Source organism: Culex pipiens, chromosome 2 (genome assembly GCF_016801865.2).
Source record: "Culex pipiens pallens isolate TS chromosome 2, TS_CPP_V2, whole genome shotgun sequence".
Classification (NCBI taxonomy): Eukaryota; Metazoa; Arthropoda; class Insecta; order Diptera; family Culicidae; genus Culex; species Culex pipiens.
Window position 1 is genome coordinate 165,411,371 of NC_068938.1, and position 138,989 is coordinate 165,550,359.

General features: G+C 38.0%; 12 protein-coding genes and 1 pseudogene across 16 annotated transcripts in view; 3 read left to right on the forward strand and 10 right to left on the reverse strand.

Moving 5' to 3' along the window:
* The window catches only part of LOC120428136 (protein DDI1 homolog 2-like), a 20,299-nt gene extending 13,361 nt beyond the window's left edge, over nucleotides 1-6,938 (reverse strand). For 2 of the 3 annotated variants that reach the window (XM_039593121.2, XM_039593119.2), the window contains exon 1: nucleotides 6,155-6,938. In XM_039593121.2, the coding sequence (XP_039449055.1) occupies nucleotides 6,155-6,434 (280 nt within the window). In that variant the 5' untranslated portion in view covers nucleotides 6,435-6,938. The remainder of the gene's footprint in view (nucleotides 1-6,154) is intronic. The other variant, XM_039593122.2, reaches the window with a different exon arrangement.
* LOC120424431 (tyrosine-protein kinase receptor) overlaps nucleotides 1-16,113 on the reverse strand; it is a 295,519-nt gene extending 279,406 nt beyond the window's left edge. Inside the window, exon 1 of the mRNA XM_052707114.1 lies at nucleotides 15,988-16,113. The gene's annotated coding sequence lies outside the window, so the exon portion shown is untranslated. The remainder of the gene's footprint in view (nucleotides 1-15,987) is intronic.
* Nucleotides 12,786-13,570, forward strand: LOC120428139 (vacuolar protein-sorting-associated protein 25-like). Its single transcript, XM_039593124.2, has 2 exons — nucleotides 12,786-12,957; nucleotides 13,013-13,570. Exons 1-2 carry the CDS (start codon nucleotides 12,908-12,910, stop codon nucleotides 13,482-13,484), a joined length of 522 nt encoding a protein of 173 aa, XP_039449058.1. The 5' UTR covers nucleotides 12,786-12,907; the 3' UTR covers nucleotides 13,485-13,570.
* Nucleotides 16,114-17,532: 1,419 nt separating the features above from the next.
* Nucleotides 17,533-51,750, reverse strand: LOC120428134 (probable citrate synthase 2, mitochondrial). Its single transcript, XM_039593116.2, has 5 exons — nucleotides 51,591-51,750; nucleotides 51,232-51,337; nucleotides 41,929-42,087; nucleotides 26,122-26,248; nucleotides 17,533-19,947 (listed from the first exon to the last, which is right to left on the reverse strand). Exons 2-5 carry the CDS (start codon nucleotides 51,277-51,279, stop codon nucleotides 18,884-18,886), a joined length of 1,398 nt encoding a protein of 465 aa, XP_039449050.1. The 5' UTR covers nucleotides 51,280-51,337; nucleotides 51,591-51,750; the 3' UTR covers nucleotides 17,533-18,883.
* Nucleotides 51,751-51,987: 237 nt separating this feature from the next.
* On the reverse strand, nucleotides 51,988-54,639 carry LOC120428132 (uncharacterized; annotated as a pseudogene).
* Nucleotides 54,640-57,154: 2,515 nt separating this feature from the next.
* Nucleotides 57,155-58,458, reverse strand: LOC120428135 (CD2 antigen cytoplasmic tail-binding protein 2 homolog). Of its 2 annotated transcripts, none has more exons than XM_039593117.2 (2): nucleotides 58,193-58,458; nucleotides 57,155-58,115 (listed from the first exon to the last, which is right to left on the reverse strand). In XM_039593117.2, the coding sequence occupies exons 1-2, from the start codon at nucleotides 58,333-58,335 to the stop codon at nucleotides 57,200-57,202; spliced, it is 1,059 nt and encodes a 352-aa protein (XP_039449051.1). In that variant the 5' UTR covers nucleotides 58,336-58,458; the 3' UTR covers nucleotides 57,155-57,199. The 2 variants fall into 2 exon arrangements, with proteins under 2 accessions (XP_039449051.1, XP_039449052.1); XM_039593118.2 differs by having other exon boundaries at nucleotides 58,189-58,328.
* A 3,654-nt stretch (nucleotides 58,459-62,112) lies between these two features.
* LOC120428143 (uncharacterized) lies at nucleotides 62,113-115,848 on the forward strand. Its single transcript, XM_039593128.2, has 3 exons — nucleotides 62,113-62,963; nucleotides 63,034-64,850; nucleotides 114,386-115,848. The coding sequence occupies exons 2-3, from the start codon at nucleotides 63,081-63,083 to the stop codon at nucleotides 115,022-115,024; spliced, it is 2,409 nt and encodes an 802-aa protein (XP_039449062.1). The 5' UTR covers nucleotides 62,113-62,963; nucleotides 63,034-63,080; the 3' UTR covers nucleotides 115,025-115,848.
* LOC120428145 (ankyrin repeat and LEM domain-containing protein 1) lies at nucleotides 69,110-74,530 on the forward strand. Its single transcript, XM_039593129.2, has 2 exons — nucleotides 69,110-70,659; nucleotides 73,681-74,530. The coding sequence occupies exons 1-2, from the start codon at nucleotides 69,249-69,251 to the stop codon at nucleotides 74,445-74,447; spliced, it is 2,178 nt and encodes a 725-aa protein (XP_039449063.1). The 5' UTR covers nucleotides 69,110-69,248; the 3' UTR covers nucleotides 74,448-74,530.
* On the reverse strand, nucleotides 74,385-76,412 carry LOC120428147 (CLIP domain-containing serine protease B4-like). 2 transcript variants are annotated; one of them, XM_052707142.1, is made up of 4 exons: nucleotides 75,595-76,412; nucleotides 75,280-75,533; nucleotides 74,916-75,208; nucleotides 74,385-74,854 (listed from the first exon to the last, which is right to left on the reverse strand). In XM_052707142.1, the coding sequence occupies exons 1-4, from the start codon at nucleotides 75,826-75,828 to the stop codon at nucleotides 74,553-74,555; spliced, it is 1,083 nt and encodes a 360-aa protein (XP_052563102.1). In that variant the 5' UTR covers nucleotides 75,829-76,412; the 3' UTR covers nucleotides 74,385-74,552. The 2 variants fall into 2 exon arrangements, with proteins under 2 accessions (XP_052563102.1, XP_039449065.1); XM_039593131.2 differs by having other exon boundaries at nucleotides 74,916-75,211; nucleotides 75,595-76,038.
* LOC120428146 (CLIP domain-containing serine protease B4-like) lies at nucleotides 81,297-83,542 on the reverse strand. Its single transcript, XM_052707141.1, has 5 exons — nucleotides 82,678-83,542; nucleotides 82,448-82,614; nucleotides 82,123-82,376; nucleotides 81,764-82,050; nucleotides 81,297-81,699 (listed from the first exon to the last, which is right to left on the reverse strand). The coding sequence occupies exons 1-5, from the start codon at nucleotides 82,763-82,765 to the stop codon at nucleotides 81,401-81,403; spliced, it is 1,095 nt and encodes a 364-aa protein (XP_052563101.1). The 5' UTR covers nucleotides 82,766-83,542; the 3' UTR covers nucleotides 81,297-81,400.
* Nucleotides 103,311-105,237, reverse strand: LOC120428149 (CLIP domain-containing serine protease B4-like). Its single transcript, XM_039593135.2, has 4 exons — nucleotides 104,763-105,237; nucleotides 104,344-104,605; nucleotides 103,976-104,274; nucleotides 103,311-103,905 (listed from the first exon to the last, which is right to left on the reverse strand). The coding sequence occupies exons 1-4, from the start codon at nucleotides 104,926-104,928 to the stop codon at nucleotides 103,604-103,606; spliced, it is 1,029 nt and encodes a 342-aa protein (XP_039449069.1). The 5' UTR covers nucleotides 104,929-105,237; the 3' UTR covers nucleotides 103,311-103,603.
* LOC120428148 (CLIP domain-containing serine protease B4-like) lies at nucleotides 109,322-110,923 on the reverse strand. Its single transcript, XM_039593133.2, has 5 exons — nucleotides 110,739-110,923; nucleotides 110,510-110,676; nucleotides 110,193-110,446; nucleotides 109,834-110,126; nucleotides 109,322-109,770 (listed from the first exon to the last, which is right to left on the reverse strand). Exons 1-5 carry the CDS (start codon nucleotides 110,806-110,808, stop codon nucleotides 109,472-109,474), a joined length of 1,083 nt encoding a protein of 360 aa, XP_039449067.1. The 5' UTR covers nucleotides 110,809-110,923; the 3' UTR covers nucleotides 109,322-109,471.
* Nucleotides 115,849-129,212: 13,364 nt separating the features above from the next.
* Nucleotides 129,213-138,890, reverse strand: LOC128092697 (solute carrier family 12 member 7-like). The gene is made up of 5 exons (XM_052707041.1): nucleotides 138,883-138,890; nucleotides 138,071-138,269; nucleotides 137,551-137,735; nucleotides 137,225-137,364; nucleotides 129,213-130,884 (listed from the first exon to the last, which is right to left on the reverse strand). Exons 1-5 carry the CDS (start codon nucleotides 138,888-138,890, stop codon nucleotides 130,793-130,795), a joined length of 624 nt encoding a protein of 207 aa, XP_052563001.1. The 3' UTR covers nucleotides 129,213-130,792.
* Nucleotides 138,891-138,989: the final 99 nt, after the last annotated feature.

Consider the following 138,989-nt stretch of genomic DNA (forward strand, 5'->3'; position numbering starts at 1 on the left):
TTAAAAGCCAAATAAATGTTGATATATGCCGAATACAAATTTGCTAATGCTTTAAACTGCCGCTCTAATCTAGTCCGTCCCATATGTAAAAGGGGATGCTGAGATAACGATGTGAGAAGGCCAAAAAATGTTGCACCATTTTTCACATTTCCAATCAATATTTTTTTGCTCAATTTCTATACAATTATTTCAATATTAGTTCAACAAATATTTCTAACATGAATTTGTTTCATTAATCTTAAAATTTAGAGATAAATTTATATATTTTCATACTAGAACTGACTTGCCCACAGAGTAATCCAGAGGGAGCACTGGCATTTGATTTATGGTTGCGTTACGCGGTACATCGTGGTACATCCCCCCTTCAGCAAAACTTTCGGTTGTCGTAACGCACGAGGCAAACTGACATTTGAGCGTTACTTTTTTCAAGCGTTCAGATCTAAGAGCTCTTAGGTTCTGATGACTTTTCTATAAGCTGTCAATTTATTTTTCACAATTCCAAAATCAACAATGTGAATTATCTAATGGCTTTAAAATGAATCAAAAAGAATGCATGCGGAAATTTCAGGGCGTTGGCTGTGTTTGAAGAAGATTTCTGGAGCTGTTGCGGTTCTCCAGTGCGTTGAAGTCGGAACATACAGTTTACCGTTGTGACCGAACTCTTTGTCGTGGACAAAAAGAGCAGATTGTCGAATTTACCTATTGAATATTTCTAATTAATTTCTTTGGGGTTAACGGACCATACAAGAAATATAGGTGTCGATGGAAGCTTTTTGCTTTTAATATACTTAAGTTTATAATCCTCATACTGGGCTGAATTGAAGCATTGACCCAGTGCCTGCAGATTCCACCGTTGGCGTTCATGGCCACCTGGTTGAAGTACGAATAGACCCTGTGATGTCAGGATGGAAGCAACATCCAACAGTCCTAGCACAATTTTAGTCGACTATTTTGGTTCGGTTGAGTTGGTCCAACGGGGATGTTGATTCATTGTAAACTTCAGCGTAATGAGGAGGATTAAATGACCCCTTGGGCGTACGGCTCTGATTAAAAGGTTCATAACGAAGATCCCAAAAACTTCACTTGAGGTGGTCGTCTTCTGACAGTTGCTAGAAAATTAAAGCTCCCCAAGTTCTTTTAAATGTTCTAAAGAAACATTGACATTTTTAAAATCCACGTCATTCCATGCTCACTTGTCACTTGTCAAAACAAACAAATCGAAAAAAAACTGAGTTTACTATGATAAAAATATTCATCAGGAAACGCATAACGCAGCTACGATACCAAAGGGTAAGCTCGTAACGCAGCCACAAAATTCGATGACTTTTGTTCGGACTGCGTCCTCTGGATTACTCTGTGACTTGCCTTTATTTTTCTATAAATAAAGGCAAGTCAGTCAATGATATCAAGGTAGGCTTGAACATTTTCACCAGAAGTTAAACTGTCATTTCAAGGTTTGTTTGGGTAATTTTCAAGTGATTTTCTCAAATGTTATAAAATGAAGTTTTTTTATGTTTATTTCAGATTCATTCATATATAGTTAAGTTCATAACAATGAAATTGTAATCATAAACGAGACGAAAATACTACAGAGGCAACAGATATTTGAATGCGTGTCTCTACGTCTGGACCGTTGAAATTTAGTGATCCACAGTCTACGTTTACCGGAAGCAGAACCTCTTCCAGAACTAGGACCAGGGCAGTTCATTCAAGATTAAATAGAACTTATTTTATTATATTATTACTCATAATGGTATGTAGTTTCTTGTTTTCTCATGGTTGTCCCTTGCATGAAAAAAACACAAATGGTTTAAAATATTACGCATCAAAATTTATAAACATTCTTGCAAATATGAACTATTTATAATCTTTACTTAAGTTCTGCGGGTTCATAGAAACATTGTCCTTGAAATTTAAATGGTTCCACGTTTATTCAATCGATTCATGATACATTTCTTTAGAAGGAACTGACTTGCCTTTATTTTGCATATGGGACAGCACGAAAGTGATTTTTATTTTGGAATTTTCAGAACAAACATCACTTTTTTATTAAATTGGCTCAAAGTACATGTAAAAACAATACTTTTGCTATGTTTATCTAAAAAATGACTAAAATACATATGGGACGGACTAGATTAGAGCGGCAGTAAAATTGTTATCGATTACTATGTATTCAGCTGTTCATCTTTTTCCTTAACCAAATCTGAGTTTCCAGACCAAAAAAAGATATTTTTTTCAATTTCAGGAATACCCGGGACAAAATATCAAAAATCCCGGGATTCGGGAATTCCCGGGATGGACGCACTACGACCAAAGTTGGAACTTCTAGAACTTTTGAACTGCTAACTGCAGTCTGATGAAAGCATACTAGAAAATCTTAGGGCAAGATTACGCCCCAAGCTCTTTTCTTGTTAATATTAATAATTGCACATCCGAGAACAATCAAAAATCTATCTGGGTCATTCTCCGCCAACTCACACAGCAGTTGCCCCGACCCCTCTTCGATTTTCGTGAAACTTTGCTCTAAGGGGTAATTTTGGCCCCTGATCACGAATCCGAGGTCCATTTTTCGATATTTCGTGACGGTGGGGCGGTGACGTGAGACATAAGGGGTTTGCATGTATTCTTCACGAGTTATCAGAATTTTACAAAAAAGTTTTTTGGAAAAGTTATGATTTTGACCATTTTTGACCAGTTTATGAATTGTTAACCCCAAAAACTCAATCGTGTGCTTTTGAAAGTATTTTTTTCGGCAAGCTCAGCTAATTTTGCATAAGAACAACCCCTTTGACGATTGTTGTGACTCGTGCATTACTAGAATTTGATTTTTTTTTCCAAAAAAAATTTTTTTTTTGGTGGGTGAGTGTATCCAAGGGGTCATTCTTATGCAAAATTAGCTGAGCTTTCCGAAAAAAATACTTTTACAGGCACACGACTGAGTTTTTGGGGATAAAAATTCGAAAAACTGGTCAAAAAATGGGCAAAATCATAACTTTTTCAAAAAACTTTTTTGTAAAATTCTGATAACTCGTGAAGAATACATGCAAACCCTTTATGTTTTTATATCATTTTTTTGTTTTTGTCTGCTCTACTACTTTGTAGAACATTGTTACACTCTAAAATGTAACCCTGCAAAGTTAGAAAAAAACACGTAATTTTAAAATGAAAAATTTTGTTCTAAATGAAAAAAATAAGCCAACTGGATTATTTCAGATTCGAAAAGTACATTAAATTTCCCATAAAATGACATGTCTCACGATTTTTGACAGTTGAGTAACGGGAAATGGCAGCGATTTTAAAACTATTTTTTAACTTTTTTTGATGAAAAATACGTTTTTTTCGAAATTTTGAGTACGCCATCAAATCGGGCGTCTAATTTTACACAAAATTTCTATCTCTTCACGGTTGCGAGCTACAAATTACTGTAAAACGTGTCTTAGTAAAAAAAACAGAAAAATGAAAGGGGTCGTACCGCCCCACCGTCACGAAATATCGAAAAATGGACCTCGGATTCGTGATCAGGGACCAAAATTACCCCTTAGAGCAAAGTTTCACGAAAATCGAAGAGGGGTCGGGGCAACTTTTTCCGATTTTGTGTGAGTTGGTGGAGAATTATCCATCTCAAAAATTAAGGCGGCCAACTCAACTGCGTTGTGTCTACCGCAGAGAGGATTCTGAGAAAGGATCACATTATTTTACAAAATGTACAGAGGAGGAAGGATGCGTGGACATACCGTAACACACGTTTCATTAAATTTGATTAGATTAGTTATGAAAACCAATTCGTTATGTTAATTTTTTCAACTCGGCAAACTCGATGAACAAAAATTTTATGTTTGGCATATTTTTAAATGAATTTTAAAATTTGTTTTTTTTTTAAATTTTATATTAACCAAGTCGTCGCCGTTGTGCTAACTTGCCGTATGTGCATTTTGGGCCAAATTAGGTTAAGAACGTCATTTTGTGCAGCCGAAAATGCCCCACCTTTCAAGCTTCACAGATCCCAAAAAAATGATTTCAATCCTGAGATATTCAATAAAAACCGAAAAAAACACCGTCCATTTTTGTCATATGAAAGAAGTTTCAATTTTGTCGTCCTATCTTGACACAGCCTGAAAATTGATGTAGGTGAGTGCGACATTTGGCCAAAGGGATTTCCGGTCAAAACGCGTTTGACACAAGTACGAGCTCGACTGCCGTAAACATTTGTAATTATAACTCGGGAACTCGGCAACCAAATTCAACCAAACTTCGGGCAATGCACACAATAGTCAACCAAACAAAACGTGTTTGTTTTTGTTTACATTGCGTGCTCTCGTTTATATTTATTAAAGGTTATTAACACCCTACAACCCAACTCCGCCTTTAAAGGGGCTTCGATTTAAAAAATCATCAAAAATTCATTTTTCAAAATTTCATTGAGCGACTAACTCAACGATTGTTTTAATAGGAAGACCATGTTGACAAATACAAAAAAGGAAAATTTAAAAAAAGATTCGAAAACTTTGGTTTTATTGAAATTATTATTTTTTTTTTTTTTTTTTTTGGGAGGGTGATCCAGCCGCACATCGTTGATGTTGAAACCTCTAAACTGGGCCCTCGTCCTGTCACGTCCGTCAGTAGTCTTGTCGTACATTACAACTAGAACCAGATCTGCCAATGAATTAGTACACTTCGACCAAATAAACACTGACGCTGTATGGATCTGACTCTAGAATAAATGCACAGTTGAGTGTTATTCATAAGTCCAAAATGTTCAATTATTCATTTAAGTCCAAATATTCATTTGCGGATAACTACCTAACTTGAATTGAATACAAGATTTAAAGTAACCTATCCGAAAACTACTCTTATCTCAAATCCCCGACATTTTAATTAATAGCCAAAAAATCTAGAACGTTTCTTTTAAAACCTGTCTGGCTTCTTTAAAAAAAAACAATAACAAAAAATAGATTAACAGTTCATATTTTACAAGTCGTGAATTGAAAAAGAGACGACCATTTGATTGTCAGAATTCCAGTAGATCCTCGATTCGCAACAATGATCGATACAATCATAATCCGACAACCGTTAGTTCAACAGATCAACGAATTTGGTCCGATATCATTTCACTATTGATTGATCGAGACTCTACGGAAATTTTGACAAATCAGAATGGTTTTTATGCTACTTTAATGAAAATCACCGATTCTGATAAAATTACTAAATTCACTATTACTAATTTTGTCACTAAATAACTAAAGACAAAATATAAAAAGTTGATATTTATAGTTAAAATCCTAAATTCTACAAAAAACTATTTTTTTTTTAAAAACCCGCATCCTAACCTGACACCCACATTAAGATAGGGAAAAATCACATATGTAGCGTTTCATTGTACAAATGTGATATTTCCACTATCGGAGAACCTCCTGGTCTCGATGACAGCTTACCGGCCATCGATTAAGCCCTGAGACTACGTCAAAGTGGGTTCTCGTAGCATGAAGTGGTGTCCATGTGTAAAAATGGAAGCTTCAGCAATATACTGAACACTTCGATTTTAATTCCACATCGAATCAAATCATACTCTTTGCCAAACAAGCATCAAACCTATGACACTCATTATGACAAAGCCCAGGGAACTTTGGTTTTATTGAAATTATGAGTAAATAACATTTAGCTCCTTTTTTGTTATCATAGTACATCCCTATAGTTTTTTAATAGCTCCTATTATAGTTTATAATAAACATATGAAAGACCATTTAAAAAAAACTCTAGAATTGTTGTCAGCAACTTTGAAATTTGTAATATTATGGAACTCCTCTTCCTTTTTGCCTCTACGATTTAGAAGCAAAATTCTAATGATTTTTCTTCCATTCAAATTCGTTCTCAAAACAAGTACAAATTTAGCAAACAACGCCAACGCCAAAATCTCCACATATTCCAGTTCGCCGCCACAAAAACGCACCAAAACAGTCTCGCGGCACAACACGGCGGCGCAATGCATCAGATTGGCCGCCGCAGATCGTGGGGGTGATAAATGGTACATTTTACCCGAAATAAACAGAAATCCCACGTACATTTTCAGCGCTGCCCGCTGCAGTGTGTGCAAGTGCAATGACCCTCGTCGCTGTGTATTTGCAAGATATTTTCTTTCTGTAAAGTGACTTCATACCTGCCGGTGCGCCCGTCGGCTGGGGCCTCGTCCGGGCCGCCTGATGACCGCCGGCCTGCGAGATGTGCTGCAGCATGACCATGTCCCCGTCCTTGATGCCCAGCTCGGTGAGGGTTTTCTTGTCGTCCAGCAGCGGTTGGCCGTTGAACGAGATGACCATCTCCGTGGTGGGGAAGCCACTTTCGATTTCGCACAGGGCCTTGAAGTTTTCCAGCTCCAGATCGTCCGACACCTCCAGCGGGAAGGTGTAGTCCGCCGGGGTCGTCACTGTGACGCGCATTTTCAACTACTCCGGGAAACTGTGTCACGACGGCGAACTGAGGCCACGGAACGCAACTTTCCTTTCTCTTCAATGAGCACTCGAAAACAACGCGAACTGCACCCGGTCGCGGTCAGTTGCCGATTGGCCGAAAGAAAAGCCAAAACAAAGATCTTTACCACTACTGCAGTTCCGCGCAGTAAAAACAGAGGACATTCGCCTTTCGGAACCTTTTCCCCCCTGGTCCTCCTCTTCTTTCTCTTCCTTCCCTCTAAACAGCGCTTGTTTTCTTCACCCTCACCAAATTGGGAAAAAACAACACTTTCTACCGCGCGTGGGGGGTGATTTCCACAAAATGCCAATTAGTCAACGCGGTGCCTCACCTGCCGGACAGTTATGGCCACTGGCAGAAACAAGATCTACGACAAGAAAAACTTGGAATTTCCCTCGGAAAAACCGGCCCGAAAAATGTAAACGCGTTCGAGAGCAGCCAACAGCACACAACGCACACACAGACAAAGCACTCTTGAACTTTTGACTTTTGAGATGGCGTGCCAGTGACAGTTCGCGGTTTTCGATGATGATGATGGAGGGGAGTTGGTTCCCGGGAAAATGGAAATCTTTTTTTTTAATTCAGCTGCTGACTGTAAATTTTTATGTATGTATCTGGAGTTTTTTTTTGAAAAGGTCCTATAAACCAAATTTTCATTTTTTGCTTTTTGGGTGTTTTTGAATACCCCTGACTCAAGGCGGTTCTAAAAACACCCAAAAAGCAAAAATTGAAAATTTGGTTTATAGGACCTTTTCAAAAAAAACTTCAGGTATGTACAACAGTAAAAAACAAGATTAAAAAACATTTCTCGATTTCTGATCACTTGTTTCATTTTCTTCCAAAAAAAAATTGACAAGGCAACATTTTTTTGAGGATCAGCCGTCGTCTGTCGAGCTGTCAAGTAGAAACTTTTCTTTCAAGGAGGGACACAAAGATTTATGGTTCAAAAACACCAAAATTAAAAAAAAACTGTAAAACTTGGGCAAACCTTAACTAAATTTCAAAATTTAAAATGCATCTGAAAGGGCTTAGGGGAACAGCATCTAATTCCAGCGTGCCTCTAATGTTAGCAGGTCAGAACATTGACATTCAATTAAAGCTAATTAAAAGCGTTTTCAACTGAAATCGAGTGATAAATAGCTCAATAAGAAGTGAGCAAGCAAGTTTCTATTAAAAGTTTTGCAAAATTAGCAGTTTAAATAATAAAAATCAGCAAATTGGATGGAGTTATGAGCGAGTGCTTAACCTGCCAAACATACGAGAGTTTTCCCTAAATAATCAAACAAAATACGGGGTGAAGCATCCCAATTGGTTAAATCTAAAGCAAGTTATCGGCATATTCGTGAAAAATAGCACAATTTCCAAACTCAAATAAAAAAATGTTCCATTCAGATTTCAACTCGATTCGACCTGCAGCTTGTACGGGACATCTGGGACTAGAACGTTGAGACTGAGAACGCTTTGGGTAAGGCAGTTTAACACACAAAATAGAAACTTTTACTTTTAGTGAATTGTTTAGTAGTAAAATTTTGCTCAGGGGACCCCTTAAATCCTATTGTTTGATTTTAATTTTATCATATTCATGTTTTTGAGACAATTTCACAATAGGAACATGCATAACAATGTTTATTTTCATCGAGATTTTCATCCATTTTAACCCTTTATGTAAGGTATGCACTTCGGAAGAAACCGGTCAAGAAAAATTTCAAATGGGAAGCAGCGGCAGCGCAAGCAAGTCAGATAGGGTGAAGAAAAGCCCCAAGAAATCGCTCCCTCTCCTTTTTTCTGCTGTTCGTAAAGCTGTTTCTTGACCCCTTTCCTTCCGATCTGCAGACTAGCCTTTAAGGCTAGTATGCAGATTGGAAGGAAAGGGGTCAAGAAACAGCTTTACGAATAGCAGAACAAAGGAGGTTCCTTCCGAAGTGCATATACCGCTTTAAAAATTAAAGTTAATGAAAATTACATAGATGTTTTTTTGTACCATCTAGTATCCTTGGAAACAAACATGATTTTCTATAAATAACAATCGAAGATCTTTTTTCACTTTTAATTTTTAAAAAATAATGGATGAAAATAAACATTTTTTTGCATGTTTCTATTGTGAAATTATCTCAGGAACACGAATATGATAAAGTTATCACTAGAAAATGGGATCTAAGCGGTATCCCGAGCAAAAATTTACAACCAAAAAATCCCCTTAAAGTATAAGTGTTTATTAAATAAATTTTTATGAGATAAACTGCCTTACCCAAAGCGTTCTCAGTTTCAGATGGTAGTTCCAGATGTCCCCTACAATCTCCAGGTCGAATCGAGTTGATATCTGGATACACTCAAACCCCGATGGTTTGACACCAACTGTTGTCATACGAACTACTGAACGTTTGTTTTGATAGTGTTCGTGAGCGCCGTGTAAAAAGTGACAGTTCGTCAATTTTTAGTTTGACTTTGACCAACCAACGGGGTACAAACTAAAAAAGTGTCAAACGAAAAAGTGACCAGCCACCGGGGGTTAAGTAGAACACTTTTTTATTTGCGTTTGAAAATTGTGCTATTTTTTCTCTCAAATGCCAATAACTTCCTGTAGATTTAACCAATTGGGATGCTTCCCCCGCATTTTTTTTTGCATTTTTCATGTCCTTTCAGATGCATTTTGAATTTTGAAATTTATTTAAGCTTTGCCCAAGTTACAGTTTTTTTTAAATTTTATATCCCGATTTGCCCCACTTCCCATTGACCTAGAATCTCGCCTAGAATGCTTTTGTTTTGGCCAGATGTTAGTTTTATAAGGCCAATACATACCTATCAAGAAAAGGGGTCAACAAAATAGCTTTACGAACAGCCGAACAAAAGAGAGGGAACGATTTCTTGGGGCTTTTCTTCACCCTCTCTGGCTTGCTTTCGCTGCCGCTGCTCCCATTTAAAATTTTTCTTGACCGGTTTCTTCCGAAGTGCGTACACCGCTATACGGAAAACCCACACACTAAACCAAGCTTGAAACCAAACATGCTCCGGCGGAGGTTGAATTCGTAATCCAAAGGACGTTAGCTCCGAACTCAGTTGCAGATCAAAAAATTGTATTTGATTATTTTTTGCAATGTTGGACAATTGGGTCCTAAAATGAAGCTTAGATTGCTGATATTATTGTTTACAGCGATAAAGCTTATTTTTCTGAGTACAATGACCCTTTGTACGACCACAAAGAGTTTAAAATGGATTTTTAAACAGCCCTCTGTCACGACGGCCATGTTTATGAAACCTTAATGTTCGACGCGAGCATGAAGACAACAAAGAAGATGAAGAACGCATTTGTTGTCAAAATTTTAAAATAAACAAACCGCGTGGTAAAAAAAGGCATAATTTCATAATGTTGAAATGATTTCCATGAAAAAATAACGACACGGGACGGATTTCCAAACACAAGTTCCCAAAGGACCTTATCCGCCAGAGACTATGGATAAGTGCCCCACGAAATTGCGATAAAAACGGTTTTGCAAGTTAGAAGTTCAGATTTCTGTAACAACTTTTCAATAGGGCGAAACCCTCAGATGTAAACAAACTGAGTTTTTGTCAGAATCATATAAAGCGAACAAAACTGATTCTAAAACACCCTCCATCATCACAAAATTTCGAAAATACGTACTTTGTACGACCACAAAGAGTTTAAAATGGATTTTTAAACAGCCCTCTGTCACGACGGCCATGTTTATGAAACCTTAATGTTCGACGCGAGCATGAAGACAACAAAGAAGATGAAGAACGCATTTGTTGTCAAAATTTTAAAATAAACAAACCGCGTGGTAAAAAAAGGCATAATTTCATAATGTTGAAATGATTTCCATGAAAAAATAACGACACGGGACGGATTTCCAAACACAAGTTCCCAAAGGACCTTATCCGCCAGAGACTATGGATAAGTGCCCCACGAAATTGCGATAAAAACGGTTTTGCAAGTTAGAAGTTCAGATTTCTGTAACAACTTTTCAATAGGGCGAAACCCTCAGATGTAAACAAACTGAGTTTTTGTCAGAATCATATAAAGCGAACAAAACTGATTCTAAAACACCCTCCATCATCACAAAATTTCGAAAATACGTAGTTTTACAAGCAAAAAACAAAAGGGCTAATCAAAAACATCAATCAAAACAAACCAAATTGAGTTTCCGCCCTTGTGTTTTCATCCAATCACGAGGGGCGAATGTAGTGTTTTCTGCAAGTTCCGACGTATATTTAGAAACACTAAATTTTCGTTATAATTTAGTGAATTTTAACCTGACAATCCTCAAAATGGATCAAAATGTATGTTTTTGATGTCTCTGACCACAATTCCACAACAAACACAGATTTGTATGATCCTAAATACATAACTTTTGAATTTCAATTATTGTAGTATCGGATCTGGTCTGGATTCACAATCTAGATATGAAGGTCCATAATTTACCGGTTCTTGGGACATCCGGGGATTCTGGGTCGGACAGTTGCAGGACAAAAAGTTAGTGTAGGGAGGTTTAGGAGGAATGCCGTACAAAATCATCGCCTCCGTAACCATCGAAGCTATGCAAAGATTGAGAAGGCAGGATGGTGTCGCGGGGTGTCATGTCTCCCACTTCCGGCGGGGACACCCCAAGGAACGTCACTTCAATATAGACCACATCGTCAAACCAACTTGCTACTTACGGTGTATCCTAGCTCAACGAGTCTTGGCCTGAATCGGACTCCTTATGAAGGCTTTCTAGACCAATTTTTTATCACTGAGGTTGCAAATATCACTGTATTATCACTGACTGTAACGTTTCACAATGATAAAATAGTTGTTTCACCACTTTTTTCTTTAAAAACCCGAAAAATGAACAAAAAACAAAAGGGCGAATCTGTTGTTTACTTTTGCTTTGTGGCGTAACCTGACGGGCTAAACCGTTGTTTTGGTTGAGTGGGTGGCGAATACGGTGGGGCGAAAATGGAGGCACGCTCTTCAAAAAGGCGTAATTTGTTTTTCTCAATTTTTAATAGCAAAAACACCTTAATTAATTTCAAATTGCTCTCTATGATGAAATTATTGCTATTTTGTATTACGTTTAAAAAAAAAGATGGTTTTTATGCTTTTTTGTGGAAATAGGAATTGATCGGAATTGCAAAATTTTGAATGTTGATTTTCCCGAAACGGCAGGATCGTAGGTTTCGCCCTTTTGAAATGTTGTTACTGATTTGTTCGAACCACTCCGCGATGAACTTCTTGTGATTCCACAAAAGGTCGGATTCTACACAAGCACGCGATTCCTTCGATTCCCTGTGCGAGTCGACAGCCTGAGTGGGCCAGTTCTCGGAGAAGGTTATCGAAGGATGCTTGGAAAGACCAGCTCCGCCACAATCACCGGAATCACGGATGTTTCTGCACTTGGTCGGTTAATCCCAGCCAAAGATTGCAGCGAGTTGTTCGGAAGGATCTACAGAGGGACTTGGCCAGTCCCCGGTCCAGTACTACTCGGCAAATCTTCCCGGTCAATCGGAAGCAACAGCTCTCACCTTTTTTCGTAAAAGATTTGCACACACAAAAAGTGATGTTTCTTGAAGATTTGGTGTAAACAAACAAACAACACCAATCACTGGTAAACAGCATTACACTTTTTTCAGTTCACTTTTACACACTTGTATGGGATTTTTCAGTTCAAGTATGATTACACACTTTCGTGTAATCATACTTGAACTGAAAAATCCCATACAAGTGTGTAAAAGTGAACTGAACAGTGTGTAATGTTGATCATCAGTGATACTGCTACACTCACAGGACCCACGCAGCAGTATTAGTGAAGAGCCCATGATAAACAGCGTGGGCTCTTCACTAATACTACTACGTGGGCTCTTCGAGGTTTTGGTGACTGTCAAACGTTCTAGCTATTTACAGTGGTGCCAGAGGGTTTTTTTTAAATCAATTTTGAAAAATTAACCTCGCGGTCCTTCTTGACAGAAAAGCTCCTACTTGACAGCTCGTTCCAAGGGAACCATAGTTGATCCATAGAAAAAATGTTGTCCTGTCAAAAAAAAATTGTTGCATTAAAATGAAAAAAAGTGATCAGAAATGGTTTTTAATCTTTTTTTTACCGTTGTACATAAAAATTTACATAGGGCTTTAGTACCCAATTCGGTGCGTAGTTTGCAATTAATTTTATTATTTATTATGTTCAAGCAGGACAATCACCCTAACAATTTCCCATTTCTCACTGAACAGCATAACAAATTTCCCCTTTTTGTGCTCTGCCATAGTTGATCTATCCAATAAAGGTTGCCTTAAATTTCAGCTGATTTGAAATTTTGACAAACACAACATAAACAGAACACTGTGAACACTGAAGATGTAAAGATTTTGTGGGTGGAGAAATTTAATTAAAAGATTTTTAAAGGAATAACTTCAGTTTCCATCCCTAATTACTGGAAGTGCTCTGGTGAAATGGCTGTGTATCAGTGGCCTTGGGAGTACAACTTCCCTCCATTTTTCACGTAAGCTTTGATTTTAAATCGTAACAAATTTAAATCCAAATTTAAATCCTTCCAGGGTGCAACCGCACAGCAAAACGAAAGAACAGCAACTGTCCACCTGGAGGACGCTGATCCTCGGCTATCAGAAGCACCAGCGGCAAGCCATCCTGAACATTGCCGAAGATGGACCCCTGTTTGTGAACGAGAGCATATCGCGAAAGCTATCCCCGGAGGGCCGGCTGTGGCTGCTGGAGGAACTGGTCAAAACGGGGAACGCCGCACCGGTGGACAAACGCCGCCAGCAGTGGGAAATCTACTGGCACACGCTGGACGAGTGGGCCACGATCGTGCACGATTGGGCAACGGGAAACGGAATGACCGGTACGGTTTGTACGATCTTTGAACTGGTGGCCGGAGATAACACCGTGGGGGAGGAGTTTCACGGACTGGACCAGGATGTGTTCAAGAAGGTGCTGAAAGTGCTGGAGGGCAAGGGAAAGTGCGAACTGATTGCATTTGACGATAACGAGGGAGTCAAGTTTTTCTAGGGCCGTGTGATGGAAATGGGTTGCATGCTTGACTGTATTTTCTCTAATGTAAATATAAAAGATCGAACGCTTGAAAGGACACCGAAGGGCAACTTTTCATTTCGAAAAACTTGAAAAGAATTCAATGACATTAGGCGTTGTTGTTTGAGAGTTTGAGAATTTGGGTAAAAATGTACACAAAAATCGTATTTTTGTATTTTCTAAAGGCTGATACGCAGATGGAAAGGAACGCAAAACTCCATATAAAAAAACGCCCAAGAAACGGTCAAGGAAAGGGTCACGAAAAGATTTTTGTTAAGCGGTACGCAGCTGAAAAGTAACAGAAACGGAAAGATTGCGTTTGACGTTTCTTCGCGTGGTGCTTGTTTGTAATGTTTTGATGAAAAAATCAAAGAATTGTAATTTTCCTTTTTGAATGCGACTGATAATTACAAACGTTTTAATAATTTTGTATTGGAGATAATAATATTTAAAATTCCCGCCGAATCTCAAAAAGCAGAATATTGAAACTAAAAGGAAAGATTTAGTTTCGGTCGAAATGGAGTAAAAAAAGAAGTTGTCTTTATACATGTCGGCCATCGTGTCACCAACAATTTATTGCTAGTACCAACCAGCTACCTCTGGATTATGAGTCCACTGCACTGTCCGATTTATCCACACTCGTGGGACCAAAATTAAGTAAATCAGAGTGAAATTAAACTTGACAAAAATCATACAAATATCTATGTTCTTACTGAAAATACAATAATAATCTGAAATTTTGAAATCCAACCAAACAACAAATTCAAAAATATGAAAAAACAAACATATCAGAAATTTCAAATAACATTTTTTTTTAAATAATAAAGAAAATTTCAACAAAAATGTGAAATGTGGAAAATCAAAATAAAAAATATGCAGAATTGAATAATAATTTTAATATTAAAGTTTTTATAAATTCAATAGATCAAAAATGTTAAAATTCGAAACGAATGTACAAGTCGAAATTCCAAAAGCTTTAAAAATCGGAAATATAGAAATTCGTAAATACAAATTTACGAAAACCTCGAAATTATAACAATCAAAAACTCTATTCATTCCACAATAAAAAAAAACTAGAATAAAAATTTAAGAATAAAGAAATTAAAAAAAATAAGAATTAAGAAATTTAAAAAAAAAATTAATAATTTAAGAATTTAAGAATTTAAGAATTTAAGTATTTAAGAATTTAAGAATTTAAGAATTTAAGAATTTAAGAATTTAAGAATTTAAGAATTTAAGAATTTAAGAATTTAAGAATTTAAGAATTTAATAATTTAAGAATTTAAGAATTTAAGAATTTATGAATTTCCAAGTTTCCAAGTGTCCTAACTTCCTAACATCCTAATTTCCTTACATATACATTTCCTAATTTCATAATTTTCTTATTTTCTTTATTTAACTAATTTGCTAATATCATAATTTCCTCATTCCCTGGTTTCCTAATTTCCTAATTTTTTAATTTCCTTATTTCATAATTACATAGTTTTTTAATTTCCTTATTTCATAATTACATTTTTTTTTATTTTTTCATAATTACATAATTACCATTTATAGTGTGCCTATTAACTTTCATTAAAGCAAAAACTGTTAAATTTTTAGTTTGAATTCAAAAACTAATTGTTATTTACTGTGTATTATTTTCTTCTGAAATCTTGCCTAATGTTGAGTAGTGTTAATCTGTTGCTATTTCTTCTGTCGCGATGTTTTGTTACAATGTTTTGGACCTAAGCATGTTAGAGTGCATAATTGACAAAGGGAGCGCGTGGTCGTAAAAAATATTCAGAGTGAAAAGTGATTTTTTTTGTGCCTTTTGTTTCGCATTTTTGTCGTGTATTGTGTGCTGCGAGGAGAAGATTGAGTAGTGCGGTGCCTGTGGGGACGTGCAGTCCTGTTTTTTTCGTGTTATTTTCCATCTCTTTTGTGTCGCTGTTCGAGTGCATGGGGTGATTGGTTTGCTTCTTCTTCTTTTTAATTTTGTTTTGTTCGCGCGTTCGTTGGCCGATGAGTTTTTTTGTTCTCTTTATATAGTTTTCGAATAAAAACGATCCGATTTTTTTTGAGACAAGCAAGTCGTATTGCTGGATTAAGTCCTTTCCATATCATCGAGGATCGGAAGGCACGTCGACGAATATGTTTTAGGGCTTATGATATAAAATCATTTTAATGAATGAAGCCCTTCCTACATCACCGTTGATCGGAAGGCACGCCTACGGAGAATTTCTGGAGAATCGCGGTCGAATTGATACTATATTTAAATCCCTAGAGAGGTATCTCTCCGCAGCCGGCTGCCTAAGATTTTTAAAATTTCAACCGATAAACAAATTGCTTATGGTCGCATCACCTACCACAGTGAATCCTGACCTCATACCCATCTTACTAACCCCTCAAAACTCATGTGATACTTTGTCGGAGACGCAGCTGATTTAGCGGTCCCATCACTCAAGTATCGGCTAACATTCCCATCCACTTCCCCGTGTCTTACCTCTGGTCGTGGCCGGCGTCGGTATTGATCAGCACGATAGGGACCTTTGAAAATTGCGAAGGGGAAATGATTGGTTCCTACTTTTCATCTGTGGTCCACGGAGCAATGTTTGGGGGTCCTGGTCAATAACGAAGTAGCAGCTACGGGTAGACACCAATGCTATGCTATGCTATGCTAATGTTTTGGACCTAAGCATGTTATTCAAAAGTTTACCAAAAGTACAATAGTAATATTTGTGTTAATCCTTTGATCATTCCATAAATTGAGTAAGGGCTCGAACCTCACTTGCTTAAGAAAAAGGTGAAATTTCAAAACAATGGACAGTGAAGGAAATATACTATGTAAAGAATCAATAGTAAAAGAAAGATTGTAATTTGTGACGTAGATAAAGAAATTAACAAAAGTTAATAAATTGAGGTAACGAACAAGCTTAGATTGTATTGAGGGCAATTTACAGGGAAGATGAAAAAATATTCAAATAGATAAATAAAGAAAAGACACATGATAAACATAATTGACATCGCTGCCAAATTAAGGGAAAGCAGACAGTTTGTTACAGCAGCATCAATTGGTAAAATAGAGTGGAAAAGCGTTGAGAAATAAGGGAATCAAATGAGTAAAATCGAAATCAAATGGAGGATAGTAAACAGAAGCCGCGTTAGAAAATCAGTGAAACAAAATAAACAGAAGATAGGTGGTAGCTGAGAATGAAGAGAAGAGAAACCCCGTTGTGCGATGTTTCAGGTACATCCACAGCAGTTGACTCAACATACTGCGAATCAAAACAATACCGTCTACAATCACAAATTACTTCCCTTTCCCACATTGACGCGCCCCTTTCTTCTTGCCGTCTCTACTCTGACCCTCGCTGGTCAAAGGTTTACGAGTCGTTTCCACAGGCCACCAGCTAGGTTACACCTTGTCATCATGATGACTAAACCAAGCCAACGTGGATGTAAGAAAATAGGACACTTGCAAGGAACCAGAGCCATGCTGTTTTGTCCAAACAGCACTACGGATGTAGTTGGGCTCCTTCCGGGATGTTCCTCGCCTGGGTGTCAACCGACGAGTATCATCAGTATCATGCACCCTTGGCCTGCCGAAGATACCAAATCGATAAAAAAAAATCCTTCAAGAGATACAGGTTTTTGAATTTTCATACCTCATTTTTGTATGGACAGCTGCCAAATTTGTAATACAAAAAAATCGAATAACCGAAATTTCAGAAAATTGCTCAATTTCGGAAAATTGTCGATCGCGAACCAGAAAAGGTCTGTTTAAGCAGTGTACGCTGTACGCCCTTGTTAAGGAACCGGTCAGCAAGCCAGAAAGGGGGTGAAGAAAATCCACAAGAAATCGCTTCCACTCCTTTGTTCTGCTGTTCGTTTAGCTATTTCTTGAAGCTGCGTACCAGCCTTTAACTATGAATGTCATCATGCTTGTAAAATTTAAACGCTTCAAACTTTGTTTTCTTTTCATGTTTGTGACTGTTTTCGATTCCTTTATTTTGTCCAATAAATTAATTTGTGTTTTTTTGTTTGCTAGTTTTAAAGAACGATCAATGCGTTGCGCAAAAAAACATGTTTTTGTCTATTGTTGTTTCCACAGAATAAGAATTAACCAAAAGCTTTTGCAAATCGATCCTCAGAGAAGAACGTTTGAAACGAATCAACGTCGAAACAGTGAGCCTGCATAAATGGAAATTTTCAAGTTAATATCTTTCGCTACGTCGCGCGCTCACATCTCGCGCTCTAATAGTTTACTGCACTACTCTTTTGTAACATTTTGTTGTGGGGGTTTGCTGCTGCCTTAAACACTACTAGCTTATTATCCTTGGTTGAGGGTTGCCATTTTGCTAATGCCTTATTGGGTTTATTCTTTGTTTGTTTTTTTTTTTCGACGTCGACTTTCTAACTCTTAGTTTTGTATGGTTTTGCTTGCAGTTGCTGCAAAAGCCGCTGTTTTGAACGAGCAGACTTGCAGCAAGCAAGCCGTTTAGTTTAAACAAATCGCACACATACGAACGAACCACAGTTTTGTTTGTTTGCTGCTGCTGCTGGCGAAAGGGAAAGAGACAGAGTTGGGTGTTTTTTTTTCGGAAAAAGAAATGTGTGAAAAGTGAGAGTGTGTCAAAGGGGGAAGAGAGTTCTCACAGCACGCTCGAGCCGAGATGGTTGGTTATGAGGTAGCATTCGTTTTACTACGTATGTTTCGTGTTTGATGATGATCAACATGACGTTTGAGAAAGAGAACACACCAACGGTTTTTGTTTTTCGTCTATTTATACGATTTCGCACTTTATTGGTTCTCTTTTTACCGCGTTATCAAAGCTTTAGTTTCACTTATCATCATTTAAGTTAATTAGTTTAAATAGACAATAAATAAAAGTATGATTTTTAATTCCACTTGAAGTAAGAAAGGCTCCCCCCCATTTGCTTTTTTTGTGGTGGTTTTCTTCCGGGGAGCCCTCTCGTGTGTTGGCGCACACCGGTTTCGCTGCGAACCGGTTCTTCCTAAAACTAATTAAGTTACTAATGCTCTTAACACTTAATAAAAATCATACAATTTTACAAATGTCGGGTCGGGTTGGTTTTTTGTTTTGTTGGTTTCTTATGAAGGATGTCGGAACAAAAGGACGATGTTCACACTTTTTTGCATTGCTTGCTTCAACAAGGGATGAAGGGGGGAAACTTTAAACTGAAGCTGAATTGGCCTTTTCCTATCGAAGCTGCCGGCATTCTCTTGAACGAGAGGCTGGTTCGTTGCGTACTCGTTTCTTCTCCGTTGGCGTGTGTTGTTCCGGAGAACGCGAGCGGATGATGTTCTGTGGTGGTCTGTTTGATTTTGTTTTTTTGGTTGTGATTGGTAAGATGCTTGAAGGGAGTTGGCAGCAACTTTACTTGCTGGTGGCCTTGATCAGTCCATCGGTGGACATGGACTTGGGGCGTTCGATGGGCAGACCCAGGGCACGGTCCCAGACGAGCGAGGCCAACACGCCGAGAGCACGGGAAACGCCGAACAGCACGGTGTAGTAGTTCATCTCCTTCAGGCCGTAGTACTGCAGCAGCACACCGGAGTGGGCATCTACGTTCGGCCACGGGTTCTTGACCTTGCCGAGTTCGGTCAGGATTGGGGGCACGACCTTGTAGATGTTGGAGACCAGTCCGAACAGCACATCGTTCGGCAGATGCTTCAGGGCGAACTCGCGCTGGCAAGTGTACCGAGGATCGGTCTTACGCAGCACGGCATGGCCGTATCCGGGCACGACCTGTCCCGACTTGAGCGTCTTCCAGATAAAGTCCTTGACCTTGTCCTCGCTGGCGTTGTCTCCCAGCTCCTTGCGCAGCTTCTGAATCCACACTAATACTTCCTGGTTGGCGAGACCGTGCAGGGGACCGGCCAGACCGTTCATGCCGGCGGCAAACGACAGGTACGGATCGCTCAGCGCCGAGCCGACCAGATGGACCGTGTGGGCGGACACGTTACCACCCTCGTGGTCACTGTGGATCGTCAGGTACAGACGCATCAGCTCGGTGAACTTCTCGTCTTCGTAGCCCAACATCTTGGTGAAGTTGGCCGACCAATCCTTCTTCGGGTCAATCGCACCGATTCCCTTACCGTCACGGTACGTGTTACGGTAGATGGTGGCCGCCACCACTGGCAGTTTCGCAATCAGGTCCATGCTGTCCTCGTACACGTACTCCCAGTACTTGCTCTTGTGCACACCCTCCGCGTACGCCTTGGCGAACTTGCTCTCGTGGTTCAGCGCCGTCACGGCACAGCTCAGCTGCGACATCGGGTGCAGCGTCGTCGGCATGTTGTTCAGCATGGTCACGACGTGCGACGGCAGCGCGGCGCGGTTCGCCCACTCGCGGGACAGCGCGTCCACCTGCGCCTTGGTCGGCACATCGCCGGTGATCAGCAGCCAGAACAGACCCTCGGGCAGCGGTTCCTGGCCACCTGAAAATGGACAAGTAGAGAAACATTAGTTTATTTTTTTTCTCTTTGGAACTCTCAGATTACAGTTATATTAACCCCCGACTGCTTTTTTTGATCAACCAGCAGAACAATTTGTGAAACTTATTTTCTAGAAAAAAATAACTTCTCTTTTTTTTAAAAAAAAATTGGAAAAATTGGAAAAATTTTAAAAGACTAACAAAAATTAATTTTTTTTAAAAAAATTAAAAAAATTTAAATTTTTTTTAAAAAATTTAAAAAATTATAAATTTTTTTAAAAAAATAGGGGAAATTCTTGTATCTTTGGCAGGTTAAGCTCTCGCTCCTAACTCCATCCAATTTGCTAATTTTCACTATTTAAACAACTAATTTTGCAAAACTTTTGGTAGAAACTTGCTTGCTCACTTCTTATTGAGTTATTTATCACTCGATTTCAGTTGAAAACGCATTTATTTAGCTTTAATTGCATGTCAAAGTTCTGACCTGCCAACATTAGAGGCACGCTGGAATTAGATGCTGTTCCCCTAAACAAAATTAAAAAAAAATTAACTTGAAAAAAAATTAAAAAGCTTAAAAAAATTAAAAAAAATTAAAAATCTTAAAAAAAATTAGAAAAAATGAAAAAATAAAAAAAAAATTAAAAAAAAAAATAAAAATATTTTAAAAAATAAAAAAAATAAAAAAAATAAAAAAAAATAAAAAAAAAATAAAAACAATTAAAAAAATTATAATTTTTTTTAATAAAAAGAATAAAAAAATAAAATTTCAAAAAAAAATAAAATTAAAATTAAAAAAAAATAAAAATTAAAAAAAAGATTAAAACATTAAAGAAAATTAAAAATAACAAAATATAAAAAAAATTCGCAATTCGCAATTCGCAATTTTCAGTGTAAGAACGGGCCTTGACCGATCTTATGCACTAGGTTCCCGACGAACACGCACTGCCCTTACACCTACATCTCACCCTTGCTCTGAGTCAGTACGAGCAACACGCTAGAACACGCTTTGAGTGTTCGTGCCAGGCATGCACACCTTCTTTTCCGGTTACGCATTTTAACTCGGCCGGGGGTGGTACATTACGTAGGGTTTGATGTAAGTATAAGCGCCTAACCATTTAAAGTGTGCCTATCAATTTTCATTAAAGCAAAAACTGTTTTATTTTTAGTTTGAATTCAAAAACTTATTGTTATTTTACTGTGTATTGTTTTCTCCTGAAATCTTCCCTAATGTTGAATCGTGTTTATCTGTTGCTATTTCTTTTGTCGCGGTGTTTTGTTACAATTTTTGGTCCTAAGCATGTTATAAAAGTTTACCAAAAATACAATAGTAATATTTGTGTTAATCCTTTAACCATTCCATAAATTGAGTAAGGGCTCAAACCTCACTTGTTTGAAAAAAGGGTGAAGATTGAAAACAATAGACAGTAAAAGAGAATTTATTTTATAAAAATCAAGTATCAATAGTAAGAGAATGATGAGCGTATTTTGAAGAATAAAAATGAGAAGCTAGATGTATTAGATGTAAAATTAGACAATAGTTAATAAATAGAGATACAAAACAAGCTTAGATTATAGTAATGATAATTTATAGGACAGATAAAGAATTATTTAAATAAATAAATTCGCAATAAAATCAAAAAAGATTAGTCGAATGATAAATAGACTTGATATTACTAGTACATTAAGGAAAAGTATATTTTTAAGGAAGAAAAAAAAAACAAAACAAAGTCTGTTACAGCAGTACCAATTGATAGAAAAGAGTGGAAAAGCTTTGAGAGATAAGAGAATCAAAAGTTAGTTAAATTAAAATCAAATGTTGGATATTAAATAGAAGAATCAGTGAAGAATTGGGAATCAGAAGAGCAAAATAAAAATAGGAGATAGGTGGTAGCTGAGAATGAAGAGAAGAGAAACCCCGTTGTGCGATGTTTCAAGTACATCCACAGCAGTTGACTCAACATACTGCGAATCAAAACAATACCGTCTACAATCACAAATTACTTCCCTTTCCCACATTGTCGCGCCCCTTTCTTTTAGCCGTCTCGACTCTGACACGCGGTGGTCAAAGGTTTACGATCCGTTTCCACAGGCCACCAGCTAGGTCATCATGAAAACCAAGCCAACGTGGAGGTAAGAAAATAGGACACTCGCAAGGAACCAGAGCTATACTGTTCTGATCAAGATAATTCAGATGATCTAACAGAACTACGGATGTAGTTAGTTACGCTCCTTCCAGGATGTTCCTTACGTGGACGTCAACCGAAGAGCACGCAACAAGGTCAGTGCCATTGCATGCTCTTAGGTATCAATCCTTGGCCTGCAAAAAAAAAAAAAAATTTTTAATAAAAAGAATAAAAAAATAAAATTTCAAAAAAAAAAATAAAATTAAAATTAAAAAAAAATAAAAATTAAAAAAAAGATTAAAACATTAAAGAAAATTAAAAATAACAAAATATAAAAAAATTAAAAAACAAATTAAAATTAAAATTAAAAATTGAAAAAGTTAAAAAAATAAAATTAAAAAATTTAAAAACATTAAAAATATTTCAAAAAATAAAAAAATCAAAATTAAAAAAAAATAAATAAATTCAAAAAAAATAAAACATTCTTAAATTAAAAAAATAAACTAAAAAAAAATAAAAAAATAAAAATAAAAAAAAAATAAATAAAAAAAAACCCGATTTAATATCACCAGAGGTGAAATAGAGCCTTTCTTACAAAATGATGAAACTCCGAGAAATGTATTGGTGCAATTAATTTCTCAAAAACATAATGATAACATCCAGTGAGAATTTAACCTAAAGCTTCGAATCTAAAGCCAGAAAGAACACTTTCACGCGCAGCGTAAAACGCGCAAGCGTAAAAGCGCTGGCGTTGAAGCTTCGACTTAACGACTTGTCGAGCTTTCGAGCGAGAACGAGCCGGGACTTCAAATTTGATGTTCAGTATATGATTTTGTATAAATCCAAAAATTTAATAGGAAAAAATAAGGTAAAAATAAGACGAAAAACACTAAAATCGCTATATCTCTGGAAATACATTTTGGAAAAGCTTCAAATTTTGGGCCCAAACAGTTTATGGCGCATGTTTTCGAATGGCTTTTTGTTTAAAACTGAATTCTTTAAATTTTATAGTGTTATCTGTGAAATAGTCCAAAAAAATACCTCTAAAAATGGCTTTGACCACATTTACTGGTCGAAAATTGTGAATCGAAAAATAAAATGTTCGTCTCCGACCCCACGGCTACAGATCTGACTTTTAAAAATTGTGGGTTTTACGAGCGGTTTTCCAGTGATGGAAGACACAAATTTTTAAGAGCGGATACAGACATCGGCCATGTATTTCAGAAAAAGAGCTCTCAAAAATCAGACTTTGAGTTCCGGGTTTCGGGCCAAAATTCAATCGAAAGAGCGCATCTAAACCTTCAATTTTGTAATAGGATTTTTTCCTGGGACGAATCCTCGCCGTGCACGATTTTTTTTAGATTTCTGAAAAAAGCGTTTTTCCAAAAGCAAACCTTAAACCTTTCTTTTGTAAGAAAGGCAAAAATGTTTTTTTTTTAAATTAAAATAAAAAAAATAACGTTTTCATTAAAATATCAGAGATCCGGCGTTCTTGTATTTTTGAATTTTCAAATTAGACAAGTAGAGAAACATTAGTTTATTTTTTTTCTCTTTGGAACTCTCAGATTACAGTTATATTAACCCCCGACTGCTTTTTTTGATCAACCAGCAGAACAATTTGTGAAACTTATATTCTAGAAAAAAATAACTTCTCTTTTTTTATTTCTTTTAAAAGAACTCAATTTAAAAGAAGTGTGTATCCCTCTACTGCCCAAATGTTTTTCGATTTTTTCCCCCGTGCCCCCTTTTCGGGCCAAAATTCAATCGAAAGAGCGCATCTAAACCTTCAATTTAGTAATAGGATTTTTTCCTGGGACGAATCCTCGCCGTGCACGAATATTTTTAGATTTCTGAAAAAAGCGTTTTTCCAAAAGCAAACCTTAAACCTTTCTTTTGTAAGAAAGGCAAAAATGTTTTTTTTTTAATTAAAATAAAAAAAAAATAACGTTTTCATTAAAATATCTTAGATCCGGCGTTCTTGTATTTTTGAATTTTCAAATTTTTAAATTTTCATATTGAATTTTTGAAATTTTGAATTTCTAAATTTTTAAATTTTTAAACTTTTTGAATTTTTAAATTTCTGAATTTTTGAATTTTTGAATTTTCAAATTTTCAAATTTTCAAATTTTCAAATTTTCAAATTTTCAATTTTTTTAATTTTTAAATTTTCAAATTTTTAAATTTTTGAATTTTAAAATTTTGGAATTTTTGAATTTTTGATTTTTTAAATTTTTGATTTTTTGAATTTTTAGATTTTTAAATTTTTAGATTTCTGAATTTTTGAATTTTCGAATTTTTGAATTTCGGAATTCTTGAATTTTTAAATTTTTGAACTTTTGAATTTTTGAATTTTTAAATTTTTGAATTTTTGGATTTTTGAATTTTTGAATTTTTGAATTTTTGAATTTTTGAATTTTTGAATTTTTGAATTTTCAAATTTTTAACTTTTTGAATTTCCGAATTTTTAAATTTTTGAATTTTTGAATCATACACAAGAGCAGACATACAAAAATCTCCGAAACACGCATCCAAAACTTTGCCCCCGGCTTGCCGGTACTTGTCGGGTATCAGAAAATGAGTACCCGACAGGTACCGACACATATTTTTCTTCTACAAATGAACTAGAGATCAAATTTGATACCTGCTTTGCTACGCGCGGTGGGAGACTCGGGGGCAAACTCGAGAGCAAATTTGGTGGGAATCAAATCGGGTAGCAACTTTCGACATTTTCGAAAAATGAATTTTTTTGAAATATTCAATAGGATTAAAAAGTTTGATAAACTTTTAGCATTTTCTAGGCATGAATCAACACATAATTATTGATTTTGAAGGTAAACGAGAGCAAAAAATGATAAAAACCCATATTTTCCCCCCCGCGGTGGGCTTGTTTCGGTGGCAAATTTGCTACCCTAGCGGTGGGGATGACGGAGTTTTTTTCAAGGTGGCAAAATTGATCTCGGTATTCATGAGCCGAGTGCAAATTTGATTTGCACCCCAGCGCTGGAGATGCCCCAAGACTTTGGATAATCTAATCAAGATAATAACATTATTTTCGTTTGTTTTACTTTAAACATCCAATTCGAATTCTGCGACCCCATTTTAGCCAAATTTGACTGACAATATTTCATCATCGCCTTTTTGGGCGCCATCTTGGATTCAAAAATTCCAAATCACCTTAGAGTAGTTTAAGGGTCATACTTAAACTCAACAATCAAAAATAAGACAACGATTTTTTTTTCGTGATTCGATTATCCGAAGTTTTGATTATCCGAACTGAAATTTCGCCAAGGCGTTCGGATAATCGAGTCTGGACTGTATTTCAATTCCATAGCATATTTCGGAAGTGTCCTCTTGCGGCCACCGAGAATTGATTTCGGAAGGGTAACATTTGGTCAGAGAACAACAGTATGACCGTAATGTTTATATTTTTTTATTGCAGTTTCCGGAAGTTTCTTACAATAGCCACCAGTAACCGGTTCCGAAGTTCCAAGATACAAGATACCGTAAAAGTCTGTAGGTAATTGAAGTAATCAGATACAAGTTACAAGGATAACTTAAAGAATCTTAGCGTCTAATCGATTAATTCGTCAATAAAATTGAAAAACCATTTAGCAAAATCCGTTGATTTGCATCACTATCCCATCAATGTAAAACTTCCTGAGCAATTCAAATAGTTAAAATCAATGACGTGCTCAAGCTCTCCCTCCTTCGGACTGCAGCACTGCAGACACGTAAAATTCGCAATAATATATTGCACTTCTGGTACCCGGCTGACGGTTTCGCGGCCAGCTCCATCATCTAAGCACATTTCTAAACGGTGCTAAGGACGTTCCCGTCAGCACGCTGTCATTGAGCGTGGTAGCTACCAGCAAAGCTTAGTTTTGTCGAGTGCACCTTTGCACACATAAATATAAATCGTTAGACGGTCGGTGCACTTGGACAGTGCATTTCAAAGTCAATTGAGTAACTGAACGTCTATCGATTGCTTAATCTCTCTCCCCTCTTCCCCTGTTGACTTGCTTTATGACAGCAAATAATGTCGTAATTGATCTTACCTGGAGCCTTGGGCAGGACCTTCTGGCACTCGGGAATGGACAGTCCACGGAAGCGGATGCCCTCATCGGGGTCCAGCACGGAGGTTTCGCACACCAGGCCCTTGATGCCACGCATACCACCGTACATCTGGAAGGAGGGAGGGTAATCGCGTTAACAACTAGCATCTACAATTGTGATAGGTGGTTCAGAGACGAGCGTAATTCATCAAAATGATACGATTGGCTGGACAATTGGCTGAGGGGGGCAAAAAAGAGTGATTAGGGTGTTACATGGTGTCGACTCATTGCTGAATACCAAAATCTTTGAGCTAATATTAGAACTCAAGTTTTTTCCAACTTACGTAATTGCTAGAGCTACAAAAAAAGGAAAGAAATCTCATTCTCTACTCATTCTCTGACGTAAACCAAGCCCCTCCACATCGGATGATCAATACTTTGTTCGTTGGAGAGGGAGAGAGAAAAAATCATAATGCTTTGCTCATGACGCTATCGTCGTACCACGCGCGCCATGTGCTCGTCATTGAACTTGACTGCTGACGGCTGATCGAGCCGGTTAAGCTTCACTTAATTCAGCGATTCCGCGAAGCGCCACACGTCACACGACATTGCGGAATATTCTAATGAGCAAGCGAGAGTGATCTTCGGAAGCGAATGTTTAATGCAGCTAAAACTTCAGTACAGCATAACCGGTTTAGTCCCGCAAGACATGACCGATCCGTGAGCGGTGCGATTGACCTGGGAATGTATGCAAAACGTATACAGCACAACCAGGCTGGTGTAAATCTAGATGATTGTCGAATAAAATTTTCAGGGTTAAACCGCCGAGTTCCAGTGGTGAGATAATACGTAAAACACTGGTGATAAGAAGCTTATCACTGCTGCTGCTGATGCGGCAGTGTTTTGTCAGCTGACGAACGAACGTACGATGCTCGTGTTTTGGTGGCGTAATTTCAGATTTATCTCAAGCACTAAAAAATACTGGCTCTGACGCTATTTGAAGAAAGAACTTATGCCACAAACAAACTTATATCTTAAAGCTATTAAAATAAAGCTTTACAAAAAAATCTAAACACTTCCAAGTGGTTTATGGATAGCTTCTGTATAAACAGTTTATTTATACTCTGTGCAAGAATTCATCGAATTATCTCTGCGGTAAACTTTACGCAGTAGGCCTGGCTGCTTTAGCATTTGTGACGATTCATACATTGTGCTGTAATGGCGCACTACAATAGAGTTATTTACGTGCGCATGTATTGCGTATACATACACGAAAAAAAGTGAGGTTAAATTTTGTCCGGCCAGCAAAATCAAATGGTGCGCTAGTGTGTGTACGCGAAACGTCATAAAGCTCTATTGTCAATAAATGACAAGAAGCCGTTCCTCAAGGAGGTTTGACGTTTCTCAAACAAATGCAGGTAAACAAACAAAGCAGGCAAACTGTCTGATTTAATATCACCAGAGGTGAAATGGAGCCTTTCTTACAAAATGATGAAAGCTATTGGGGCTACATATACACATAAAAATTTTTCAAAATCTGTTTTCAGGGCAATTCGCAATTCGCAATTTTCAGTGTAAGAACGGGCCTTGACCGATCTTATGCACTAGGTTCCCGACGAACACGCACTGCCCTTACACCTACATCTCACCCTTGCTCTGAGTCAGTACGAGCAGCACGCTAGAACACGCTTTGAGTGTTCGTGCCAGGCATGCACACCTTCTTTTCCGGTTACGCATTTTAACTCGGCCGGGGGTGGTACATTACGTAGGGTTTGATGTAAGTATAAGCGCCTAACCATTTATAGTGTGCCTATCAACTTTCATAAAGCCAAAACTGTTTTATTTTTAGTTTGAATTCAAAAACTAATTGTTATTTACTGTGTATTGTTTTCTCCTGAAATCTTCCCTATTGTTGAGTCGTGTTTATCTGTTGCTATTTCTTTTGTCGCGGTGTTTTGTTACAATATTTTGGTCCTAAGCATTTTATAAAAGTTTTTCAAAAGTACAATAGTAATATTTGCGTTAATCCTTTAATCATTTCATAAATTGAGTCAGGGCTCGAACCTCACTTGCTTAAGAAAAAGGTGAAGTTTCAAAACAATGGACAGTGAAAGAAATATACTATGTAAAGAATCAATAGTAAAAGAAAGATAGTAATTTATGAAGAAGATAAAGAAATTAACAATAGTTAATGAAAAGAGATAACAAACAAGCTTAGATTATTGTTATGATGGGCAATTTACATGGAAGATGAGAAATTATTGAAATAGATAAATAAAGAAAAGGCACATGATAAACAAAATTGACATCGCTGCCAAATTAAGGGAAAGCAGACAATTTGTTGCAGCAGCATCAATTAGTAAAATAAAGTGGAAAAGCGTTGAGAAATAAGAGAATCAAATAAGTAAAATCGAAATCAAATGGAGGATAGTAAACAGAAGCTGCGTTAGAGAATCAGTGAAACAAAATTAACAGAATATAGATGATAGATAAAAACGGAAAGAAGAGAAACCCCGTTGTGTGATGTTTCAGGTACATCCACAGCAGTTGACTCAACATACTGCGAATCAAAACAATACCGTCTACAATCACAAATTACTTCCCTTTCCCACATTGTCGCGCCCCTTTCTTCTAGCCGTCTCGACTCTGACCCTCGCTGGTCAAAGGTTTACGATCCGTTTCCACAGGCCACCAGCTAGGTCATCATGAAAACCAAGCCAACGTGGAGGTAAGAAAATAGGACACTTGCAAGGAACCAGAGCTATACTGTCCTGATCAAGAAAGATCTAACAGGACTACGGACGTAGTCAGTGACGCTCCTTCCAGGATGTTCCTCGCCTGAGCGTCAACTGAAGGGATATCATCAGAATCATTCGCACTTGGCCTGCAAAAAAAAAAATCTGTTTTCAGGGCATAAAAAATACATTTGCATTTATTAATAAATCAAATTTGAAGACATTTGGTTGTATCATTGCCGAGATAAAGCTATTTGAAGTTAGCAGTTTCAAAAAACGGGTGCCACGATATCTCAACATTGCTTCGACCAAATTGGCTCAAAATTTTGGTGAAGACTCGTTAAACCGGTCCCGTGTGCATGACGAAGGCTGATTTTCAAAAAGATTATAAAAAAAACATAAAAATATTTATCTGTTTTTCATTTATATAAATCGCCAGTTTTTGATTTTTGTAATTTTTGAAAATTCAAAATTTTAAAATCGGGCTTCGACATGCACACGGGACATATCTTGGGAGTCTTCACCTAAAATTTCAGCCAATTTGGTCCGTCCCATCTCGAGATATCATGGCACCCGTAAATCAACTTGGTGTTCAGAGAAAAACGCTCTCAAAGTTTGACAGCTCGCTTTGCGCATGGCAAAATTCTGAGCTTAAATCGTCTCTAACTCAGTTAAATCATGAAATATCTTCATGAAACTTTCAGGAGTGATTGAAAATCATCTTTTAAGTTGATTTAATAAATTTTCTGTAATATTAAATTTTGTGATTTTCTACATGTATGTAACCCCTTAACCTCGAATGCCATTTGTTTTAATTTCAGAGGTACATTATGGGTCGCAAGATAATTATATTTAAATAAGAAAAATATATTGGATTGACATTATTAGAAAACAATGAAGGGTACTCAGTCTTTGATTTTAGTCTATGATTTACTTAAAAAGTTATGTATCGATATTGCACTTTGTCGATTTATTATGAAAAGCCAGCAAGAACACTTTCACGCGCAGTGTAAAACGCACAAGCGTATATGTGCTGGCGTGTATGCTTCGACTTGACGATCTTTCGATCGAGAACGAGCCGGGACTTCAAATTTGATGTTCAGTTGGGGAAATATACCCTTTCCAATCAAACACCTATCTTCGTCCAAACATACTATTTAGGCTATAAACTTACCAGCAACAGCACCGCCTTGAGTAAGCACGCAAATGTGTGCCACTTACTGGCCAAAAAGATCAAATTTAATGCACTTTTGATCAAAATTTCTATTTTGCGAGACTATTTCTCACCATTTTGGTGGCACACACAGTGACACACGCGAGAAACCCTCAAACGCTTAATGAATATCGCCAGAATCAACTTTTCGCTTACTTTTTCACGGTGCTTTCGATACAAAACTGCCCCCAACTTTCGGCAACATGTTCTTTTGCACATTAGTTGGCCACTCACTTGAAAAAAATATCCCGAAACATGTAAATAATTAGCAAGCGCCATAAAAAAAAAACAAACGCGCCAAGTCTTTTGACGTTTCAATCTTGACGACCCATTCCAATCGAAGGCGCTGAAGAAACCCGAGCGAGAAGCGAAGGCAAATAAAGAACAAAGGGTGGCCACCAACACCACCAGCAACGCCGTTGGAGTGAGCCAGTGATGCCAGGAAATTTTCTCTATAAATGCTACAAATTTCATCCAATTGGCTCCTGCGCAATGTGCGTAGCGATCTGCCAAGCAATCGACCCAGAGTCCATGAGCGCTATGCAGGTGATAGTAGAGAAAAAAAGCTAAGCTGTGAAAATAGGAAAGTCTGTGTGTGTCATTAGGCATGCTCTAGAGATGTCGCTACGATTGTATTGCTGATGAGAATCGACGTGATCGCTTGTGTGAGAATAATTGTGGCAGCTGTGCTCTGAGAATGCTTGGTAAAAAGGAATAGCATGACAGCACTGCGCTTCAGTGAGATTGAAGTTGGAGAAATGGAGACACGTGTTAAGAGTCAACTGTTCGACATGCAAAAGTGTGCTGCGTGCTCGCGTTGCGCTCTGGTGACACTTGGTGTAAGTACGCTGGTGAATGATTTCAATTCTAGCAACCGAACACGGTGGCGCACGGCGTATGATGCAGCGTGCGAGTGAGGTCAAGTTGAGTGACAGGCGCCACGCCTGCCTCTGAGGTGTGGAAGCGCGTGTTTCCGCCGTAGTAGAAGACGCGTGGCGCGAGGCGCAGGTATCTGATCGTGGGTGTGACGAGAGTATAGACGATATGACATCGCGATTCTTGAGAGAAAAGGTGATAGAGTGAGGCGCGATGTTCTCTACAATGAATTCTCTGGGAAAATGGAGAAATTTTGGAAAAAAGCCTTCAAATTTGGGCACAAGCAGTTTCATGGCGCATGTTTTCGGGATGGCTTTTTGTTTGAAACAAAATTCTTTTAATTTTGATAGTGGGTATCAGAAATAGATTAGGTAGCCGCGACAAGAAGGCAATCAGTCCTGCGTGACGTATACGACTCGAATGACATGGCGCGATCTCCGGACGGAAGACTACGAGTCTTTGCAAAGTCGATCAAAAATCTCGCGCGGGGGTCTGTAGCGACTGATCAGAGTAGTTTACTCTCGGCGTGCTGTGAAGTGATGGACGACGCAAATTTGATCCAGAGCCCGCGCCAGTCCCTAGACATCGCTGCAGTCATCTGGGGCCACAAGTATTACGCAACAAGAGCTCTCAAAAATCAGGCTTTTTTTGAATTCCGGGTTTAGATTCTCTCCGAGGCAAGTAGGGAGAATGCCGGCAGGCACACAGGTGGCTGTGCGATGTAGTTGCATGTGAGTTAGATCTACGAGTACGTTGAGATAGATCTGAGAGCGTTTTGTGAATCATCTTGAATGCATGAGAATCGTTGATATTACATATCAATCGGTAGCGCGGATAAATGAGCACTCATAGGCTGCAAAAGGATGTGCGCTCGATGGACTTTGATTGCAGTGCGTGATAGTATGCGTGAATAGTTAATCGCGAGTCTATGCTAGCCTGCCTTCTCAAGAGCGGGAGGGAGATGATGGCATGATCGCAGCAGAGAACGTGGTGGATCGATGTAAGAATGAGAGGAGACGTCTAGGAGTGTATGTATAAGACTCGTGAGTTAGATCTAGCGTCGCAATCCAGTTCGCGCTCTGTTGTGCGTAGAGATGCGATGGTTCGGTAGTAGAACCTGGGAAATATACAGTTGCTGTGCCTGCTAATTGGTGCTAAGGTCGAGTATGTGCTCGCTGCGAAGCGTGAGAGCTAGTAATTTCGATATCTCGGCACGTTTCAAGGTGATCTCTAAATGCAATCTTGAGGAGCCACGTTCCGCGCGGGCTCAAACCTCCCAAATTAAACCATGCCGTCCCAATTTGCAACAAATCGGTTTCAGCTCGTACACACGGAGAATCACATGATGTTCGCACTGCTGGTTGCGCTCTCTGTTTAGGAACTTCCATTAGAGCGTCGATAATAATTATCTGCTCAAATAAAAACAGCTTAAAAAATGACGGCAGTCACGGCCATCAAACGTGAGTGAGGCACGTTGCGAGCGTCGTAGTTTGCTGGGAAGTTAAATCCGTTATCAGCGCCGAGCAGATGAACCGGACTACCGCTGATAGCGCGGAGCTGATGCTGCGGTGATGAAACGAAGTTGCGTGCTACAATCGTAATAATACAACTCTTTGGCGTTATACCTATACTGATAATAGGTGCACAATGCAGCTTTGCACTTTAATCTCGAATCAAATTGTTGGAGAGCTCGCGACGAACCGAGTTCCCACCGCCGACATCGCACCATGTCGCGTATTGATAACCTTTTTGACTCCGTAATGGACTTTTGTTTCGAGTTTGTAGCGCCAATTCTACACATAGTTGAACTGGGCACAACACTAGGCTACCTCTATCAAAATTCCTTTTTAATTATGCAAACAAGCTAAACAACACACAAAAAGTCTTAAAAGCTCAAGTTGGTCGCGCCAATTTGTTGAATCATCTGGGTAACGTCTTCCTTCCCCTCATTTAAAAAAAAAACTTGACAGGGAAGACCGGCTATTAAGTTGCACACTTGTTCTGTAACTAACCGCACTAAACGATATGTCGCTGGGTATGGCGTTCGCTCGGTCTTCTCTGCGGAATCAGAGCTCTACGTAATTCGATCCATCAGCTCCCGCGGAGGCAATTTGTTCAAACTCAATTGTCGACGATTGTGTGTGCCCCGGCAAGGCACGTGGTTCCGGACTACACGGAATTGCAGCCAACTTTACGACACGACGAGCCGGAGCAATTCTCAGAGATTTCAGACAATTGTTATTTATGTGTTATTGATTTAGCCTAAACTTTGTAGGTTGTTGTTGATTCATTGAGGTGCTTGGCAGCTTTACCATCATTGTCACTTCTCAGCCCAAAACTTTTTATTTTGTTTGTTTCTGTTAAGTACTTTCTTACATACAATAATATAATACAATTCAATGTGACATACTTCACGCTCGCGACATCTGTGCACTAGTTATGTTCACTTGTAAGAGAAACCGTGTTATACCAGAACAGACTCTCTCAATTTGATACCCGGCTCATCACAGTCGCATGCTCTACTCTTCTGCCGGTGCAATGTTTTTAGTGGACCTTTCATCCGTACAACACCCCATGTGGTCTTCTACTTCACTTACCTCGCGCCATATATCTCCTCGACTTGTAATTTTGTCAACTCACATAGACCATATACACACATAATGTTGTGTGAGAGCATCCTGACTCACATCGTATCTGTGTATCCGCGCTAGTTTATCTCGCCATTAGGGAATACTGCCAGTTAACATAGATATAATCGCTGTCCATCTCTCCATGTTTCTCCCCTAGACAAGTCCGACTATCACATAGTATGTGAGTCTCTCTATCTCTCTATTTGTAGATCATATTGAGACAGCAACATCACATCTGACACCCTTACTTCTTAACAATCAAACCCATAAGCTAGATAATTCATCGCATGTCATGTCCCGAGTCATAATGAATATGTAAGTGTTGTATGCTAAATGCTTGTCCTCCTTGACTTTAAGATATAGTAATACTTCTTCGCTGTGATCAGAAGTGCTGTTTTCTTATTGTGATATGTTATACAATCGCTGTTGTCACCTTTGTCAGTTATTATTGCATGTGCATTCATAGGCATATTCTCTCTAATGAGTCTGGTCTTAGTCCACTGAGATAGCTACTCACCAATGTACATCGTGACTCACAATAGTCGAGCGCACTCACTGGTTCTATGATAGTCATCTCATCACACATGAGATATGTCCCTCTTGCGGAAATTTCCTTGTCAGGTTGTGGTATGTAACAAACTTAGCATATGTCACATCGATCAGTTAGTGAGAGACCCTAGATAATGTGATAATGTCTTGCTTAGTGAGCACGACCTCTTGATCACTCTAACTCTCCTCGTGTAGATATTTGACTACATTATGCGCGTTACCATCCTACCACCAAAAATACTCAGTGTCCTTCTATAGGCACAAGTGACTAAGCGAGCAATCCGCAGTTGATGTCCAAACCTCTCTATAGCTTTCTCAGCTATTATCATATCTCTCTACACGCTCTCTGTTATCCCAATAGACTTAGGAGAGTTTTATCTCTCCAGAATTAGTTGTCTCTCTCTCTATTAAAAGTGAATCGAGTAATGTATCCTGTGTATTCGTATTGAATGTGAGCAGATCTGTATTCTGATATTTAATAACTCTCTAATAAAATAAGTAACGTTTATATCAGTGATAACTGGGAGATTCTCTAGTACGCTGAATTGCTCTCTAGAGAGACTAGAAAATGCTTAGAGTGTTAAAGTGAGACAGAAGTGAGAAAGACAATATAGACAAAGTTTCTCCTAAAAATGTATAATATCAAAATGCAAAGTAATGATTATATACAGTGATTTTCTATCACTTTTCCTTATCTCCGATTAAAATCCGAACACCACTTCAAAAAAACCCAACACAAACCTAACAAATGTACCCTTAATGATGTACACACATAAACCCAACCATTTAAAACAAAATATAACATAAATTCAAATCACACTCTCTATCATAAGATCATGTGTGTATAGTCTACACGCTCAATCACAGAGATAGTTTTGCTGCTACGCCGTCTCCATCAATCATTCACTGTCTAACCTTTCATGTGACACGTCATGCCACGATCCTTTGACCATAGCGTGAGGTTATCAATCATACAATCTACACCCGTGTGTGAAATTGTTCCCACTGTTCCCATCCCACTGTATTGATTGTGTGCACTATAGTCTTTGTTGTTCTGAAACTGTTACTCACTATCAGTACTCATAGCTCCTATGTATCTACTATTAGAGCCAGAGAGGCTATGTTATGGAAGACTGTGTGTTAGATGTACAGTCTTTTTTAATAGAGTGTCTCTTGTTGTCTAACATACTCATATGCTTTCAGGATATCTGTAATAATACCAATTATTGCATGCGAATGTGTAGTCTGCGTCCCTAGTCTTGTAGATCCATGGATAACTAAATATTCCTCTTGTAGTTGAGAGGTATGTGTGTGTGGCTAGGCATCGCGTAAGTGCGGGATATCACTGTGTTAATATATAACAACTCTGTATTGCATTGATGTGTGTGAGTTTTTTATGACAAATGTATTAAGACATGTGTGAGACTCTCTGAAAGTTCTCGTGCTTAGATGTGACTGCATGGTGAATAAACTTTTATACATTTCAAATTTTTTAAAATATTAAAAATGTGATAGTGTTGCATGTACTCTGAGAACTAAACAGCTGTTCTTGGACGCATGTCTTGTAGGCCACTAGATCTTTTAAACTAAGCTCTGGAATGACGGTTGTGCAGGTTCTAGAGTATCACTGTAATCAATTTGCGACCATAAAGTTCAGCGCCACGGCCTCGCGTTCTGAAACTACGATACGACTATATCTCTGGAGACATCAGAGAGACTGAGTAGAGAGAAGCTGACAACGCGCGAGTCAAGATCTAGAAGGATCATGTCTTCGCAAATGATGATATGCGCGCGACAAATTTGGCGTTTTTGGTGATGTTCGACTGCAGGCCAGATTGAGGTGTCGTGTAGCTCTTAGAGTGCAGCAGCGCGCACTAGGGAATTAGATTTTTAAGGCAAATTAAAGACGATGTGTGTTGACGTGTGAGTCACGATATAGCTCTGTCTAGAACAAGTGCTCTTAGCTGGAGGCTCTGATCAGTGAGTGGGACAATGGTACTAGAGATAGAGATAGATGATGAGTCTGATCTCTTCGCAGTGGTTGGGCTGCTATGACAGTAGTGTGTGCTGTACAAGGTCTGCAGACAGCGTGTCACAGCGACGTGTGCATCGGCTGACATTGTGAGAGTCGCATGAGTTCGCGCGCTATGTGAGACGCGCCTTGAGCAGTGTCGGGGATTCTGCTCGGTTTGTTCTAGAGGTCGTATCGAGTTGCTCCGATTTGGATGAAACTTTCAGCGTTTGTTTGTCTATGCATGAGATGAACTCATGCCAAATATGAGCCCTCTACGACAAAGGGAAGTGGGGTAAAACGGGCATTGAAGTTTGAGGTCCAAAACACATGAAAAATCTTAAAATTGCTCGCATTTCCGTAAAACTTCATCAATTCCAACTCTCTTCGATGCATTCGAAAGGTCTTTTGAAGCCCTTCAAAATGTGCTATAGACATCCAGGATTGATTTGACTTTTTCGCATAGCTTTTGCAAATTACTGTTAAAAATTGATTTTTTTAAAACCTTAATAACTTTTGGCAACAGCCTCCAACACAGCCCCCTGGCACCACTGTAAATGTCTAGAACGTTTGACAGTCACCAAAACCTCGAAGAGCCCACGCATTAGTATGTGTGAAGAGCCCACCATAAACAAAGCATCGGATAGAGAATGTGCATAAGTATGTGTGAAGAGCCCACCATCAACAAAGCTTTGGTTGAATTAGTATTGGTGTTTTCTGATTGTTTACATCAAAATAGGGAAATGGCGAACACGAAAGAGGTTAACCAAAAATAATATTTAGTGTAAATTTATTATAAAATTCACGCGAGTGGCCTTTTTATCTTGGGCAAATTTCCGGGCATATAATGTGTGTGTATGAGGCCGGAGTCGAAGGAGCTCTTGAATCGGATGGCGGGATGAGCAACCGGAGAAGCAGGAGTAGTTTTAACCAATTTAGAGGAAAAATCCGAATCAACCGGGAAAATCTGGGACTTGGGAACAAAAATTTCTTGGAATCGACTCGGTTGGAACATTCTTTAAAGAGTCCTGGACATGCAGCAAGTGTTACATGAGAAAAAGTACATTTTTTAAGAAACGTCTGTGCACTTTGTTTATTTTTCAAAATCTGACAGTAGACACCTTCGTTTTCTTCTTTGTTTTCTTGATGTTCGTCATCGAATATTTTGGTTTCATAAACATGGCGGCAGTGACAGAGGGCTGCTCCAACACCCATACTCCCATAGGTCAAAAGATAGGTAATAACATGGACTATAAGCCTACGGTATTAACTTTTTGGCCAATCGCAGTTTTTCTCATAGTTTTTCGATTTTTCTAGAACAAACATTTTACAACGTTGGTTTTTGCTCTGTAGGCCTCCATAGCGGCACTTTTTGATCTCAATTTTGACATATTCGGAATCCTCAGAAAATTTTACATTAGGTTGAGGTGTTGGAATTTTGAATTTGATTGGAAAAAATGCCATTTAGAATTAATTAAAAAATTATTTAGAATTTTGTCGGATTAGGGGTAAACAAGTTTTCACCTACTTGATACAGCATTTGACGTATTGATCATAGGGTAAATAAGATCTATTTCTTTTTTCAAAAATGTTTTATTTAATTATTTTTTAAATCAAAATTACAACTCCAATACTTCTAACTTACGTGAAATTGACCGAGGATTCCGAATATGACAAAATTGAGACCAAAAAGTGCCGTCTTCTTGGCCTACAGGGCAAAAACTAACGTTGTAAAATGTTTGTTCTAGAAAAATCGAAAAACTATGAGAAAAACTGCGATTGGCCAAAAAGTTAATACCGAAGGCTTATAGTCCATGAAATTCCCTAACTTTTGACCTATGGGAGTATGGGTGTTGGAGGCTGTTGTAAAAAGTTATTAAGGTTTTAAAAAAATCAATTTTTAACAGAAATTTGCAAAAGCTATGAGAAAAAGTCAAACCAATCCTGGATGTCTATAGCACATTTTGAAGGGCTTCAAAAGACCTTTCGAATGCATCTAAGAGAGTTGGAATTGATGAAGTTTTACGGAAATGCGAGCAATTTTAAGATTTTTCATGTGTTTTGGACCTCAAACTTCAATGCCCGTTTTACCCCACTTCCCTTTGTCGTAGAGGGCTCATATTTGGCATGAGTTCATCTCATGCATAGACAAACAAACGCTGAAAGTTTCATCCAAATCGGAGCACCTCGATACGACCTGTTTCACATCGGTGAAAAACTCGCTCTTAAAAGCAATTTTATTGTTGTGGAGCATAGATTTGCACTGTCCAAACACTTTGATTGAAAAAATACTTCTCAACAAAAAATACTATTTTTTTATTTGGTACGATTTGAAAGACAGCATAAAAAATTAGAAAATTCATAATATTTTATCAAAGTTGCATCATTTTAACAAGCATTCAAGCTATTCATAAATCCTCCTACTCATTTTGGACATTAAAGTTGCTGTTCTATACAATTCTGTTGCAAAATATCAATCACAAACAGGATCAGAAATTTTTTGTTAAATTTCAAATTTCCCGGGAACCGAACAAGTACTGTATTTCGTTTCAACTGGAAATGTCAAAAGTTAAAGTTATCTGAATTTAAAATGTTGTTCTTAATTTTATTTTAGTTTGAATCAAAGAACTTTAAAACATGGTTGCTATTGTTGTTGTTATTTCATACAATTTAGAAAAATATCCAGGAATTCGCTTATAAAAATGTTTACCAAGTTTCCTATTTAAATATATGTAAATTTAGATGTTGAATATTTGAACCAATGATAATTTAGCTAGTTGTCAGTATTTAACTGTTTTAATTTTTTAAGTGAATATTTTAGTATGATGATGTAAAATTTTTGACGAGACAAAAAATATTTGAAAAGACTTAATAAATTTAGTTGAACAATTAAAAATATTTAATACGGAAACATTCGGTTTTCAATAGCCTTAGTAAAAATTAAATAATAATAGTAAAGTAAGTTATAAAATAATTCAAGAGTTTGAAAATAATTTTCAAACAAATATGCTTGGGATTCTCGACTTTTTCCCGTCTTTTTGACAAAAAATCACGAATTCCAGACTGTTTCCCGATTTCCCGACTTGAGTGGCCACCTGCCTGCTAAAGTGATTTAGAATATTCGAATTCAATTGATTCAGAATATTCAAATTCAGTGATTCAGAATATTCAAATTCAAGCCAAAATGACGATGATGAAATATTGAAGAAAAAAAAGCATTTTGTCGTTTAATGGAAAATTTCTCGGATTAGGATTCAAAAAGCCGTAAGAGCCATTGGTAAACAAAGTTCTTTTTGAATTGGTATTCGACCTACTTACGAAAAACCAATATCAAAAATGCTTGAGATTGTTCATCTACACGTCCTTCAAGTGCCTCAAACTAAAAATAAATGAAATTTTGCTTCATTTTGGCGAAAACCGAAAATTAGTGTCAGAGGTCACGGTGGCTCTTACGGCTTTTTAAAAACTCACCCGAGAATTTACTATTCAAATTTCGCAGAACTCGAATTTAATGTTAACATTATGAAAATAAAATAATACGAAAAAAAATTATTTGCTCGTGATTCGATTATCCAATACAAACCTTCGGATAATCGAACGTCGGATAATCGAGTCTAGACAGTAATAGTAATTTTTCCTAGGGCCAGTGCACAGTATTCGGAATGGCAAAAATAAGTGGAATAAATTGATAACTCTCTTGTTTGACGTCCTATCCAAATGGTGTCTTCGGAAGAGTTGTTGTACTTGATAAGAGGAGAAAATTTCATGAATGTTTCGAGATATACGCCATTTTTGCAAAAATGGTCAAAAAAAAACGCTTTTTTGATGATAGCTCAAAATGTTAGCAATTAAGCGGCCTACTATGTTTTGAAGAGTTGTTTATGACATAAAATTACACATCTTTGCCGAAGACAGCAAAATGTTTTGAGCCTTTATTGAGGAGTTATAACCATTTTAAAGTGATTTTGAGCCTGTTTTCAAGTTGCTATGTTTTCAAAATGGCGCATTTTGGTGCAAAACTGAACAATGCACCTGAAAGTTGCACTTTCAACTACATTTCCTGAAAATATCTCCGTGTCTATCGGTGTCTATTTTTAGATATCTCAATTTGAAGTTGACGGTTTCAATTTATTTATAATTTTTAAGCGGAATTTTATTAAAAACGTGGTAATAATCGGTATATTGAAGGGTAAATTGATAGATTTTGAAAATACATTGTTTATGCTTAAAATTATGACACATATTCTAAAATTATGAATAAAAACATGTTTATTTCCTTTTATATTTGGTCACTTTAGAAAGGTTGTCGTATTTTTTCAAGTATTTTCCAAAAAATTGATTAATTTATTTACCGATTTTCACCCTGTATCCATTAATATTTAAAATAACATTTTTAAATAAATAAAATAGGCTCAAAATCACTTAAAAATGGTTTCAAAAACACCCAAAAAGCAAAAACTGGAAATTTGGTTTATTGGACCTTTAAAAAAAAACTCCAGAAATATACATTGAGTGAACTGAGCAAAGAGGTAATCATCTGATTTTATATTGTTCAGACTAATCATATGTTATTTTAGGTTTTTTTTAAATTTAAAATGTTTTAGAAATTGAATGCCTAAGCCGTACATTTAAAAAAAATTATTGTTCAACCCAAAACTGGAAATTCTAAATAAATTGCTCATTCTTACGAGAATTTCTCGACAGCAGTTATTGAGCTGTGCAGTGCAGTCTGGCGGCTTGTTTGTGTGTAATTTATCACTCGCTGCGCGGGGATTGTCCAGTCTCGTGTTGTTTCAGCGTTGACAAGTCCGGGCCGGGGGAGGTCCCCACCATTACTAATAGGTTGATTTGATTTGTCGAGTTCGCGTGATGCTTCTAATCATCGCGCATTGAATGGGATAAAAGCTAAGACAATTTAAAGCGGATAATTGAAAATCCTTTTCGGAGGAGTGTGCCCGGCCTCAAAGTCAATCACCTTGAAGCGTTCAGGGGAACACGCGCGTATCGCGCAGCTGTTCAGAACTGATAAGTTTGAATGTCTGTGGTGGTGGAGTTGGTCATATGACGCTCGCTGGTAGTAGATAAAAAAAACGAAGGTACGTACACGCGCAGCATGTTGTTGCAAATAATTCCGAGACTCATATTTACCGCTGGCGAGTGCGAGTAACTTTTTACGTAAGCCAAACATGTGTATAGATAGCAGTTTTAGCTCGACCTTGTGTAACCCGGCGCAAGGTAGCAGCGATAGTGAAGGTGAATTTGCCGTTACAAAACGTTGAAATGCTTTTTGATCAAGTTATCACACAGAAAGGGAACCCCCGCGAAAGGGCCAATCAGGTTGATCCAATTGCGCCAACGTCGCAAACCGATCAACCACAAGTGCCTCGACTTCCCGCGCGTTCAGAACGGTTGTCAAGCCTGGCCGAGTCATAGCGTCGTGTGATTATCATTACTTAATTGAGTTAAAGTGCCGGAGAGCGCCAAACGAATGACCGCGGTGATGTCACATGATGCCCACCACCCTCAAACCGGTCAGCAGCAGCCGGAAAGTTATTCTGGTCTCACTTTTGTTTTGATTCGTCGTCCTTTCGGAGCTCGCGGTGCAAACCTGTTTACCTTCTACAAGTTAACAATTTATTGCCAAGAGCAGTGTGCCAAAAAAATAATCGGGGTCATGATCTGAACCGCTTCCCCCTTATTTGGGCCAATTGTCCAGCCGGCGTCTGGTTCTATTTTCAGAGGCTGGGAAGCACCGTGTGATGTGATGTGTGGTCTAATTGGTTTATTGGGACTTACCATGTCGACGGTGACCTCGCCCACTTTCGTGTTGCCATGCTGCTTACGGAAGTTCTTGACGCGCTCCTGCTCCTTCGGGACCTTCTCGTTCAGGACCGCCTTGAGGTCTGTGCTGTCGGAGGCATTGCGCACGTACGTCGCAATCACCGGGAGGACGTTCTGTTTGTCGGAGAGAAGAAAAGGTTTGATTAAAATTTGTTAATGAGCTTGAAAGAATACTCCAAGTAACCGACCCTGACTTTGAGACCCCTAAAGCTAGTTTAAAGCATGTCGTCACCCTGAATGTCACTATCTTATCGCCTACACTGCTGTGCAGACTTCCCAGAAAACCCCCTCAGAAGATTCGAGTCTTATCTGGTTCCTCAGCACTGATTCCCAGTAGCGAATATACAAAAAAACGTCAATGTAGTTGATCAGGTGATTGCGCCAGTTGGAATCCGGCTGCAAGCCGGTCATCACCCCAGAGGTCACATGTGGTCGTGTGATTGAGCTGTGTCCCAACTTGATTCGAATGCCAAAAATTTCCCTTTCGAAGCCATTGACTCGCACTGAATGAGGAAGACCCTTGGAGATGAACTTAAAGGTGCTACCCGAAATAGTCTTTAATCAGTTGAGTTGGGGGTGTTTGTTGCTATTGCAGGTCTGTTACCGGTTATTCTGTCCGCGACTGTAACCAATCAACCCTGTCGGCACTGACGAGTGCAATTTTTCTCGAGTCTATTTCGGGAGAAGGCGACGTCGAGCGTCAGCAAACTGATTTTTTTTTTCCTGTAGGTAATTCTCTTGGTGTCTATTTGCGACGAATGTTTTCCACGACGTAGACAGAAATTAGGTAATGGCGGGCTGGGAATATTAAGTAAGAATGACTGTGCGAAATTTTGCGGGTTTGAACCAGTTTTCAGCGATCGCTGAAAATAAACTTTGTTATGAAGGTTTTTTTGTTATTCCTGTTTTTGCAAACAGATTTCCTGTTGTCCTTTTTTTCTAAATCATAAAATATTCCATTTTCAAGATGCATTTTTCATAATTTTTAAACTTTGAAGTGTATTTGCAACGGCCTAAACGCATACAAACATACGTCAATCTTTTTAAACAACCATAAATCAACAATTTAACCGTCAATTTGAATGATTCCAAACTCACCACCGCTAGTTTACACACGTTTGACAGATGCTTGGAACTGTACCCACGAAGACTAACAAAAAATCAACACCGGTTTTACACCGTGTCGTCATTTGACAGCTCGTGTGCACTGTTTACATGGTCCATGTAAACAGTGCACTCCTTTCTAACCTCCAAATCGAGTCGGCGTAAAACCTAATTGTTTTTGTTTTTTTGCGAGCAGTGACATAACCAAACTTTTCGACCCCCTCAGCAAACATCAAACCAGTACAAAATTTCTTTTTCCGGAAAAGATCCAGCAACAAATCTGTATCATAGACTAATAAAAGACTACACAGTAGGCTCTGAACCATGACTCAACCTTTTTATGACCCCTCGGCACGGCCGGTTCACTGTCAAAAATGACAGATCGAAATGTCATCAACTGGCAGCTCTGACGTTGACATGACATTTCACGCAATGTTATTGTTTATGTTTTGTTTTGAATTAAACGGAAAATGTTCCAGATGCGGACGGTAATTACTAGAGTGAACCATCGTTCGGGGGGGATCCTGAGGGTGGTCGAATTTCTAGCGATTCCGTGTGTCTGCTGAAAGATAGACACGCCTACGCCTGAAGGTCATTCCGGGATTCGAACGGCAACATGGGCCTCACCATCGAGGGCAAGAAGTGGCTCCCGATCGAGATCATTTCGGGCTGTCAATCGTCATCCTCCCAGAAAACGACCACGTGAACACCGTCGGGTTTACCAAGCAAAGCGGCGTATCTAGTCGTGGCCCGCCTCCGGTTGATACTGCCGGGGCAAGACTGACCTTCTTCAAGCCGGGATCTTCATCCAGAAAGGCAAGAAAGTCCTTGCAGACGCCATCTGGGCCTCGACGTACTGAATCTACTTCAAAAACCTCAACAGGCCCAAGATCTTTGCCCCGAACTGCCATTCCGAACCCGGGGGCATGAGCTCGAACCAGCAACTTGGAACTGGCAACGAGGAAGACGAACAACGCAGCTTGTCAGCAAGCAGGTGCAGGGCATGCGCATCCTTAAAGTTACTAGCGGAGGTCAGCACAGTTTGTCCCATGTAGAGGGAGACTTAGAGGAAGCCACCCCGTCACGGAACCGAAACCCGCCGCCGCCGCTAAGTCCAAGAATGTAGAATGAGAATAAATTTTACTACAAAGAAAACAAATACGCGGATACTTTTTATCATGTACTTCAAATTTTATTTTCAATTGTTGGTTCCTTAACCTGATAAAAAGTTGTAAACTAACAGGCTCTCGTAACAAATAAACAATCAATTACAATTACAATTACAATATTTTTAACTTGATCTAAAAATTCACTTCTTCTTGACCAACTCCTCGCCCTTCTGGATGTTTTTCTTCAGCTCCTGAATGGCCTTCTTGAGCAGCTCCTTCTCGTTGGCGTTCACCTTGGGCAGACCAAGGTTCTTCTCGAGACCGTTCTTGCCCAGCAGCAGCGGCGTGGAGAAGTAAGTGGCCTTGGTAATATCCGAGCGGAAAAGACCGGAATGTTGACCTCTTGTGGGTCGACTCCGGCACGGTCAATGTCCGGCATGGAAATGGCCAACACGCGCTTTGGGTCCAAAACTGCAGCCTTGGGCAGAGTGTCGCAGGCAATCGGGACCGTTGAGTTAACCGGATTCGAGATGGGGGCACGCATTGGCACATCCGGCGGCGAGGCCGCGGGCGATCAAGGTGTTCGTGTTGAACAGATTTGGCTCGCTAAACAATAATCCCTGCACTGCTGATTAACTTATTGCAAAGCAAAACAACACAAACAAGATGCGCGCGTAAATCAGCACAAAACGAAATCGAAAAAGCCAGCGCTGCCAGGTCGATCTGTCATACGAGGGGCGAGCCGATATGGGGTTCAACGTTGTACCCGCGGTTCACAGCTTATGAGTCATACTTTTTGGAAAATTTTGTTCGGAGTGAGTAGTCTTTAATTAGTCTATGTCTGTATGGTTTGCGTTTACGGAGGGTGGCGAAAAATGTCAACAAATCACTTGGTTTGGTTTAAAAAAACATGAAGAGTGATAATTATTCTCTTAAATTCGCAAAAAAGATCGTCATTTATTATTTCATGTTATTTTTTATTTGGATGAAATTGTCCATCCATGGGGGGTCGCAAAAAAAATAAAAAAAAGTTTGAAAATTGAATCTACGAGCCATGCTTTCAATATTTGAATGAAAAAAGTGGTTTATAATGCAATATACACCTGTTCAGTTGTTTTGTAATCATTTAATAATTTCCAAAATATCTAAGTATGAGCTGGAGTCGGAGTCGGAGCCGAAAATTTCTGATAACCCGGAGCCGGTGTCGGAGTTATTTAAAATTCAACAAAAATTATGTTTTTTTTATTGTTCACAAAACTTCTTATTTTTTAATTCTTTCTTTTAAGTCGCATGCATTGCGTAACCATTTTTTTAATTAGATTTATCCGATGAGCAATTCTCTACGAAATCGGCCGATTTCAACCTTTTTTTTATTTTCTGTTTTTTTTATATATTTTTGCTATATTTGGCTCAAACTTTATGGGGGCATTCCCTATCACCAAAGAAGCCATTTTGTGTCCTTGATTCACTAATACTAATCTCTATACAATTTTGGCAGGTGTTCATATAAAAAGGTACGTAAATATCGATTAATTTTTTTGCAAAAAATCAACTTCCCAAAATCGGTATTTTAAAAATTTTAGACCAATTTTTTAAATTAAAATCAGATTTGCAATCGAAAAGTACTTTACACATTTTTTAATTAAGTATAAGGCTTTCTAGTCAGAAAATTACCAACACATTCAAAGTATGTTTACATGACAGCTGGACATTTGTTTGCATCAGGTTTCATATCTCTTTCTAGCAAAAGTTTTTTGTCAGGCGACTTCTAGCTGGTTTTTATCACTGACCGCTCGATATGTCAGCCAACATATTTCACAAGCTGCGTAATATTATATAATTTCAGGAATGGTCAATCATGGACACTATTTAAAAAAATCGAAAACCGGATTTTTTCGGACAAAACTTTACTTCAAAAGGCTATATTTTTAAAACAGTGCACTTAATAAAAAAAATGTGTTAAGTACTTTTCGATTGCAAATTCGATTTTACATACATGATTTAAATGTTTTACAAAAATCACTATTTAAAAAAATCATTAATCGTTGTTAAAATGTTGGTCTTTACTTCTGAGTTGTTCTTCTGAAAATGCTTGCAAAATTAGAGATATGTTTTGATTTCTGTTTCAATAATGTTTAATACCTGTTACCTGGAACTTTTTTTCAGTTTTGTGATTCGAATTTATTTTTTTGAGAAAAACATTACATTTTTAAAAGTATTTAAATAATTCTATTTATCAATGATTCCATAATAAGTGGAGTCGGAGTCGGAGCTAACCATTTGTTGAAAGCTGGTGTCGGAGTTGGAGTCGGTTAGAGTTTGTAGGCCGGAGTTGGAGTCAGAGTCGGAGTCGTTTGAAACATGACCCGACGCCGCAGCCCTGGATTTACCTTTTATTTTCATTGAAAATTTGAAGTTTTTTCAAAAAATATTTTTTTACCCCTGATTTTTCGGACAAATTTTGAAAGGGTGGATGAAAAATCTCAAATTTTGCGTTACGTAATAAAAGAACGCTCCCTAACCATTCAGCTACGCCTTCTCCTTGTATCAAATGATTAGTCATACTGCATAAAAAATGCTAAAATGCAATTTTAGATACAACACTTTTATCTTTTAAGACGTAAAACGGTTGCGGGAGGGGAGGGGGTTGTCGGAGACCGTTTTACTCTCTATACAATTTTTTTAAAATTTGTATGGAAATTCTGTTACGAGGGTGGGAGGGCATCTAAAAATCCGTTTTTTTTGCGTTACGTAATAAAAGTACACTCTCTTTGGTTCATGAAAAATGTTCATTTTCTGCATTTTTTTTGTCATAATGTAAAAAACACTCCGAAAAAATGAGAAAATTTCCAACAATTTTCCTTTACATATAAAGTTTGTCAAACAAACTGCTGGTTTTAATTAACCCATACATTTATTAAAATTAAACTGTTTTTTTTCTATATTTTCAAAAGTTTGGCTTGATTCTAAAATTTCAGATTTATTTTTGTTGAAAAAAAAAACAGAAATTCAAACAATAGTTTGTTTTTGTATGTCTGATTGAACAAAGTAAAATATTTTTGTACGAATGACTGACAAACTAATATGAAGAATTGGATGATTTAAAATGGATTGTCGGCAGCCAAATCTACCAACAAAATATGTGGTAAACAAACTTTTGCTATCGTTAGCTCTGCACATATATAACTAATAAGGTAATTATAAAAATAAGTTTTCTCATAAGACGCTTAAATCCGTAAGACAGAGCCGGTCAAGTAATGTATCTTATTTTGGCCTAATTGTTAGTTTGATATTAATAAAGATAGGACTAAGACTGGTTTCTACTCCGACAAATTCGATCTAGGGACCTACATAGGGAAATGAAATGTTCCGAGAGAAATTTCAAACTCCCAAAGTCATTCAAATTTAAGGTTGGAAAACTTGTGGGTTTTCTTTGGTGCTGGCGCGTTTCTTGTACCGAACAAGCACAAACATAACAAAAACTACCAGATTATTATAAACAACAGTTTTACAATGCTTGTGATTGTTAAAAATCTCGTTTTTTTGGCCAAAATTATTTTAAATTGATTCCAACCTTGTTCTTGCATAGTCTTGTTGCTCGATTGGAACCCCGATTTGACAGTTCGATTGGAACCCTGAGAGTGACATTTCGCCTCTCCATATAGGCTCTCTAATTCGATCGATTCAGTTGACGCCAGCTAAACCTTACCGTTTAGCGAAAAAAAACACCAAACGGACCAACACGTGCCAATAATTGGCCGACAGCAACCTGCCACTTATGGCCTGCAATGCTGCTATTCACCCAATTCTGCACGGCAAGCCTTCTAGTTGGCCTTCTGCTGTTACATCACTCCAATACGTCACCATCAAGTTATCTACTCTCTCTCTCGTAGTAGTACCAAGAGCCCGTTAGCATTCCGGCCCGGCTTTGCTGCTCAGCCCAACCACCAACCAGAATAGCATACGAATGGCACGGGGAAGGCAAAAGACCCAATAACTAGGAAGCATCAGCCCACACGAGCCATGCGAAGACAGTACCTGGTACGGCTGAAACTCGCGCCAAGTTCAGTTGGGACATTAGCGTGTATCACTACCCGAAACATAGTCGTGGGGTGAGGAAGGCGATCAGAGGTTGGGGTCAGCAGCAGACGCGGGGTAGATCTTTTGCCGGGTTGGCAATCGACCAACATCACGAAAGAGACTCATTCGAAGCACATGGCTCAAGCCGGCAAACGAAGAGGAAGCCAAAAGAAACTTGGCGAGAAGAAATTGGAGGCACGACCACGCGGTGCCTTCTTCGTGATCTTTCCAACTTGAAGTTCTTTCTTCTTTTTTTTGGGGGCGATAATACAAGCCCTCTCACCAACACTCGCTCGATGGTGCTCACATTGTATTGGAATACATAGCTGGAGCTGAAGCGCTATCAGAGGCAGCACATGGTCATGACCGTGGTGGCGCTGATTTGGCAAAGTGTCTTGCTCGTCGTCGTCGTCGTTGAAGTTCGGCTGTGGAAGGTCGGGTCATGCTGATGGAAACTTCGCGACGATTGTCCTAACTGGTTTTTGCGGAATTCCCCGGTCTTTCTTGTAGGTGTGAATAGATGGTTTCTTTGTGGGGGTCGATCCATTGAGGTGCGCTTAGGCTTCTCGGATTTTGAACCGTATCCAACGGGGAACGTTAAGTGGTGACGTGAGCAATCTCCGATTAAGTATGGTATGAGCTAATCGACGGGGCTATAAACTGAGAGCAGATTTAGAGTTTAGAGCTTTTGGCGACTCACAGAAAGGAGTTCCATTTAAAATTTACCTTGAAATAATTGGTGAAACAGTTTTTTTTTAAATTAAATTAGCCAAATATTACGTAAATTTAACACATTTTTTGAATTGTTAAATTAGCAGACCCTTATTGGGTCATACATGTTTCAGACAAATTGGTACGATCCAATGTCAAATTCAAAATATTTATATAAAAATACTTAAAACACTTCTAACACGTCACTGACGTCACCCCTGTCGACGTTTTTTGGTATTTTAATTAATAATTTTGAGTATTTAAGTTATTCTTGAATATCTTGAGTCTTCTAGTATTTTAAAAGTTTGTGTATTTTAAGTATTTTTATGCAAGGTAAAAAGAACCAGCTTCTTAACAAACGGAGTTTTTTTTAAATAAGGCTGGTACAAATTTTATTAAAATTCAATCAATCAAAACACATTTTTAAGCATTACATGTAAGGGTTCTGATCTTCTTTAAAAAAAAATCAGAAATCACTCACTCATCGCTGAACGAATCTTTGCCACCTGGAGCGCGCAACCATTCGCGAGCGAACACGACTCGCTAGATGCCAGCGTCTTGGTCAATCACACAGCGATACAAAAACTCCGTGAATTTATTTGCCTACTCCGTCCGTCGACCCAAATCACAAACGAATATGCAAAAAGGAGAGAATTTGACAAATTACCAGCGCGGCCCTCTTTTTTCTGCAGTACCAACCACGGTTTGCCATCCATTTGAATTTGGCATGATGGAAATTGTTTCGATGTTATGTAAACAACAAAGTTTAAAAATATTGTTGATACCATTGATCTTAAGCAATTTCTTATATGATCAAAACAAAGCAAATCGCAGACTGCTTCGAGTAAGCTTTGATCGTAATAGCGCGATTGGAGTGAGTGGGTGAGAAATAGGGAGAGTTTTCAGTAGCGATCAGAGTGGAAGTGACAAACGGTAGAGATGGATCAGAGCAGTTTTGCATCGCGATCGATTTGTGCTCACGAGTGAAAGGGTGAAAGGGTTTATTCTGAGCAATCAGGACCGCTGAATGCCATGTTATGGGGAACTGTTGTTTTTAATTTTTATAATTATAGACACAAGTTTTACGAAACGTGTTTGAAATCGCGTTTATTTTGGTATAACAAAATATTTAAAATAGATTGTATTCTTCTTCATAAATGCAAGGTCTTGTCGCTTGATTGAACCCAGAAGGTAGAAGTTCAAAAAAGTCAAAATTTAAAAAAATAGCGAGAAGTTCACAAAAAGAACACAAACCACATAATTTGATACGTAAACTTTGTCCAACTATTGATTCTCTACAGATGTACCAAAAACTAGACTAATATTATCATTCATTACCGTAAAAAATATAAAAAAAAACGGCGTTCGAGAAAAAACTGATAGTGAATTCTTTTGGCAGAATCTGATCAATAAAAAAAATTATTATTTTTTATGATCTCACACTTTTTAACTACGAACAGTTCTTCCTGTTCCATTCTCCACCCTGAGATCCCGTCCTTATCACGCTACGCTCTGAAAGCGATTCCTTCCCCACATATTGTTACCTAACACACGTTGTTCCCGATGACCCGCGGGAGTCACACGGGTTCGTCCTCTGAAGCTCTCCACGGAGAGTAAGAGCGAGAGTCACTTTCATTCACACATTCAGAACCAACCCATGTGAGCTCTGTTTTTTAGTTAATACAACTAATCAAATACCTAACTAGACACTGAACTAAAAACCTACACCAACAAAAAATCGCGAAATCCACACACTAACGGGACCGCCGCTCGGTCGGATTTTTGTCCACTTTTCCCTTCCATTGCCTCCCGTGTGTATGTGGCCACCCTCTTGAGCACGATTCTTTCGAGGGAAAAATTTGCACTTTTTCGGTGTGTGTGCTGTGCGCAGGCCTACCGGCAGCGATAGAGGCACCGTTTTTTTCCCCCAACCTAGCCACTCGTAATAATATTATTTAACCGATTGTAAGTAAAAACCATTCTTCAGCACTATTGCCTCCCTTGACCAAAGGTCGCCCAAATGCCCCCCTCATGAATGTGGTCACGTCACGAGTTCTGAATCGGGCCCAGAACTTGAAGGAAAATCAGGCCTCTTTTTCCGCCAATCATTACGTAATTTTGGGAAATCTGTGTCGTCGCAGATTTTTCTTAGAGTGTGATCCGCCCCTTTCCCGAGGGTCTTTCTCGGCCCAGAGTCGGTTACTTTTGGAGTCTCCTTCTCGAATAGTCCATCTTTTGGAAATTTTCCACTTACCTTGTTGGCAGTGGCCAACTTGGCGGTGTAGATACGGCTGAGGGCCATCGTTGCCGAATGTTACGCTAAAGATTTGTCCACACTCGACTGAACAAACTTCCGGAATCTGGAGGGAAGGAAAAGCAGAGAAAAAGAGGGAAGCTGTAGTAAAGTTCTTGATGAACATCCGGGGTTGGTTCCGGCCAAGCACACACACACACACAAGCCCTCTAGAAATCCTCTTCCACTCATAATCTCTTTCGAAAGGACCACAACAAGGATCTACCCACAAAACAATCCACGCAGATTCCTCCGACAAACGGGAGATGCTTTTCCGCCACGCCACACACTAACTACCTGGCCCCCAGGGACACACTTACTTCCTTTTCCCACACCACACGCTCGCTGGTGATTGATGCAAGATGCTTTCGCCGATTCCTCCGAGAGACACTTCCGAGCTGTTCGCCGACACCAAACCAACTGAGCCAGGCGGAGAGAGAATCGCTCCCAGAAAAATGTCCCGCGCGCTGCTGAACGGCGGCGTGGCTTGGGAGCGGCCGGGAAGGACGTGACGGGCACGGGGTGCGGCTGTCGGAAGTTGAAACGGTCCTAGTACGAAGATCCTTGGAAAGTGATTCGGAAATCCGTCAAAATCGTAAACACTCCGAAAAGGTGGCGTGCGTCGTGGATGCACCCTCCTGTTGTTTACGGTGGTGGTGTGTGTGAATTTCACCACAAACCGCGTGACGTTGGCGCGCGCTACGAATACTGCACGGAGGATAGGCATTACACGAAATCGAGTTCGATTACACGAAATTCAGTTCAAGTACGATTACATACTTTCGTGTAACAGGGGTCGAACTGGATTTCGTGTAAAATTGAAATTGAAACGTTTCACCCGTTTCACTGGTTGGAAAATTGCATACATGCGGGCGTATTTTCATTTTGTTTCGGATTTTTATTTATTGATTATTAAATTGCAATAAAAACTGGCGCATCAAATATTTTTTATTATATTCTAAATTGTTTACAATTATTATTTTTTTATTTCACAATAGAGAAATTGACATTTTTGCTGAAATTCAAGTTCACACACTCCGCTCTCAGGTCATGGCGTAATTTTTGTTGCAGGGAGTGGCCATGGCCTCTTGGCAATGCCCATCCCGATCCACAGGTGTTGACGGAAACTTAGCGCCACCGGCAACAACTCTTTCCCGTCCAAATTTCTCCGGATTTTCAATCCGGATCGATCGCTTTGTGGTGCACTAAGTCGATGATGTTGATGAGACTTAGAACGGCTTTCGGGTTGACCTTCAGTAGAAAATCCGGCGGGTCGCGAAGTCGGACCTTCTTTTCCCCGGATCGGGAACAACGGATTTTCCGAGTTGATTGTTGATAGCTGTCACTACAGGTTTGGGGGAGAAAGAGGAAGCCATCGGTTGTTCCTGATGAGGTCCCGGAGTTGGCTGTTTATTTTGGGAAGGGCGGTTGATGTTTCCCGGCTGGGATAAGAGCGCCACCGCCGCCTAGGCGTACCCGAACCGAGAGTTCCCGATCCTGGAAGCGCCTGGGAGCTGATGAATCCCTTGGGACGGGATTCGACTTCGAACACTTCGTCCTCCTTCGAGAAGGATACGGATATGGCCAGCTCAACGTCCGAGTTTATGCGGTCAAAGCTGCGCCGTCGCGAGGAGACCGACTGGTCGTAACCTGCCGTGACCACCTTGGCAGGGATCTTCTTTACCGGAATGACGTTCTGGATTTGGGAGGGAGTTTGCGGGTGGGTTGTTGCTGAAAAAGTTTAAACGTTAGTGAGGCAGCCTGACTTCTTCAGTATCCCGGCGGGCACTTCGTCACTTTGCTCTCTCTCTGGTTGCTCTTCTCGCCCAGCCGCGAAAAGATTGAACCGCCGCCGCCGCCGAAACTGTCACTCTTCTTCCCAAGCGCCTCGATATCCTTGAGCGTGACCTTCGAGGCCATCTTCTTCGGCAGTTCCCTTCCGTTTCCGGCGTCGTCAATGTCGTCTTTTAATTCTCCATCCTCCTTCTCCCCGTCATTGGAGTTGCGCTCGAGCCGTTCGAAGACGGCACTCCGCCTGCCTAAGCTACCGACCGTCGACACGAGCGATGCCTTATTGTCCGAACCCTCGTTGATGATGCGCACAATGTTCGTGGTAGATCCGCCGCCATCCGGAGGTTTGATTTTGTGCTCTAAATAGTGTTTCTGCGATTTGCTCGGCAGAGACACCGCCAAGCTGGGGCCTGAAAAGGTCAACAAGGGTTAAAGGCAAATTCTTCAGCGCTCCTGAAGAGAAAGGATCTTACGGGACACCGCCGATTTGGGTGGGTTGCTCAAGCGTGGCGGAAACCGCCGCTACCGGGACCAGATAGGCCAAGTGTTCCGGCAGCACTGACCCCTCGACGACTGCCGACTGCGAGGACAGCACCCGGTCGCGGGCACACTGGTTGCACACCGTCTTCGAGTGGCACAGGATGGCAATGATTTCCCCATCGTCGTGATGCCCATCTAACGCAGGTACTCCTTGTTCAAATCCGCGTACTCGGCGGCCGCCTGCGACGGGATGCCGGCATTGGTGAAGAACTTCACCCATGACGCTGGAAGAGAACAAAATAAAAAACGGTTCCCCCGATAAAGAGCAATCAAAAAAATTAGCTCCACTTTTAAAGTGGCTACACAACAAAACCCCCCAAATACTTACAGGCGCTTGCCGTGGGCATCTTTCAAGCCAGACCGAGTTCCGTGGCGCGCTGGGTTCACTTTAGCGTCGGTTTAGCTTCACCTGGAAACAAGTTTAAAAAAGTTGGGTTAGTTTTCAGTCTGAAAATCCTCCAGTCTGGAAAACCATGAATTCCACTTCCCTCCGACCTAAGAACCATGAATTAACCCGAACCCGGCCACAAAAATATTCACTGGTCCGTAATTCTTGGTTATCCGGTCTGGGGGAACCGGAATTTTCCTTTTCTGACCGCATCCGACAGATTTGTGTTAACTCCTGCCGGATAGTAGAATTTTACTTCCCCCAGACCGAAGAACCAAGAATTCAACCGAATCCGGCCACAAAAACATTCACTGGCCCGTAATTCTTGGTTTTCCGGTCTGGGGGAACCGGAATCTTACTTTTTCTGACCGCATCCGACAGATTTGTGTCAACTCCTGCCGGAAGATAGAATTTCGCTTCCCCCAGACCGAAGAACCAAGAATTCAACTGAATGCGGCCACAAAAACATTCACTGGCCCGTAATTCTTGGTTATCCGGTCTGGGGGAACCGGAATCTTGCACTTTCTTGCCGCAACCGACAGATTTGTTTATGTTCCTGCCGGAAGATAGAATTTCGCTTCCCCCAGACCGAAGAACCAAGAATTCAAACGAATCCGGCCACAAAAACATTCACTGGCCCGTAATTCTTGGTTATCCGGTCTGGGTGAACCGGAATGGTGCCTTTTCCGGCAACTGTTCCCTAATTGGCGCAAAACTTACCATTTCAACTCCTCTGACCACCAGAATTCAAATTGCACTAAGTCCCGATTTGACAGCGAGCGAAACGTTTCCGCAGAATCTTCAAAAATTTTCTAAGTCCAAAAGTTACACCTTTTTCAGTTCGGACCCCTGAACTGGTAAACGTGTAACTTTTACACTTTTTGCAGTTCGCATTTTACACCTTTTTCAGTTCGAGGGTTGAAACTAGTCGGTGGTGTAAAATCGAACTGCAAAAAGTGTAATGCTGATTCTCCGTGTGTCAAAAGTTAGCAGGGTTGCCGATTTCGTTAAAAACAAAAGGGAGTGAAAAGTAGATATCGTAAATCGGTCCTAAAATTAAGCTTAAATTTGTGATATTTTTGTTCACAACGATAAAGCTTATTTTTTCTGAGTACTCTTTGTACGACCGCAAACGATTTAAAATTGATTTTCAATTCAACTTTTAAAAACTAATATCGCGGCCCTTCTTGACAGAAATTCCTACTTGACAGCTCGTTCCAAGGGCACCATAGTTGATCCATCAAAAAATGTTGTCTTGTCAATTAATTTTTTATATCAAACTGTCGTTCTACGCATAACTGTCCCATATTCAAAAAAAGTGCAACTGAGAAAAAAAGTTCAAGATGGTATGTCAGAGACATAACCGAAAGACATAGGACCAAACAATTTTAATGAGATTGTTGATGTTTTTGGATTGCTAGTGAAATTTAGAATAAGATTATTTTATTGCGCAATTCTCACTAACTTGAACTTCGCACTAAATTATTGCTATCGATCGCACTATTGCGACTTGTCAAACTGGCTTGGGAAATTTAAATTTTCTTAAAAAATGATCAAAGCGAGCCGATGTTGCTCACCTGTCAATCCTAAAGTAAAAATGACATTATGCGTCGTATAACTATTGATTTCTGGATATAAAATACTTTGTGGGACAATTGGGTCCTAAAATGAAGCATAGATTGCTGATATTATTGTTTACAGCGATAAAGCTTATTTTTCTGAGTACAATGACCCTTTGTACAACCACAAAGAGTTTAAAATGGATTTTTAAATTAATTTTGAAAAATTAACCTCGCGGTCCTTCTTGACAGAAAAGCTCCTACTTGACAGCTCGTTCCAAGGGGACCATAGTTGATCCATCGAAAAAATGTTGTCCTGTAAAAAAAAAATTGCATTAAAATGAAAAATAGTGATCAGAAATGGTTTTTAATCGTGTTTTTTACCGTTGTACATAAAAATTGACATAGGGCTTTAGTACCCAATTGGGTCCTAAAATTAAGCTTAAGATTTGTGATATTATTGTTTACAACGAGTGTTCCCAGAAATTTTAACAATTTAAAATTGTTTATTTGACTTTCGTTAATTTTAACACAAATATACTTGTTTCTGCCATCTTTTTTGTTTTATTTTGTATACTTATTATTTCAAATATTATAGAAGGTTTGTTGTAAGTTAGGTGTGAAATCAACTTTTATACTACATATATTTTAAATCTAAAGTATTACACTTTTGAAATGTATTGATCTGCAGAAAATTTGTATATTTTAATTATTGAGAGTGTAGCACTTTGTAAATGTTTTTTTTTAAATTTTATAGAGTATTTATTTCCTAGATATTTTGCATGTTTTTAAAGTAGCATAACTGAATTGCAGGAAGTTGTTTGTGATACTTATTGCTGATTATTTTTTTAAATTGGGTCTAAAATAAATAACTTTTCTGCTGGAATCAAACACAAAGCTTTACATTATTCATATATGGACATAAAAATACAAAACAGACAAAAATAGCAATAAATCTAATGCCTAATAGCTTTAATCAAAACTTATTAATTAGATTTTTTTTGCATAGACAAATAAAACATTTGAGTTCATTATTAGAATTTGTTGAATTTTTAAATCAACTAAAGGAGCTATTACACTACCGCAAACAAACAAACAGACTCGCACTTTTTGGCAGTTTGCCTGCTTTGTTTGTTTGCCTGGATTTGTTTATACAAACGTCAGCCTGCATACATTTTGCAGGATTAACCTAGCAAACAAACAGATACAAACCTGTTTGGTCAAGTGTGGCAATTTTAAAAGGTTCAATAACCCTTTTTTGCATACAAAAGTTTAATGGACTTTAAATTAAATGATTCTCAGTCAGCGACCGGCAATCTCGGTTATCCAAAAACTTGAATCATCTTTTCTTGTTATAAATTATGATATAAAAATATCTACATAATCATGACAATTGCATGAATTGCTGATCTATAGTTGAAAATAAAGAGCACCGCTAAATTGAAGAGGTCAGGAAACTATTTTATAGTAAACCATTTTTCAGATTAATTTTTAGAGAAGATCAGAAAGAGAAGGTTTCATGTTTTCACCAGAACAGCTATACGATTGCTATACATCTCAGACAGGAAATTTTCTCAATCAATATAAACAAATAAAAACGCCATTATTAACGCACTAAAATGTATTGAATGAAATGGATCAAGCAGTATATTCACAGGTAAAGTTCAAAATCAATCCGGGAAGCGGAGTAAAAGCGCGTATCTTCGGCTCCTACCTTCCTAGCAAACGCACCACTGCTGAAACGGCCCTCTTCGGCGTACTTTTGCATTTGCTCGGTGGTAAACGGACCGTGGATTTTTTCCGCCTCCTGCTGTTCTTTGTACTCCCACATCAGCTCGGGCTTTGCCACGTCTGCTTCCGGTTTATTTTCGCCGGCGGAAGATGTGGACGGCTTTTGGTCGGTGGAATGTTCTCCCTCTTTGAGTTTATCCTTTTCTTTGTTATCAAAATCGTCGGCGTACATGTCCAAATCTCCGTCGCCGTCTTTGGAAGTTTTAGCGTCGCTGATTTTCTTCTGGATCATTTCGTACGTTTCATCGTAAATGTCCATGTTGCCATCGCGGGTCAGTATCTCATTGGCCAGCTCGGTCAGTTTTGTTACTTTCTCGCTAGAATCATCCAACTTTCCGGCCTTCTTCAACTTCCAGCGCTGGGCCGTTGTTAGTTTGGCATTATTCTTGCCAATCCTTTGGAGTGCTTTCTTGATCGTTTCCTTCGGTACCATCATGTTCAGAATATCCTGGTAAACCACGGAAGCGTCAAACTTCTTCGACGCTCCTTCTCCATCTTCCGAATCGGAATCGGAGTCGGAATCGCCGAGCCCCTTAACGGCGTCATCTTTCTTCTCCTTATAATTTGGATCGTTCTTGATCTTAACCCAATCGATATTATCCAGCCAATTGTCCCGCAAATCGACTCCCTTCTTCCACAAGTAGTGCCCATCAGCGTCAAAGTGGCCTTCCTCCATTTCTTCCTTCATGTTGAACGGCGTAATCTTGACTTCTCCGTCGATCCGAGCGGTTCCCTCCTCCTCTCCTTCGATGTCATTATCGTCCAGGACGTTGTACCTGCAAGTAACATCATGGATCAGCTTCCACCCGTACCCAAAACCCTCCAAGCGCTTGGAACCCGGAAGCATACTCACTGCCCATCGTCGTCGCCACTGTCCTCCTCATCCGAGTCCAACGTATGCTTGCTGGTGGACGGCCGGTTGCTCTGCTTGTCCTGCACCAGATCGTCCAGATAGTTGTCCTCCTCGGTGACTACTTCCGCTTTGCGTTTGGACATTTTGAGGCGCGGACACGGGTGGAAAATTTCTGCAAACGTTCCGAACTGGTTGAAAAATGCGAAACTGCCGCGGTGAAAAAGCGTACACAAAAACAAAAATTTTCACCCGCAGTGCGGCTGTCATCGCGAGAGAAATGTCATCATCGCGCAAGGGGTGATGCGTCAAATTTGGGAAGTTTGTTGGGAAGCTGTGGGATTGGTTCCCGGGAATATTTCCGGGATTTTTTGAATGCATTTTTAAATTAATGAGCGAATTTTCCATCTTTATGATGTATCAGAAAGAATGAGAAAAAAACTAGCACTATTTCAACATCATTCTGGATGAACGAAATGATTCGAATGAAAATATTGCAAGTGTCGGCCCCCTTGGCGGTTGAAAAGCGAGTTGTTGGCATTTTAGTGTAAAAAAAGCATAATTTTCAAACTCAAATAAAAAAGTGTTCCATCCAGATATCCATTCGATTCGACCTGGAGCTGGTAGGAGACATCTGGCCGGGACTACCATCTGAGACTGATAACGCTTTGAGTAAGGCAGTTTCACACAAAAAAACAGACACTTTAACTTTTAGTGATTTTTTTGGTAGTATAAATTTAGATCACATTTTCTGGTGATAATTTTATGTCGTCGATTTCATTATATTCGTGTTCCTGAAACAATTTCAAAATAGAAACCTTATTAGCCTTATTTTTGTTTTTTGAATTTCGATCCTAGACGGTCCCGGTGGCATTTTTCGAGACAAGATTTGTCTGACCACGCCTTCCGTCGGATGGGAAAGTAAATGTTGTGCCCAAGCTTGGATCAATGACATTGAATGATTGTTCTGGATACAGAGCCCAGAAACAGCAAATTGCAATGAAAAATCAATCAGGATATGAAAAATGCATCTACAAAAAACGTGTAAAAACCATTTCTTGATTGACGGATTATGAATCACGATTTTTATGTTTTTTTTTCAAACAAACATGGCAGCCAAATCGACGGTAACATTTCAAAAGGCATCATGTACATTTTGACACTTTCTGGGTTATTGCATATTCTAAAAGTACTCCTAATAAGCTACTTCTCCACCAAAAATGAGCAAAAGTTACTTCAGTAAAGTCTGTTTAATCATGATTTTAAATAAAGTAACATAAACAAAATCTCTGCCATCAGCAGTCCCTGTTTATATAGCCCTGTCAACCTGTCAAACAAAAGACTACATAAACCTCGTGACGAAAAAAAAGCATCATGAACAAAGCGCCATGTACATTCGGCGAAGAAAAACGAATCATAACAAAGCTTCCCCCTCAATGACAGCAGGGTGATATAGACGTTGGTGATTTCAAAAGAAGTTATGTTTGTTTTTCTTAAATAAAACGACGGAAATAATGTTTTATTGAATTTGGATGATCAAGTATCAATGAAAGCAACGTTTTTCATCGTTTGTTATTATTAGAACATCTTATTTTGCTTGTATATTAAAATGGGAATTGAAAATGGATGCTCAACTTTCAAATGCGTTTTTCTCAAAACGCATGGTTTGTACATGATGCTTTTTGAAATGTTGGCGTCGATTTTCGTTATTTAAAAATAATTGAAAACGGAAGATGACAGTTTTCCATCAGCTTTGTTGATATTATTGTTTTTGGCATTTTTTACAACAGTTAGGCCGATGCAAATATTTGAAAAAGATTTTGTCCCTCAACTCTGGCCATGGTCGAGGGGAGAAAAAAAATTAAAAATTAAAAAATAAATTACAAGCCAGAATATTCAACATTTCAATAAAAAAAAACGGAAAATGTTAGAAAACACACTTTGAAGATTTGACAAAAAAATACATTTTAGCGAAAAAACAATTTTTGTTGTTCATCCAAAGTTCACTTAAATTCAAATTATTTTTTAATAAACCCGAGCATATTTAAAATAATTCTAAACGCAGAGGAATGCGTTTTAAATGGATTTCAGCTGATTGCATATAAATAACAAAAGCTTTGAAAAATATTTGCAACCGCCTTATTCCTCCGATTTCAAAAATTTGTCTGTCTGAATCAGATGGTAGTCAATCAGATTCGTTTTCCAACTGTCTTGAGTTCGAATCCCGAGGTGTAATGTTTCTAAGTGCAAAGTACGTTTGTGGCCCAGTTTATTGAAATGGTCAGAATCACTTTTAAATTAATATGGGATTCTTATATATTTGCTATTATTACAGTTTTATATTTAAGTCAAATTTGAACGTTTCATAAACTTTTCCAAAAATATTTAATGAACATTTCGACAATATTTACTAGTTGAAATGTGAAAATGTTTCAATTTGAAAGATTTTTGAACGACATATTTGTATCGTAAAATAATGATAAAAAAAATCATTAGTTTTATATTTAAAAAAACACAAAATAGAATTGAGCATTCAAAGTTAAAAATAAAGATTCATTTGAAAAAAAAAAATAAAATCATTTGACAAATGGTCAACGGGCCTTTTTACTTGATCATTCAAAATGGGTCCGCGGGCCACAAAATATCACCTCGCGGGCCACGTTTGGCCCGCGGGCCATACTTTGGTCACCCCTGGTTTACTTGGAAGCTGTGGGTTTGTTTGCAATCTTTTTCTAGCAATAGTTTTAACCCAAAAAGGACGAACTCCGGCGGTCAGTCAAAAAAAAAAACCCCAGATAGAAGTTGCTTGACAAAAAACTTTTGCAAGATAAAGAAAGCAAATCTGATGGGAATTAAAAACTGACGCTAAAATTCCGAATGCGTTTTTCTCAAAACGCACAGTTTGTACATGAGGATTTTTGAAATTTTGACGTCGAACTTTGCAATTTTTATGAATTTTAGGAAAGGTTTCATTTCTTCTTCCAGAGTTGCATTGTTAATTGGAGTACTTAGGGCTTTTGTTAATTTGATTTGGTTAACCGCGGTAGATTTTCTTGAAATAATTCGAACTGTCAAAAATCCACCCAAGCATCTACCGGTGGATACTTTTCTATCACAGATTTTTGTACGATCAATGTGGTAGATGCTTTGGTGGATTTTTGACAGTTCGAATTATTTTAAGAAAATCCACCGCGGTTTACCAATTGGGTACTAAAGCCCTAAGTCAATTTTTATGTACAACGGTAAAAAACACGATTAAAAACCATTTCTGATCACTTTTTTTCATTTTAAAGCAAAATTTTTTTTTGACAAGACAACATTTTTTCGATGGATCAACTATGGTCCCCTTGGAACGAACTGTCAAGTAGGAGCTTTCCTGTCAAGAAGGATCGCAAGGTTAATTTTTCAATATTGATTTAAAAATCCATTTTAAACTCTTTGTGGTCGTACAAAGGGTCGTTGTACTCAGAAAAATAAGCTATATCGCTGGAAACAATAATATCAGCAATCTAAGCTTCATTTTAGGACCCAATTGACAAAATAACAGTACTTGGATTTTGGTTAACCACGAAAAAATTTCTTGACATAAATCGTTGGCGTCGAACTGTCAAAAATTGAGTGCGGTGGATACTTTTCTACCACAGTTTTTTGAGTGATCAATGTGGTAAATGCTTTGGTGGATTTTTTACAGTTCGAAATATTTCGAGAAAATTGACGGCAATTAACCAAAATCAAATTAACATGCAACTTAGATCTCCTCAAGAAAACGAAATCGTTCTTGCAGCCCAAGTTGCAACCATATTTACATATTTTTTTTCAGAAAGTCAAGAAAAGAACGTTTCAACTCCACCCAAATATATATTTTTTATTTTTACAAAAATATACGTAAAATTCTCGTCACTCCAAAATAAATAAAAATAAAAACTAAAATCAAAAAAGCCATTGTGCAGCCCCTCGCTTTTGACGGTTTGTGTCTCTGAAATATCCCATCCAAGACTCGCACCCCAAAGAGAGAAAAAATCCCATTATTTTATGCTGCCATCGCTCCCTCTCCCATTTTATGCTTCCTCTCTGCTTACATCTGTGTTGGTGGTTGCGCGATCTGTCTTTTTTCTCCTTCCTCCTCCCCTTCTTCAGTCTCTTCGTTCAATCAGCTTCCAGTCCGCAGCAGTTCCAGTTTCTTTCAGTCCTCGTCGGTCGGACCAGAGAAAGCTGCCGCGCGCCGCGACCTCCATTACTGCTATTTTTTTTTCGCTGTTTAAAAATTAAAAGTTTGTTCGGTCATTTCGTCGGACCAGCATTCGGGAGTGCGAATCCGGAAATTTGGAACTTTTCGCGCGTTGAATTTTCTGTGTTTGCGTTGAAAAACAGTCCGCCAACTGCGCGGAGCTGTCAAGAAGAAGCTCGGGGAGAAGGAGAAGGAGAAGCAAGGTGACCAGTGGGGAGGAAAAAAAAGAACGCATTTCGTGTGTTGTTTTATTTTTTGTCTGTCAAGCTTTATGGTTGTGTTTTATTCGGAAAAAAAGAATCCAAGTAGCCGAGGAGCTTCATTAAATAAACATTAGAACGCGCCCGCCAAATTGACCGCGGATTTTGGCGCGCTCAAAAAAGAAAGAAGAAAGAGATGTTTTAGTGCGCCTAGGAGGAGGGAATATCCGCGGTGGCCACCGGACTCGCTTGACCGACCACCGAAAATTAGCGGGCTTTGCGCCCCCTGTGCCGAGATTCGTGGCAACTTTGAAGATTTGCGCAAAATCGCGGGAAACGGGTAGAGGTAAGATTTTTTTGCTGGCGCGAAATCCAACTCGATTTTAGTTTGACGGAATTTGTGTGACTCTTTGCAGGTACTTGCATGTGAACAGCTCCGCGAAGGACGACGAAGAGAAACAAAATGGAAGAGTCGTCGCAACAGCTGCAGCACCCTTCTCCGGTTCGGCACCACAGTTACAGTGGTGCCAGCCAGCAGCAGCACAAACTGTTGAAGGATAATTCCGCCGACGGGAGTGGGCACTTGGCCGACAGCGGCTACAATTCGTACCACTCGATTAATGCGTCCTGCTCGGTGGTCCGATCGGTGCTGACCACGATCGAGGAGGACAATGAGACGGCGGACTCGAGCTTTGAGGAGCCGGCTTCCGCGCGGAAGGTCGTCACGAGCAGTGTCCTCACTCCGACGACCACGGCCAGCATGGAACTCATCTCGAACTTCCACCTGACCACACCGAAGGAGAACGTGGTGGCCCAGCGGCGAACGCTGGCCCGGAAGCCCACCTGCCAGAACCTGTTTGCGCTGCGAACCCCGGAAAAGTCTTCCGGGAGCGCTTCCGTCGAAACGCCGGTTCGCTCTGGGCGCAAATCCGCCGAGATGGGCATTCTAACTCCGAGAAAGAACAAGACTTCCGCCAAGCGCAAACATGCCAGCTTCCGGGAGAAGCTGTACTCCGACGGGGACGCGGAATCGCTCGAAAATGACTGCAAGAAGCTCGATCAGGAGGACATTTCGCCGATCTTTCACAACAAGCGCCGTCGCAACTCGGTCATCGACGACTTTATCCGGTCCAGCACGCCGAAAACGGCCGGCTTCAAGTCCAACTTCCACGTCGAAGCGCAGGAGAACCAAAAACCCGCCAACCGGAAGGCACTCGTGCTGCGCAAGTTCCAGTCCTTCAGCCCCAGCAAGATGCACAGCTACCGCAAGCGGGACACGGTTCTGCAGGAAAAGTCCGTCCTAACCAATCGCAAGGCACCACTTCAGCGCCAGAACGCAATCCAAACGACAACCCCTCAAAAACCTTCCCTCGAAGCCTCCCTAGAACTCAGCTTCGAACCAACCCCGGAGCTCCCCAACCCAGTTCCAACCTTCGGCTTCGGCGCCCTCCTGGACGCCCCGATCCTGCCCAGCGACGACCTCAAGGTCGACCTCAACGAGGAAGTGTCCCAGCTGCCGTCCTTCGACGACTGCAGCAGCTTCACCCCGACCAAACCGTGCTCTCTTCCGGCGGAGCCGGACTCCGTCCTCCGTGACGCCTCCGTCGCAACGCGACGCCGCTCCATCCCCCAAATCCTCGACCAGCAGCTCGAATCCCCAATCCTCTTCTCCCCGAACATCCCCCGCACCCCCAAATCCACCCGCAAGCTCAAGCGTCTCAACTCGTCAACCAAAAAGGACAAACAACCCCGCAGCAAGCCAGCTTCCCCCAAGCGCTACCCAGTAATTCCCGGTGCCTACCGCCGCCACTACGACGGCATCGAGCGCCTCAACATCCTGAAGCGCCTGAACGAGCACGACAAGGGCGCGCTGGAAATCGTCCTGGGTTATCTCGCCGATTCGGACCTGGTCCGGGTGGTGGCCGTTTCGCGCGGCTGGCGCTCCATCATCGAGTCGGATTGGCGGCTGGCGCGCCGCTTGCGTGCGTATCTGGCGCGGGAGGCGCACTCCAAGGAGAATCTCGACCGAAGTGAGTCGGTGCGGGAGGAGAGCAGCAAGATTGGGTGTGAAGCAGTGGTGGTGGGAAAGTTGGTGCAGCAGGCGTCGATGACGCGTCAGCCGTTTAGTCTGTGCAACTCGATCGATGCCGGGAACCACTCGGTGATGAACACGACGGTGCCCAAGTCGCCGCCGGTTAGCCCGTCCAGAAGGAAGTTTCACGAGAATCAGAAGGTAGGTGGAAACACAGTGTTAATGCTACAAGGATAACCATTATGACCAAGCTTCCCATGCGCCAGTGCCAACGCACACCGCGGGTTTGGTTTTCTAGCTTCGGTACGTGCCTGAACCCATTTATGTATTGGTATCTTGGTACATCGTACCAGCGCACCACGACACTCTCGGCTCGCCCCATCGGTTTTGTGTCTGGCACTCACCCATGGCATGAATCCAGCGTGCCGTGGTACGTGTCGTGGTATTGAACCCGTTTTGTACCACCAGCGCGTACCACGACACGTACCTCGGCTCGTAACGAGTGAAGCACCTTGGCTCATACACCGGGTTCATGCCATGGGTGAGTGCCAGACACAAAACCGACGCGGCAAACCGAGAGTGTCGTGGTGCGCTGGTACGATGAACCAAAATACCCTCGGTTCGTGTGAGTCGGGTACGGGTGTAAACCGAACAAAGCAGGCGCAAAGCAAACCCGAGGTGCAAGCGAACCGCGTGTACCGCACGGTGCAGGGAAGCTTGAATTATGACGAAGAACTTCAGATACTTGAATAGCACGTCCCGGCGTTTCATTTCACCCCGTATAGAGCCCTAAGACGACGTTCTTCGTCCAAAATTAAAGAAATGTAGAAAGCTTTAAGTACAAAATGTTCAAAAGTGGGCTTTTTTCTTATAAAACTTTTGGAACTCCATCGGTATCTTCTTGTTGGTCGTTCAAAATGGGCGAAGATTGATTAAGGTGAAGCTGAGTGACGGCTAATTAAGTAAAATTGACAACCGTGCAGTAGGTCAAGCTGGGTCAAGCTCATGGTTGGTTGTGGTTCGTTTGTTTTTAATTTGGGAAATTGATGGTAGGGCAACAAATTGTTCAAATGACCTCTAATCATCACAAAAAAAAACGGACTGAATTTTGTCTTCTCGATTCCTAACGTACAAATTTAAAGTTTCAAATTTTAAGGAAGGAAAATAAAAAAATACAGTCGCTAAACAATTTAAGTGTTAAAAACATTAAAAGCTCAAAAAATCTAAATTAAAAAATTACCGAATTTACGAAAAAAATACTAAATTGGAAAACTTCTGCATTTATGAAGCAAATTCAAGATTGTTAAGCAAGCTTGCATAATTCTAGGAAAAAAAAAATATAAAAAATCTTGTATTTTAAGCGATTTAAAATTAAAAAAAAAAGAATCTTCTATAACAAGTTTCAAAAATTACGCATTCTTACATTCTAAATTTCTAAAATCTAACAATTTTTGGATATAAATATTCTCAAATTCCATAATTCATAAATCTTTAATTTCATGACATTCTAAAAATCTAAACTTCTTAAAAAATATAAAAATACAAATTTCAAAAAATTAAAGTTTTATTTTGGAACTTTTAAATTCTTAAGTACTTTAAGTTACTTTAAAAAAAGGCATAGACAGAGTAGAGAAATTTAAAAAAAAATCGAGTTCTAAAATTTCATAGACAATTTTTTAAACTATTACAAAGAAAATTATAAAATTGTTTCCAAATCTCAAATATTAAATCCACAAATGAGTAAAATATGCAAATCCTAAAGTTTCAATAATTTTGAAAATCCCAAATTCTCCTCTAAATTCCTTGAATTATAAATATCTAAAATTACTTATTTAGTTATTTTCTTAACGTCTCACGATTTTTGACAGTTGAGTAACGGGAAATGGCAGCGATTTTAAAACTATTTTTGATGAAAAATACGTTTTTTTTTCGGAATTTTGAGTACGCCATCAAATCGGGCGTCCAATTTTACACAAAAGTCCCTTTGACACCAAATTTCTATCTCTTCACGGTTGCGAGTTACAAACCACTGAAAAACGTGTCTTAGTAATAAACCACAAAAAATGAAAGGGGTCGTACCGCCCCACCGTCACGAGATATCGAAAAAATGGACCTCGGATTCGTGATCAGGGACCAAAATTACCCCTTAGAGCAAAGTTTCACAAAAATAGAAGGGGGCAACTGAAGTGTGAGTTGGCGGAGAATGACCCATAATTGCTAAATTACATAAAATAAGCAAAATTCTAATCGAAATCCTGGAATTTAAAATTTTTGAATTTCATAACTCTAAAAAAATTTAATTCAAAATATAAAATATAGTTAAGGTCCAAATTAAAAAAATATTAGAAATTCTCAAATTAAATAATTTTTAAATGCTGGAGTTTTTTTTTTGTAAAGGTCCAATAAACCAAATTTCCAGTTTTTGCTTTTTGAGTGTTTTTGAAACCGCCTTGAGTCAGGGGTATTAAAAAAACACCCAAAAAGCAAAAACTAAAAATTTGGTTTATTGGACCTTTAAAAAATAAATCTTGAATGGTATAATTTCAAAATTAAAAAAATCAAGTCTTAACCCCTTCCCGCCCAGAGAAAAATCGAGATTTTTTACGTTTTTCCACATTACTCGTAACTGGATGGACCAAACTGGACAAAATTTTAGTGGTTATTAGTTAATATTCTATATTAACTAATGCAGGTTGAAGCAGGTTGAAAAAATGAATGGTAACAGAGAAATTTAATTTTGAATCCAAAAATTAGTGGTGCTCTGGAGTAACCATGGGCGTTAGAGGGTTAAATTCATAAAAAAATAAAATATGTTTATTTTTTGTGATTTTTTCTGTATTTTGAAAGTTCTAAAATTGATGTGTAATGTTATTTTATGTTATCACAAAATTTAAAAGTTTTCTGAAATTCCTAACATTCAAAAAAAAAATTATTTCAAAAATTCAAATTTAAAAATTCTCGACATTTGAAATTCAGAAATTTCTAAAAAATACATTCTAAATCTTTATTGTAAGTACTGAAATTCGGTAGTTTTAATACTTTATGATATTAGTCGAAGGCCGAAGGAAAGAAAAGTTTTGAAGATTAAAGATTTGTATTTGTAGTTAATGTTGCTTTGACATTTGCCGTTTTGCGACCCACTTTCGTCCTCCAGATCCAAAGATCTGCAAAAGAATTTTGAATAATCGAATCAAGGCGTTTTTTATTTTCTTCTTTTTAACTTGAAAAACGAGCTCAGTGATTTTTGAATTTCAGGTAACCCTCTACATGTCCAACTTTTTTTTCAAATATTTTTTTTCCCGTGTTCAAGAGGTAATTTTGAGCAACTTTTGTTCTACCTCTTTCTCTTGTTTTACGTTTTTCTTGTTTTATTTTTAGTATTTTAATTTGCATTTGTTTTGCTTAGTTTATGGTTGTTTCTGATCGAATTTTGCTTATCCTCCCATCTCCTATCATCGCCGTTTGCCTATTTTGGTTTTTCATGTTTTTTGCTTGTTTTCACATTTTTTTTAACTCTAGAATGATACTATTATTATTTCAGTTGTTAAAAAATGCGTAGAAGCATAGTCTGGGACACTAAAATAATTACTGCATACTTCAGGAGTTTTTTTTTTAAGAGGTTCAATAAACCAAATTTTCAGTTTTTACTTTTTGGGTGTTTTTTAATACCCCTGGCTCAAGGCGGTTTTAAAAACACGCAAAACGCAAAAACTGGAAATTTGGTTTATTGGACCTTTTCAAAAAAAAAAAAAAAAAACTCCAGACTTCTTTTTACTAAAAATAAAGGAAATGATAGTAAAAAAAAAACACAGCCAAAGTTGACCCCTCAAAATGACATTTTCCAAAACATTGGCAAAGTCACATAAGACAAGTCAAACTTCCAACCCAAAAAATTTCTGAAATTCAAAGAGTTCTTCGTTCCAAAGCTTTTTAAAGATTAAAAAAATGGTTGAAAATGGATTTTTGGTGAATTTTTAGATCGAAGCCCGTCTAGAGGCGGGGTTGGGTTGTAGAGGGTTAAGAAACCTCATTGTTGGCGCCGCTTACATGTGAAAAAAATGTACTCTAGACATTAACATTCTGCATAAAACTTGTATCCTCAAATCCTGAAACTTCTTCACTAAAAAAAAACCTTCACCTTTCGGCGATTCTGGCAACCCTGCCCCGAACAGATGTCGCGAATCGCGGTTGTAAACAAAATTCCCGTTGTTGGTGTTCGTCGATGCTCCCTGCTCCTCTCTCTCTCTGTTGACATGTTGCAACATGACAGCTCGCTCTCAGCTATGCGCCTCACCGACATCAGAGCGAGCATAGAAAACTTCCCTCCGATGGTAGCGGCAAATAAAAGGGGAAATTTTTGAAACATAACTGTCAAACTCGCTCTCTCTCTCAAAATTCGGCAAACAATCAAAATGTTTGTACCTATTTGCGTGTGTGTGTGTGCGTGTCTTTGAGTTTTGGGGAGGTCCGACGCGTCGTTCCATCTTTTTTATTTTGATTGTTTATTTCGCGTTTCGTGGAGTGTGGTTCAATCTTCCGCGAGGAATGTGACCGTTAAAGTTGCCTGTGATAGAATAAGTTAAAAGTGACCATTTGAGGATGTCCCGCTCGGCCAACTATTTGGCGCTGTGCCTGCTGGATGCGCTGGAGGACGAAAGTTTGGAATCGCTGCGGGTGCTGCTGGAGACGTACGGGGCCAACCCGAACACGGTCATCCTGGAGAAGAACGTGGCGCCGATTCATCTGGTGGTGGGAGCGGAGAACCTGCTGCTGGCGGAACGAGCCACCCAGCTGATGCTGGATTACGGCGGGGATGCGAACTTGCGGTCGGAGGAGGAGGGCATTACGCCGCTGCACATTGCGGCCAATTTGGGACGGGCGCGGTTGGTGGAGATTCTGCTGGCTGGGGGAGGGGATTTGGATGTAAGGGACGACGAGAATAACCGGCCGGTGGAGTACGCGATTCAGGGAGGATTCTTCGAGGTGGTGCAGATCATGCAGCGGTTCGTGTTTGAGCGGAAGTTTGAGAAGAAGCGGCAGCAGATTCTGCGGAAGGAGTTGTCCACGCCGGAGGGTGGTTTCGTCAAGTGCTTGGGTGGATATTTGTGGGTTGGTGGTGGTGGCACTCCCACGAAGAACAGCTTGACGGTTCAAGCGTTGGACGAGAACAAGCTTACGCCGAACAAGGTCCACTACAACTTTGACGCCACTTCGCCGTATTACATTAACATAACCCACCGGAAGAGGACACCGAAAAGTGCCATCCTAAACGACGTTCAAGACTCACCCCCCGTCGAAGACGACGAAATCGTGATGGCCAAGCAGAACCTGTTTGAGCTAACCGAACGTAACCTCACCCAGTTCAGCCGGAGCATGGCCAACGGACGTCGACGGTCCTCGTACATCGAGTGCTGGCGCGACAAGATCGCTGCCCTGCGTGACCGCAACAAGCTCAGCACGAACCTCGAAGACATCGAGCGGATTCTGTCCGGCTTCTCGGAAAACAGCATCCAAGAGCAAGACTCCCAAATAATCGAACTCCACACAACGCTCGACGCCTCGTACCAAACCGCCCACGAGCACGCCCAACCCGCCGAGGACAGTCTCCGGACGAACGAGTTCGCCCTGGCCCTACTACCCTCCCCCGTTCCCTCACCAAAACCCACAACCCCCAACGCAATAGTACAACTCACCGAAGAGTACATCCACACGGACGACGAAGCCGGGCTCGTCTTCCTGGAGAAGAAATTCCACGCCCCCCAAGTACCAGCTGAACCCACCACCACCACAACTCGCCCCCGCAACCCCTCGATCTCGAGCCAGTCGACGGCCCTCACGCTGCCCCCGCTGGACTACGATACGGACGTGTTGCGGGCCGAGCTGACCAACTTTGGCGAGCCGCCTGGGCCCATCACGAAGCACACCAAGAAGCTGTACCTGAAGAAGCTGGTCAAGTACAAGCGCGACCCGGAGCGGGCGCTGGCGCAGGCCCGGGACAGGCGGCAACCGCGTGAGTATTTTGAGGGGGATTTGCCTTGTGGGGAAGGGGAGTGTACGACAGAGGGTGGAATCTTGGCAAGTTGTGATTATTAAATAATCACAAATTTTATTCAGAAATTTAGAATTGCTTTTTACCATATCTAATGCATGGCTACTTGAGCCTTTTTTATATGAAAAATATAAATAAAATATCAACTTTATTTAAACTACAAAAGTCAATAAAAATGTGTTCGAGGTTGTTCAAATCGTGTTTTATTATTCAAACATAGTATCGTTTTGCGATGTTTGTCAATGTTGTTTGTCGTAAAATTTAACATAATAACCTCACACTTAACAACGATTCTATACATTTAACGCCACTTTTTGGCGGAATTTTGAGTTTTTTGTTTTTCCCCATACATTATTCCGATTTTTCCCATAAACTTCAACGATAACAAGCGAAATGACATCAAAATTCAGAAATAGAAAAATTTAAAAATCCAGGAATAATATTCTTAATTTAATTAATTTTTATATTTCTGAGTTTTTAAAGTTAATATTTTTTTAAAATTTTAAAATTTTAAATTCTTGAATTTTAAAACTTTGAATTCTTGAATTTGATTTTTTTTAATTTTTTAAAGATATTTTGATTTTATTTTAATTTTTAAAATGTTTGATCAATTTTTAATTTTTTGTATAAAAGAAGCTAAATTTTTAATTTCTGAATTTTTGAATTGTTATTTTCTTTTAACTTTAATTTTTTTTTAAATTTTAAAATATTTGTACTGGGACCTGGTTAGGACCGAGTAGGCTTTTGAAAATACATTTTTCTTAAAGCTTAGAACTTAACAATTTCTGAGATGTAAAATTTTTAAAAGATTGAATTTTAGTTTTTTTTTAATTTTAGTACTTTTTAAATTTGGAATTTTTTTAAGTTTGATTTTTGTTTTGAGCTGTAATTTTTTTTATTTTGCAGTTTTTGAATTTAGAATTTTAGTTGTTATAAATTTGAATTTTCGAAAGATTTGAATTTGGGAGTATTTATTTTGTTTAATTATCATAGTTTATAATTTTTGAATTTTTAAATTCTTGAATTTTGAATTATTTAACTTTTAAAAGAACTTTTGATTTTTTTTTAATTTTGGAATTTTAAAAAGGTTGAATTGTAAATTTTTTAACTTTTGAAGTTAAATTTCTTGAATCTTTTAACTTCTGAATTTTACTATTTTTGAGATGAAATTTTTTTAAAAGCTTGAATTTTAGTTTTTTTTATTTAAGATTTTTTAAAATTTGAATCTTAAAACAGTTTAAATTTTTAATTTTTGAGTTTTAAATTTTTAAATTTTACAATTTTTGATTTTAGAATTTTAATTAAACATAAACATAAATTTTTATATTTCTGAGTTTTTGAAGTTTTTTTATTTTCTGAATTTTTAAATGTTTTAATTTGAACTTTTTTCAATTTGTTTTTTTTTATTTAGAATTTTAAATCCTTTGAATTTTTTATTTTCTGTATTTTTAAATTTTATTTTTATAATTTAGAATAAAAAATAATGCTATTTTTTAGAACTTTTGAAGTTTTCAATGGATTTTTTTGGATTTTTTGAATTTTTGAAATTCTGAATTTCAGAATTTTTAAGTTTTGAATTTTACAATTTTTGAGATGTGACATTTTTTTAAAGTTTGAATTTTGTTTTTTTTTTTTAATTTTAGAATCTTCAAAAAAAGAATTTAACAGTTAAACAGTTTGAATTGCTAATTTTTTTGAATTTTGAGTTTTGGATTGGAAATTTTACAATTTTTGATTTTAAAATTTTAATTAAAGTTAAGAATTCTTTGTTTTTTAAAATTTAAAGTTTTTGAAATTTTTTGATTTTTTTCTTTTCTGAAATTTTAAATTTAAACTTTTTCCATTTGAATTTTTGATTCTTTTAGAATTAAAAAAAAAATATCTTCTAAATTTTGATGTTTTTTAATTTTTTAAGCATTTTTTTTTGAATTTTTTAGGTTTTCAAGTAAATTTTTTAAAATTTAGATGTCATCACGTTAAATTTTGTAATTTTAATTTTTAAAAGTTTGAATTTTGGTTTTTTATTTTTGAATTTTTAAAATAAAGAATTTTAAAAAAGTATAAATTTTTAAATTTCTAAAATTTTGAAAAGATTTTTTTTTGGAATTTATAATTTAAAAAAAAAATAATCACAAAATTTTAGAATTTTAGAATTTTAGAATTTTAGAATTTTAGAATTTTAGAATTTTAGAATTTTAGAATTTTAGAATTTTAGAATTTTAGAATTTTAGAATTTTAGAATTTTAGAATTTTAGAATTTTAGAATTTTAGAATTTTAGAATTTTAGAATTTTAGAAATTTAGAATTTTAGAATTTTAGAATTTTAGAATTTTAGAATTTTAGAATTTTAGAATTTTAGAATTTTAGAATTTTAGAATTTTAGAATTTTAGAATTTTAGAATTTTAGAATTTTAGAATTTTAGAATTTTAGAATTTTAGAATTTTAGAATTTTAGAATTTTAGAATTTTAGAATTTTAGAAGTTTAGAATTTTAGAATTTTAGAATTTTAGAATTTTAGAATTTTAGAATTTTAGAATTTTAGAATTTTAGAATTTTAGAATTTTAGAATTTTAGAATTTTAAGAATTTTAGAATTTTAGAATTTTAGAATTTTAGAATTTTAGAATTTTAGAATTTTAGAATTTTAGAATTTTAGAATTTTAGAATTTTAGAATTTTAGAATTTTAAGAATTTTAGAATTTTAGAATTTTAGAATTTTAGAATTTTAGAATTTTAGAATTTTAGAATTTTAGAATTTTAGAATTTTAGAATTTTAGAATTTTAGAATTTTAAAATTTTAGAATTTTAGAATTTTAGAATTTTAGATTTTTTAAAGAATTCTGTACTAGATTTTGGCAACTGTCGTACACCGCACCTCCCTCCCCCACACATCCAAGTAGGTTGCACTCACCATGCTTTGGGCGATCCGTCACTACTATTTTTCCTCGCTCTCCCCGTCTAAACAATCCCTTCTCCACGCAGAGTACTCCGTCGAGCTGCTGGCCACGCTGCGATGCGCGCAAATCTTCTCCCGCATCCCGGAGCACGGCCCGCTGGAGGAGGAGATGTGCGCCGAGTTCGTCAACGGCACGGACAAAACGTGGCGCGAGGGCCACCTGAAGAAGAGCTTCATTTATTTGTTGATTGACCCGCGGATTTCGGAGAACTTGCCGGCCCAGCAGAAGGTGCTGGGGCAGACGGAGTTGTGGAAGCGGTTTCTGCAGTCGATATTTTACGTTGGGAAGGGGAAGAGCAGTCGGCCGTACAGCCACCTGTACGATGCGATGAAGTTGTACCAGCAGAAGTCTTGCGGGAGTGGTGGGGAGGGGCAGTTGCGGGCGCCGGACGAGCACGCCCCGCTGCAGGTCGAGGACGAGCAGATCATCTTCCAGAGTGAGGAGCGCATCGAGCGGGTTTGCCGGGCGTCGAAGATCTTGAACCGGAAGCAGATGGCGGACAGCGAGAAGCTGAACCGGATTATTGATGTTTGGAGGGCGGGGCGGGGCGTGAGTTGTTTGCACGTGTTCCACAACATCATGCCGGCCGAGGCGTACACGCGGGAGGCCGCGATCATCGACGCGCTCGGGATGCAGAATCTGACCAACCTGAAGCGGGGCGATTATTACGGGAAGACGCAATCGTGGCCGATGAAGCAGCGGAAACAGCTGGGGATTTTGCTGCTGTACAAGGCGATGCAGATCTTCCTGGCGGAGGGCGAGTCGCAGCTGCTGCCAAGTGATTTAATATGAGACTAAAATGTGATCCTCCAGTACTTGCCTCGTTTAAATTTATAAGTTTTTATACGAAAAAATAATATGACATTTTACAGTAAGCGTTTTTGACTTTCAATCAGTTTACTCCAAGTGGTTCTCGATCCAGTCGACAAACATGGCCACGTTCGTGTAGAGCGCCGGGATGCCCTTGGTTCCGCACTGGGCCGCTCCCCAGCTGATGACCCCAATCAGGTAGTAATTCCCGTCCACGGAACGCATCAGCGGGCCGCCGGAATCACCCCGGCATGTGTCCTTGCCCTCCTGTCCGCCGGCACACAGCTGGGTGTCGCGCAGCACTACTCGCGACGATCTGTACACGTCGACGCACCTCTTGTGATCGACCACGTCCAGAGTTACTTTCAGCTTGACGTTGCTTCGTTGATCTGAATTTTGAAAATTTCTTGAAACACCAGCCACGAATCTACAACTCGCACTTCTACCAACCTGTTTCCGTGTAGCCCCATCCGGCCGCGACGGCCTTCAGCCCCGTATGGTCCATCTTCCGCACGCTGTCCTCAACGGGCAAACAAACCGGATCGATGTAGTCCGAGAAGCCCACGTCCCGAACCAGCCGGATCAGCGCGATATCGTTGTACTGACCGCGCTCCGTCACGTTGTACTGCTCGTGCACGATCACCTTCTCAATGCCGACCTCCACCGGAACATCCGCACAGCCTTGCTGGTCGCAGTCTCGTTCCTCTTTGTTGGCGATGTCATGCTCTCCAAGACGAACTCCACTGCTGTCGAGGACACACCAAAAAACACATCAAACATGCCCACAACTCCCAGTCAACCACAACACACTTACAGCGTCAATTCGGCCGGGACCTGCTTGATGCAGTGGGCGGCCGTGACGAGGTACCGCGAGTTGATCAGCGTGGCGGCACAACTCAGCTGAAGCTCGCGGCTCGGGTCGCGGTACATTAGCAGCGCCATCCAGGGGAACTCACCGAGGGTGGTTTCGTGGCCGCCGACGATCCGTTCCGGCGGGGCCAGCCCACAGTCGGACGGGGCTCGCGGCAGGCTGGCGGAGGAGTTTGCCGGTGCCGGGAAGCAGCACAGCTATAGTGAGAAGGAAGACATTCTCTAGAACTTGCATCACACGTCGAGAAATGGAACTCACCAGCGGTTTCCCCTCGAACTGCCCGGAGCAGCGACTGCCGTAGAAGAACTCACTCTCGTCGTACGAAACGTTGTCTCGCCGGTAGATGTCCAGCAGCGGTTGGCACTCCCGAAGGAATACGCAGCGGCCGGGTTGGCCGTAGGGGTTGGTGCACGGTTCGTTCAAGCTTTGCGTCAATCCGTGAGGAATGGACGCCATCAGGGCGACGGTGGTTGCGAGCAGTTTGAACAGCATCACTTACTTTTTTTCCGCCTATTATCAGACCGGTTTAGTGATTGCGACTGTTTTGTTCAGTCGTCCAAATTGAACTGTTGTAGACGCTGCGAAGCGAAGCTTGAGTTCTTACTTAATTTGCATGAATCATGGAGGTTCTAGTTAGAATTTGTTTGCGGTGCACGTTAGACGAATGCTAAGGCGATCCAGCAGTTACTCATTGGAGTAATTGATAATAGTTTGGAAAATCCAAACCGTATCAAAGTTGTAATTGACGTCTATGCTCTGATATATTTGAATATTTTTATCACATTTTAGGGCAGTGGTTCTATAAATGTATTTTCTTCTAAGCTCCAAAAATATTGTGCTTTCCTTACTTTAAAATATTAGTTTAATTTTTTTTCGTGTACCTTTTTTTTTAGTTCTCAACAATAACTACAACTTTGCCGAAGACACCAAATTGATCAGCAAATTCCCTCAAAAGCTACAGCTGTTTGAATATTTACGTACCATTTTTGTATGGACAGCTGCCAAAATTGTATGCAGACTTGTAGTTTGAGCCAAATAAAAAAAATGCAAATAAAATCCATTTCCGGTTTTGATAGAGAATTGCTCGAATGTTTCACGCCAAATTGAACTTTTCAATCTCAATATAATTGTGAAACTAAAAAATGTTTATCCGTAAAAAAAATAAAATTTATTGTTAAGATAGTACTTTTCAGAAAAAATAGGTACACGGAAAAAAAATCCGGACTTTTTCTTTTTGATTTTTTATTATTACGTATAATGAGATTTTCTTAGTGTCACTAAATAAGCCCTAATTTTTAAACTCAGGATATCTCTGAAAATATTGGTTCGATTTTAATGTTAAAAATAGAACATTTTTAAGCTAAAACGAAACTATTGGCACTACGCCCCCCGGGGCATGGCCTTCCTCTAACGTGGGATTTCTGCTCCAGCGCCTCTGACGAGACAGGAGAAACCGGGACCGACGTTTTACTTCACCATCCGATAGAAGCTCAGTGGATAAGGCGGGAATCGAACATTTTTAAGCTCTTTAAAGTAAAAAAAAAAACTTACTAAAAATAGCACTTGTTTTTTTTATTAAGGGAGAAAAACATTTACTTTGTACATTTTCAAAGGTCATACAGTCCAGACTCGATTATCCGAAGGCCTCGGAAAAAAATCACTTCGGATAATCGAAACTTCGGATAATCGAATCAATTATTTTTTTTTCGTTGTCTAATTTTTGATTGTCGAGCTTAGGTATGACCCCTAAACTACGCTAAAATGATTTAGAATTTTTAAATCCAAGATGGTAGCCAAAATGGCGGTGATGCAATATTGAAAAAATGCATTTTATTTTTTAATAGGCAATCAACAACTCAAATTTGACTAATATGGGGTCGTAGAACTCAAAAATACGAAAACATTTTTTTTTGTTCGTGATTCGATTATCCGAAGTCCCATACAAACCTTCGGATAATCGAGTCTGGACTGTACTTGATTTGAACATTTTGAAAATATTTTTGTTGAAAAGAGCAGAAAATCTCACAGAAGTTTCATCTTTTGATATTGAAAGTCTAACAAATGATATACTAGCCAGTTGTCCTGTCAATTAAGTTGAAAAAGTCAAATTGCAGGATTTTTTCAGCTTTTCGAATATGAGCAATTCTCTCAGATATCGGTCATTCGATTTTTTTTTAATCCGACTGAAACTTTTTTGGTGCCTTCGGTATGCCCAAAGAAGGCATTTTGCATCATTAGTTTGTCCATATAATTTTCCATACAAATTTGGCAGCTGGCCATGGGACCATCCATAAACCACGTGGACATTTTTTTGGGAATCTGTTTCCCCCCCCCCCTTCGTGGACAATTGTCCATACAAAAAAAATCTTTTTTGTATGGATCGTGGACAATCGCCATACCCCCCCCCCCCCCCCCCCTAAAGTGTCCACGTGGTTTATGGATGGTCCCCATACAAAAATGATGTATGAAAATTCAAAAATCTGTATCTTTTGAAGGAATTTTTTGATCGATTTGGTGTCTTCGGCAAAGTTGTAGTTGTAGATGGACTACACTGAAAAAAAATGATGCACGGTAAAAAAGTTTTGGTGATTTTTTATTTAACTTTTTGTCACTAAAACTTGATTTGCAAAAAAACACTATTTTTAATTTTTTTATTTTTTGATATGTTTTAGAGGATATCAATTGCCAACATTCAATATTACGCCCTTTTAAAATGTTAGTCTCGGTTTAAAAATTTTGAAAATATTTTTTTCGAAGAGATCGGAAAATTTCACGACTGTTTCATATTTTAACATTGAAAATCGGACCATTAGTTGCTGAGATATCGACATTGGAAAATGGTGTGTTGTTTGGGTGGGACTTAGAAAACATCAATTTTCCTGTTTTAAACCTTTGCATGGCAATATCTCAGCAACTAAGGGTCGTATCAACAAAGTTCAAAAATGCAAAATATAGAGAATTTTCTCAGCTTTTCAAAAATATTTTTTTCAAAAGTGGGCAAACATGTGCACTTATTTAAAAAATTAAAAAACTGCGACGTTTTTTTTTTTCAAAAAAGTCACCTTAAAATGGATTTAACTTGAAAACGGTGCACTTTATCAAAATTTCACTAGAGTACTTTTGATTGCAAATTTGATTTTACATCGAAAAATGAAGTAGAAAAATTTTTGCGATCAATTTTTTGATTTTTTGAAAAAATCAGTATTGATTCAAAAATTCATAACTCGCTCAAAGATTTTTTACACAACCTGGAAATTTCTGAAAAGTTGGCAATTGATGTCCTCTAAAACATATCAAAAAAAAAAAAAAAAAAAAAAATAGTGTTTTTTTTGCAAATCAAGTTTTAGTGACAAAAAGTTGAATAAAAAAATCACCAAAAATTTTTTTACCGTGCATCATTTTTTTTTCAGTGTAGTCCATATCCTTACCTACAACTTTGCCGAAGACACCAAATCGATCAAAAAATTCCTTCAAAAGATACAGATTTTTGAATTTCATGCATCATTTTTGTATGGCCAGCTGCCAAATTTGTATGGAAAATTATATGGACAAACTAATGATGCAAAATGGCTTCTTTGGGCATACCGAAAGCACCAAAAAAGTTTCAGTCGGATTAAAAAAACACAAAAATTAAAATTTAAGAAAAAATACCGAATTCGTAGAGAATTGCTCATATATTATTTTTGTGAAGGGAAACTTATTCTTGAAAAAATATTTTAATATTGGAAAAAAAAAATAACATTTGTCGAACTGCACTTTATTATGAATATAAGTAAGTTCATTTTCAATTGCAAATTTAATTAAACTATAAAAATATTTTGACAATGTTTTAAATTTTTTTGCTCTAAAAATCATTTTTTCAATACATATCTTAGGTACCACATTTATTTGGTCCCAAACGAATTCAACAAATCATAACAATTTGAAATTTTAAAAAAATCTATTGAGGGGTTACATTCATGTAAGTCGGCAAAAAAGTTAGAGGTTGTTATGAGCACACTCCTAAACTTTTTTTCAGTCTGTTTTCAGGACAATTTCAACTAATAGCAATTTTTTATTCCAAAAAGTTCATGATGAAAATATTTTTCATATAGAAATCGTCAATTTTTGATTTTTCGTATTTTTTAAGAAGCAACATTTAAAAATTTGGCTTTCTCATGCACACGGGATATGTCTTTTGTGTCTTCACTCCAAATTTCAATCAATTTGGCCCATCCCATCTCAAGATATCGTGGCACCCGTAAATCAACTCGGTTATTCGAGAAGAACGCTCGCAAACAGGAGTGTAGCCAGAATTTTGGTTCGGGGGGAGGGGGGGTTGGAAGAAGAAATTTTCTTTTTCTTTTCTTTTTCTTCCCTCTCTCCCATATGTCTTCCAAAAATTTCGGGGGGTGGGGGGCTTCAGCTCGAAGCCCACCCTCCTGGCTACGGGCCTGCTCACAAAGTTTAACAGTGCGCTTTCTTCGCTTTGCGCATGGAAAATTTTAAATTTAAATCGTCTCTTACTCAGTTTGATAATGAAATATCTTCATGCAACTTTCAGAACCGATTGAAAACCATCTTTTTGCAATTCCGTCGTGAAACTATTTACTTTTCCTGTCATTCTTGAACGACGAAATAGCCTACTTTTCTGTACCAAAAATAACAGAATCGAATAGCAACACTTTTCAAAATAAATGCTGAAAAGTTCTACTTTTCAGCACTCAAACGGGTGCTGAAAAGTTGAACTTTTCAGCACTTGTTTCGAAAAGTAACACTTTTCAACATTTTTTTGATTTAAACGATTTATTGACAAAATACATGAAAATTTGACATAAAATTTCACTCAGTGTGTGTTTTTTGGAATTGCAAAATAGTAGTTAATGCAACAAGTTGCAAAAAGAGGATTTTTTCAGCACGAGTCGTACATTTATCCAACGAGGTTCACCGAGTTGGATAAATACGAAGAGTGCTGAAAAAATCAAGTTTTGCAACGAGTTCCATACAACATTTTTTGCAATTCCAAAAAACACACACTGAGTGAAATTTTATGTCAAATTTTCATGTATTTTGTCAATAAATCGTTTAAATCAAAAACATGTTGAAAAGTGTTACTTTTCGAAACAAGTGCTGAAAAGTTCAACTTTTCAGCACCCATTTGAGTGCTGAAAAGTAGAACTTTTCAGCATTTATTTTGAAAAGTGTTGCTATTCGATTCTGTTATTTTTGGTACAGAAAAGTAGGCTATTTCGTCGTTCAAGAATGACAGGAAAAGTAAGTAGTTTCACGACGGAATTGCAAAAAATGTTGTATGGAACTCGTTGCAAAACTTGATTTTTTCAGCACTCTTCGTATTTATCCAACTCGGTGAACCTCGTTGGATAAATGTACGACTCGTGCTGAAATTATCCTCTTTTTGCAACTTGTTGCATAAACTACTATTTAGGGTGCGTTCTTTTGTTACGTAACGCAAGATTTCCTTTAAATTTCATTTTTTTGTATGGAGCGTAACACGGACATCGACCCCCCTTCCTTCCAACTGCGTTACGTAATAGAAGAACGCTCCCTTAAATGGATTGTAATCCCTTAAGAAATTCACCTTTGAGTAATAACAAGTCAAATAAAATATAAGGATTTTTTTCTCATTAATTTATATTATTTCCGAAAAGTTATAATTTATAACTTTTCCGAAGACACTGACTCGATTAGAAAATCCCTGCTCAAGAAACAGACCTGAATTTTTTTAAGTAGTGTCCACGGAGGTTACGGATAACCCATTTTTGAACTGTTGCTCGGACAAATGGTTGCAGAGGTACGCTCAGATATTCTTGGTATGAGCCCTATCAAAGCAAAGCGGAACCATTTATGAACTGACAGGTTCTGATGTTTAAAAGAAGCAGCAACTATTTTAATCGAACATTCAAAAATTAAATTTGATTTATTGTCAGGGTTTTCATTCTTTCAGACTTGTACCTTATTCGTACAGTAAAACGAAGTAATCTTGAATTTCATATTCACACTTTTAGTTGAATTCAACATTACTCCACCAAATTCTGCCGACAAAACTCTTCGCCATACCATTACCTCACTCCAACTTGCTCTGGATCCAGTCGATAAACGTGGCAACGTTTGTGTAAACGCCAGGTACATTTTCGGTTCCACACTTTATCGGTCCCATACTGACGACTCCAATTAGGTGGTAGTTCCCCTGGATTTGACGCATCAACGGTCCGCCAGAATCACCCCGGCAAGTGTCCTCGCCTTCCTTTCCGCCGGCACAAAGTTGCGTGTTGCCTAACTTGTTGAACTTTATGTTTGTTTTGCGACACGTTTGAAGATCCACGACGTCGAGTGTCACTTTGAGCTTGACTTCACTTGCTCGATCTGCAATTGAGAAGGACTTCAGTGGAGAAGTTTAAAAAACAACTTGGTAACTTGTTTAACACACCAGATTCCGTTATTCCCCATCCGGCTGCGGTGGCCTTCACTCCTGTATGGTCCATCTGCCGCACACTGTCCTCGAGGGGCAAACAAATCGGATTGATGTAGGTCGAGAAGCCAACGTCCCGATTCAGCCGAATCAGCGCGATATCGTTATTCCTTTTATGTTGGTTATACCCCTCATGCAGAATCACTTTCTCAACGCCGACCTCCACCGGGACATCCGCACAGCTGTACTCATCGCAATCTTGGTCTTTGTTGGTGACGTTGTGCTCTCCGAGGCGAACTCCGTTGCTGATAAGAATAAGGAGGCGTGGCTTGAAGGGTACAACTTATCCACAAATTAAACAATTTCAAACTACTTACAGTGTCCAATCTCCGGAAAGCATTGTGATGCAGTGAGCGGCCGTTACCACGTACCGGGAGTTGATGAGCGTGGCACCACATTTGTAGTCTTCTTCGCCATTCCGGTCTTTGTAGACGAGCAGGGCCGCCCAACTGAACTCGCCAAGGGTGGTTTCCGTGCCGCCAACAATACGATCGGGCGAGTCTAGTCCACAGTCTGCCGGCGGTCGCGGAAGCTCTTTCGAGGTCACAGAAGGCGCCGCAGCACAGCAGACCTGGGAAGTACATGTGTCACTTAATCTTTAAAAACGGGGCAGAACAAGGCCGTGGAGATAAGCCAGCTTACCAGTGGTTTGCGGCTGGAATTCCCTGAACAGCGACTGGCGTAGAAAAACTTACTTTCACGTGCCGACACGTCCGGTGTGTTGAAAATATCCAGCAACGGGCGGCACTCCCGAAGGAATACGCACAGGCCCGGTTCGCCGCGAGGGTTGGTGCAGGGTTTGTTCAGAGCTAGATTTTAAATATGGCAATTGTTATAAAATCAAGACAATCATGCTTACAAATCTATCTTACCCTGTGACAGTCCATATGGGATAAGCCCCAATATGACAAAGGTTACCGCCAGGACTAAGGTGGCAAACCGTACAGTTTTGAACAACATTACGTTTTCACGCTCTAAGCTACTGTTAATTCTTACGACTTCCTTCTAAGATCTTTCAAATGTGACTGAAAGCAACATTGTAAAGATGAAGACGGGAAGCCGTGGGCTGATTATGGGTTTGATGTGTGCAAAAACTGATCGTTTCGACAACTTTGTAATTGTTGTTTTTTTCCGATGGTAAAAAAAAACACTTTTTTGTAGTTAACTGCGATAACTGGAAAATGTTAAAGATTTGACTCTGTGGATGCTGGACGACGGTTTATTTTCAAACGGCGATTTCTCAGCTTGGAGAAGGCTTGTCCTTTTTTCCTATGTTGTTGTTGTTAATTTCTTTATTTCCGGCAGGCTTAACCTTTGGGTCATTCGCTGCCCTTTTTTCCTATGATTCTCTTTTTGAAAAATTATCAAGGAAATTAAATTACCCGTAGCGTAACACAATCATAAATCCATTCTTCCTCTTTAAATGTGTTATACACTTGTTGAATACATCATCCTTACCTAGATTTTTTTCAATTCATATATTTCCGTATACGGGCTATACTATACTATAGTAAATTTCCAATAGGGCGCGTAACCTTGGATCTAAACGCCAGTTCCTACGTTGTGTACTAATTTGTAGGGACGTCCCGGAATAGCAGAACATACAAACTGCAACGGCGGACGAAGACACCAAGCTTGGAGAATTGCAGTGAACATTCTCAACAGGTGTCGTAACGCAACAGAATGTTTATTTTACAAATACTACAAAACATAAACAAGCCAAGCAGACGTCAGTTGCCACCACTGACGTTTATTTTGTACTCAACAACCGCCCCCCGTCGATAATACATAATCGCCGATAATAGAATCCGCGACTCAACAAACAGAACAGTTCAATATAAGATTTTTCTAGTTTTAATTTTTTTTTAGGGATGATTTTTTAAATAAGTTGCTCGGATCACAGCAAAAAAAAAAGTAAATTAGGAAGGTGTAATTTTAGAAGTTTGAATATTACCTCTTTTATGATGAAATATTACCATGATTTTTTTTCTGTGAAGCTTTCAAGAGCGACATCACCTTTTTAAGTAATTAACATTTGTTTTTATCGTTTTTAGCTACAAATTTCGTTTAAAAAGACCTATTTTCATTGTTTTGGGACAGAAATGTTTGTTTTGGCGAGCTCTAAGAATGTTCAGAAGAGACCAGCTCGCTACGACGTAAGCCTGAATTGATAAATCCAAAAAAAAAAAAACACATTTTTTCATGATCACCTTCCTGGGCAGACGGTAATAACAAAATTCATGTCATTTCATTAGCAAATACTATTAAAATAACAGAAAGTGTTATGTTATTGGTTCGAAGATAAATAATAATGTGATTAGTCTGTTATTACAATCACAATCCAATAACAAAAATTTCATAACGACGAATAACAAATCTTGTTATAAATAACATAATATGTTATTGGCCTAGTATTTTCAAATATCAAAAATGTTATTCCCAGAGGCGACTCGTCCACCTGTTCAACCTGTTCATTGAACAGGAAGCCGATTTCAAGCGGATATTTTTTTTATTTATGTGCCGTGGTGCTTTTTAAACCAGCAACATAAAATTACAATTTTTGTTTGAATATACGTTAACAAATTAAACGCCCTATGTCCAGCAGCGCTGCATGCACCGAAAAAGCTTTGGCCCGCCACCCTTTACTCTTTACCTCTCTTTACAACCCACCAATACTAAAACGAGCCAGCCTAGCGGGCCACGCGCAAATGCTCGTCGCGTTCAACACCGACCCTTTGAACGTCGGGGAAAAAATCTCCATATAGAAAAAAATCAACACATGTAAAGAACTTCCTATTCATACGCAGCGGCAGTATCGATGTGTTGGTAAATCAGGTTCAATATGAGAGCGTGAACTGACAGCATTTTTGGGAGAGAGCGAAACGCCACCCCCAGCCCCCAGCCGACTTAACTCGCTCAGCTCTCCAGAGGGAGCTGCATGCAAAAGGTAAACAAGCCAGCGCGTTGACAGCACGTTGAGAACATGAATAAATGAGAGAGCGCGAGAGCACGACAGATCGAGCCAAACATTTCATTAGGGCACAAAACCAAAACGTAAACATTCGAGATTATTCCACTATTCCATTCATTAGTACACTCCCTACATGCCCTCCAAGAATCAGATTGATAACAAACAATTTACTATTGAAAAAATCAAAAACACAAAAGGGCACATAACCATGTTCACTCCAAACCAGAAAAAACAGTTCAATTGGGCCCTTTTCTTTTTCGTTAGTTTTTCGTGGTTAAGGAACTTTCTATGTTATAAAGTGAACTTTTCATACATTCTTAACACTAATTCACTTCAAAAAAAAGTTTGGTTTACTTTTCACCAAGGATTTCTGCAGAGAAAAACTTCGTCAAAAAACAATATTTAATACGGTCCCGCGGCTGCTGTTCAGTACACTTTTGAAGAATTTTTATGTTTCACATACCTTATCTACACTATTCAATCACAAAACTTCACCAATAATCAAAATTTCTACTGAATTCCTGATTATTTCTAACTAGACAAAAGGGCCCGTAAACATCATTCAAAACAACAATCAGGTGACAGCGCTTTAGTGCCCTTTCAGCTCTCTTCGAAATTGCATTTAGAAAGGGCCCATTATGAACAACAGTTGGAAAGTTAAAAGGGCCCAATAACGATTTTTTTTTTAATTATAAGTTTTATTGCGAAAATCAACAAATATCAAGAAGCATTTAGGCAGAGTTGAGGATAATTATGTGTTTTATCGTATCATCAGTAAAAATACCATCAGTCAAGCTTCTTTTTTAAATAGGAATTGAAACAAGTTGTCCACTTTTTGCAAGCGATTTTCTCGAATCGCGGTTTTTGGTTTTGTGCCCTAATGAAATGTTTGGCTCGAGATATTGCTCTATATTTGGCGCACTTTTAGGCATCAGGCTGTTTTGCGCAGACTGGTGATGGTTTTTTTTGGAACTGGAATGTTCAACTGCGCGCGTTGAACCTCTTCGATCTTACTAGTGATTACTAGTGGATTCTTGCTCTACTGGAAAGTGATGTAATGTTAAGTTTAGATAGTGTGATTGATAGATTGAATTGAAACAATTGAAAGAAAAAAGTAGAGCAATTCTCTACGAAATCGGTCTTTTTTCTTCAATTTTAATTTTTGTATTTTTTAATCCGACTGAAACTTTTTTGGTGGCTTCGGTATGCCCAAAGAAGCCATTAGTTTGTCCATATAATTTTCCATACAAATTTGGCAGCTGTCCATACAAAAATGATATGTGAAAATTCAAAAATCTGTATCTTTTGAAGGAATTTTTTGATCGATTTGGTGTCTTCGGCAAAGTTGTAGGTATGGATATGGACTACAATGGAAAAAATGATACACGGTAAAAAAAATTTGGTGATTTTTTTATTTAACTTTTTATCACTAAAACATGATTTGCAAAAAAACACTATTTTTATTTTTTTTTATTTTTTGATATGTTTTAGAGGACATAAAATGCCAACTTTTCAGAAATTTTCAGGTTGTGCAAAAAATCTTTGAGCGAATTATGAATTTTTTAATCAATACTGATTTTTTTCAAAAAATCGAAATATTGGTCGCAAAAATTTTTCAACTTCATTTTTCGATGTAAAATCGAATTTGCAATCGAAAAGTACTTTAGTCAAATTTTGATAAAGTGCACCGTTTTCAAGTTAAATCCATTTTTAGGTGACTTTTTTGAAAATAGTCGCGGTTTTTCATTTTTTTTTTAAATTAGTGCACATGTTTGCACACTTTTGGAAAAAATATTTTTGAAATGCTGAGAAAATTCTCTATATTTTGCTTCTTCGGACTTTGTTGATACGACCTTTAGTTGATGAGATATTGCAATGCAAAGGTTTAAAAACAGGAAAATTGATGTTTTTTAAGTCTCACCCAAACAACCCACCATTTTCTAATGTCGATATCTCAGCAACTAATGGTCCGATTTTCAATGTTAATATATGAAACATTTGTGAAATTTTCCAATCTTTTCGAAAAAAATATTTTCAAAAATTTAATATCAAGACTAACATTTCAAAAGGGCCAAACATTCAATATTACGCCCTTGTAAAATGTTAGTCTTGAATTGAAAATTTTGAAAATATTGTTTTCGAAAAGATCGGAAAATTTTACAAATGTTTCATATATTAACATTGAAAATCGGACCATTAGTTGCTGAGATATCGACATTGAAAAATGGTGGGCTGTTTGGGTGAGACTTAAAAAACATCAATTTTCCTGTTTTTAAACCTTTGCATTGCAATATCTCAGCAACTAAAGATCGTATCAACAAAGTCCGAAGAAGCAAAATATAGAGAATTTTCTCAGCTTTTCAAAAATATTTTTTCCAAAAGTGTGCAAACATGTGCACTAATTTAAAAAAAAATGAAAAACTGCGACTATTTTCAAAAAAGTCACCTAAATATGGATTTATCTTGAAAACGGTGAACTTTATCAAAATTCTACTAAAGTACTTTTCGATTGCAAATTTGATTTTACATCGAAAAATGAAGTTGAAAAATTTTTGCGACCAATTTTCAATTTTTTGAGAAAATCAGTATTGATTAAAAAAATCATAACTCGCTCAAAGATTTTTTGCACAACCTGAAAATTTCTGAAAAGTTGGCATTTTATGTCCTCTAAAACATATCAAAAAATAAAAAAAATTAAAAATAGTGTTTTTTTGCAAATCATGTTTTAGTGATAAAAAGTTAAATAAAAAAATCACCAAATTTTTTTTACCGTGTATCATTTTTTTCCATTGTAGTCCATATCCATACCTACAACTTTGCCGAAGACACCAAATCGATCAAAAAATTCCTTCAAAAGATACAGATTTTTGAATTTTCCCATATCATTTTTGTATGGACAGCTGCCAAATTTGTATGGAAAATTATATGGACAAACTAATGATGCAAAATGGCTTCTTTGGGCATACCGAAGCCAGTTTCAGTCGGATTAAAAAATACAAAAAAAATCGAATGACCGAAATCCTAGAGAACTGCTCAGTACTGTGTGAATCGGGACACATTAGAAGAATTATGACAGTAGATCAGGGAAGGGATTTAAGCACCTTGTTTTGCAAAATATCAAAGGTGCTGTGCTACTGAGTAGATTCAACCATGATCGTTATTTTATTTTTCGGATGGTTCTATTTAAAGCGGATCAGTCTTAAATAGTTTAAGATTTGATGCCATTAAATGCTTTAAAAACGACTGTATTTATTCAGACTGTAGTCCCGGTTCACTCTAGTTGTATATATTATTAGACCGATTCTTAGCGAAGCTACACCAAAAAGCACGGATACGTCACGACTGTCATCCACATACAAAGCGAGTGAAGTCAAAATCGAACCAAGATCGAACCAAGTTTTTGCAGCGAGGTTTTTGAAAATGTTTTATGCACATGAATTGCAAAAAAAACTTTTTGTTTTAATCACCAAGTTTTTTTTTCAAGCGATTTACATTTAATTTCAGATTTAAACTTTAATTAATATTCAAATACACTCAACCCCCGGTGGTTGGTCACTTTTTCGTTTGACATTTTTTAGTTTGTACCCCGTTGGTTTGACAAAGTCAAACTAAAAAGTGATGAACTGTCACTTTATACACGGCGCTCACGCACACTATCAAAACAAACGATTGGTGGTGTGTGTGAACTCCGTGTAAAAGGGGTGTCAAACTAAAAAGTGACCTCGTTCGTTTGACAACAGTTGGTGTCAAACCATCGGTGTTTGAGTGTAACTTGTAGCAATTGTAGTTTTTTAAACGATTTAAATTTAATCTCAGATTTAGAACAGGATGCAATGAATAATCATCGAAATATGTTGATCAAACTCGTGGTTGAATTATGTTTAAATGTTAAATAAACTGAGTATTCTAAAATTGTAATTGAATTTAAACCAACAGTCAGGAAGAATCTTACCAAACTAATTTTGTTTCAAGGAAACTGAATATATTTAATTTTTAGTGTAATGTTACGTGTTGTTCTAGTACAACTTTGTTTATCGGTCTTATAAATGATAAATGAGGAAATCTGTACGTAATCCTTGCCATTTACTTAAATATATAAGCAAAAGATGATTAAAACGAAAAATTAATTAATTTTAAGATAAAAATTAATTATTTTGTTTCATACAGCCTTTTCAAAAACACAACGTAAACAACATTGACAGCGCCTTTGGCGGTGACTTCAGGAAAGTGCATGCCTGTCAGATCCCTGCCAAAAAGTCACTTTTTCAATTTCCAATTCGAATTTTTATATGAAAAATTTCATTTTTACAATGATTTAAAAATTGCAATGTTCTTTAAATACGTTTTCTTTCCTCAAACGCCAAAAATATTGACCAGATAAGGTCTGCAAGCCCTTGAATATTAAGGTGAAATTTCAAAGTATCAGAAAAATGGCGGAAAAGGCTACCGTCGTTCGACCTTAATTTCAATCAATGATAACGAACATAACCTTAGCCTCGACTGGCTGAGATCAACCGTGGTCAGAATATTAGCTTTTTAAGCACTATTTTTCCACCTACCTTTACCAAAAGTTTACTCCGGCACGGTATGTTCACCAATTATCGAATAGAGTAAATTTTGTCGAGATTATTCACTCAAAAACCTCAGAATGTCTTGAAATATTGAGCCAGCACAAATTTTCAATCGCAGACTCCTTCTTCACAACAAATTTTGCAGTCTTCTTCACAAAAGTTGGGCCCTTCATTATTTCAATTAAAACTCCGATAATCACTCACTAGGTACACTTCATATCACTAAGCAAATCCTGTTTTGGCGAAAACTTGTAGGAAACGTACTTTTGGTTACTCGAAAAACGTTATTTTTCTCGTAATTTGCCGAAACTTTTGAAACCCGAGCCTCCAAACCGAGCAAATTTTCGATTTCTTCTTCTTTGTTCTTACCCAGCAAGCTGAAAATCATCATTTCTTGACAAATATTTTGAAAAGTCGTACCTAAAACCTAGTCCAATGCTTCAATTTCCTTTGTACAAGCCGTTTCCAAACGCTCTTTGATCAATGCATAAAGGGTTGCCAGCAACATTCTGCTTTTAAATGTACAATAATATTTAAATTAATAAATTTGTTCTTTTAAATCACACTAAATTGCAGCAGAATTTAATTATTTAATATAACTCACAATTTACTGAGTAAAAAATTCACTTGGAGCAAAATTTTCAACCAAATTAGGAAGAATCTAATTTGATATTATTTTGTTCACTCTTGATTTGGCATCACTGCTGTTTTCAGCCAATCAGGAGCCGTAATCGTTCTGTCAAGTTGGCAGAAAACCAACACAAATCAAGTGGCTTTTGTTGTTGTTTATTTTTGACTAGTTATGGCGGAGCGAATAATTCAGAGTTCTTTTCCGGAACTGTTGCGTCCGAATTCTTCGGCAGGAAAGTGAATCTGGCCAGACAGTAGTAGAGTTCCGGCCGAAGCTGGTGGTAGCTTCGGAGAAACGAAATTTTGTAGCGCCAAGAGTGAGTTCGGTGAAATAATGTTGAATTCAATATTTCATTAGTTTTGTTTTCAGCAAATCACATCTGTTTTCATATCTGAAGAACTTTTTTGAATCTGGATTTGCCGGAACCGGCTTCGGCTCTGGCCAAACGTCGCCCGAAGGTGCTCGATTCAGGCGACCGAGGTGAAGAAAATGGCTATCTGTCTGGCCCGAAAACTGCCGTGTAGGAAATTGTATTTCGGACTCGTCGAGGCCATGGTATTGTTCCGAGGATGGCAGCTGCAAGGCATCTATCGGAACTGCGAGTTTGTCGCGTTGCCCAACGACCCCAGCAAGTTCAAGTTATCGACAACCGCAGCGCGGCAAGCCTTTGATAAACAGTGTTAGAAGTTTCGTCCCGACCTGTACAATCGAAGGCCAAACCTGCTGACAAATGTTCCCCCAACCAAACTTGAGTTCTGCCCGGGACTTCCTGGACCGGCTGGAGTAAAAGTCACTGCAAAAGTTCCGAGACGGCGAAATATTCACGGGGTGACCTTCAACACGACGATTTGTAGTGTGTGACCCAGAGTGTGATGGAATCGGTTGATCGGAAGGACCAGGATTTGGAGCGGAATGATAGTGGATGGAAGAACAGGTCCGAGAGTGGATCTTTGCCGGTGGTCAGAGTAAGCAAGGTGATCGTGACTCAATGGAAGCCCGGCCATTGTTCATCGAGGGATTCCTGAAGAAGGAGAACTTTGAAGACAAAGACGAGGAAGAAGCGGAGAAGGGTAAGGCGGTCCACAAGAGTGCCATCAACGTCGACGATGCGGTTCAAAAGGTGAAGAAAAGCAAATGTTAGCCAAGGGGCAAAGCAGGGCCTTGGCAGCAACTTTTACGAGACGGACAACGCCAAAAATCGGAACTGTATCAAAAAGTGAAGTGCTTTAGCATAAGTTAGTTTTACGTAAGGTAATTTTTTTATAAGATGTATTACAGATGTTTCAGAAGAAAAATAAAAGTTATTAAATTATGAAAAATGAGTTTTGATTTAGTTCAAAAAACGTGAATATTTTTTGTTATACGATGAATTTTCTAAAAAAAAAACTAACAAATTTCTAACCCAGATTCCCCAAATTCACCTTTTGTTTTACAAAATTGGAAGCTAGAATTGCTGAAATGGGTTTGAGTCCTCTGAAATTGGTGACCATGCGGTTGAAATGGCCAGAAAATAGACTCCTAATAAGTCTGAATTACACACGAATTGGATTTGAAAAATTGCGAATATTCTTACAACATTTTACTTGACGAATTATTTTCAATTAACTTTTACAAAAAAGGCTGTCAAAACAATCAAAACTATGTAAAGTAATGTTAGTAAACAAACTCGGTTAGTAGTAGTGTGTGTGGTTATTTTACCAACACAAATATATTGCAGATGATCAATGATTTCAATGATGGATAAGAAAAAGAAGAACAAGAATAAGAAGCCCAAATAGATGTGGACCGATTTCACCTTAAAGGAGTTTTTTCATAAAACTGCTCCTTTGTTGTCCCATCATGGAAAGAAATGGCTAGCAAAAACTCAAATTTCAACCAATTTGTTCAGTCCAAGGAGCAAAAGATTCGTTTTTCAATTTGTTTCTTGGTGTGCCTATTTAAAGTCCAGGTTTACGATGTTGTCCCGTCACGCTACATTTTTGTTTCAGGGGAAGCACAGGTACTATATGGTTCATTCTGTAGGAAAATCAATTATCTTTCCGAATAAGTAATAACATTGGGGTGTTTCTTCTTTTATTTTGCCACTACAGCCAAAACGCTGAAAAAAACTTGGGATTTTTTTGAAAAGGAGCCGAAGAATCGGTCTTTATCATATATTGTAGCATGAATTTGTTCTGAAAACATTTTTTCACTGATTTTACTTACTTAAACTTATGCTTCCTGCTCCCCAGTGGAGCATAGGGCCGCGTTGAAGGATTTCCACTGTTGACGATTCTCTGCTTTCGCCTTCACTTGGCGCCAGCTTAACGTCCCGTCAACAGCACTGATTTCTTGGTGGAGGCTTCTCCGCCATGAGCCTCTTGGTCTGCCCCGACCGCGTTGTCCTTGAGGGTTCCAGTCCAGCGCTTCTCGGCAGATCTCGTGCGCATCCTTCCGTAGCGTGTGGCCGATCCATCTCCACTTGCGCTCTCGGATCTCAACGTGAATGGGCCTCTGCTGACACCGCCGATACAACTCCGCATTCGATACCCAGTTTCGGGGCCACCAGGCGCGAAGGATTTTGGTAGGCAGCGGTTCACAAAGACTTGTAGCTTCGACGTGTTCTGGCTCGATACGCACCAGGTCTCACTCCCGTAGAGCAACACCGACTTGACGTTCGAGCTGAAGATCCGTAGTTTCGTGCGCAAGCTGATTTGGTTTGATCGCCACAAGGTGCGCAGACCCGCGAAAGCACCTCTGGCCTTCTTGATCCGCGTGGATATGTCGAGCTTGGTACCACCATCAGGCGCAATCTGGCTACCAAGGTACTGGAAAGTGTCGACCTTCTCAACGTTCTCACCAGCTACCGTGAAGCCTTGAGCGCGTTCCGTGTTCACTGCCATCGACTTGGTTTTGGAGACATTGACTTTCAGACCCGCCGCCGAGGAGCATGCAGCTAGGTCGTCCAGCTTGTTCTGCATGTCGTTTCCTCTCTGCGAGAACAGCACAATGTCATCCGCAAAGTCGAGGTCGTTGAGATGCTCCATCCTGATCGGCTGCCAAAGCAGCCCACGGTTTTGCACACGGTCCAACGCTCCAGCTAACACCTCATCGATGACGATGAGGAACAGTAACGGCGACAGGATGCATCCTTGCCTCACCCCAGCTACCACCCGGATTGGGTCCGACAAGACTCCGTTATGCACAACACGGCAAACGAAAGCCTCGTACTGTGCCTTGATGAGGTTGATGATCCTCTCTGGGACTCCCTTGCGCCCAAGGGCTTCCCACAGGTTTTCGTGGTCGAGACGGTCAAACGCTTTTTCATAATCAACGAAGACCAGATGGAGAGAATCCTGGAATTCGTTGACCTGTTCGAGGATGACACGGAGTGTCACAATGTGATCCACGCGTAATCGGCCACTGCGGAACCCTGCTTGCTGCCGTCGAAGAGACTCGTCGATCTTCGATTTGATCCTGCACAAGATCACTTTGCATAGGACCTTCAGAGCTATGCACAGCAGCGTGATGCCACGCCAGTTGTCGCAGTTGGTGAGGTCACCCTTTTTGGGAACCTTTACCAAAATGCCCTGCATCCAGTCGACCGGAAAAGTCGCGGTGTCCCAGATTTTGCTGAAAAGCCGATGCAGCATCCGAGCTGACAAATGAGCGTCAGCTTTGAGCATTTCTGCGGAGATCCGATCTATCCCTGGCGCTTTTCCAGACTTCATACCTTTCACGGCTTCCTCAATCTCCCTCAGCGTAGGTGGACTTGAGTTCACCCGGTTGATCCGCCTAACATTTTGCGGATGGTACTGAGGGCTTGGACGTGGATGCGAGATTTGTAGCAGCTGCTCAAAATGCTCGAACCATCGTTTAAGCTGATCAGCTGGATCGGTAATCAGCTGACCGCTCCTGTCTTTCACCGGAATGCGCGTATTCGTCCTGGCACCACACAAACGTCGCGAAATGTCGTAGAGGAGGCGCATGTCGCCATTGTTAGCAGCTTTCTCTCCCTCGTCTGCGAGGGAATCCGTCCAGGCTCTCTTGTCCCGCCTGCAAGAGCGCTTAACAGCCTTTTCCAGTTCGGCGTACGTTTGGCGGGTACGTGCCTTCGTCGCTCTCGTCCTTGCGCTAACAATGGCAGCCTTAGCCTGCTTCCTCTCCTCTATCTTATCCCAGGTGGCATCCGAAATCCACTCCTTCCTCTGAGTTCGCAGCATTCCCAGAGTATTCTCGCCGGTAACAGCGAAGGCGTCCTTGATGAACTGCCATTCCTCTTCAACAGTGCTGTCCGGAATCTCCAAGGCTCGGGCTTGGAGCTCGCCGACAAAAGCCCTGGCTACTTCGGGATTCGACAGACGTTGCACGTTGAACCTACAACCGACTTTCTCCTCTTGCCGTACGACACGCGCTACCCGTAGTCGTATTTCGCCGACAACGAGGTGGTGGTCGGATGCAATGTCGGCGCTGCGCATATTCCGCACATCAAGCAGGCTTCTTCTCCACTTGCGGCTGATGCAGATGTGGTCGATCTGATTCTCCGTTTTTCCATCACGTGACACCCACGTGACTTTGTGCACTGAGCGATGGGGAAAGAGCGATCCCCCAATCACCATGTCTTGGTTACCACAGAACTCTGTAAACAGCTCACCGTTCTCGCTCATTTCTCCAAGACCATGGGGCCTCATGATGCGCTCCAGGTCTGTGTTGTCAGAGCCTATCTTCGCGTTGAAGTCGCCTGCGTAGATTCGGATGTCACCCTTCGGGATCTCGTTGACAACTCCGCTCAGTTGACTGTAAAACTCCTCCTTTTTCTGCAAGTCGGCAGCATCCGTCGGCGCGTAAACTTGAACGAAGGTCAGGTTTCTGACCCGCGTCCTGAATCTAGCCACGATTATCCGCTCGTTTATTGGCTTCCACGCAGGGATGCCATATCTACGGATTTCTCCGTAGATCTACGGATTTCAGCCATTTCTACGGATCTACGGATTGATCTCTAAAATCTACGGATTTTCATGCTGGCTGATAATTGTATGAAGGACGTGAAATTATATTTTTGCGAGATAAAAATGTTTTATGAAAACGTTTTGAACAATCTGTTTTAGAGAAGAAGTTTTGAGGAACGTTAAAATGAAAAGTCGTTTAGGAGAAATGAGGCGATGGCTGAAATCCAGTGCAGCTTATCCAGCTTTTGGCGTTCGAATGGTGAACGCCCGAAATGTCAAAATCACGCAGTGGTACCAACATTACAAAAAAGTGTGCCATGGCATGACAGCCGCATTTTTTTTCTAATGTTGGTGCTCTTGCGCGATTTTGACATTTCGGACGTTCAACATTCGAACGCCATCTTCGCTTAAAAACCTGGTATCCAGTAATCGATAAGTATTCGATCTAGTGGGTTGAGGTCACGTCAAGTCGATGATTGAAAAATTTTTAAAATAATTATGTTGGTGTACATAAAACATTAATAAATAATTTAAAACAAAATCGTAACATAAGTTAAACTTGAGTTAAAAGGCAAATTTGGATTGAAATTGGAACATGTGGTGTGTATTGGGCCCAAGAAACAAAAAAAAATATCCCAAAACATTCTGTTTCTTTTCGGAATCAACTCCTAGCGCTTTGCGATGTTATACTAAGTTATTCTCCGGATCAAAAACTTAAACAAAAATTGAGCATAGGAATATTGTATATGGTTTTGAGTAACTTTCTCTAAGAAAAGGTTACAAGCGAAAATTCCACATAATTTTTTCGCGTGTTCATGAGGTCATTTTTAGTAACTTTTGCTCTACGAAAAATGTCACTTTTCTTCAGGGATGCACCTTGGGCCCAAGGGGCCCTTGGCGAAGCATCAATTTTGCGCCCTCCTTAATATTTCCCCACTTTGATGAATTGATTTTAAATTCAAATGTTTCCCGATTGCTTTAAAAAATTCTGATTTAAAAATTGCAATTGGAGTAGTAAACAGGTTGATAAAAAAATCCCTAATCCAGTTTTCTTGTTGCAGTATTTTCAAATCGATGATTTAATTGAAGAATTCGACGACGTTTTTTTCCGCTAGGTTCGCTGTTGTTCCAGCGGTGTTCGGAATGACAGCTCCCATACAGTTTGAGCAGTTTTTAGGGAAAAATCGCGTTTATAATGAAAAATCAAGCATTTTCAGAAAAGTGGGGTATTGCAAAGTGTGGCAATTTTGCTAACGATCATAATGCGTGGTGATTTGTAGTGATTAAATGTGACTGGTATTTTATTTAAACGATTTTTCTAAAAAGATGATTGATATTTTAGATAACTTGAGTTAAATGTTGCAAAAGTTAAAAGTAATGATGAAATATTATGTAAAAGTGTTTAAACTTTACTTTTCTTCCCGTTTGACCAAAATATTGACCTTAAAAATGCATTTTGGTGATTTTTTTGGAAATTTTTGGAAAAATTCGAATAACTGACAATTTTTTGAGAAAATTATTGTAATTATGCTGTAATATGACTCTAATAGTTTGTTCTATCAATAATACACACATAAGGAGCATTATCAATCAAATAAATCTTATTTAAATCAATTTTTCAAAAGATCTTTTTGGTAAATTTGACGAAAAAACATGACAAATTAACTCAGTGTCTATGATTTATACATCATTCAATTCGTTTATGCGATTGCCACACTTTACAATAACTTTCATCGACGTTAAAATATATTTGAAGGAGATAAAAATCAAAAACTGCAAAAAAAATTAATATTTCCAAGCACGCTGTCATTCTGAACATCGTTGCGTAGTGCTTCTACTCGCCACCAGGATGCGTGCACGTTTCTGTCGAATCTCTCAATTTCTAGTTTCTATTTTCTACTATAAATTGATATAAAATTCAAAACTACAATTTAAAAATCAAACATTGAATCTGTTTTTTAAATTAATTTTAGAATAAAAAAAATTTAAGTGTTTTTTTTATTTAATTTTTTATTTGTGAAATCAAATTGATTTAAAATTCAAAGATTTTAAACAACACTAAGGAAAAAATATTTTTCAAACCACCTATAAAAAATATTTTTTGTTTATAAATTTTATTATTTCTATATTTCTTAGGCCGATGCAAATATTTAAAAAAGTTTTTGTCCCTCGGCCCTGGCCGAGGTCAAGGGGGGGGGCAAAAAAATAAAAAAATATAAAAATTTAAATAACAAGCTATAGTCTCCACATTTAAATGAAAAAAGTGTTTTAAAATGCATTTTACACTAGTTCAGTTGTGACAAAAACTTTTAAAAATATTTGTATCAGCCTTAATAACTAAAACCAAATTTGCTTCGAGATATGTTCAGAGCCTTAATGTGATAAATGAGCAATTCTCTGAGATTTCGGTCATTCGATTTTTTTTTTGTATTTTTTAATCCGGCTGAAACTTTTTTGGTGCCTTCGGTTTGCCCAAAGAAGCCATTTTGCATAAATAGTTTGTCCATATAATTTTCTATACAAATTTGGCAGCTGTCCATACAAAAATGATTTATGAAAATTCGAAAATCTGTATCTTTGGAAGGAATTTTTTGATCGATTTGGTGTCTTCGGCAAAGTTGTAGGTATGGATAAGTTCGACACTGAAAAAATATGGTAGTTGGTAAATTTTTTTAGTGATTTCCTACTTCACTTTTTGTCATTAAAACATGACTTGCAAATAAAACTATTTTTATTTTTTTATTTTCTGATATGTTTTAGGGGATATCAAATGCCAACTCTTCATTCATCGGTCTTTTTTTTTTATATGAGCGAACTAATGATGCAACATGGCTTCTTTGGGCATACCGAAGGCACCAACAAAGTTTCAGCCGGATTAAAAAATACAAAAATTAAAATTAAAGAAAAAAGACCGATTCCGTAGAAAATTGCTCAAATGTGTTAATTTTGGCAAAATAACGCTGTAATATCCACAACCTGAAATCCATGTAAAAATTAAAAAATATATATAGACAATTTGTAACTTTTCTCCATAGCAGCACGTCCCTGATTTTTTTTGTACATAAAAAAGATAAAAACAAAATTCATATAAATGTTCCAATAAATGTTTTGTTAAAAATGTTAAAAAATTTATCAAATGACTGATTTTTTTTTTGAATTTATGACATTAATATAATTTTCATGAACGGTCTACACAAACAATTTTCGAAAACCGCCGTAGGCCAGATAAAATGCCTTCGCTGCCGGATGTTAGGTAGCCCTGGCTTAGCATTTGCGGAAAATTTCAAATTTTCTAAATTTAGATAATATTTAATGAATGAAAGGGCTATCTTGAATAAAAATAAATCGTGCTGTTCGGTTGACATTTTGAAAACTATCTTTTTTATTTTTTATATTTAAGTGGCTGTATCGCAAGAACGAAAAGACAAATCTACAATGTTTTTTAGACGATTTTTTAAAAAATTGTACTTAAATAAAAACTAAAAAAAAACGAAATATAACGATAATATAACGAAATAGCTAGAATAAAAATATTTTGGGTTCCCAAGACACCAACCACCTGGATTTTTTTTAACAAGTCTACGGATTCGACTTCCAGCAGACCTGGCATCCCTGCTTCCACGTAATGAGCGCCGAACGTGCATTTGGGCTCAACAGGAAGCCTACTCCCCGTACCCGGTGGGCACGTTGAGCGTTTTCGCTTCGCAAGCCAGAGTACAGCAGAACCTGCCCGGTAGGCATCTTGTGCTCTGCTGAGTCCGGCCAACGGACTTCGCTCAGACCCAAGATTTCTAGCTTGAGCCGAACTGCCTCCCTCCCTAGCGTTTCCAACTTACCCGCCTGGGCAAGCGTCAGTACATTCCAAGTTCCGATTCGTGTCCGTGTTTTCATGCCAAGGGTTGTTCCATTCCTCCAGTCTGTTTTCCTTCTTGCGGTTTCAGTAGCCCTCATTCCACTTTCGGGCTCCATAAGTGGCTAGCCTAAGGAGCCCTAGCCTCGCGGTGGACTACCACCTACGCTGCAAGGCCAGCTGTAGCCTTGTCGCCGCAGTTACTACGCTTGCTCGCTCTTTTCCGTGCACTTCACTTTTTCTCAAAAACTTCCACATTTTTTCGACGACCAACGCTCGAGAAATATGTGTGTCGCGTCTTCAATGTTCGTCTATGTGACGCACATCGCGCGCGACCCGATCGGGGCACTCGACTGTGTGGCTTGCTTGTAGCACAAAGGGTGATGACGACGATGACCCTTCTTGCGCCGATGATGCCACCACTTCACTGATCACTTTGTTTACACTCGCGGGGAACCAGAACTTTGTGGCCACTTTTTCGCTTGGTCACAGATTCCCACGTCAGGACAACACTCGAAAACTGATGCTAAAAACAAATATTTTAATTATCTCGGATTCATGTCAATATAGTTTTGTTTTTAACATCAAAAGTCCTTCTTTTTATTCGGATATTGAATTCCAAAGCCATGAGGACATAACAGTGAGTAAATTCAATTCTCTAAAAATTTTACAAAGGATCAAAAGGTTCTAAAAAGTATAAAGTAAAATGTCAATTTAATTTTTAAATAGTAACCAAGTTAGCTCAATATTAGTTGGTCTTAAAAAAGCCCAACAAACAGTTTTCTTTTGTTAAGGATATGTTTTTTTCTGAACATCCTGATGAATACTTTTAAAATTGAGTATAATATTCAATAACTTTCCTTGAATTTCGATAAAGATGGCAGAGCGATTGCTCTATTTTTCCACATTCCCCATGCTAATGATTAAGTCTTAAAAATACATTTTAACGAGATAAAAAAGTCTTAATCATAATTTTAATTAATTATTTGCATAAACAGAAAATTATAATAGCATAAAAATAATAAAACGTAAAAATAAAAGCCATTGGAAAGAAAAAAGCTTTTAAAAAATGTTTTAACATTGAACAGGTACTTCATTCGGGCACGAGTCGCCTCTGGTTATTCCCAAGTTATCTCCGTCTGCTCGGGGTTTCTCAAAATCTAATCACCGCTTTTTTGGCCGCCACTCCGCCTCTAAACGGGCTTCGATCTAAAAAATCATAAAAATTCAATTTTTCAAGCAATTTTTGATCTTCAAAAAGCTTTGGAAACAAGTACTCTTCAGATTTATGACTTGTTTTATGTGACTTTGCCAATGTTTTTAAAATTTCATTTTTTCGTTGGCAGTATTTTTCACTAACATTTTCTATGTTTGATGTGTAATTAAGTAAGCTGTATTTTTGGTATTGTCCCAGACTGTGCCTCTACGCATTTTTCTACAATTTATCTGTGAATGGATTTGTTCTGTAGCAGAAAATGTGAAAAACAAGCTAAAAATTAAAAAAGTAACTGTAAAAACATGAAAAAACTAAACAGGCAAAAGGTAATAATATGAGGCGGTAGAATAAGCCAAATACTATTACAAAAAAAAAATTAGGAAACAATAAAACAGGAGAAATAAAGTCCTTCGAAAAAAAAAATAGGAATAAGAGGGTTAAGAGTGGTAGTCTGCCCCTGTTCACATAAAATCCTATATGCAAATACAGTAAACTGAGAAACATTTGGAGTTAGTATTTTGAGATGTTTGCCTACTGCAGAAAAATAAGCCAAATCATGAGTGTTGGTGTCTTAGAACTTGGAGTTTTAATAATCCTTACTGCCGTTCTACGCATAATTGTCCCACACCCAAAGTTAAAGACCGAGGGGATACCCAAGTAACCACAAGCACAAAATTGAAGTATTAATTCAGTACTAAATCAGCACTGAAATGTTTTAAAGTAGTAAATAAGCTTTGCGAATGCTTCAAAGTACTAAAACTTTGCAGCATTACAACTGGTATAGGGACGTGGCGTTACATCGTGCTGCCATCTGGTTTTTTTAAGCGCAAGAGTGGAAAAGTGCTGAGTCATCGTCTAAAAAAAGACGGCGTCCTATCTCGCCCAGCAAAATGAAGTCGATAAAGTAGTCGGTTTCGATGAGAAAAAGTGGAAAATGTGGTCTAAAAATAGCGACGCCATCCCCCTATTAAATCACCATTTACGACCTTGAAAATGTGCTTCAAAGCATTTGATGTTTATCAACAAAGTAACCCATCGATACAGGAAACATTTCAACCAGGCACGCTCTTATTGACTTCAATCCTTCTCCCGTCGTACCGTTCCAATAAGCGTGCGGGCTAAGGTGCAGTTCCCCAAGTGTGCATCAGTTTTATTTTTGCATGGACTGGGTTCAATTCCCGCTGATTGAAGTGGTTTTTTGTTTGTTTGTTTGTTTTTTTTTTGTGGGAAACTGCAGCCTGTAGTGAAGCTCTCTGATAAATTGATTGACTTTTCTCACAAGCAAAAGGCTGCTTTCCGGAAGTCTGATACACTTTGTGAAATTTTGCCAACCGTGGACCTAGCACTCCTCGGAAAAGCAGTTCCCGTTAGCCGTTAGCCAGTGCTTGCCCCTTTTAAACCCGTAATTAATTGTACTGCACTTGACTGGATGGCCGCAATTTGCTGAGTGATAATCGATAATTTCCGTCCAACGAAATGACAACGGAAACTCGAAACAGCAGAAAGAAAGTCTTAATTAATGTTCGATGCATCAACCACATCGATTAAAACTTTCAAAACAAACACCCATTTCAGAATACATCAGTTGGCTGGCGCGCATCCTGGAGATCGACGAGAAAAATGCAAGAATAACATCAAAGTGTCACACTCACACATGAAATGGAACAGGAAAAAAAAAAAAAAAAACAAAGGAGGCCCACCACCAAGTGTGATGTGAGTGGAGCAGCTGTTTTTTTCCCCCAGCCTTGACGTCGATAAAGCAGTTTGTTTTTGTTCGACCTTTCGGCGAAGCATTAAACCGGCATCACTGTGCGCCACTTGAAATATTTCTCAAGGGAAAAGTGCTGATTAAATGTTTTGAAGCATTATTTGCTGGTATTAAATGCCAATATAATGCTGATTTAATGCTGCTATTTAGTGCTTCGCGGTTACTTGGGTAGTCCTCCCGAAAAGAAACGTGAGGAAAGTACTAAGACCTCTCGCGTGTTCATTCGTTAATTGAAACAGTTCATCCTGTTGAGTGGCTTATATGGACAAATGACCGCCACTTAGCCACCGAACCATGGTAGCCCATACGGCAAAGGCAAGGTCCAATAAGCCGAATGTCTTGGGTTCGAGTCTCGGTACCGGTACTTTTTTTTTGATAGATGAACCCATGAGTAAAGTACTCTCGATAATTTCGGGATTTATCCTCTCCGTCCGCACACAGTACCATTTTACTACCGAACCGTGCTCTTTATCCTCTCGTATGCCGATGCCCAGTTCTGGGTGCATGTAATTTTTTGACGATTCTGACTTTTTTGCATTTTTTAGTTTGCTCTAAGGTATGTGTGCTGACTAAGAGAATAAATCCCGAAACTACCGAGAGTACTTTACTCATGGGTTCATCTTCAAAACAAGTTCATCAATCAAAAAAAGTACCGGTTCCGAGACTCGACCCCAAGACCTTTGCTTATTGAACCGTGCCTTTGCCGTATGGGCCACCATGGTTCGATGACTAAGTGGCAGTCATTTGTCCATATAAGCCACTCAATAGGATGAACTGCTCCAATGAACGAATGAACACGCGAGAGAACTATACTCTCGCAAAATAGCACTTTCCTCACGTTTCTTTTCGTGAGGACTATCCCCTCGTTCTTTAACTTTGGGTGTAAGTTTTACGAAGCATTGTGTCTTGTCTGCCTGTTATATAGCAGGAGGATTACTAATAACAGTAATAAAACGCTAACTGGGGCGATTAGGGACATATAGGGCTAATGTGGACCCACGGGACAATAATGCGTAGAAACACGAAAAACGTTCGAAAAATTTCAAACGCGTTTTTCTCTGTTGCTCTTTTTCGAACATGGGACATTTATGCGTAGAACGGCAGCTTAGTTCCCGTACAATCTTTTATCGAGAAATTAAAAGTGAGAGTGTGTGCAACATGGATTTAAACTTTCTATGAAGTTGATGTGAAGGTTACAATGGCACTTTGAAAAGTTTAACTCCATGTTGCACGCACACACTCTCACTTTTAATTTCTCGATACTATATGCTGCGCGGCTTCTGTTTCACTTTGACGAAAAAAAAGAAGTTTAAGTTTATTTCGGTGATTTCATGCTTCCACATGACTCAACTATAAGCGCAAATCAGTATTGCAGTAGTGAACTGCATGAGATAAGTTATACCGAAAACGATAATTAAGCAGGTTAGAATGACATCATCCGATTTGATATTAAAATAAACCTCCACCCTCTAAAGTTTCCACGTTGCTACTTGTGTCTACTAGATAATTTTACAAAATAATTACTTATCATCTAAATGGAATATTAGTTTTCTTGACATTTCAGATGTATCAAGTATAATGCAACATAAAAAAGCCGAGTCATATTTTTAAAACTTTTGTTTTTGATATAGATTTTGAGTCGAATAGGATTTAACAGATTTTCTTTTAAGTCGAAACCGATCCGATTCATTAGAATACTTTCATATGGCTGCTGCCAAATTTATATGGAGAGTTGCATGGACAAAGCAATGATGCAAAACGGATTCTTTGTTCTAAGGGTAGCCCCTAACAAAATTTTACCTCATTGACGTCTACTTTACCCTAGACTTTAGACATAAATGCCAAACTAATGCTCCACGATCGTCACTCTAACTTGCTCTGGATCCAATCGACGAACATGGCCACGTTGGTGTAAACGCCGGGCACGCCCTTGGTTCCACAGTTTGCCGCTCCAAAACTGACGACTCCAATCAGGTGGTAGTTTCCTTCGATTTCACGCATCAACGGTCCGCCGGAATCGCCCCCGCAAGTGTCCTCGCCTTTTTTGCCTCCGGCACAAAGCTGGGTATCCTGCAGTCTAATATCCGCCGATTTGTACACCTTGACGCACCTGTTATGGTTCATCACGTCCAACGATACCTTGAGCTTGACCTCGCTGGAGTAATCTGCATATGGGCAAGATTTTATATCGTTTGGTTTGCTTGTTCACAAATTGTTAGCTGTGTCTATACTTACTCGATTCCGTGTAGCCCCATCCGGCTGCGGTGACCTTCATCCCTGTATGGTTCATCTGCCGTACACTATCCTCAAGGGGCAAACAAATCGGATTGATGTAGGTCGAGAAGCCAACGTCCCGATTCAGCCGGATCAGCGCGATATCGTTGTACTCGCGCTTTTTATTTGCGTCATACTCTTCATGCAGGATCACCTTTTCAATACCGACCTCCACCGGAACATTCGCACAAGTATTATACTCATCGCAATCCTGCTCCTCACCGTTGGTGATGTTGTGCTCTCCGAGGCGAACTGCAGTTCTGATAAGAATAAAGAAAAGTGGCTTAGAGAGTGCTAATCCAAAATTAGACCGATTTTCAATCACTTACAGTGTCCAATTAATTGGATTGATGCAGTGGGCGGCCGTTACGACGTACCGGGAGTTGATGAGCGTTGCTCCACAATACGTTGATTTGTATCCGTCTGTGTCCTCGGCAACCAGCAAGGCCGTCCAGCTGAACTCGCCAAGTGCGGTTTCCGTGCCGCCAAAGATTCGATCGGGCGAGTCCAGTCCACAGTCTGACGGAGGTCGAGGTAGTTTCTTCGAGGTCGTAGATAAACTACTCACCAGCGGTTTACCGTCGGACTTTCCTGAACAGCGATGGGAGTAGAAAAAATAACTTTCATTTAACGAAACATTGTTTTTCTTGTGAATCTCCAGTAAAGGTCGACACTCCCTTAGGAACACGGTGCGTCCCGGCTCACCGCGCGTGGCTTGTGGACTTACAACTGTAGCAATCTGTCTTACCCTGCGTAGTTCCATAAAAAATTAACGCCAATACGACGATGATTACCACCAGGATCAAGGTTGCAAAAAGTTTAGCTTTGGCCGACATTACTTCGATACAAATGTGCACAATTCGCTTAATCAGCGAAACGAAATGATTTCGACTTGTTCCTCCAGGCTTCAACATACGACTGGAAGCATTCTGTGGATGATGATTGCACTCGATCGCGCGCTCACTTTCTCTCTCAGAGAACGATTCGCCCCGGAGTGGGATATTCCCATGTATGTTCTCTAAACCGGTCAACCTTGCGGCCCCATTGGAAGGCGCCTTGGCTGTTGGAAACAATCAGTCACGCTGTATTCATTTCTTGAAAGTTTGCAGGATCGGAAACTATCAAGGTTGTGACCTGTAATCGGAACGGTGATCGACCTTTAATCGAACCATTTCGTACAATTTTAATTTAGAACTGTTCAAATGCAAGTGAAGGTAGAAGTGAATCTTTTCTGATATCGAAATTAAAAAAAAAGTTTTTCCCGTACAAATTCCTATACAAAATTGACTGGCTTTGCGCATAGTGAAAACTAAACCAATCGTTTCCAATCTTGGGAAGTTGTTAAGGTAAAGCCGTTGATCATTTTCGAAGAAAATTGATCATCACTATAAAATACTCTGTTTTAAATTCAATTAAACGAATATCAGCACCAAAAGGAATTAGCATGTGCCGGTTGTTGCATTCTTGAAGCCACTGAAAGATTTTTTGATCTAAATCAATTGTGCTTCAAAATTTATATAATTTTGTGGCACAGTCATTGACGTCCTAGTTGGCAATCATTGATTAATGACGATTTCCATAACTTTACAAGAAATGGGATAATCGTTACCACAATGAATCAGCATGTGTAGGGCACTATTCTAAACAACTTGTTGAAGGAATTTTGTCAAAATATTGAAAGTGACGCAAAATTTGTATCTTTGAACGAAACATCATGACAATGATGGAAGTCTGGACCCCAAAAGGAACCACAAAATTGCTGTGCTGGAAAATCCAGTTTGCTATTACACCCTATATCACAACCCAGTGAGAATTTTGGCTCAACCTCGAGTCGATTTAGACTTATTCTTGAGCCAAATTGACTCGAGGCTCGAGCTTAATTTCTCACTGGGAAGATGCTAAAAATTCAGAACTGTTGCCAACTTTTTATGATTTTTAGTTTTTAGGAAAATTTAGCAAGTTTCAAAGTATAAATACTCCAAATTGTTCGCAAAATACCGTATTTGTCTTTTTACAAAATACAGTATTTTTCCGAAATTACTAAAATTTTCTTAATTTGCAATATAGATATCAAATGAAGCGAAATTTGTTCTGCATTTTCAAATTATTAGTATTTTTTGGAAATAGTAAATAATATTTTGACAAAATACCTTATTTTTTGGATGGTACGAAATTTTTCAAAATTTGACATATGGGTATCAAACGAAGCGAAATTTTGTATGCATTTTCCCTTCATTAGAGTTTTGTATTTTGTGAAAATTTTAGCATTAAAAAAAACCATAAAAAGTGAAAATGCATATACACAATTTTGCTTCCTTTAATACCCATATTTAAAATTAAGAAAATTCAAGTACTTTCGAAAAAATATGGTACATAGTGAACGTTTTACTATTTAAAAATAACTAATTTAATCCACCTATGTGGTTGATACCTTCCTCACTCTTTACCAACAATTGGCGATTCGATGGGATTGGACAAAAATTTTATCTAGTTTTTCTTAAGATCAGCAATAACAAAGGGCATAAATATCACTTAAGCGGCTATAACTTGAGACAGGGTTGCCAGATTATCAACGTTTTGGACTCGTTGGAAAGGTCTTTTGATTACCTAACCAACGGTGGGCCAGATGATGGATCCGGACATAGTTTAAATACATTTAAGGGAGTTCCGGCTTCAAAAAAGTGCATAAAAATCACTTATGTGGCCATAACTTGAAACAGGGTTCCCAGATTTTCAATGTTTTGGATTCGTTTGAAAGGTATTTAAATTACCTGACCAACAATGAGTTGGATGAAGGATCCGGACATCGATTACATACATTTAAGTGAGATCCGGCTTCAAAAAGGTACATAAATATCACTTAAGTGGTCATAACTAAAGACAGGGTTGCCAGATTCTCAGTGTCTTGGACACGTTGAAAAGGTCTTTTGAATACCTAACCAACCATGTATAACATGATAGTATTTGAGTCGATTTCCGATCACTTATGTAACATCCGGATAAATATAAAAACACAATGTTATACATAACTTTTGAACTTCTTATCGAAACTTTATATCAAACCAAATCGAATGCAACTGGTAAGAGCAGGATTATAGCCTTACCTCAGTGAGGAAGGCAAACGACTCTAATAATCTGAAAATGCATAGGGGAAAGTGGGGCAAGTGTAACAAGCTAAGGAAATGCTCGTTAAAACTCATCAAAAACGTTAAAAATCTGTCGGATTCTTTAATAATCATCTTATTCCAGGTCTTGACTAAGACTTTGATAGAATGAGTTTTTTTAAAAATCCTGTTTTTCAATGTAAAAAATTGATTTTAAAAATTTTGATTTTCCGTACGTTCTACTCAACTAGTAGAACATGTTAATTTGCTAACAATTGAACTGTTATCACTTGGATACATCAGATTAGAATATATTTGAAACGTTTCTTTCAGTTTTAGATCAAATAATAATATTTTGCTTAAAATTAGATCGTTTTCACGAAAAAAATATTGCTTTGATGAAAAAAAGGAAATTTTTATAATATCACTGTATTTTGCAAGGACAATTTTTTTTTACAATTGTTTATCAGTTTTTAAATACTTTCATGTATTTATTTCCCAATAAAATATGTTGTTGCCGCAATTCGTAATTTTTTTCCATACTAAAAATCCATATGGTACACTTGCCCCACCTGAACAAGATTTTTTAAAAGCTCTCAACAAAAATAACCAAAAGTTAAATCATACTTTATAATAGGTGGAAATCATTAGTAGGGACACTACTGATCTAGGAAAAATAGCAGTTTGATAAAATGAGCCTTAAAACGAACCCTAAGCCTTATTTTGTACTTTCCAAATATTATAAGAAAACAAAGGTTTTGAAAAAAATTCATTAAATCTTATGTCCCGTGGCGTTTACGTCGGTTTGGTAGTTATGTGTTAGTAGAATCAGTTGATTGGAATGCTAGCAACAATTCCTCATACTGGAAATAATCAAAATTGTAAAAATTACGGCCGTACGAGCGATTGTTCCTCTTGCCCCATATGGTCGTCTTGCCCCACCTTCCCCTAATACATTTCGCTTCGTTTGATATTCATATTGCAAATTATATTTTTTAGTATTCTCGAAAAAATAACAATATTTTGTGAATATTAAAGTTTCAACAAGAATAACTCTAATAAAGTGAAAAGCATACAAAATTTCGCTTCGTTTGATACCCATATTGTAAATTTTGAAAATTTGAGTATTTTCGAAAATACGGTTTTTGTGAAAATTTTAGTTCAAAAAACCTCTAATGGAGTGAAAAAGCATTCAAATTTTTTTTACAGAATTGCAAAATCATAAGTTTTATGTGTGTAAAAACGATTTTTTTTAATTTTATAAAAAAAGAACTAAAAAATGGGAAACGTGTAAACATCTGAACAGCCACTCTATTTTTTTTATTGGTGATAAACGACCTAAAGCATTTTTGATATGTATTTATCTTAAAATTATGTGTTTGTTCAGCCAGAGGCTGACTTCGAATTCCCTACGTTGTGTTGTTGTTGTTGTAGTCCAGGCGCGTAGAATCTCTTAACACTGGAACGCCCAACGCATGTCCAACTTACACGGACGCCCAAGCCTCCCAAAAAAGTTGTAACGGTAACTTCAACACGACTGTTCTCGGGCATAACTCAACCAATCGGGACGATTCTTGTTCCCAGTGTTTTGTAAGAATGTCTAGATTATCCTAAAATTTTGCAGAACTTGATTTGAACAAATCTGTAATTTTTGCGACCGAAAACATCGTTCCCACTTTTTTTGAACGACTGCCTCTGCGGAATTTTCGGCGATTTTTTTTTTTACACGCAAATAAAAAAATTGGAACGATGTTTTTGATCGCAAAAATTACAGATTTGATCAAATTATGTTCTGCAAAGTTCTAGAATCATCTAGACCAGCGATTCTCAACGGGGGTACCGAGCCTACTTGATTTACACGGTAGGGGGTACCAGCCTAGAAGAAGGTTGAGAATGGCTGATCTAGACATCCTAACAAATCACTGGAAAGAAGAATCATCTTGATTGGTTGAGTTATGCCCGAGAACCATTGAGTTGAAGTTACCGTTCCAACTTTTTTGGAGCCTTGGGCGTTGGAATGTTAATTGAATAAAACAATCGTACGAGGTGACTGCTGAGCCAACCGTCTTGGACGGTGGTCAGCGCGTGAAGAGGCAGAATACAAGTTTATTGTTCTCGAAAAGGTACAGAAGTAAATAGACATGGGACGGACACAAATACCGTCTTGCACGAACAGTGTTCTTTTATGTTTTATTTATGTCTCATCCTTACATGTTTATGTCTCATCCTTACATAAAGGTGAGTCTCAGTTGTAGAGAACAAAGCTTCTTTATTTTGTAGACCTAATGCCTTTAGTTCCTTGTTATATTATTCACTTTAATAATTTCAAACATTTCCTCCCTAATTTCATCCCCTACTCCAGCTTGCGCCGAATCCAGTCCACGTACTGGACCACATTCGTGTACACCCCGGCAATGCCGTCGGTGGCACACTTTTCCGGCCCGAAGCTTATTATCCCGTACAGGTAGAACGTGTTGCCCACTTGGCGCATCAACGGCCCGCCAGAATCCCCCCCGCAGGTATCCTTGCCGGGTTGCCCTCCGGCACAGAGCTGGGAGTTGCGCAGCCGGAACTTTTTCCGGTACAGCTGGGCACACTTGCGCTGGTCCACGACGGTGAGCGAGACTTTGCGCAGGACATCGCTAAAGTCGTCTGAAAAGATGCGTTCTCGGTTAGGGGTGATGCTCGATTTTGAGATTTGGAGAGTGTACTGACCATTTTCCGTAACTCCCCATCCGGCGGCGATGGTTTCGAGTCCGACGTTGTTGCTGGCACGAACCCCAGCCTCGGTCGGCAAGCAGATTGGCCGGATGTAGTCCGAGAAGCCGACGGAGCGATCCAGTCGAATGAGGGCAATGTCGTTGAACCTACCCTCCTGTGAAGGTATGTAGTCTTCATGGAAGATGACCTTTTCGAAGCCAACATCGACCGGAATATCCGCACAACTCTTTCTGTCACAATCCGGACCATCGTTGGTGATGTTGTGATCGCCGAGGGTTATACCTGAACTAAAGTTAAACATTCCCCTATCAACTCAATGCTCTTAATCCAAAGAATCCCCAAAACAAACTCACAACGTCCAGTTTTGCCGCGGTTCCAGGCAGTGGGCCGCCGTCAAGACGTACCGGTTGTTGATCAACGTTCCGCCGCAGTTGAAGAACTCACCCCCTCCATCGCCTTTGCGGAACCACAGCAGCGCTATCCAGGGAAATTCACCCAGGTCGGACTCGTCGCCGCCGTTGATGCGCCTAATCATCCGGATGTTACCCCCGCACTCGCCTGGCGCCGGCAGGACACTCGAGTCGGACCGCGGAGAAACGCAGCAGAGCTGAGATTAAAAGCTCTTGTTATTGTTATGAAATCAACTCGGCACAATTCTCAAAACTCTCACCAGTGGTTTGCCGTTGTGCCTTCCTCGACATCGGCTATCGTAGAAAAAGGCACTTTCCCCGACCGGAACGTTCTCCTTTTTGTAGATGGTTAGCAGGGGTTGACACTCCCGCAGGAATAAGCACTGGCCGGACTCGCCGTCCGGGTTGATGCAGGGACTGTTTAGGGCTAGGAACGCGGACACAAATTACATCATTGATTCGCGTTGAAATTAAGCTTCTTTTACTTACCATGAGTATGAGCTTGTGAAAATAAAGTGAAAAACAGCAAAAACACTAATGTTTGAATCTGTTTGAGCATTGCTTAAAACTTGTTTTGCAAAAAAAAAAATCTACAACAGCAACATTCAAGCAACAAGTTCAACTTGAAGTCTACGATGTCAATGAATGGAAGTCACTCTGAATACGGATTCGTAGTGTTGTTTACTCGAGCTGATGAGCTTAGCTACTCACTCTATTCGAATGAATGAATTTGATTTCGTCGTACTATCTGTGGTCGGAAGAAGATTACGCGCAACAACAGTAACAGTGAGTAACATCATCATAACATCTGAATGAATGAATGGTTTGCACTGGTCTACGGAAACATGACAAATCAATGTTAATAATAATACATTGTATTTAAGAAATAATATACATTATTAATTATTTTTGGAGAGTAGCTTTGAACAATTTTTTCTCGCGTGATTTGTAATTTTGTATTTTTTTATGAAACTTTGTCCGTCGATTCACAGCAAAATAAAAAGTAATCCAGCTGCGTGTAAAAGGCCTGGGTGTTATTTCTTTGCATCATTTTATGAAATTTTATGTAATATTACACCCTGAAATACGTAGCCCATCAGTATGGGAAACCTACTTGACCGAAATGTCAAGCTCATATATGCGATTATCCTTTCCAATCTTCATCGGTCTGATGGCTGTGCCCGCTAAGGCGCCAGTCCTTACTGATGGTACTGGGATTGAATCCCGTTGGTTGAAACTTTTTGTTTGTGTTTATAAGAATTGTCATGCAGTGTGTAATATTTGACTTTTTATCAGCATCAAGGATTATCAACCGCCGGGTCCGGTGGTTTAGCGGTTTGCGTGGTACCCTCTTACCCCAGCAGGCCTGGGTTCAATCCCAGACGGACCCGGTGGCATTTTTCTAGACGAGATTGGCCCGATCACGCCTTCTATCGGATGGGGAAGTAAAACGTCGGTCCATTTGCGTGAAAGAGGTTTTGGGTGACTCTCCACACATAACCTTCGGACGCCTAGAAATGAGCAGAAACTTGCAACAGAGACCACAAAAGACTCGGGGGTCGTTAAAGTGGATTGCCATGCTTAGATTATCAATCAGTGTAAAGAAAATAACCAGGATCATTGGAAATTTGTTACGTATTACTTGAATTTCTATGAATTACTTGAAATCACCAGAAATAACTTGGAATTACAGAAAATACTTTCTGAATCGATATTTAATTGTTTTTGTTTCCTAAAACCATGGTGTCGATTTCTGGAAAAGTCAGGGAAAACCTGAAATTGTCAGGGAATTTTATTTGACCTGGAAAAGTCAGGAAAAGTCAGGGAATTTTAAGCTGGGTCAGGGAATTTCGATGATCTTAAAAATATTACTACAAAATTTCATTTCTTTTTGAAAATTCGCCCTTGATGATGTATTTGAATGTCTTCCAGGCCAAACTTTGCAACATTGATAATATTAAATTTTTTATATTGGTCAGTCCGGAAGGAACGCAAAACTCCATATAAAAATGCTTAAGAAAAGGGTCACGAAGAAAAGGAACAGCAACGAAAAGTTGCATTTGGCATTTCTTCGCGTTGCTTGTTTGCAATATGTTTAGGTTTAAAAATCAAATAATTTGGATTTGCGTTCAACTGAAAATGACAAATTACAAATTAGCGCACACAGGGTAGGACAATATAAAGCAGTTGCCCCACCATCCTCAGAGATTTGTTCTAAAATTGTTCGTTTGCTCAGCATATAGGGACCATAGAGAAAATCATACATTTTGTCAGAAAAATTTAATGATAAAAAAAATTCAAAAGTTCATTTGAAAATAAAAATAAATCTAAAATTGTTAAGCTCAAAGATTCTATTTTAAATTTTCTGAAATTCTGATATTTTGGAATTGTTGATTTCTAGATTTTTTAAATTCTTATTCTAAAATTCTAAAAAAAATGTAAGGTAAGAAAATTTCACTTTAGTATTCGTTATCTAAATTTTTATTTTTCTCCAAATTAAACTGTGAACTATGATTTAAAAAATAAACCTAAGTAATCTAATTTTGTGTAATTTAAATTGTAAGCAAAATAGTGATGGTGAAATGGAATTAAAAATTAAAGAATTAAATTCAAGAATTAAAAATTCAAGAGAAATAAAACAAAAATTTATGGAATAAACAGGGTTGTTACGGACGGCGCGAATGTGGTGCTTGTATCTCAAATATGAGTTTGATTGGACGTAACAGAAGCTGGCCTCCACCTTTGAATTTTAGATTGGATTCAACCAGTAGAAATATTTTTTTAAAATCTAAACATTCTTGAAGAAAAATAAAAAAATCAAAACATTAAAAAAATCAGAAATTAGGAAATAAAATTAGGAAAAATAGTATTAAAAAACCCAAAAAACAATTCAATATTCAAAAAAAAATAAAAGATCCGTAATTTTAAAATTAAAAGAGAAAAATGACCAAAACAATTTTTACCATGTATCATTTTTGCCTTCCTCACTTTACTGAGGAAAGGCTATAAAATCACTCGAAAAAACAAACTTTTTAGTTAAACCTCCTAGACCTACCTTCATTTGTACATAACGACTCAGAATCACCAGCTGAGCAAATGTCTGTGTGTTTGGCTGTATGTAGACATGTGTACCAAATCAATGTCACTGGAATATCTTGTCACATACTCAACCGATTTTGGCCGAAATGGTTGCAATCGATCCGTCTTAACGTCCTCTAAGTTGCTATTTAAATTCATGCAGTTTTATCATGAATTTAAAAAGTTATGTTAAAAAAACTGTTTCATATTAAATTAAAATTATGGTAAAAAGGGTGTTTTTTTCATGAAACCTTCACATGTTACATATTTTTAGAAAGCATATGAGAAGACTTTTCTTGTGGATTAAGAATTTCCAAGAACTGACTTACCTATCTAAAATTACAAGCAGTTTAAAAAATGATCTGAATTTACATAACCTCAAATGGTCCCGTCTGATCGCCACGAAAAAAGCCGTGTAGAGGGATGCCATTTTCCTGAAAGGCGGTGTCTGTATAATCTTGACAAAAAATCTGTAGGAAGTCTGTTTTTTTTACTCGTCACTTATTTTTATTAGGACCTCTTAGGTGCTGCGATCACGTTAGGGGAGATCCATAAACCATGTGGACACTTTAGGGGATTGTAATCACTCTATAAATGAGAGGAGGGCACCAACCACCTAAAGGTGGATTAAGTTACGTTTTTTTCAGTGTAGTTTAGTCCTTATCACCAACAACTTTGCCAAAGACACCAAATCGATCAAAAAATTCCTTCAAAAGATACAGATTTTAGAATTTTCATATAAATTTTTTGTATGGACATCCGCCATATTTGTATGGAAAATTATATGGACAAACTAATGATGCCAAATGGCTTCTTTGGGCATACCGAAGGCAACAAAAAAAAATTAAGCCGGATTAAAAAATACAAAAAAAAAGGAATGACCGAAATCTCAGAGAATTACACACAATTAGAGGGTAAACCCGGGATTCCTGTATTACTTCCTGCTCTAAATGAAACAATGATCTCTTAGATATTCTGAAGTTGTGCAGGAACTCGATTCTGCACTACAACTAATGCAGTAATATTTATGAATATTTATTTTTAATCATTCCTTCCAGATCGCATCCCATCTGAAGAAATCGGAAAGACTGAAGTCGTGCCCGCGCTGTGGCAAACCCAGCCGCGTGCACAGTGCCAGCATCGCCAACAAGTCCATCGCCCGGAGCAGCACCGCCAAGTTGAACCGCCTGAACGCCTCCAAGCTGGAGAAATCCTACACGCTACCTGATGCCACCAGCCACGTGATCAGCCCACCACCTTCGCCACCGTCAACGGTCACTTCGCCCGGGGACGGTTCCGCGGAACGCATCCGCCGGAACCTGTTCTCCACCAGCAGTGGTGGCATGCTCTTTCCATCGAGGGCCTGCTCCGTAGACGGTGGCACTCCGGTTGTCAACCATAAAGCTGCGGCCGCAACTCGTCGCAGTTCCAGCGATGCCACTCCGCTGGATCTGAAGCGGGGTCCGCGCCGTCGGCAGTCGTCCTCCGGTTCGGGGGCCGAAGAATCTCAATGTGATTACGCGGTGTGCAGTGGCAAGGGCTGTGGCTTTACCTTCTGCGTCAAGTGTCTGTGCGAGCACCATCCGGACGCGGTCTGTAAGGATCTAGCGCCGAACTCGCCCAGCAAGGAGGACGCTCCGGTGCAGTACGTGGCCTGCAGCAAGGCAAGTCGCCGCTCGCTGCGAAGACTGTGCTAGTTTTTGTTCCGCGTTGTCCCCAACTGTGTGTGTGTGTCTGTCTGAATGTTTCTCTACCGTTTTAAGCCGCGACAGTTATTTATTGCTATTGCCACCTTTCTTTTTTTTAGCTCGTAAGTAAACATGTTCCAGTTCGACCAGTTGTATTTTGTATGCCCTTTTTTTAGTATGTTTTTTTTAAACCTAGTGATTGTATTGATTTTACGAAAGCACGACATTTTTTTTCCTCTGTAAAACAAGCTACCCAAGTGCGAGTGTGAAAGTAATAAGCACCTTAATATATAAATCATTATTATTATAATTATTATCCCTTTACTTTTTTGAAAGAAAACAACAACAAAAAAAAAAAAAACAATTTGGAGATTCTCTATAATCGAATTTCTTTCCACCAACTGCACAAGTGTCTTAGCCCCAGTATCGAATAGGTGATGATAGCTACCACAAAAAACAAGACTTATTGAGAGAACAAATTTAAACAACTAAAGTTTTTTATACGTATAAGATAAACATGTGTTTTTAAACGAAATATACTCGAATCTTAGCAAAGTGATAGCAATAAGTGCGCGGGCGAGTGAAGCAGGGATTTACCAAATAGAAAGAAGAAAAAAACAAGTTAAAAAAAAGCGCGTAAACCAACAAATCGAAATCGATTCATTCCTTAAACTTTTCTATAAAACATTTACCTCACAGCGCGGATAGCTGGCGTCATAATTGGTGCGAACAAAAAAGAAAAAAACAGTGTATTACATCACCTTTGAGTGAGATTTATATTATGAAAATCAGTTTTTTAATATGTTTTCTAATAAAAGTTCGTTGAAAATGATTATTGTTTCTTTTTTGTACGATGATGACATCTTCTTCTCTATTCTTTTTTCCCCTCAATCTTTTGTGTGTCAAAATCGGGTGCTAATTATATCATGGGTTTCATACAAATTTAAGCATTTTTGTATGACCCATTTTCTCACCCAACAGCAAAAATATTTTTTCAACGAAAAAAAATCGTCGATGCTTAGATATTTCGAAAAATAATGATTGCAAAACAACTGAGAAGGTGTAAAATGCATTTTTAAACACTTTTTTCAATCATATGTGATCAAATGAAGATACCATGGTTTTTTATTTTATTTTTTTATTTTTTATTTTAATGTCGATGGGGACTTTGCACAGAGTCGAGGGACATAAACTTCAAAAACTATTTGCAACGGCCTTAAAAAAAAACATTGGGATCAAATTTTCACATTTTTTTACTAAAATTTAAAAAGACACATTTATTTGCTTTTGCAATCAAGTTTTGCTCATCCGACGGATTATTTGGATATCACTTTCTTTTTTTAATAAATATTTTTGTCCTATAAATTAATTTGAAATATTATTTTTGTTTGAATTCAAAACCAATCCATTTCTAAACATCATAAAAAAATCTGACAATTTCACTCAGGTCAGATGGGGCCTAATCTCACATTTTCACACGGCAAAGTTTATTAAACCTGTTAAGGAGCTATTACACTACGGCAAACAAACAAACAAACAAACTCACACTTTTTCACAGTTAGCCAGTTTGCCTACTTTGTTTGTTTGCCTGGATTTGTTTGTAGTATAAACGCCAGCCTGCATACATTTTACCTCGTTTGCGAGTTTGGCAAACTGTCAAACACGAAAAAGAACGAGCTTGTTTGTTTGCGGTAGTGTAATAGCTCTTTCCTTGTCCATCTACAAAAAGTGACAGGTCATTTTCCGACGTGCAAGGGTAGTGGTGCAAAAGATGTTCCGCCGAATAATCCATATTATGATTTTTGTTTTCCTTTTAACCGATCTTTCGTGCGTGAGAGAGGAGAGCCATGTTTCCTTCGGATTTTTTTCTCTTGATGAACGTTCAAAGATTTTCTTTTGATGATAATTCTTCCATCGCTGCCGAAAATAAAGCTCGTTGTAAAAAATCAAGAAGTGTGTCAAGAAATCGAGGAACAAAATTGTATTTTCTTATCGAAATCGAGGAACAAAATTGTATTTTCTTACAAAATTCAACATTAGAGCAATTCTCTACGAAATCGGTCTTTTTTCTTCAATTTTAATTTTTGTATTTTTTAATCCGACTGAAACATTTTTGGTGCCTTCGGTATGCCCAAAGAAGCCATTTTGCATCATTAGTTTGTTCATATAATTTTCCATACAAATTTGGCAGCTGTCCATACAAAAATGATGTATGAAAATTCAAAAATCTGTATCTTGATTTTTTGATCAATTTGGTGTCTTTGGCAAAGTTGTAGGTATGGATATGGACTACACTGAAAAAAATGATACACGGTAAAAAAAATTTGGTGATTTTTTTATTTAACTTTTTATCACTAAAATTTGATTTGCAAAAAAACACTATTTTTAATTTTTTTTTATTTTTTGATATGTTTTAGAGGACATAAAATGCCAACTTTTCAGAAATTTCCAGGTTGTGCAAAAAATCATTGACCGAGTTATGAATTTTTTAATCAATACTTATTTTTTCAAAAAATTGAAATATTGGTCGCAAAATTTTTTCAACTTCATTTTTCGATGTAAAATCAAATTTGCAATCAAAAAGTACATTAGTGAATTTTTGTTAAAGTTTTCAAGTTAAATCCATATTTAGGTGACTTTTTGAAAATAGTCGCAGTTTTTCATTTTTTTTAATTAGTGCACATGTTTGCACACTTTTGGAAAAAATATTTTTGAAAAGCTGAGAAAATTCTCTATATTTTGCTTCTTCGGACTTTGTTGATACGACCTTTAGTTGCTGAGATATTGCAATGCAAAGGTTTAAAAACAGGAAAATTTATGTTTTCTAAGTCTCACCCAAACAGCCCACCATTTTTTATGTCGATATCTCAGCAACTAATGGTCCGATTTTCAATTTTAATATATGAAACATTTGTGAAATTTTCCGATCTTTTCGAAAACATTATTTTTAAAATTTTCAAATCAAGACTAACATTTTAAAAGGGCGTAATATTGAATGTTTGGCCTTTTTGAAATGTTAGTCTTGATTTGAAAATTTTGAAAATAATATTTTCGAAAAGATCGGAAAATTTCACAAATGTTTCATATATTGACATTGAAAATCGGACCATTAGTTGCTGAGATATCGACATAAAAAATGGTGGGCTGTTTGGGTGAGACTTAGAAAACATCAATTTTCCTGTTTTTAAACCTTTGCATTGCAATATCTCAGCAACTAAAGGTCGTATCAACAAAGTCCGAAGAAGCAAAATATAGAGAATTTTCTCAGCTTTTCAAAAATATTTTTTTCAAAAGTGTGCAAACATGTGCACTAATTTAAAAAAATGAAAAACTGCGACTATTTTCAAAAAAGTCACCTAAATATGGATTTAACTTGAAAACTTTAACAAAAATTCACTAATGTACTTTTTGATTGCAAATTCAATTTTACATAAAAAAATGAAGTTGAAAAAATTTTGCGACCAATATTTCAATTTTTTGAAAAAATAAGTATTGATTAAAAAATTCATAACTCGGTCAATGATTTTTTGCACAACCTGGAAATTTCTGAAAAGTTGGCATTTTATGTCCTCTAAAACATATCAAAAAATAAAAAAATAAAAATAGTGTTTTTTTGCAAATCAAGTTTTAGTGATAAAAAGTTAAATAAAAAAATCACCAAATTTTTTTTACCGTGTATCATTTTTTTCCAGTGTAGTCCGTATCCATACCTACAACTTTGCCGAAGACACCAAATCGATCAAAAAAATTCCTTCAAAAGATACAGATTTTTGAATTTTCATACATCATTTTTATATGGGCAGCTGCGAAATTTGTATGGAAAATTATATGGACAAACTAATGATGCAAAATGGCTTCTTTGGGCATGCCGAAGGCACCAAAAAGTTTCAGTCGGATTAAAAAATACAAAAAAAAATCGAATGACCGAAATCCTAGAGAACTGCTCATTATAAAGAAATTCGAAAAATAGCGAATCGAAAACTATTCAATAAATTTTCCTAAAATTTGTATTTAAATGCGTATTTGAAATCATTCTAAAACATTTTGTAAAATATTTGAACTAATGTGCACAGCAACGCTGATTTTTTTTGTTTTATAAAAAAGACTTAGATCCAAATTGAGTTTAAACTACTAACACAAATACTCCACTCGATGGTGGGAGTGAGGGGGCAGAGGTAGGTGGGGGAGGGGAGCGTCACTGGGGGGCGAGAGAGGTGGTGCCAAGTTGTGAATTTTTATATTGCTGGTTGATGAAAATAATAAAACTGGAAAAAATCAATGCAGTACACAGTTTTTTAAAGCGAAAAGAATGGACACACAACACACTGAACTCCCAAAGATAGAGCATTTTAGAAATAGATAAAACAATTAGAAAGAGAGAGTAGCTTGATGTACGCACATGGAAAAATTTTTTAGTAATGGTGGGTACCAGGATAACAAATGTTGCATATAGGGGGAAATTTCGGAGTGTATACACATATCTTTAGGAATGGGGGAAAGGAAAAATATTTTTTGTCTGAGTTCTCAGCTGATTTGGGTTTAATATGTTGGGAGGGAGTGACAGAATGTAATAAGACTTGTGTGAGCGCAATCTCTCTCTAAGGTATATGACAAGTAGTTGGTTGGTGGAGAGGGCGCACACGGAGGAGATCTCTGGGGAGGGGGATGGGAAGTGGTGTTTGCGAGAGAGATCTGGGCTGAGGGCGAGCGTTACATAGATATTGAAATGAGAAGGATTGAAATATTAGATTTTTGAGTGTAAGGTTAATAAGTGATGGGAGGATTTTTTTATGATTAAAGGGGTGAAGTTAGTTTAAGATTGGTGTTTGTAATATGTGTTTGGTGTAAGTGAGTAGTTTAATGTGTTATTTGATTGGGTATTTGTTATTAAAGATGTAGTAAGCAATTCACTCATATCAGGGATGTGATATCCACTTCCACTACATAAAACGAAACACCGCTTGCACTTGTGTTTTAAATTCCAATTTATTTTCCTATTTGACGTTCTTTCATTTCTTCTGGTAATATGCTCGAATTATCTTCCTTTTTTTTTTCTCTTTCTCTTGTTTGTTAATGACTGATTTGGTTTTGGTAGGTATTTTTCCCGTTTTCCTCTAGCACTGCACTTAGCTATTCATTCTTTCCTTTCCTTCTCGTGTGGGAGATTTCTTCACTCTTCTTTATGTTTTGGTTTTCTTTTTTTGTTTTCTGTGGGTGTAATCAATTGTTTCTATTAATGTTCTATAACTTTCTTTTTTGTTTGTTGTTAAGAGTAATTTTTGTTTGTTTGTTTGGTTGTTGGTTTAAACATTGTTCAATCTGCTTGCTTAGGTTATATTTGTTTGTTTTGTTTTACTCAAAGACTTCCTAACATTCATTTAGTTCTGATAAATTGTTGTTGAGTGAGTGTGTTGAGTGTTGTCACGGTCGGGGGTGTCGTTTCTGTCTTCTTTTATTTGTTTTCTTTTGTAACTCTCTTCGCTACACTGGCTTATTGTTTGGTAGTTATTATCGAGTAATTGTAATGTTTTGTTTGTTGGTGGTAGAATTTATGTTTTGTTTTTACTCTCTCTCTTCCCACGCTCGCGTGAAAAGTTTTCTATTGTGTGTATGACATTTGTTTGTGTGTTGATTGAAATACAAGTTTTACACGGTTTTAAGGTTCTACTCTGAAAGAAATTGTTACCCATCTCCCTCTCTTCGCACAGCTTCGAGCTTTTTTTTCTATTTTTCTGTTTGTTTAGGGTAGTAAGTCTAGAAAGATGACCTCTACCTTTTTTGTTTCAGAATCTTTGCTAAGTTTTCGCTAGTAAACCTCTCTCAATCAATAAAAAAGTTACTCACATCAACATATCATTAGACGACTCTTTTTTTTCTTGTAAAAAAATAAAATCTACAATAAATCCTCAAATGATGCTATCAACAACAACAGAGTTTCGTCTGTTTTTTTTTATAAAGAGATAATCGCGCGCGTGTGTTACACGCTCAATAAATATAGGCAATTGTGTAGCGTAATCGTGTGTGTGTGTGTCTGAATGTGTATTCAGTGTGAAGGTGTGTGTGAAGTTGAGAGGGCGAGATTTCTCTCTCCCTCTCTCGCTAGTCAGGTATGGTGATTTTCACAAAAGTACAGCGTTTTTTCCACGTATAAAAACTACCGACCAAATGATTTCTTGTATTTTGTTGTTTTTTAAGGTTTAATTTCAGGAGATTGGGATTAGAAAAATTGTGTGTGTGTGTGTGTTTCTGTGATTCTGTCTCGTTTGGGTTCGTTCTGATGATTGATTCTGTTGCTTTTGTAAGTTCAAATTCTGTGAAGTTGAGTGTGAATACGATTTAAAAAGTCGATGCAATTGTTTCACTGAACTCTTTTTGTATACACTCGCTTCCTCTAAATCTCTTCTCCAAGTGGGGTTTTTGGCAACGGTTGGTTTGTATTGAGTAGGTTTTAAAGGTTTTTTGTTTTGTTTGTTTACTTTGCTTGAAAATGTCTCTAATGAATAACTATTCTGGCTCTATTTTGCTTTATTTCGGTATATACTGGTGAATTGTGTGAATTTGAGACACTATTTTGTTTCGCTAAACATTCAGATCAAAATGGATTGCGTTCGATACTTTGAAGTCGTAATAACTGCGTGTGTTTTGCTGTTTGTTTTGGGACTTGCGATTATATGATTTTTAAGCTGAAGTGAAAGTTGCCCAAATGTGTGTGTGATCGGTTGGTTTTGAGTAGGAGTAAGAAAACGGTTTCTCTTTGGTTAGTATTTAGCGTGTATTACTAACACTTCGACTTTTGTTACTGATCTTTTTTTTTTGGCGTGTGTAAAATTCCACTAAATGTTGCGTTCGTCGTAGTAGAACTTGGGTGCTGGCGCCACATAACTAATTTTTTGTAACTATGTGTTTGTTTGTGATTCTGGGAAAGTTAAGCGATTTCGTTTAGATATTTTTAATATATACGACTGGAATAGGGGGCTTGAATTAGGCTTAACGGTTAATTCTTCTGTTATTTTTTAATGAAAACTTTCCTTCTTCCTTCTAACAACTAATATAAAGTTGACGGCAGTGATTGAAGACCAGATTCGATTGGCCTCGTGTGTTTTTATCCTGGTAATATGCGTGAATTTTTGTCGACTAACTTTTCTGATTTTTCTTAATTATTGCAACAAATATAACGAGCATTTTTGCTGAAACTTTCAGTATGAAGAGCACTCGAAATTATCATCGTTAGTAAGAAATTTTCACCAAACAGACCTCAAACTGCTTTGTAGCTTGAAAATAACAAAAACACAACAAATCGTGGAGAAATGTTAATTGATCAAGTTTTTAGCAGAACTAGTTTTTTTTAAAAGGAATAAACAATATAATTTCTTCAATTCGTGCATAGTTTGCAGTTTATTTTTTATTCGTTTCTCATGCTCTCTCTCTCTCTCAAAAGAATATTGCATCAGCGATGGTAGTGTCTTTGTGGAACGAGTTTTACTCATCACTCTCTGAGAAAATATAATCAAGACTAAGAGAGAGGAAGAGCTCTCTTTTTTGTTTCACGAGATATCGCTTTAAACTTTCTTCTTCCACTCTTTTTACTTCCTTCTTCGGAGTCTTGATGAATAGAATTTCAATCGGCACTCTCAGAGAGAAAAACAACACAAGGGAGAGGGAAACTCTGTTTCTCTTCAACGAGATATCCCTTTTCACTTTTGCTCACAGCGTTAGAAGAAAAGAGTTTCACTCAGGGATGGAATAATCATGAAAAAATCGATTTCGCTTGCGAACTTTCCTCACTCGCGAAAGAGAGAGGAGGCAAATCACGCAAAAGAAAATCGCACCGGAAATTCTCCAAGAGAATCAATCTGCTGATGATTTACTGTGAATTTCTTGTCAGCACCACTGAAAAATATTTATTCCACTGTGTTTACACACATTGCCCATCTACAAAATGTGACAGGTCATTTTTCGACGTGTGACGTTACGCTTGCAAGTGTAGTAGTGATAATGATGTTCCGCCGAATAATCAAGATGATGATTTTTTAGATTCTTGTTACCGATGTTTCGTGCGCGAGAGAGGAGAGCTGTTCTCTTTTCGGATTTATTCCCTTGATGAACATCCAAAGATTTCTTTTGATGATGAATATTCCATCGCTGGTTTCACTCATCATCACATTCTGAGAGAAATAAAACGCGAGAATATTTTCTTTACGAGGTATCGATTAAATGAAAGATGATTTTCATCCGGTTTCATCCGGCACTCTCTGAGGGAATTAGATTGAAAGAGAATGAAACTTTTTTTTCTCTTTGATGAAAAATCTTCATCGAAAGAGTTTCACTTGGCACTCACTGAGGGAAAAAAAATCTTAGGAGACCGAGTCTCTTTTCTCTTTTGTGCGAAAAATTGGCAAAATGTTGATCTCACTAATATATTCAGACAGTTCAAATATTAAATACTCATCGATGGACATTTGAAATTTTGATTGAGATTTTCGATGTAATTTGTCATTCACCAACGCTGTCACTAATACATGCACAGCTTAAACGTCAGATAAAAAGCTAATTTTCTCTTTGGCGTTTACACCGAGAGAAAACGCAGAACGCAATTAATAACAAACTGCAAAACAGACCAAAATGGGAAAATTATTTTTTCATGTTATTTTTGAATTAAAAAATTGCTTGTATTGGAAAATGTTAGCGAAAATAAAATGTTCAAAGTTTCCATCTCATGCCACCCATCAAATTATCAATCGTCAGAATTAAAAAAAAGTATTAAAACATTGGGTTTTCTTTTTTTGGTTTTCTATTTTGTTTCCAAATTTCACTCATTTTCTTATTTAGATTGTATTCCAATTATTTCGCTTTCAAATTTCGTCAGTTAAGATTTTCTTCCATTATTGCTTGTTTGAAGGTTTTTTTTTCTTTAAACTTTCTCACTGCACCTCTTCAAGTAGTTTAGAAGTTCGATAATATTTGTAGTTTAAAACTCTTCCTTCCCTTGCACGCTTATAGTGTGAATGTGCTTTCACTGCCCTTATTTATGTGTTGAAAGTTCTTCAAGTTCGAACGAACGATGCCTTACGAGCTAAGTTTGACTGCGCTAAGATGACTTTTAAACATCCAGTTTTTTTTAGTTTTATCTACAATCTAAGATTTTTAAGTCTAAGATGTCCCTAAATCCTTACCTGCTAGGTTTAATTGGTGTAAAGTAAAAATTTCCGGTTGAAAATTAACTGAAAGGTAATACTTTTTGGGGCGATGCTTCAACTGTTGGCTTTTTTTTGGTGTAAAATCAAAACAAAAAATCTTATTTATCAAAATCAAATCAGATGGGGATCCGACAGCAACCCAAGATCTCTTAACCAGTGTAAATGTTTGTTATCTCTCTCTCTGTCTTGCTTCTGTTTAACTATAAATGTTTTTTTATTAACTATATGTTGTCTTTATAAGTACTTGTCAAATTTGATTTTCACAGTAAATGAGCTATATTTTCCCAAAACACCACAAGTGTTTTGCTCGAAGAAAAACTTTCCTGCGCTGCCCCCACCCAATTCTATCCCTTTTGCTTTCATTCAAACTTTGTCTTCTGTTGTTGTTTTTTTGATTGTTCGTTCTTGCCATTGTCCTTTCGTGTTTGGTTTTGTGTTACTTTTGTTTTTTTTTGTTTTGTTTGTTACTCCCGCTAAAGTCTTTCTTTGATCAACGCTTTGGTGTTTAAGAATTTGTCTTGTTTTGAGTTTTGTTCTTAGGATTAAACTATTTTTTATTTGTTTTGTTTTTGTTTGCAATTTGCTGATCGTTATATGATAACTTTCATTAACTTTATTAACAGATACACTTAGTTAGTTTTACCTGAAAAAGTACTTGTTTTTGCTTACGACTAAATTTTCGGTTATTTCCTAACACGTCCCTGTCCACACACTTCCCGCCACGCACTTCTTACCCTCTTTTTTTGTTTTCTTTCCACCTTTCCTCCTCTTTAAAATAACCTGTAATAAAATTATGTTAATTTCATGAGTGTGTCTGTGTCTTCTTTCGAATATATAATCCGCACTTGAGCAAGGGCATCTTATATATTGGCGAAAGAGAGATATTCGTAATTAATTATATAGTAAATAATCAGTTTTTTGTTTGTTTACCTTTAGAGTGTTGCATTATTTGCACCTAACACATTTAGATTAAGTATTTTACTTGTTTTTTTTTGTTTTGTTTTGCTCTCCGTGTAATCGCAACGCTTCTAAAATTGTGTTTTACTTTTATATCACCTCTAAAATTGTTGTTTGGTTTAATTTACGTGACTCTGTGAGTGTGTTCTTTACTGCTTTTTTTTGTTGTCTCTATTAGCATTTACGGTTTCTACTAAGAACGCGCCCGAGTTTCGCTTGTTCAATTGATACTGGTTTGATTTCATTCTTCCTTCTTTTGTTGCTGTTGTAAATGTTTGCCCTTCTAATAATGTTCAAATGTGTAGAGTAAGGTGTTCTTATACCAGGTTGACTTGTCTAGTGCCTTCTACACCAGGTAATAAACAGCCGAAATGGAGACACAAAAAATACAGTCTTGAACATGTTAATTTTTGAAAAGTGTTTTTTCTTTCGAACCTGGTTCGAGTTGTGGTTTGTTTGGAAAGACTAAAAATTACAAAAGCAAGGTAAAGCGTAAGCAAACGATGTTCATGAATAAAATAAAAAGTATAAGAAACATGCTTATTATTCTGATATTCATTTCGATTTTAAGACCATACTGAAGTTCATGATAAAGACCTTTGCTTCAAAATTTTGTTATTACCTTAACATCGTGTTTAATTCTCCAACAATTCCGAATGTTTAAACACTTAGATTGATTAAGTGATTTCTTTATTATTAATTTTCCAATTGTTTTTAACAAATTGAATCAAAAATTTGATGAATATAAAAAAATCTTACCAATTTATTCAATTCTTCAATATTATCACTGCAAAATTGAAAATTGAGCTTAAACTATAACCTTCTGTAAATTTGCATCTCTTATATATTTGTCCCTTTTATATCGTTTTTTTACTCTCTTTTAAAATCTTTCAATAAGCAATCCAACGGTCAATTCGAATGATCTGAAACTCACCACGGCCATTCCAAATTCACCACAGCTCGTTTACATGCGTTTGACAGTTGCCTGAAGCTGTTTGCACGCACACTATCAAGGATTGAGTGCGGTACGCGCGTTCATAACTAGATGGCTCTAGTGTGCAGTAATTGATGAATGTTTGATAAAGCTGCTCGAAGATTTACATCTGTTTGTCTGTGGTCGATAATCTTTTTCCAAAACCATCATTCAATATTTTAACGCTCAATTTGAATGAATTGGATCTGGGTGAAAAAAGAGAGAATGCGTAACGTGATTTTCGAATCATCCCACTTTGTTTACATCAAGAAAGTACGAGGTTGTTCAAGCACAAGTATGACTTTTTTCTTGCACAACAATCGTCTGTTTTGAAATCTGGTGCGCGTGTTTTTTTTCAAGTTCGCGATTCAATACCTTTCAATATGAAGTATTTTGCGAGGTTTTACAGATACACCAAACGTCGATCGTTTTAAAGAGGATTTTTCCAGTTTCTGGGAGACGAAGATCGGCGTTGAAAGTGTGTGGCGTTCTGCGAAGTCGATTCGGAACAACATGTGAGCGAGAGCTCCCGAATGTGATTTTTTTTATTAGAAAAAAGAGCCGTGTCCACAACCCGGGTGGAATCAATTGATGAAGACGACCTCCGGATTGGCACAACCATCCAGAAGAGGATTCAATGGAGGAAAAATGGCTCGACGGCGAATAGACCCCCCCCCTAAAGTATCCACGTGGTTTATGGATGTTCTCTTTACAACGATCTTGAACGACTTCAATACTTGCTTTTTCTAGCGAACAGTAATGTCCGTTTCTTTCAAAGGTACACGCCACGCGGCATTTCAGAATGTACCATAGACATTGTTGCCAGCGATTTTTGGCACTTTTAGTGGCGTACCTGGCAACAATGGCAAGCGATTCGAAGAAGAAGATGAACAAAAACAAAACGCGCAGTATGGGACTTGACAGCGCGCTTTTGCCGAAAGTGCGGCACGTCGTTTCGAGGCTGGAATGCCGCGTGTCTTTTTGGGTAATACGCGCAACAAAATGGTTCCGCTTTTATGCCCCAATATTCACCCGCCCGATTTACACCAAACACATTGTGTGGATTTAAAGAGGAATGATTTACGTCTGTGTATAAAGAAGTACAGTAAACAGACGTAAATTTATTTCGAAATACATCAATGTATCGTTCAGTTTGATTGATCGAAAATTCACCACGACCATCTAGAAACTCAGCACGTTTGACAGCTGACTGAAACTGGCGGTGCGCGTGTTCACAACTAGATGGCTCTAGTAAGGAATGATTTTTGATTAATGTTAAGTGATTTACGTCTGTTGGTCTGTTTAATGGTCACAACATGTAGGGGGAGAGGGGGTAATATGCACCCCCGGGGCAAAATGCACCCCCTGCTTTTCTCGGTATTTGGAAGAATTTTCCGGGGGAAAAATCATAGAAATTGGAGGCTTAACACTGCTAAACCATGCTGGACAAATTTGAGCATCGTGGTATAAAAACAGCTTAAGTTATTTGCAAAACTTTAAAATGTTGTGTTTTGATCTAATTTTCATTGAACTTTCATTATGATTTTTGCACAATATAAAAAGCATTTATTTTTATTGTAAGTGTTGAGGTATATAGTTTTTGCCATAATCTTCATTATTGTGTAGATAGATGAGTCCAAAAACATCAAAAAATGCATTTTTAATTAAATTTTCTGCAAAAAGCGTGGTCGGGGCAAAATGCACCGCTGTGAAGCTCCTTTGTAAAAACAGCGGTGTCATCTAGTGGTGACTAGTGAAAACTGCTTTTAGCCGGTGCATTTTGCCCCATGTTGTGGTGCATTTTGCCCCGTTGTTGTAGTGCATTTTGCCCCAATGTTGCGGTGCATATTGCCCCGCATTGTTGTTTGAAATGAATCAAAAATATTTTTAGAAATCTGTTATTTTTAAACAATTTTGAGGTTTTTAAAGACTTTTTTCACTTGGATGACGTTGAATAATAGTTATTTATGAACATCTAACGAAATTCTTTCACAGAAATGCTGTTATGGATGAGAAATCACAGTTTTCCCTTAGGGGGTGCATATTACCCCCTGTCCCCCTAATGTTTTTTTTTAACTGTGAATAATCGTAATAACGTAATAATCATGTTGTGCCATTTTGAATTTTTCGACGTTGGTTCAACCAAATTTGAATTTATATATTTGTTGGCAGTTATTTTTCATGGGTATTTTTCATAGTTATTTTCACAGTTATTTTGTTATAGTTCCTTCTACAATCATCGTATCGTATTGCTATGTTCTTAGAACTTTATAATTTAGCTCTCAGCGTTTTTTTCATGTTATTTTCCACTTGGAGAAATTGTGTAAATTTCCACCGTTTCAGCTGTCAAATTACAAAATCAGAATTCAGTTTATTGTATTTTTCCATTGTCAAGATTTGTTTTCAAGTTAATGAAAATTTGAGTAAACAAAATAGTACAACTTATTAAAAATAACTTACCTTTAAACCGATAACCCAAGCGGAGCTACGAAACCAACCAAAGTAAAAGCAGTTTCACCTTCCAAACCGTGCTTGTGCGTGTATGCGTGCGTTGAAACTTTTTCATATTTTTAACAAATATTGCGTGAAATTAAATTGCGTAGTGAAAAAAAAAAATGATAAATTGCCAATTTTGATTCCATTCTCGTGTTTGTGGACAACTATTCTGTTGTGTTGGTGGTTTGATAAGTTTTGTACTTTTTTCTTTAAAACTTATTTGAATATACTGCAAGGCGCGTACCTCTGACAGTATTCGCCAGACAGAGTAGATTGTGAGAGTGGTCGGTCAGATTTGTCAGTTTGTATATTTCTGTCGAAGTTTTTTTAAGTCATAATTCAAAATTATAATTTGATCGGAAAGTCTGAGAAATCGAAAAGTTGAGTTAAAGTGCCATGCGTCTCTACAGAATAACTCTAAACAGAGTTGTTTGAAGGAGTAGCATGTTAAAATTAAAAATTTCTCAAAAAAAGTCTCATAGTCATTAGGGTGATCCAATCAAGGCGAACGAAAAGAAGACACGAAACAAAAGGAGGTTCTTTCTGCTCTACAACCAATAAAAAACCAAAATCATACAAATCATACAGTTCAGAACAAAGTGTAATGTGTGTGTTTTTCATTCTCGCATATTTTTCTTTTGCTTTGACATTTTCAACATACGAAACTAGTACGATCACATTGAAATTGATGAAGAAAAGCTTGCTTTTCTGCTGCTCGATTTTCTTTCGGTGTAGCTCGCATGAGAAAACAAAACAAAACTTTGTTCTATCGCTCTCAATTAGTTAATCTGGTTCGTAACAAACAGTTCGCTTTGTGTAACATTGACTAAAATTTGCATTTAGGGAGGGGGAAAGGAAAAACAATAAATTGGCGTTTACCTAATACTTGTTCCGTTTGTTTTCTTTCAGAAAACCAATCTCTCTCAGAGAAGTCGCTAGCAATGTTTGATAGAGAATAACAACGCACGCTTGGCTAAATACGTGTCGCGAAAGCATAATACTAAATTTCACTAAGATTTGCTGCTAAGAAAGGCATCATTGATAAAGGAAAATTGTAGCAGAAAGTTGATTTTATTTCTTGAAGGACGGTGCGTCTCCATCGAAGTGGAGACGCATGGTTGTTCAACCATAAAACTCGTCAAATCAAGAACTAAAATCAACTTTTCGATACAATGTGCTAATTGTAACAAGTAATCTCACCCGATTGAAATATGCTTAGAAAAGATACTGAAAGAAACGGCGTCCGAGTCACGTTTGTGTGTGTGTTAAAATGTGTAAATGTATGTTAATTGTTCGAATCACGCGGGCATTTTTTTAAACCTCTTCTCTCAAGTCATACAATTGGACTAAATAATTTAAATAATAAAAAGCGGAACACATTGTTTGTTTTTTTCTCCTTCTGGTTTGTTTAAACTCGTTCGCCTTAAGATTTTCTTTTGTTTTCTGTTTTTAAAGTTTCTTACGCGTTAAGTTTATATGTATATCAATTTGATTCGTACTAACTTTCTGAATAAAGTGTTGTTTTTTTGTTTTGGTTTACTTTTTATCAACCATTTTGTTATTATCTGTCCTATAATTTTCTTCTTCTGTTTTTTTTTTGCTTCGACTAAACCTCTATCGCGATACGTACGTACACAAGTGAAAGTTTGCTTTTGCTTCATACTCTCTCAGTTTGTTTTAATTTTAATTAATGTTTTTTGTTTGTTTGTTTTACTCTCTTCGATATTATTACCTAGAACTAGTAGACTTCACAGTTTGACTATAATTACTAGCAATTTCTTTTTGTTACTCTCCCGTTCCTTCTCTCTCTTTTTTTGCTATTAACTTCTTAACTGTTGCTTTGCTTTTCTTTGTTTTGTAGGTTTTTTCGAGTGTAGAAAAATGTGTGTGTGTGTGTTGACAGAATCCATGTGTGAGTGAGTGTGTGTTCGACGACGATTGAAGCGTATTTGGACCACGCGTGGCGGCACGTCACGTGGCGATCGCCACGCGTGTAATTTCGTGTAATTCTGTGACTGTGTCTCTGTGTGTAAGTTTTTGTTTTGTTTTTGTAACAGTAGTAGTTAGTAGTAATAGTACGACGACGACGACGACGTTGACGAGGAGGGATGGATGTGTGCCGAGGACGACGATGGCAACGACGACGTCAGGCCCTTAAGAGTAGATGGTGATGACTTCTCGGCCGCCGCCCCGCACCATCAGTACTCGCTCCAGACCCTCGGTTAGGACCTCCAGGAATTCCATATCTAGTGAAGATTGGGAGTTAAGGATTTTTATGGTGGAGAACGGTGGCATATAAATCAAAGTAAATTGGGTTTTCTGATCAAGATAATATAAGTTATTTAAATGAGAAAAAAATAACACTTCATCAAGGGCCTTAAATTCTGATTGCCCGAAATCCTCCCCTTCACCCGCTAACACTACACGGAGGTGACGCAAAAAGAGGTTTCTCTGTATTCCATCCCTAACTCAGACTATACATAAACCTTGCACATTTTGGCGTGTGATTGATGCATAATACTCAGCATTTGAAAAAAATGAAATTGAGAATTTCCATATAAATGATAATCACATAATCATAATCAATGACCCTTGGGGGGCTCCGAAATAGGTGATTGTACTATTTTTTAATGTCAGTCATAAAATTATCAATAGGTATTTAAAACAGAAAAGGTGCCAACATATCGTCAGCTGTGTGCTATCTTGTGACATAGACCATTTTGGTCGAAAATGAGTTAATGATGACGTTTTGCTATACTTAACACACACTACAAGATGCTTTAACCTGATTTTGGAAACTCACTTCCGTTTCCCGGATATCGCAATACACACTTGTGACATAGACCAATTTATCATCAAAATGATTGTGCACACTTGTGATACGTCATACATGTTGTTGGGAAATGTGGAAATTTTTTCTTGTTTTTCACAAATTTATGTTACACACATACTTTCTAAAGGCAATGCAACCTTTTATTTATAAAAATATACTGATTAAGTCGATTAAACCATTGATTTGAGCTTATTAAGTATGTATGAAAATTCTGTGCACGTAGTACAATTTTACTTTCGAAACACACTTGTGACACGTACTTTTCAGATTTTTGTTTACATTATTTACTGTATCTTTTAATTGGTGTAACCAAATTAGTTGAAACTTGGAGCGTTTGTTAAGCGATAGTATACGAACCGATTGCTTCAAAAAGTTTGGCTCTATCATTCATAGTTTTGAAATTATTTACCAACAAACTTTAAAAATCGATTTTCTCGAAAAGTACTAAATGGTCGTTGTCACAAGATAGCACACAACTGACGATATGTTTGACTACAAATAACTAGATAATCTTGAAAATTTATATTTAAAACTAAATTTATTTTGTCATCAAAGAACGGGCGCTAGAGCGTCCAATTTCCCGGAGTTACAAAATTCCCGGGAAACGGGAAATTTGAAACTTATCGAAAAAATATCTGAGCCTGGTTCTGATTAATATTTTACAACAAAATTGTTTAGAATAGCAATTTAAATGGTCAAAATAAGTGTGAGGATCAATTAGTGCATTGAGTGCTAGTAAAAATACATACAATTTCAAGAAAATATTTAAATTTTCTAAATTTATAAGCTGTCTTTTAATTCATTTAAAATATATAATATTGATAACTGTTTTCAGTTAAGAAGTATGTATTTATTTTTATTCTCAGAGTTGGAACAGTGAGTTTAATCAATGCTCCAAAACCATAAAATTGCTTTTAAATTTGTCTCTGTGATCAGTTAGAGAAAATATGTTAAAGAATAATATTGATAATTAAGCTGAAATTAAAAAATAGTTCAGTAATTATGTTTATCATGGCAAAAAAATTAGATGAAATAAAAAATGCATGAAATCTGTTTTTCATGGCAAGTATTTTTCAGATAAAATTTTACTGGTTTGAGCGCATAAATAAAAATATAAGCATTACATATCCCTCAAAAATCTGGTTTTTACTTGAAATACAATTTTTATGCAATTTTAAACGAGTTTTCGAAATATGTTTGCCTTTTTCGGGCACCTTTTATATAATACGAACTAATTTTAAAGTTATAAAAGTATATTTTCATTCAAAAATATCGTAATTTTTGTTGCCCAACAGATGAACTATTCCCAGTTGTGATTGCTTCACAAATTAATATCATCTGAAATAAACCTTGATATGTAGTTTTCAGACAAGTTCAGACAAGTTCTATAAGAGTAGTAAATTGAATTTAATATAATAATATTGAGATCTTTCATTTTTTTTTTGTAAATTAAAAAAAATGTACCGAAAAGTATAGAAAATGTATACTTCCGCTTGAATTTCGGGAATTCCCGGGAATTTTACAAATTTCCCGGGAAACGGGAAAAATATTTTTTCGGGAAATCCCGGGAATTCCCGGGAATTTTTTTCCCGGGACGGGAAATTGGACGCTCTAACGGGCGCTCAAGTGGCAGAAAGTTCAAGGAGTTCTAGAAGAGCTTTTCAAAATAAATACAGCATTAAAGTTTGGACCGTTATATAATGAAGTTTAAGCCATACCTTCCAGACTAAAAAATGTCCAACTATATGTTATGTTTGCGTTAATTTGGCTGTAAATCAAAATCCTCAAAATTCTGAAATTGTGGAAACATTTGAAGCTTCTTTAAAATAGGAGTTATTTTAACAATAAAACTTATACTTTTCTTTTGAAATTTTGAAATGCTCGAGATTAATAAAAAAATATTTTCAGCACCATTTGCCTTTTATAAGCATCTTCGTACATTGAAATTTCTCTACGCTTTTTTGAAATACTAGATTTTTGAAATAGGAAAACTGCTGTAAATGTTCACCAATAAAACCAACATTATTTTTCACTAAAAAAAATGTTTTTCAGAGCAAAACATAATCTAAAAACATTAAATCAATAAAAATGAACAAAAATTTCTTATCTTCATATTTTTACCAAATTTTAATAGCATTATTACCATTAAAATAAGTTTCATCGTGAATTGCGCTGGATTTTGAATGATTTTGACGAAATTGGGTACTGCCGCTGCATGTTGTAAAATTATACTTATTGTTATTATTTTTTAATATTGAATAAGGACTTTTTTCTTTTTTCTAATTACACCGAAATGAAATCCAATGCCAAATCAGCTTAATATTGTACGAATCCGGGAAATTTGTTTGCCTATACAATCAGACTTAGAAAATATCAAATTTACTAACAAGTTTTAGCAAAACTCATCAGCATTGAGCATTCAATTGTGTGCATTTATCTGAAAAATAAATTAAAAGCAAACAAAATCCTGCTTTCATTATCGATTTTATTAAATCTTACAAAATATTCAGCTAACATAATTCTTACAATAAATTTTTCAATTCAACCTATCTCATATTAATTTGAAAAATAAATCATAAATAAAACTGTGTTTCTGATTTTAACAATTTAACCACATTTAGGTCTCCAATTGAGTCCTAAAATTGAGCCTAAATTTGGGATATAATTGTTCACAACGATAAAGTTGTCATTTCCTGAGCACAATGACCCTTTGTACGACCGCAAAGGATTCAAAATAGATTTTTAATTCAATTTCAAAAAAATAACTTCTTGGCCCTTCTTGACAGAAAAAGTTCTACTTGACAATTATTTCCAAGCAGATCATAGTTGGTCCATCGTAAAATGCTGTCATGTCGATTTTTTTGCATTAAAATGAAAAAAGTGATGAGAAATGGTTTTTAGTCGTGTTTTTCACAGTTTTACATGAAAATTTACATAGAGCTTTAGGGCCCCAGTGCAATTATACAATCCAAATTCATTGAAGCAATAATTGAAAAATAACAACAATTTAACAAAATGCTTGTAATATTGGGTGGGGCGCCAAATTGATGCTTCGCCAAGGGCGCCGTGGACCCAAGGTACGGCTCTGTCAATGATAATATTCATAAATGCGATGTCACAGAAAAACGTAACGCACCGCGTAAAAAGAGGTTTAACTGTAATCGCAAATAAATCGTTTTCGCTTGCGAACTTTCTTCACCCGTGAAAGAGAGAGGAGGAATAACACGCACAAGAAAATCGCTCCCGAACTTCTTGAAGAAAATCTATTAGCTGAAGATTTTGTTGGGAATCTCTTTGTTAACACCACGTAAATTCCGTAGTAACAGTTCAATAGGGCGAATCTGCGTTTGTAAACAAGCAGTCTATCCCTTTTGCTCAAGTGACAGTTCACGTAAAGTAAGAGGAAGATAGATTGTTTGTTTACAAACGCAGATTTGCCCTATTGAACTGTTACTACGGAATTAATATATTTCGTTTTGTTTACACACATTGCCCACCTACAAAAAGTGACGGGTCATTTTAAGACCTGCAAGAGTAGTAGTGAAATAGATGTACCGCCGAACAAAAGCGATGATGATTTTTTTGAGATTCCTTTTTACCGATCTTTCGTGCGCGAGAGAGGAGAGGAGAACATTCCTTGCCGATTTTCTCTTGATGAACCTCGGATTATTTTCTCTTGGTAATGATTCTTCCATCGCCGGTCTATTTTAGGGACGTCTAATTATTAATTGAACATAATTTCTACGTTGTCACCTGTAAGCAATTCTCGCCGAAAACTGGAAATGGATTTCAATTTTTATTTAATTTTTATTTTACAAAATCTTTCCGGGGGCTTTATTTTAAGACCGAAGAAGCTTGTAAGTTTTTATACAGCTTTCCAAAGTATCTTGGGAAACATTTTTTTGATCGATTTGGTGTCTTCAGCAAAGTTGAAAATATTTGGTAGTACTATTCAGAAAATAAAAAAGTTTTACCACTTAATTTTCAAATGCCGATATCTCAGATATAATTTTTTGATTTTCAATTTTAAAATCTTAACTCTTTGTTTTCTTATTGAAAAATAAATGAAGATTCATATTTTTAAAGTGCCAAAATTTCAATATTCAGCCAATTTTGAATATTAGTTTTGAATTTGTTTTTTTATATTTGTTTCAAGTGAATCAAAAATTTCACAAGGTATTGATTGTTTAACATTTCAATTGAACTATTTATTTTGAGATATCGGCATTAAGAAATTGAGTATTTTAGTGGCTGTGTCTCAGGAATGGAATTACCAATCTTCAATGTTTCTAAAACGAAATTATAGATTTTTTTCCGAAATGGGCACTATTGTAAAAATAACAAAAAATATGAAAATTTCTCAAATCGTTTAAGGCTGGTACAATTTTTTTTGTTTTTGTTGGCCCGAAAAATTCGGGAGCAAATAAAAACAGTTTTTCAAAAAACTTCAAAACTCAAATGTTAATTGAAGTGCAATCAGCTGAAATAAATTTAAAATGCATTCCCCTGCATTGAAAATCATTATTAGCATGATTGGGTTTATTCAAAAATCTTTGGAACTTTTGAAAATTTCGATGAACAGTAATTGGTTAGTTCTCCGCCAACTCAAATGAAAATGGAAATAAGTTGCTCCGAGCCCTCATCGATTTGCGTGAAACTTTGTCCTACGGGGTAACTTTTGTCGCTGTTCTCGAATCCGAGCTCCATTTTCGATGTCTCGTTACGGTGGAGCGGTTTTTTAACATTCGAAAAAAAACGTGTTTTTCACAAATCTGCAGGCTGAAATGGTGAAGGTTTGGAAATTTGGTGCAAAAGGACGTTTTATGTGAAGTTGGACGTCCAATTTGATGGCGTACTAAAAATTCAAAAAAAAAACGTATTTTTCATGGAAAAAATTACAAAAAACAATTTAAAATATTCTGCCATTCTGTTGCTCAATTGTAAAAAATATTGAGTCATGTAATTTTATGGGAAATTTCATGTACCTACTTTTAGAATCTGCAATAACCCAGTAGGGGCAGTTTTAAATTTAGAATAATTTATTCATTTTTAAATTTCGTGTTTTATGGCGGTTCGTCATTCTTGCATACAACTAAAAATTGCATGCAATATATAGGAGAACCTAACAGCACTAATTCTCCATACAAACTTTGGAGAAAAATCATACGGACCTGTCCAAATATTTTTGAACAAAAAAAAAAAACACTGTGCACGTGTCCTTGAGGTCACTTTGAGGTCCTCCAAAGCGTATGATTTCCCTCGAGTTGAGCCTGCGCAAAAATTTCGTTTGTCAGTGTAATCATAAGGGATTTGCCTGTAACCATCACAAGTTATCGCGATTTTACGAACACAAGTTTTGAGAAGAGAAAAGATCAACAGTTGTGTTGGTTCGAGCCGGGATTTGAACCACGAAGTTCATAGAGTTCATGAGTATGGTGCATTTGCACTATAAACATTCGTGGTTCTCACATTCGTGAATTTAATTCACGATTTTGAGAATTGATTTTTTTTTCCGTGTAGGCTATGCGGCTCGGTTAACTTTGAACATGGAATGAGTTTTAATGAATAAGTACATATTAGAAAATTGTAAAAATCTTAGACTTTTTTTTGTGAATTGGATTGTAGTGCTTCTACAGCAATTGATTTAGAAGGTAAACATTCCATGGAGACGCATGGTATTTCACGCTAGTAAATCCTATTTAAAAGCAAAGAAAAATTGAATATTTCAAAAGTATTTTTTGTGAAAAGGATACAGTTGCTCTCGCGCTCCACGTTCGTCTCCTTCGGTGGGCCGGGCAGGTTCAGGATGACGAGCTGCGCGTCGTGCGACTTGTTGACTATGACCTCGTTGAGCTTCACGGCCGTGTGCATTCGTCTCACGTTGGCTTGATCACTGGAAGCGAGACCCCGCCAAAAAAAGCCAATTAGGAATAGGGACTTAAAATAGGTTTTAAAAGGCAGAAGGATATCCATTAGCGCTAATAAAGGATTCAACACCGGGTACTCCGTTATTAGTCGCTTCTTCGTTTTTTTTTGTCCCAAGGATCCTTACCCTCCCTTTCAATCTCAAAACACTTACGGCTTCTTGGGCGATTTGGGCGTTTCGTCCCCGCCGGAGGAGCCCTTCTTGCCGGGCGAGGCCACATTGTTGGCCGTCGGCTGGGGCGGCGGCGGAAGCTGTTCGGAATTTTCATTGTTGTTCGCCGCCCCGCCGTCCTTGTCCTGTTCGCTTTCCTTGGTGTCCTTGTCCTTTTCGGATTCAGTCTGGAGAAGGAGGAAGGTCGGTGTCATATTTCGAGGCAAGGCGGAAGGAATTTGCCACCGGACCGGAGTTTCATTTTTTTTTGGAGGGGAAGAAAAAACAAGAAGAAAGATGATAAAAGTGTGGGAAGGAATTCAATCAATTAGATGTCTTTAGCAGGATTGTGTGATTGAGCCAAAATTGATTGGGTGATTTTTGAGACGACCTTTAACGTTTGACGCGGAAAGGGACATGACCTTTACTTGAATGTCGCCAAATTAGTTTATTATCCATGTATTTTTATGGATTTAATCGAAATTTCAAATATTCGAAAAAAATATGTACACAGCTTACGCACCTCATTCTTTTCCTCGCGGTCGTCATCGTTGAAGATGTCCTTGTTCTCCGAGGGATCCGCGAACCGTACCTTGGACGCCGTTTTGGTGTTGTTCTCGATGTGGTGGTGGTGGTCCACGATGGCTTGAACCTGCAAAAAGGGCAAAACCCCACCAGAAAAAAAGGAAGCAGCAAGAGTTAAGTGCTGAACTCGGAATAAGCTGGTAGAAAATCAAAAAAGGAGAAAAACAAATGAAACAACTAAAGGTGCATAAAAATCCTAAAGAAATGTAAAACATCAGGGAGCGATCAATTATGCAACGGGAGTTTTACGACAACGGCATCATTGAGGGCAATGAAAGTGGCTTTGAGCGGATACTCTCGGTGGCTTTGATGGACGACGTCGCGAAGTAAAACGTAAAAGTACAAAACAAAAGTTAGTACTGTTTTCACAGGTAGTGCGGGTGGAATTTTTATTACTTTACTTTTTACGAACTGACGAGAAATGGTCGCGATGTCGTGATGCGTCGCAGCGGAGAAAGTTTGCCAAGTTTACTTTGGAGTTGGGGCGGAAATTGAGTTTGCTTGTCTGAGATTGCATTCCTTATTTTACCGGGAATTCGCCAGAGGGTAAACATTGAACAAGTGTTGCATTGTTGCACTTTGTAAACTTTTACTTGTTATGAATGTTAACTTAGAATCTGGTTCAGTTTGTTCTTTCGTAAGCGCAGGTATTTCCTGAAATCTTCATTACAGCAATCAGTCCTGATTTCCGAATCCAACGTCTTTTCCATGCTCAATTGGAATTAATTGAGCCTATTTCCCCTTTCTTACATCGACATTTGTGACGAAAGTTTCCGTAAGCTTCCTTCATTGAGATGTTTTATTCAAGTATGGAGTTTGGTGTGTCCGATATTGGAGTTTCCGCAGTGCCCGATATT

What these genes read in the sequence shown, in the direction of transcription:
- LOC120428139 (XM_039593124.2), top strand. Translation starts at nt 12,908, where the DNA reads ATGGCTGTGTATCAGTGGCCTTGGGAGTACAACTTCCCTCCATTTTTC. An exon ending in AACTTCCCTCCATTTTTCAC is followed by an intron (nt 12,958 to 13,012) that starts GTAAGCTTTGAT and finishes AAATCCTTCCAG; the next exon opens with GGTGCAACCGCACAGCAAAA.
- LOC120428134 (XM_039593116.2), bottom strand. Translation starts at nt 51,279, where the DNA reads ATGGCCCTCAGCCGTATCTACACCGCCAAGTTGGCCACTGCCAACAAG. An exon ending in AGTTGGCCACTGCCAACAAG is followed by an intron (nt 42,088 to 51,231) that starts GTAAGTGGAAAA and finishes TCCGACAAACAG; the next exon opens with AACGTCCTCCCGGTGATTGC. An exon ending in GCGAGGTCACCGTCGACATG is followed by an intron (nt 26,249 to 41,928) that starts GTAAGTCCCAAT and finishes CCCTCCTTCCAG; the next exon opens with ATGTACGGTGGTATGCGTGG.
- LOC120428135 (XM_039593117.2), bottom strand. Translation starts at nt 58,335, where the DNA reads ATGTCCAAACGCAAAGCGGAAGTAGTCACCGAGGAGGACAACTATCTG. An exon ending in AGTGGCGACGACGATGGGCA is followed by an intron (nt 58,116 to 58,192) that starts GTGAGTATGCTT and finishes TGTTACTTGCAG; the next exon opens with GTACAACGTCCTGGACGATA.
- LOC120428143 (XM_039593128.2), top strand. Translation starts at nt 63,081, where the DNA reads ATGGAAGAGTCGTCGCAACAGCTGCAGCACCCTTCTCCGGTTCGGCAC. An exon ending in AGTTTCACGAGAATCAGAAG is followed by an intron (nt 64,851 to 114,385) that starts GTAGGTGGAAAC and finishes CATTCCTTCCAG; the next exon opens with ATCGCATCCCATCTGAAGAA.
- LOC120428145 (XM_039593129.2), top strand. Translation starts at nt 69,249, where the DNA reads ATGTCCCGCTCGGCCAACTATTTGGCGCTGTGCCTGCTGGATGCGCTG. An exon ending in CCGGGACAGGCGGCAACCGC is followed by an intron (nt 70,660 to 73,680) that starts GTGAGTATTTTG and finishes TTCTCCACGCAG; the next exon opens with AGTACTCCGTCGAGCTGCTG.
- LOC120428147 (XM_039593131.2), bottom strand. Translation starts at nt 75,828, where the DNA reads ATGCTGTTCAAACTGCTCGCAACCACCGTCGCCCTGATGGCGTCCATT. An exon ending in GTCCCGGCCGAATTGACGCT is followed by an intron (nt 75,212 to 75,279) that starts GTAAGTGTGTTG and finishes TGTCCTCGACAG; the next exon opens with CAGTGGAGTTCGTCTTGGAG. An exon ending in ATGGGGCTACACGGAAACAG is followed by an intron (nt 74,855 to 74,915) that starts GTTGGTAGAAGT and finishes TTCAAAATTCAG; the next exon opens with ATCAACGAAGCAACGTCAAG.
- LOC120428146 (XM_052707141.1), bottom strand. Translation starts at nt 82,765, where the DNA reads ATGTTGTTCAAAACTGTACGGTTTGCCACCTTAGTCCTGGCGGTAACC. An exon ending in ATTCCAGCCGCAAACCACTG is followed by an intron (nt 82,377 to 82,447) that starts GTAAGCTGGCTT and finishes TGTACTTCCCAG; the next exon opens with GTCTGCTGTGCTGCGGCGCC. An exon ending in CTTTCCGGAGATTGGACACT is followed by an intron (nt 82,051 to 82,122) that starts GTAAGTAGTTTG and finishes TATTCTTATCAG; the next exon opens with CAACGGAGTTCGCCTCGGAG.
- LOC120428149 (XM_039593135.2), bottom strand. Translation starts at nt 104,928, where the DNA reads ATGTTGAAGCCTGGAGGAACAAGTCGAAATCATTTCGTTTCGCTGATT. An exon ending in TTTTTATGGAACTACGCAGG is followed by an intron (nt 104,606 to 104,762) that starts GTAAGACAGATT and finishes ATCGCTGTTCAG; the next exon opens with GAAAGTCCGACGGTAAACCG. An exon ending in AATCCAATTAATTGGACACT is followed by an intron (nt 104,275 to 104,343) that starts GTAAGTGATTGA and finishes TATTCTTATCAG; the next exon opens with AACTGCAGTTCGCCTCGGAG.
- LOC120428148 (XM_039593133.2), bottom strand. Translation starts at nt 110,808, where the DNA reads ATGCTCAAACAGATTCAAACATTAGTGTTTTTGCTGTTTTTCACTTTA. An exon ending in TTCACAAGCTCATACTCATG is followed by an intron (nt 110,677 to 110,738) that starts GTAAGTAAAAGA and finishes CCGCGTTCCTAG; the next exon opens with CCCTAAACAGTCCCTGCATC. An exon ending in CCGCGGCAAAACTGGACGTT is followed by an intron (nt 110,127 to 110,192) that starts GTGAGTTTGTTT and finishes GTTTAACTTTAG; the next exon opens with TTCAGGTATAACCCTCGGCG.
- LOC128092697 (XM_052707041.1), bottom strand. An exon ending in ACCGCGAGGAAAAGAATGAG is followed by an intron (nt 137,736 to 138,070) that starts GTGCGTAAGCTG and finishes CTCCTTCTCCAG; the next exon opens with ACTGAATCCGAAAAGGACAA. An exon ending in CCCAAATCGCCCAAGAAGCC is followed by an intron (nt 137,365 to 137,550) that starts GTAAGTGTTTTG and finishes TCTCGCTTCCAG; the next exon opens with TGATCAAGCCAACGTGAGAC.